General features: G+C 31.3%; 1 protein-coding gene and 1 long non-coding RNA gene across 3 annotated transcripts; both read right to left on the bottom strand.

The window, feature by feature from the left end:
- Positions 1-2,177: 2,177 nt before the first annotated feature.
- LOC130451286 (solute carrier organic anion transporter family member 5A1-like) lies at positions 2,178-77,052 on the bottom strand. The gene is made up of 10 exons (XM_056790218.1): positions 76,801-77,052; positions 19,960-20,396; positions 15,833-16,406; positions 15,021-15,125; positions 14,241-14,492; positions 13,524-13,688; positions 12,394-12,756; positions 9,004-9,223; positions 6,539-6,876; positions 2,178-5,147 (listed from the first exon to the last, which is right to left on the bottom strand). Exons 2-10 carry the CDS (start codon positions 20,362-20,364, stop codon positions 4,921-4,923), a joined length of 2,649 nt encoding a protein of 882 aa, XP_056646196.1. The 5' UTR covers positions 20,365-20,396; positions 76,801-77,052; the 3' UTR covers positions 2,178-4,920.
- Positions 77,053-77,461: 409 nt separating this feature from the next.
- Positions 77,462-81,386, bottom strand: LOC130451287 (uncharacterized). 2 transcript variants are annotated; one of them, XR_008910700.1, is made up of 7 exons: positions 81,138-81,386; positions 80,898-80,981; positions 80,060-80,789; positions 79,708-79,974; positions 79,374-79,625; positions 78,838-79,300; positions 77,686-78,294 (listed from the first exon to the last, which is right to left on the bottom strand). It is a non-coding gene; the product is annotated as an uncharacterized LOC130451287 (long non-coding RNA). The 2 variants fall into 2 exon arrangements; XR_008910699.1 differs by having other exon boundaries at positions 77,462-79,300; positions 81,138-81,380.
- Positions 81,387-114,320: the final 32,934 nt, after the last annotated feature.

The raw sequence follows: 114,320 nt of genomic DNA, 5'->3' as shown, positions 1-114,320 counted from the left end.
AAAATTTCATTATGATAATTTTCTCACTACTCGTTGAATTTGGAAATGGCGAGGCATATTGTCATAGCATAAGCAAAGATTGTAAAATTAATAGCTGACAATTTTTTTACAGACGCAAAAAATGCTTACACATCGTCTATGAATCTGGAGATGGTGAGACTTATTTCAATAGCATAAGCAAATATTGGAATTACTTTTTCAAATTGCAAAATTAATGAGCTGACAAATTTTTTACAGATGTAAAAAATGCTCACATATCGTCTACATTATGTAGGAATGTATGAAATCATTTTTTACATTAATATTATGGAGATTAAGTCTAACGAGCAAATTTGGCATCGTACAAGTTATTACAACTTACAGCTAGAAAAAGAATTATGTTTATATTGTGGATAGTACTGGATGGTATAAATATAACCGTGCATTCTGAAAAACGAATTAAAAGATGGGTAATTCCCACGCAAAACATTGAATTGTTAGTTATCACAACGCTTCATACTCAATAACAGAAATTTCAACACCACAATGTGTTGTTTACTAATGAATTTTGATTAATGATATTCAATATGTGTTAAGATTGACGTCTTAGTTGTTCAATTGTTTAGGGTATTTTTTCCATTTTCTAATAATGTCCATATGTTTTGAAAATAAAATCAACTCCTAACCGTACACGTACCTTAAATATATGTTAGGCGACTAGGCTTCCCTTCGTATCCTTGGTCATATTTAGTAAATTCAGTGCTATGTACCTGTCGATGTTAGTTAGATGTATCTGTTGTTCGCTCATGTCTCCTTTCTCTTGTTGTTTTTGTGTTATTTTGATAGACAAAGTAAAAATATCTCCATTATCGTGATTTCGACGACTCCATTATACTAGTGTGTTGTAAATCTGATTTTTCTTTTGTTGATCAGCATTTCTTTTTGTGAAAACAATGTTACATATAGCTCTCATATAATATCTCTATGTACGTATTTGTCGGTTCGAATAGATGAGTAATTATGGCAATTCTTTCTTTTTTTATTTGTAGTGCCAAGGCGTATCAAGTAATAACATTATTTTACAGTATTTTTTATTTAATGTTTAGCTAATATCACTATCATAAATCATAAAATCATAAATTTTCGGCGAAAAAAGTACAACTTTCGTGCATTCCACTAAGCACTCACTACAATCCGTTCACCATCACGATCTTTCCCGTTCCAAGTGAAATTGCGTACGAGGCATTTTGAGCGTTGAGATAAATATTAACCAATGACAAAACAGAAAAAATAAAGTGAAAGCTTTAAAATGTTTGTTATAATTTGTAAGTCATTGATTTTTTGAGTGGATTGCTCAACTGGTTCACATTAAGTGAAGTAAAATATTTATTCACAAAAATGCGTCAAAATTACTTATAATATCTCATGACACATCAAATAATAAGATAAATTCTCATGGTTGCAAGCTGCGTTGCTTGAATTTTGAGTCTTCCAACGCTCACTTCGACCCACCTCCTGGGTCATCGTAAACGTTAGCCATGACATGAGTGACGTTCTCGCCGCAACCACAACGATCGTAGTGCTATGTGGTACGCCCAAAAGAGTATTTCAGGCGCCGAGAACGCTTAGTAGAATGCACCGCTTCTGAATAGGCGTAAACAAGAGCTCCATAGTTATTATAAACAAATGGCAAAGTTCAAAAAGTGAAGAAAACAAAATGTTCAAATGCTATAACAAATATCTGTTTTGGCTATCTCATTTTGTAGAAAATAATTCATTGCATGAAGTGTAATAGTTTTCCACATTCATTTTAATTTAAAGTCCTGAAAAATGATTTGCCAAAGAATTGCAGTTTTATAGGACTGCTTCAATCATTAAAGTTTTATTGTATTTTCAATTATTGTGATTTTCAACATTTTTATTCATTTCTTTGACTTAATTACTTTTAATTTGCATTTTGAGAAATATATGTGCAGTCATGGTCATCTATTCAAATTCTAAAACCTTACAGCTTTCATAATTTTGTAGACCTGCAGCGTTCCCAGAAGAAGATAAAATTATATCAATCAGTATTTATCAGAAATTTTCACTAGCTACATTAGGATGACTTTTGTAGTAGACAGTAAAACATAAATTTCTTATGTCAATAGTTTTTTGGGAATACAAAGGAACAGAAGTGTATTGAATAAAACACTTGGTAGAGAAAAACCTTTAATGGAAATTAATATAAAACAATAAGATTTTATTCAGTTAGAAACAAAAGAAGAAGCTGAAGTTAATACATTAAGAAACCTTCATTAAACAATATATTTGCAACTAAGTTAATTGCTATACATTTTTACCGTATTCAATATTAATAATCAAATGCAAATTTAACCAAAAAGTTGTGAAATAAATGTATGAAAACACGGGTAGTTAATTTAAATTTATGAAATTAAATAAACTTTGAACATATAAAAATTATAATATGGTCAATGAAATTAGGAAAAATCTGTATTTTCGAATTTTGTTATAATATTTATTTCCAAGCAAATAAACGATTTGATACAAAAAATATTGTTTATCGCAGTGTAGTTTGATAAAATGAAAAAATAATCAGGTGCGATCTGAAAAATATATCTAGTCCCTAGGTTATACAAATATCTAAGTGATAAAAATAACAGTCTTGAAAATAAGAAAAAATCATATAAAAAAAGTAGAAAATTTAACAAAATGAGTATTTTTAAATATCAGAACCTTAAAAGACAGAATCTAGTTCGGCTAACTGTAATTGTAATTCGGCTAAAAGATCTAAGATTAAGTTTTTGATTCCGTTTCACTAAGAGCTAGTGTGGCTTGCTTGATTTCAGACTGAAGGGATCGATAAACACTAAATTTCATTTAAAAAGCATTGAAATTAATAAATAGTGCACATTTTATATTTGTATTGTATAATTAATAAATTGATATGTATGTAACGGTTTACTTTTTATTTAAAAATATAATATTTTATAACATGCATAACTTTTAAGGCATTTATTAATACCGTAGCCTAATAAATTGACATTATGTGATCCCTTCAGCCTCAAAAACAAAAAAATATCGCTCCAGCATAATGATGAACCTAATCTATAAGAAGAAATATTACCACTGTTTAGAAGTAGAACAAATAACTTTATAACTATTACACCTAAAAAATTAGAAAAAAATAAAACATAAAACAATATCTTATTACAAATATCACTTTCAAATTATAATTAAGTCCATTTAAAGTTAAGTTAAAATAACCTAGTTCACTATTTTAAATAAATGAAATACTTGATAGATTAGTCCTTCATACTAGGTGGCACCCTTGTAAACGTTTGCATGGTTCATTTATTACACAATCCCTCATCAAACAAATATCTCTAACTTTTTAAAATTAAAGTAAATGTAGCCAAATTAGACAAATGGAACATACCATTTCAAAAATTAAAATTAAATTTCTATGCTAAAAACAATAAAATGTCAAAAGTAAAAGTATATGCAATACGTTATTTAAAAAGAAATAACCTTTTGTTAGTACAACTAGTAGTTTTTGGAATATCTTGATGTATAAAAAGTGTTGTTTCCACAGAAAAAATAAATATTTATTCTGTATACTGATTAACTAAAACTTGACAATCTCAAAATTGTTCTAACAACAAAGCAACCCCCAAATAATCATCATCATCACGCATCTTACACAAGCCATGACAATCCAAAGCATCCCAACCCGATTTTTTTTTGTTTTTCCACAATTATTGGAATTATTAGTTTTCTTTTCACCTACTGAAAATGATAAATTACACAATTGGCACAACCATCAACAATATGAAGCGCATTCACCTAACTAATTTGAAGGGAAAAATAAACTTTCAAATAGCGGAAGAAATATTAGCAGTGTCAGAACATACTCTTCAGTGCCAGTACACCAACAGTTACTATAATACTGTCTGGTCCTTCGAGGCTTCCATAAATCGTTGGTTCGTATCAGGTTCAAAGGACCCGAAAATGTAAAAAGTAAATGTTGATGTATTGATACAAATATCTCTAACGATTCGAAAAATTCGAATTCAGTTGCCAGTGTCATTTAATGTAGTGCAATGGTGAATAGGCTTTTTGCAGTTAAAATAAAAGAAAAGGAGAAAACTTCAATTTTCTGTGAGTTGTATCTCTGTACAAAAACTGTGTTAATATCAAACTTCATTGATGGTGGATTTTTATCCAGTTAAAAAATATACCATGTGAACACTAAATTCTTAGAATAATAAGAAGGGATGGCATATTTGAGTTTCATATTCCATAGAACCAATTAATTTTCACTTGTAAGAGTTAGTAGATTGCTAAAGAAATCACATTAATGTCGAAATATCATTGATGCCAAAATAAATCAGAATTTTAGTTTGGAACTTTGTAGCACAGTACACAGACTTTTTATTATCAAAAAAGTAGTTGTTCTAGAATTTTACTCCTGTTTATGATAGAGAAAATCATGTGAGTCAAAATTGCAAAATGTTAAAAATATTAGCTGTTAGAAACTGGCAAATATGATTCATCCTGTTTAAAATATAGCACTTAATTTTTTATTAAGCTAAGTGCTTAAGCAAAAAAGTGGTATATATATATATATATATATATATATATATATATATATATATATATATATATATATATATATATATATAATATATATATATTATATTTAAACTCAAAAACTGACTATGTCTCAATGTTTCTCGAGTTTGGGTTCAAGATTTTTTAGTAGCAAAAATATTAATGAATAAACAAAGCAAGAAAATAATTATTTGAGGTATAAAATAAAACATAAAAATGCAGATGCGCCATTTCTTGTTTAAAAGACTAATCCCATTACTTAATTACTATCAGAGTGTCAAAATAAGAAAATACGTTAATATGAAACTTTAAGTGGTGCTGTTAAGTCTACAGGTGGCGCCGTTTCAGACTTCCATTTTCGGCTGTAGAATCTTGTTCCAGTGTGGCATCTTCCTGCTTTTCTGGTAGTGTTTGTTTTGTACAATCATCTGATTCATGTTCTTTATTAGCTTCCTGACGCTCAGGTGTGGGCTTTGGAGATCGGGGAACTTCATAGGCACTAGCAGAACTTGGGTTCCTTGTATGACGTCCGCTTTCATGTTTTTCTTCAAATACTGCAAAAGATTTAGATGCAAATTAAAAAGATAACAACAATTAGGAAAGTCTATTTCAAATTTTCAATCAAAATCAACTCGCTATAGGTATAGGTTTTTACGACAAAGTAAATTTCACAAAAACAGTCCAATTTATTCCTGGATAAGTGAAACCATAATTTAACAAACCATATCTTCAGACATGTTGATCAAAAGCCAGTAAACATTTAATGAATTGTATGCCTAGCATAAAGAGTAGGCTTAAGGAAAATATTCGAAAACAACAGTTGCCATCAAAATTTATATATATTTAATTATTCCCAAGCCCAACACCACAACCACAACTACTGAGTCATTCTTCTCTTTGTAATTGGAAACATTTCATAAAAGATAGCAGAGGAAGATTATGTGAGGATCTAAATCAATATATTCCATCACATCAATTTGGATTGGAAAAAAAACCGTCAAATACATCCCCTCGCCATTTCAATATCTCTAGCGTAGGCTGCAAAATTAGGAGGCTGAAGGAGGATATAAAAAATGACTTTTGACTTTGTTTGGCATCAAGGTTTACTACACAAGTCTCAGGTGCGCAGGTAAAATCAATGAAACATTCTCAATTATTCTTCAGGTAACAGAGAGTTCCACAAGCCTCACAGAAATGAAAATATCAATATATATATGTAAATATATATATATATATATATATATATATATATATATATATATATATATATATATATATATATATATATATATATATATATTGGGCCAATTCATATTGTACTACTTGTAATAATGTACTAGTTACATTTTTGCAAGAGAGAAAACAAAGAAGGTATCTGTGAGGCTTGTGGAACTCTCTATTACCTGAAGAATAATTGAGATTGTTTCATTGATTCTACCTGTGCACCTGAGACTTGTGTAGTAAACCTTCATGCTAAACAAAATCAAAGGTCATTTTTATATCCTCCTTCAGCCTCCTAATTTTGCAGCCTACGCTTGAGATATTGAAATGGCGAGGGGATATTTTCCTTAAGCATACTCTTTAGGCTAGGCATACAATTCATTGAATGTTTACTGCCATTTGGTCAACATGTCTGAAGATATGATTTGTTAAATTATGGTTCCACACTATCAAACCCCCAACATGTCAAGTCCCTGGAGATGGAAATAAGACATTTAAGGAATTCAAACTGCTGCGTGTAATAAGTATAGAATTATTTGCAGACTATCAAATCTTTATAATCGTAGAAAGTCACAACAAATAATATAAAAACAATAAACCTGCAATATAACTATGAATGTGGAAATAAATATTTCTCAAGTCCTTTTGTATTGAAGAAAACAACATATAACTACATCAGCCTCTTATTATGAAAATACTGGAAAAATCTCTGTGTATTACTCACATTTATCTAGACTAATAATAGAACCGACAATTTCGTTAGCGGTGATAGCTTTATCCTCATCTAATTGTTTACGATGTCGAACTAACCACCAATCAACTAGAAATATTCCAAGAGCTAGAGTCTTTATACCAGCACATAATCCTACATATCTATATCGAAATTGCTCTATATCATATAATAAACATCGGCCTCCTTTTTCACCACATGTGCTTTTCCACAATAGACAGGTCGAGTCTATTAAATTTCCAAATAAAATAGGTGCTGGAATATATCCAAATAATCTGAATATCACAAATTGCATTCCTAGAGCGAAAGATCGCTCTTCTTCATTGACTGACCTACAACAAACAGTTTGATATGTTTTATATAGAATTATTTTTAAGAATATATTCAATAATATAAAGTAGACTTCAAAATACACTTCTCTTGTATATGATACCTGCTTAGATATTAAACATGTTTTTATCTAAAACTAATAGTGGCTAAACTAATTGATTATTTATTTAAGAATAACGTAATTGGTAGGTGGCCTCATTGCCTGGGGGGAAAATAAATGTAACTTCATATTTACTGTAATAGAAAAAAATGGTTTGAAAATTTAAATGAATTAAATTGCTTTCCTTTTGTCAGTAGTAGGATGTACTAAAACAGGGGAAAAGGATCAAGTGCGGTTTTTTGAATACCTGCTGTATTAAATGATCATAGTGAAAATTAAATGAACTATCAAAAAGCAAACATGAAAGTTAAGCCTCTAAGAGGAGGAAGATTAAGTAAAAAATTTTCCACAAACGCTCAATTTGTTCAGAGTATTTTTCAAAAGTTTAATATTTTAAATGAGTTAGGTAGTTACTTCCAAATCAAGTCAAATGATATGTTTTTCATTCAGAAAATTTAACTACAATATGTCTCTAAATGGAACAATTGTAAGTTAATATAGAAAAATTACTTGTTGGGTAGAACCCTATGGTTTTCTCCATAATTTTCTAGTTTATGTAACTACTTGAGAGCAAATATCAATAATATAATACAATAATAAAACATGCATGACAAATAGGTCAACAAAGAGAGGATTACATAATTAACACTTCTAGTCAATAAAAAATAAAATATGCTGAGATCTAATTGTAAACATAGGGTATATTACTGAAGTAAAACTTCATATAAAATATTTTCACCTCATTGAATACAGAAAAAAAAAGTTGAGTTCCTGTATATATGCAATTGCAAAACTTACTTTTTTCACAACAACTACATTAGTTTGCATAATCTTGGCACAAACTTCTTGTACAAAACCATTTTCAAAGTACTTAAATGCTTGAAGAGATTTCTAAGTTTTCAGTTGCTGTGCAGTATGAAAACTATGTGTCAACGCTACATAGCCTCTATTAGAGTAACTTTTGGAACCACATTTAAATTGGTCACGAACGAAGCACGACAGTTCGCGAAAATTACGAAGTGGGCGACATCTGTTCATTTTCTTTCAATCTTCAATAGAGGTGAACAACAAAGCCAGAATACGAACTAATTTTGTTGTTTTAAAAACAATAGATAGTGTTATTTGAAAGTTTAGTCCAAATAGTAAAATAAAATACTTGTTTAAAGTGCTTTTCTGAGATAAAAACAACCACACATCTATAAGGTGCACTTCGAAAACAATAAAAACGTGGTATAAGTTGTAGTGATACGAATGAACTAGTTGTTAAAATCCTATTCTAGTGGACAATAAAACTCTTGTGGCCCTTTTTGGTAATTTCGCTTAGATATTGAAGTCTCTTCCTCCCGTACTTACATGAACAAATGAGTTTCCAATATTTAACTACATCATTCAGATGGATTGTTATCTCATGAGTTAAACCTGACATCTATAGACACAAACTTTCAATAGTTTTTGAATTTGCTCCTTCTAGTTCACATAATACTAAATGTCCCGCTTCAAAAACTGCTTCACCTTCTTTCAGTAGTCTGCTTCTGACTCCAATATATTCCATGAAGTTAAAAAGTGTTATTACATATTCGTCATTTTTTAGACCGATTCTTAAACACAATTTTTTGTTCTAACCACACAAACACGTTAAGGAAATAGCGGAAATTAGAAAAATGAAAAAAAATTCAACCAAAATCACTAAACAAATAAAAAACTAAGCGGCATCAACACCCTTACAGATTGTATTGTTATTCACCGCTTTAGAAACTAAACTTAACGCCATCTAATGACATGTGATTTTCGCAAATATGGTTAGATGCTCCCAAGTACTTTAGTTTTTTCATCATACCTCACTTTACCTCACTGATCAATATCGAATCTAATTCGCTATAATGCATATTTCAATATAAATGACAAAAACTAAAATAGAAGCAAAACACTCTACAACTGCTCACGGAACTACACTTTTTCATATGCAAAGTGTGCCTCTCAAAACCAAATGATCACTAACAGATATCACGTGACCTTACATAGTACTAACCTTAAAACTATCATGAGTAGAGGCATTTGTGTGACAGCCACTATAAATGTCATAAAGAATAATAATATCAAAAATGGATATATTGTATGACAAGAGGAATTGCATGGACCTGCAGTTGCAACAGGCACAACGGTAACTTCTGCATATTCACTTTCTAACTGTGAAGTGATACTTATGGACGAAGTTACACCATCTTTAATTGTCATATTTCCATGTATACCTGAAAAAATAACTCAAATTATAACATCTTTGAATGAACCATGAAAATATTACTAAATTTTGGAAGTATGACTAATGATATATATTTTATAAATATAATAAATTTTAAACTAATATTCACACTGTAAACATTCAGTAATCTACAACATTTAACAAAAGATCCAATTCATTACTTATTATATTATTACTTTCCAGTAAATATGCTTACTGAGTAGACGTGTACATGTTCTTTGTATAAAAGTTCCATTTCAGTGTGAAAAAAGTGATAATATATTTTTGTTTCTGCACAATCACGTTGTTGAAGTGTACTTTTAGCAAATACTGTTTACATAATGGTCATATTCAATTAGTTTATGATATAAATTAGTTTTTGACTAAATTGTGTAAAATGTCGATTACAAGAAATAAGGGAAACGATAAATTGGTAAAATGTTGGTAAAAATTTCATATGCTTCACCCCAATATTAACTGAAATTAACAAAAATTAGGTTATTTTTTAACAAATTAATAGATTCTCTATTTCTATCCTTCCGCCACTTAGCATTAATTACTGAAAAAGACTTTTTCAGTGAATGCTGAAGTGGCGGGAATAGAAAGTAGATATGAGGCAATTTTAGTTATGTTTGTAAGTTCTTCTAAAGTATTTACAAATAATGGCTCAACTTTTGGCCAGTATTCATTTGAAAAAAGTCTTATATTCTGATATTTTTTGATAAATTATTTTGAAATTTGTTAATTCTAAATATAAATTATCTATACAAAAATTGAGTCTATACAGCTAATTAAAGAAAGCCAGTTAGTCTAATTGTCATTTGTCTGTATACACATTTAGCCTTATATATAAAAAAGTATGAAGTTATCAATATTTCAATCAAAAACTTCTTAGGAAAACTCTGTAATAGTATTTAATACTTTTTTTGTCTCATGGCCAAAATACTTGCTATGGTTACATTATTTCCTTCTAATTTTTTTATTGTTTTATTGAAAACATTTAATATATGGCTAACATAAAGAAGATATTATTTTCTACATTATTATCAAACATTAAAAAATTTTGTATAACCATTAAACAGTCAACATCCAAACCAACAAAGTAGTTACAAATTGGTGTCCAATTATGTAAAATTGTATCAATTGCTTGTAGAAGAGACAGCCAGCCAGTTCCTATGTGTCGTTTTGTTAGGTTTATAGCTTATTACTTTAATTTTATTAAAGTTGTTAAACAAAAACAAGGTCTATGCGAGAAAAAGTTAAGTTCTGAGAATGCAGACACTTTCATGCCTGTCAATGAGTGACAGTCTTATTTGATTAATATATTCGTTCAGAAGCTCAGTGTGATTTGTTTGTATCTGCGCTGCACTGAGCAATGAGCACCCTCTGACTAAATAAAAAGAAATTTGTGTAAGCCTCTAAGCATAACAAATAATAATGTGTTTGCATTTCGATGCTAAAAACAGTTTTTTGTATACTTTATTCTAGTTCAACAGTAAAATGGATAATTCAGTGAAAATAGTATAACACTGTTTAAAACAGTATAGTTGGCAACTCTAAGTGTAGCATTTGAAGAGTTAAAAACCACTAGTCACAATTTTCTTTAAAAATTACTTTCGAACTCCTTGTATCTATACTTCGTGGTGAAATACTTCCAAAGTACAAGGAGATATCATAGCAAAAAAATATGAATACAAGGGGGTGAGCAATTTATCTGTTGAACTATAATAATTAAGACGTTAAGTTAAGTGTGAAAAGAATTATGACAATTTCGAAGTATAGATTGCACAGCTCGTCAACTACAATTATGTGTTAAGGGAATACATGGAATCAAGATGTCAAAACCATAAAACAAAAGATAACAAAAATGTAGCAAACTCTTTCAATAATTCAAAAAATCACATTCCAAAAATTGAATGTGATTTAATAAGGCCTCAATATACAGTAACATACCAGCCATTTTAGAATAAGAGTGAAGTAGATTTTTTAGGTTTGTTTGAGAAAAGTTCAAGAGATTGGAATACCTCGATTTCTTTTGGAATTCGACTTATCCAAATATTAACAAGAGTTTTATTTATATAAAATGTTACATTTGCTAATAATTTTAATCTAGGATATATTTTATTCAAATAATTTATTAATATTAGCATCAGTATACCCTAATAATAGGGTATTTGCATTGTTTGAGAGAAAATAGTTTTGGATAGTTTATATACAAATTTTATCACTCTTTTTTAATTCTTTGATCAACATTTATAGAGATAAAAATTATTGAAAATTAAAAAATTTTGTAAGTAATTTAAACATTTGAGTAAGGTCGTCATAAGCGTGACAATATAGGTATAAAATAATCACTAAATATATGATATAAAGTAAATATGACAGTTAATCTCTTGGTTATTGGTTAATCTAAAAAATGGTATATGAATACTGTTTTGTGAAAATACCTTGACCAAAATACTTGATAAAGTTTGTTTATGATGCCAAAAAATTCGAATATACTACAACAAAAAAAAATATTTGAAGGTATTGGTCGTTTTGATGATTCCGCAAGATGTTATTATTTTTGTTGCCAGGATCATTTTAATGTAAGTAAAATTCAAATTTAACATATTTTATAGTAATTAAGTTTATTATTCTTCTAATTTTTAACGTGATTATGTAATAATGTAATAACTTAACATATAAAAGGTTTATTTAGTTGATTTTTATATATAGTAACAAATACATAAAAAGTGATTATATATTATTATAACAGCACACACTACCTTGCCAGGAACGATAACCTCGTGATCATCAAGCAGACAACTGCTCAATGTTTTTATTAACCCTACGACATCACAACTGAAAACCAATGGGAATCGTTTTATGTAGTTAAAAATTTGAAATTTTTGCGATTTTCAATTAAATATTTAGATATTATTGTTTCTATTTTAATTAAATGTTCAACTTTCTGAAATTATTTCATATCAAGAACTTACAAAATAAACAAAAAAATAAATACTTTTTAAAAAATGCAACTATCTTATTATCTAAAAAAAATGAACAACATCTGAATCACAAACAATATGAATTTATACAATATTTACTTGTAAAAACCAAGATTTTGGATACTTATTAAAGTGTATGATATTAGTAAGATGTTTCTTGTTATGATGGTAAATTGTAAACTTAACTTACAGGCACAATTGGTATAGTTTGTACTTAATATGGAAGTACAACCAGCATGACACGGGCTAAAATAAGTTAATCCATTATTTCCACATACAGGTTCTACATCATTAATGCTGCATTCACAACCAAAGTTACATGAAGAAGTTAAATTGACTTGAAATGGTTGTGTACTGTTGAAGTATGGTATGGTAGTACCGGCCATTTTTAAATTATCACACCCCAAGAAGAATAACAATCCATAACACAGGAGACAAACTGCATTTGATATTAAAACGAATTGTACAGCCCCCTTGGGTCGGAGTTCCATTTTTTTAAGAATCACTCCACCCATAAATATTCCTATGCAGGCACCGGGAATTGCAATAGATCCTAAAAAATAAGATATTACTGAGTTGGTTTAAAACCAGTATTGTTGCTTTTTACTGAATTTCATTTGTTAACCACAATGGAGAATTTGCAATTTTTTCGAAAAATTATTTGGTAGTCTTGAAATTAGATATTAAGATTTTTTAATCGTGAAAAATGATTTTAACAATAAAAACTATAATGTTGTGAGATCTAAGCACGTAATTTTTTCTTCTGAATATGAACCCTCCTTATATAAATATACTTTTTTAAATTATACATTTTTAAATATTATATTTTGAAGATGCTTACTAGTAAAAACACTCGCTTGACTTTTTCCTAAACTAAATTGGAGAAATCTGATAAGTTGAGAAATGATTTTCCATTGCAGTACAAATTATCTAGATTTGAAATTGATTTATTGATAAAAAAATAACAATTAAAAGTTTCTGTTTCTGTATAAACAGTTTTCATATACTTTTTTGAATTATACATTCTTTCATATTATATTTTCAAAATGCTCACTAGTAAAAACACTCGCTTGACTTTTTCTCAAACTAAATTTGAGGAATCTGTTAAGTTAAGAAATGATTTTCCATTGCAGTACAAATTATCTAGATTTGAAATCGATTTATTGATACAAAAATAACGATATCATTTCTAGATCAGAGTTTTTCCTCAATAGAACTAATTCCTACATATATACAAAAAGTTTGTGTTTCCATATAAACAGTTTTCGTATACTTTTTTGAATTATACATTCTTTAATATTATAATTTCAAAATGCTTACCAGTAAAAACACTAGCTTGACTTTTTCCTAAACTAAATTGAGTTTCTAAATACTTGGGTAAAAAGACAACAAATCCAGAAACAATTACAAGTTCCATACAGGCACCTAAACAAGTTACAATGTAAACTGGATTACTTGCAAGTCGCCACATTGACTTTGGAATATCTACAAAAAAAATATCAGAAATATTGGAATTAATTTTTTTTAACCGTTCATTTTTGTGATTAATTATCAGATTGTAATTGCAGATTTCTTCAAATCAAATATCCAATTCAATTTGGAATATAGCTTAAACAGTAGTCAAAATAACTCCTCTTGTTATGCCCTACATTCAATTTATTGCATCATTAATAAAACTTGTTATCTGCATAAAATATTCAAAGTAATTTTCCAAAACAAATATTATGAATTTTGAACACTCAGCAAGTTACTGAAAACAGGTCGGTGCTGAATCAGCTTAGTTTGTAGCCAGTTTTATGCTTATCATGAAGAACATTTTAGGATCAGTTAAGTTCGCGATTTTTCTGGAATACTAATTTTAATTTTATCAATATGGAAGACAAAAAACAAAAAACTTAATTTATTTTAAAATGGTAAATTTAGTTATTGATCAAAATAATGTTTACAATGAATTAAGTTAATCATGAAATTGAAAGATAGTAAAGTTATCATAGTTGTTTTAATATGAAATATACTATAGAATAGAACAAAGACTACCTTTAACTTTTTTGCCATAACCCGTGTCGTTCTTAGTTGATGCATTATTGTTTTTAGCAGAATTATTTGTGTTGGTAGAACTAGTGCCAGCGTTATTAGCGGCTGCAGCTTTTTCCATAAGCTTTATCTTCTCCTTTTCATGAGTAAGTACTTTAGGAAAGGAGAAAAAAGGAATAGAAACTATAATTAGTAGTAATCCACACAGCAGAAAACCACCCCACCACATTCCAACCCATCTGCTGTCACCAGGATCTGAAAAAATTTATTACTTAATATTTGAAATAACAGATATGATTATGCGCTAGATGTGTTGGCACAAAGTTATGGGAAGCATAGCATAAAGTAAGATTTGTAAAAAGAGTTGGAAGATGGAATACATGATACATATATAATACATCATAAAAACCTAACTAACTATTTGGAATAGATAAAAATCGGGATGTCTCAATGTGAAACTATAGATTCATTGTTATTCCTCTACATATCATTATACATTAGAAAAATTTTATAGAATAACCTGAAGTAATTTTCCTAAGACTGGTTGAACGATGAAAATGTTTATCATTAGGTTTTTTAATCTATTTGTGACCAAACAATTGAAAAGAACATGACTTAAAATAAGGCAGTAGGGAAAGTCAAAAGTGTACACCTAAATATTTATAGAATGGTTAGAAACATGAGCTCAGGAGCATACTAAAAATTATCACTGTTAATGTCAGAAGTCATAATTTTATTATATGGTTTTATGAATCACATCTCTATTACTTAAATTAGTCTCACCTATTGATATAATGTGGGTAAATGAATCCATATGAAATGATAATAAATAGGCACCGAGTAGAAATCCAAGAACTGGACCGAAAGCTGCCATACTATACATACAACCTAAAACATATTTGAATACATTTAGTAAAATACACGAAGATGATTATATTTTGCTCAGGTTGATTATACTTTTAGTTTCTCTGCCATGTTTTTATGTTATCTATCAGATAGATTAGTTTTAATACTGTTTGAAACAAACTATTAAGTTAATTATTTTTTACTTAGAAAAATAATTAGAGAAACCGAGAAAAAGTTCCATAAGCCCACCACATTTTTTTATAGAAGAGTTTTCCCAATTCGTCTGTTATTGTTGCACAAAAATTTGCCGAACTGCGTTACTATTTATTACCTTATCCGCTATATTTACCTGACCTTGTACCCTTCGATTACTTTCTGTTGCTAAACTTGGAAAAACTGTTTGATTCAAAAAGAGATTTTAGACAAATGATGGCAGAGTATTTTGCAGTACTTCCAAAATATTATTTTTTGATTGAACTGAAAATATTGGAGACTGGGTTGACGAAGTGTGTAGAGATTATGTTAAAAATTGAAATAGTTTTTTACATAAAGTAACTTTTGCATTAAAAATTATACGTTGATTTGTTTATCAAAAAGTGACTAAAAAACAGAATTTGGCATTCATAATTAAAAAATAAGACAAATAAAAATGCTTAGTAATATAATTTAATAACAAATGCAGTGATATGATATGTTGTACTGTAATAGTGTTTTTCAATAAAAATAAAACTGAATATAAATATATTTACCTATATAAATTGATGAACTTTCTGGTCTAACGTGGTCATCTATGTAAGTAGTACCGAGGGTGAAAAGTGGGGATCCTCCGCAACCTAATAATAATTGTGCAAGAACAAACAACAATACTGGTCCTGTAGTTGAAGGTGTACCCTGAATACAATTATCACCCCTGATATTATTTGGTGCTAAAGGAGGTGAGGACAGACCCGAAGATAACCTCCCTAAGCCCATATCTTGTTCATGTAGGGAGATGATTCTGCACATATTTTCTTCAGTTGTATTCATAACTGTTATTCCACTGTTTTCCTCAGCTATGAAATGTGGCACCATGAAAATTAAAGATCCTATACCCATAATAACAGCTCCAACACCTATCCATACTGGAATGTGTCTCCGGCTGCCCAAATAACTTACGAATATAACAGTGATTACATTGCCTATCTCGTACGATGATGCCACCAGACCCGATAGACTCGATGGTATCTCAAAACGTTTTTCGATTGTTGTTATCACAGAATTTATATAACCAGAACTTAACGCTTGTTGTAAGGTAACGAGGAATGACAAAAGTAAGACGAAGAACTGAAATAAAAAATATAAATAACAATTCCAATACAAAGAAACTGTAATCAAAATATTTCTGTTTAAAAATAGATGCGCGATAATTTTAGGAATTGTTAATCAATCCGACTGGTTTGACCAAATAACTATGGATTATATTAAAGAAAAAGAATGACACCATATTCGTCTGTTCGTCTCAAAGTGAAATTAATTCTGATATATATTAAGTGTCAAAAGTAAAAGGCTTAATATCAAGTCAAGTATGAGTTTGTGTAAAAAATATTCATTTTCACGTGAAAATTATACTGGCTAAAAAGAGCTTTAAACAAAATAGAATCATAGAAACAAAAAATACATACCTTTATAGTGAATGTTTTGAATTTGAGAAAGATTTGAGGTGTTTAAGAACCTCAAAATCAAAATTGTGTCTTGGGATTACGGATTCTCTCACAACTAAACATCGAAGCAAAGTGAAATGAAGAAAAAAAAAGAGTTATGTTAATTAAATAATTTAAAGTTGTTGCTGATACTTTAGGAATTTAAAAAAAAACACAAGCGAAAAGAAGAAATAAGAGAGAAGTAATCAAGTTTATAGAAACAAATCCACCATTAATTACTTTGAAAGGGTATATTCTTAATTCAAAGATTGTACAGTTACTTTATGATCTAGTTAAACATATGGAGACGGGATTCCCCTTCCACATTCCTACAGTGTATGTAGTGTATAAAGACAATCGACCAATGCCACTTTAATCTGAAAACTGTAATTCAACGAGGCATATACTCAGTAATTTCTTTTCATTAAACGGTTACAGGTTTGTATGAAAAACGGTAATTTTTACACAGGTAGAGGTGAAGTGGAATCCCATCTCTATACATATAAAAAAGTACTATTTTATAATACATAATTAGCAAGTCTATAGCCAAGTAAATGAAAAATATTTACAAAATATAATTCTTCTTTTTGTTTACCTTTTAATGTTTTAATAGCAGTAATATTAATATTCATACAAATATTTGCTGTCGTTAACAGATATTAGGTAAGCTGAATCAGTTTTTTTCTCGCTATAATTATCAGATATGTACGAGGATGGTTCCAGAAGTACCTGGTCTGACCTAGAGGTGGCGGAAGTTGCTTGAAAAATACTACTATATCAGAAAGTATACGCATATGTTTCAAGTTTGTCAAGTACTTGTACTTGTTTGGCAGCCATCAATAGTGAAAGTTTTAAGTGAATTTGCAAACATGCAAAAAATTGGTCATTGTGATGATATACAATAGGCCTTTGCCCAACCAATATAAAAGTTGAACTCTATTCTACTCTCAGTGAGATTCCTCCTTCGTTATCAACAGTAAAATATTGCGTAGCAGAGTTTAAACGAGGCCGTACGACCTGCGAAGACCAGCATCCAAGTAGTCGACCAAATGACCAAAAATGTTAAAAAAAATCCACAAAGCCGTACTGGATTATCGTCGACTAAAAGGGCGAGCTAGCAGACATAGTAGGCATTTCAAAAAGTGTGGTACATCCCATATACACTAAAAATTAGGGCATGAGAAAGCTGTGCGCAAGATGGTTCTCGCGTTTGCTCACAATGGAACAAAAACAACGTCTTGAAGATGTTTTCATCGAGTGTTTGCCAATGTTTCACAGAAAAAGCCGAATTTTTGCGCCGTTTCACAACCATGGATGAAACGTGGGTACATCACTTCACATCCGAAACAAAAGAACAATCAAAACAATGGACTGAAAAGGGAGAATTGGATCCAAAGAAGACAAAGACCGTTCCATCTGCAGGCAAGAACATGGCGTCGGTGTTTTGGAATGCGCGTGGGGTATTTTCATTGATTATTTTGAAAAAGGAAAAACTATCAACGGCGAGTATTATACGAACTCATTGCAACGTTTGAGTGAAGAAATCAAGCAAAATGGTCGTATTTGACTTATAAAAAAGTGTTGTTTTATCAAGACAATGCACCAGCTCACACATCCGTTATTGCAATTGCCAAAATTCATGAATTAAAGTTTGAATTCGCCAGATTTAGCCCTCTCGGATTATTTTCTGTTCCCAGACTTGAAAAAATGGCTCGGTGGTCAAATATTTTCCAACAATGAGAAGGCAGTTAATTGATATTTTGAGGAGTTTGACGATTTTTATTATAAAAAGGGTATCGAAATATTGAACATCACTGGGAAAAGAGTGCTAAAAAGATAAATATATTTTTTTCCAAAATTTTTGTGTTTTCTTTATTGGGCCAGGTACTTGTGGGACCATCCTCGTATGTAAAACTTGATTGTATTCGTAATAGTAATACTTCATAAATCATTGCTATTTAAAAATAAAACAATTTATTTCCTACTTAGCAGTTATTTTGACAAAGATGCATAAAATTTTTGATAACAATGATTGTTTAACAATTAATGATTGAAATAAATGCTTCTCTATTATTTTGAGGTTACATTTTATCTGTAACGTGTTTGTTAACGTGTGTTTTATTGATTTGATAAAAGTTTGTTTGAATATTTGAAACTCTGCGTTAAAGCATTTTCCAAATATTTCTTTATAAACATTATCATAGTTATTAACATAACTTGGATTTTTGTGAAGGTTATTAGATATTATTAATAATTCTATTCATTTAATTAACAAATTGGAGCAAACTAGCACAGTTATATAAATAAAATATTTGATAATGTTGTTTATTAACTTTTCACAAAACATAAATTTTATAGATCGGATTAGGTTTACGAAAAACTATTCAAATACTTGGCAGGTAGTTTTATATCCTGTAAAACAGATGATTGTAGAAAGGAAACAAAATATAAAATTGATTTGATAATCAGGAAAAAAACTAATGTTCGTAATATGTTTTAGAGTGATTCTATCGAGGAGCCGTTAAAGCTATACCATGTGGAGCGGTATTGACTAATTTTCTAAATATTCAGAAGTGGGGCGCCAACTCAAACTAATTCTAATTTTTTTGCATTTAAGACCCATCTGAAGGGATATTTTCAGTGGAAAAACAAATTTACCTTCAATATCAAAAAATATATTCTTTTTTGTGGGTGATGTAGGTTGGTTGGGTTTATATTATTATAATAAATAGAAATTATGATAATATGAATTTAACCTAACATAAATCATGTTACCTAAGCTGCTGCTGTAGAAAAACGATTATATGTAGTTCTATGGAATAATTATTGGAAGTCAATGATAATATCATAATGGGAAATACAAGCATTCCCCCCTTAAAACAACTATCGGAGTAATTATAAAGAACATTTATTGCGCGAAAAAAAATTAGACTGTTTAAGCTGGAGCCCTACGTCTAAAGATTTAATTATATATATTTAGGTGTTACTTTGAGAAAAAGTAGCAACCTAGATTAGATTCAGAGACCTATATTTTGATATTTTTTGTTTCTATTTCTATATGTTCATGTAGTTAAGGAATTTGAGATTGAATAAATTTTATATAATTACGAAAAAATAGATAATGGTCGATTTCCATAAGCGCGGTTACTATTTTTTTTTTGTTATAAAGTATTCTTTCATTATAATATTTTTCTCACCTTAATTCCCGCATATTTTTGTAAAAACGAAGGCCGGCATTGGAAAATGCCGCATTCTTTTGTATTTTTTAATATCACAGGTGTTTCAGTGTAGGTCGCGGTATGTGCAGCTTTATCTCTATCAAAACTAGCTGAAGGATTTCTACTGTGGCATTTGATAACTGTGTCATGACAAAAGTTCGTTGAACATTTTGTTTCAGCGATTTCTGTCGTTTCTGGGATGGTTTCTGAATAGAGACCAGTCATTGTATACATGGACTCTTGTCTACGGTGCCCCTTACAGTGCCCCCCTTGTGCGGAGGAGCTGGACGTCGAGGCTCCATGGCTTGTGTCAGTTCCGGAGGCTGCAGTTGGTGTAGTTCCTCCGTTGCCAGTCATTTTGAGCAGTTGCTCTGGATCTTTCATTTATTTTCTTTCATTGCTATTCTACGTACAATCTGAAACAAAAGAAAATTTAATTGTAGATACATAACACTTCCACAGTTGTTATATTAGGAAAGGACTAATAATACTTTCACTACGAGATGAAATGTGAAATAAATGTATTTAATACTTGGAATGTTTATAAAGTAACGTATAACAAATTATTATATAGCTGAAGTTGTTTCTTCAACATTGTATATATCCACTTCGATAAATAATTTTAGTCATTGAGGAGATATTATTTTTTTTACAGTTTAACGTGAAAAATATTTATTATTATTTAAAAATTAAGCGTTAATCACATTGGATTGAAAAATTATTAACTAAAATGTGATTTGAAATAAATTTGTTTATTGTTCTCTAACATAAAACGTATTTGTTGTTCATAGAAATGGAAAATAATTGTCATTACCTTTATATTACGTCATGGAGTATTACTAGTTATTGTAAAACTCGTACATTATTCAATAAATACTCGAGTACTTGGCACGTTTCACGAAAATACCTTAATCTAACAATAGCCCCCATTATACTAAAATACCAGTCTTTGCTAAAGCGTTTTAATGTACGAGGGTGAATTAAAAATTCATCACACTGTTAGTTTTTCAAGTTTACTAAACTAAGACATTTGTATAACAAATTTTTTTTTCGCTTTGCTCTCCATATTTAGCAATGCACTCGTTCCAGGGATTCATAAGTTTCCATATGGCTTCCTGGTAGAAGGTTTTCAGTTCGGTCGACTTCCTAAAGCTTCCTTGAAGGATCCAAATGAATAAAAGTCTGAGGGAGCGAGATCTGGCATGTAGGAAGGGTGTTGCAGGGTTTCAAAGTCCAACCTGTGGATTATGTTATGGGATGTGTGTGGTTGGGCGTTATAATGCAACAACAAAACCTTTGATGTTAGACCATAGCATTTCATTAGAATCGCTGGCTTTCACTTATTGACCAACAAATCGCACGGTAGACCCTGTCTTTGATGCTATCTGATAGCGGAACTGACATGTTTCTGCCTTTCTAGCTAGACAAAAATTTTGGCAATCGTAATTCTGCATACGTGACCACACATGCACCGATACAACGCATGAGCATCGCATTCTTATTATAAAAGAATTGATGAACGAGTATTTCCATCCGTTTCTCTTTTTTATAACACCTTATTTGTATTATTTGATTTAATCTATGCAATCTATTACATACAGTATAGAAAGAAGTTATAGTACTAATATGGCGATTTTTAAAAGTAATTGCTCCAAGATGGAAATTTGACGAAATTTAATCAATTTGAGGAACTCAATCGAAATTCATCCACTCCTTCGACTGCAGAATATGAAGATTTGAGAACAAGAATATGTTTCAAGTACAGCTGTTGTAATCGTAAACGTCGTTCTACATTATTGATTTCAAGCTAAGTTCAGTTTTGATATATAGGTCAAATTATATAAAGTGTAACTGTAGCAAAAAATATTGTACATTTAAAAAATAGACTAAAGAAATTTTTCGATCCTGAAATTAGCACAACTGTTATGTATACTTAAGTGGAAATTGGGCGTCATCAGTCATTTATTATCAATGGTCAAGCTTGTCTATTATTACATTCAATCAAAGTAGAACGTGGCCTAAGGTCAATAACGGGACAAAGAGAAAATTCGCAAAACATTTCGCTAAAAGGTAGATTCCTTCAAGCGCAGCTTTGACGCCGCCTAAAAGTATTACTAAAAGTTGATTAACCTTTTCCAGAAAGTATTAATTATACCCGCTTTGATTTATTATAAGTTGATTCCGCGCTAATTGTCCAGTTTTTGTAGGTTTAAACAGTATTCATAGATTCAGTATTTCATTAATTAGTTTCAGTGTGTTTTTACATTTTAACAATTAGATTAAGTGGTGGCCGTCTAAAATAATGCAGCTAAACAGAGGAGAAGGAAGAACTTTAGTAGATCTACTCAGAGTGTACTCGGAAATCGGCAATCACAGCTACAACACAACCAGGATCGCTGGACAAAATTGCCGGTTTCAGGAATAGAAGAAGACGCCTTTATGGAATTGTAAAGACTAGTCAGGCAATTAGGAACGTCAAGGTCTCTTCATTACATTACAAAAGCAGTCTGATTAATAAATGTTGATCGAAATAAATCAAGATTCGATTTAAATTAACTTTTACTCAAAAATGCCAGCAAAGAGGTGACTGGTATTGATGGAAGTTAATGGTTGCTGCCGAAGTATTAGGTATTGCATAAAAACAAAGTTTGGGTTCATACCACAAGCTACCACGATTCATCAGAACTATATCGAGATACCGTTGAGAGTTAAATCTTCCTGGAATAACAACAATATCTATTTTTCAATCAAGTCTAATTTTAATTCAAGCTCACACATATCCAAATGATAATTTTACTTATTGTATGGTTACTACAAATTAGTGTTAATGAGGATACATATACATGCACTAGACCACGACGAAATCATGATGTGTCCATAAAAATTTTTGTCTCCACTGTCGAAATTAATAAATGACATGTTGACGAGACAAATTGGAGAAAAATATACGTACTAGTATTCTTGGTATTAGTTGATTCTCTTTCAAGGTATCTGGTCAGAAACTTAAACGCAAATATAGGAATTTTATAATGCTGCACAATTCTTTTCATCGTTCGGTTTCTACATATCGATCCCAAACACTATGACATATGCATTTCATTATTTTCGGTAGAAACGACACGAATGACTCATTGTTCATTTGGATGTTAACCTTAACAATGCTGATGGACTGTCAAAATTGTTCACTATTCCAAAGTACACTACATTTACAAATTAATCTTTCCATTGCTTACCCCATATAATTCTTGTTGTTTTTTGAGTAGGTGATCGTTTAGTTACGAATATTACTAATAAGACTTGAGTATATCAGTATATACTTATTTTGAGTAGTGTATCTTGATTATATCCCGAATCATCATTTTCATAGATGTTTTGATTTTATTAAAGTTTGTCCAGTATGTTATGTAGATGCTATTAATAATTTAATTTCATGTGATTTGAGACTTATTACTGGAAGTAGATAATTCTTACAGGAATGTTACATGAATATTAATAGATTTACTCCAGAAAGTTGAATTATATCAACCAACTATGTACTCCTATATCATTAATACCAGAGTAGGGGAATACCATGATTTCCGACTTTCCTTTCCGGTGGAGCAGCGAAATTGATTTATAAATAATCGGTTCTTTGTAACAATGATTTCAGTCACCAATGATGATTATTTATCATAGAAACTGTATTTTAAATCATTAAATAGTTATTGAATTATATCGTAATTGAATCATACTATAATAATTTTTAATATCATTATTAAGAAGAAAATAAAAACGTTATACATACAATACATTCGATTATTCAAAATATTTAATATGTTCACCAGGAGACCGATAAAACGGGGCGGTAAGGGGAGATCCTGCGAGATTGCGCTTTTTTTAAATCAAACTACAATTTCAATCATCGGGAACGACAGTGATTTTCCGATCACGGTGATCGATATATCACTCTACCATACCGTATTTTATAAATATATTGGGAGTATTGGGAGTTAACGAGGTCAAATATTGACGTTGAGTAGTACTTTATTTTAAGAGATAACTTTTCGAATTTAATATACTTTTACTTAATTTAATGGTAAACTTTATGTTAAAAACTTATATTTAGTACAAAAAAATTATACTACTCCGTAATGAACATGGGATCACGATGCTAAAAAATAACGCGAAAAATAACAATTCTAGTTTATAAGCTAATCAGTGGTTTAAGTCCCATTAGCTACTAACAGTGGCTTAATTATATGCTTGAGATCAGCTGTAAGTAAACACGTTCATCACCAAATGCTTCTTGCAACCGTACAAGAGTCATGGTATCTTGACAAACTCATATTTAGATGACAAATCTTATGTACCACTATTTACTCTGCAATAAATGGGCAAGCCATCAAGTGGAAAACAGAGAGAAAATATCTTGGGCTCACACTAAATAGTAAACTTTTCTGGAAAAAACATGAAAAATAGATAACAACCACTAAGGCCCTGGTAGTGTGCAGAAATTTCGAAGGAAGCAGTTGAAACTCAAAGAAACTACTGTGGATGTACACAGCAATAGTGAGACCAATTATTTCGTAAATGGCAGTGATTTGAGGTAGTAGAACTAGTCAAAATCACGAGGAACGATATCTCGAAGGTACAAAGACTGGCTTTCATATGTTCAAGGAGGGCCATAAAATCTTGCTCAACAGCTGCACTACAACTAATTATAAATCTACCACCTCGCTATAGAACGTGGCAGAAAAACGTCACTCACAAATTTAAAAGAAGGAATCAACAATAAAAAAAGAGTCCTCAAAAAATGGGATATGCCTCGGTACGAAATATCGAAAAAGTTTCAGATGTGTGACAACAAATTTACTTCAAAACTAAGCTGTGGAAGCAAATAGGATCAAGCCGTCATACAGGAAGTGAACAGAAATACCATCAAATATTATACGAATGGCTTCAAAACAACATACATATCCGGAATAGGAGTGTACGGGCTTAGAATCAAACACTCTGGGAGCCTACGCAGCAACATATTTTTCAAGCAGAAATATATCCAATTGAAAAATTGCTCCAATTCAATCTAGAAAGAACTTCTCGCAAACAGGAGATCATCATATTCTCCGATAGCCTAGTCGCTATTAGATCTCTAAGCTCTAATGTCGTAAAATCCAAACTAGTTTGAGAATGGCTAGGGAAGCTAGATTAGATAGGTGAGTAGAATAATAGACGAATAAACCCTTCAAAGGACCTCAACCTTTTGTGGTATCAGCTACAGAGCAATAGGGAAAGCACTGAAAAAAAGGTAGAAAGAGATAAAACCAGTTACTGGGACAATCTACAGGAGCTGAGACAGGCAAATACACTTTTAGAAAGCTATAACTAGAGAATATCAACCCAGGCAAGAGCAACCTACGAATACTGACAGGAGTCTTGTAAGGGCATTGTCGTCTCAATGGACACCTGAAGACACTAGATTTAGCAGAAAATGCAACGAGCAGATCCTATTGCGCTAATGACGAAACCTCTATCCACATTTTCTCGAAATGTGAGACATTCCAGAGAACTACACCTCTAAGCGTATGAAATAGAAGACTAAAATATCTGGCAGCTAGAGCCGTCTCACAATCAAAACTTTTTGAAATGAGTGAGATTAATAGATCAGCTCTAAACACCAAGGATTCCTAGTGTCATAGCAGGGAAAGGGGATACAATAGATCCTTTGGTGTACATGGCACCCTAATACATACAAACTCTGTAATAGCAGCGACTCAACTACACTTAATTTACTACTCAAGGATAAGAGAATTAAAAAATTTATTGTTACCAGTTCTCACTTCCCTAGTTTCCTGGTATCCCAAAATATTCAGTGGCCCTGTAATTCCAGCAAATTTAGATGGAATCCTTTCACCGGTGATTTAGTGCACATTTTTTTGAAATGTTGTCTTTTTCTACTAGATCTGCAGGTGTACAGAACATTTTTTTAGTTTTATAGGGATTTTTTACTTTTATTAATTTTTTATGATAAATCGTTCCAGTCGCACGCAATAAGTGTTTAGAACGTCGGTCTCTGCAAATCGTAAAATTTGAAAGCTTGATATAAATAATTTTGTTCGGAAAATTGTAACAAAAACATTTATTAAAGTAATTACTGAAAACATTCAAACCAACTCTAATTTTCCTTTTCTAATTATGTATGATATATTCTGTAGTTATCTATTTTTGGCTAGAGCAGCTTTATACTATCAGGATTAAACGCAAAAAAAATATTAATTAAAATAAAGCACGGCACCATTAATTTTGAACGATAATTTTCCAAAATAAATTTGGTTCTGTTGCTAAAGCATTCTAAATGATTTATAGATCATTTTTACACCTATTAAATAATTATGTAATACCTATCAATATTCATTTTGAATTATTGTTTGGGTATTAAGCCCGCTTATTTACCTAATCAGTGATAACACCTAATATACATCTACTTTGAATAAAGGAAAACAGTGGTGTAATCGATTACGGAATATTTTGAGAAAAATTAAGAAAAAATATTCATATAATTTATAGAATGTGGGAAAGAAAAAAACTGTTTAGTAATAAAGAAATTCCAGAATGAGACCTTGTATGATGTGATTTGGGAGTCATGTACACTGTGACCCAAAGGATCTATTGTGTCCCCTTTCTGAGCTGCGGCACTAGGGATACTCAGTGTTAACGGCTGAACTAATAATCTCACTCCTTTTAGCAACTTCAGAATGTGGCGTTATGACGATCGTGAATCCTCAAAGTGCATTTACATTAGCGCGCTGTACTACAAACGCTTGAGGAGCGCTGTGTATTTGCTCCTTGTTACATATGTAATTTCAACAAATCTTCCACGTCCCGTAGCAATTCCACAAACATGCATCGATCATTTAAATATTATCATATCTCTGTCTCGTGAGGAGAATTACGCACTGTTAGTAATGAGTAGTGCGGCTCTTTTAATAGCAAACTTAGAGAACTTATTGGTCCTCATATTTCCAAAGAAATAACTTTTTTCTCTTTCTGCAGATATTTCAACCTCTTCTCCTGTTATTCTCCAGACATATGCCTTTATGTTTTGAAATGAAACTTGAAACCTACAATAAAATTTGCTTCGATGGACACCGAAGACCATAATCAAATTTTTTTCTCACCACTCCATTACTATATACGGAAAAAAACAAACCTCTCTGCCGTTTCAATTTGAATTACAAGCATACGAAGCAGAACATTAAAAAGCCGAAAGAAGGTGGTAAGACATGAGCGGATTACAAGTGGACCGTGTTCAACTTGAAAAACCAACCTAGTGCGCCGCTCCTTAATGTTCATAGTTGAGGCAGTGGTCAATCAAGAGCTGTTGCTCAAATAGGTCTTACTTAAAATTACAGCTAATCAGGCACCTTTGCAAACTGTAAGACTTTCCCATATATGTTTGAGCCTCGCACGTAAAAGTGCTAGGCATTTACCTATGACGTGGTCTACTTCAAGCATTATTAGCATTCCGGATGGACTTTGATGCCTATAGCATGGAGATGGTATCTTAGATGACCGTGTCCGGCAGAAATTTAACGCTTTGTCTTCCTACGTACGTGATACAAACTCGTTTATATCGAAATACTTTATTTTCGTTTCTGTCATTTCTGTAGCTTCAATCTAGACCAGTCAGCCACTATGTGTGTGTGTATTTAACGAATTATTAATTAAGTGCCATTTTTGGAACATATACTATATCAACAGACAAGTGGTGGATCAAGAATGGACACAATTAAAACCAGTAGATCTTTAAGTAATCTGAACGGGAATTGGGCACTGAAAATTTATTTGTGCATATTGCATTTCTCTAACAATATAGTCAAATACTATAACCGCGAAATAAGTCTGGATCTTTTGCACAAGAGCTCAGTTTCTTTAAAAAAAAGGAGATTTCCCGAATTTCAAAATATAGTACAGATCTTGTGCCTTGTATTAAATAATATTCTCTGCACCATTTTATAAATATCTCGTAGGAAATAATCTCAGTTGGAATAATTTTACATCTTGTGATTTGTGAACGGCCCGAGGTACTTGGTTGTGACGTTGCGAATATATAAATAAAATTATGTAACCCGTTAACACTGATTTTATATCTAAAAATGTTCATCGAAATATTTTCCGTGGTACGTTAAAAAGTAATTGCATGAAGTAACAGAAATTATTAATATAATGCGAATTGTTTCTATTCAGTATTTTTTACCCGACTGCCAGGAAGGGTTATGTTTTTAAAGCGTATCTTGTATGTATGTATGTATGTATGTGCTAAACGGATTTTCACTTTTGAGTTATCGTTAGATTCGTTTCATTAGCCCAAGTGTTTTTAGATAGGAGACATTAAAAAAAACCAAAATGGCAGATTTTGGACCCCATGTTGTGCGGTAAAAAAATTTTTTTTATTACCAAGCATATCGAGTTGGGTATCAAAATGAAGGATTTCAAACACTGATTGTAAATATGTATATAACTTGCAGTTTTAATATTAAATGGAACGATAAAAAATAGCTAATTAAAATAATTCAGACCTGTGCGGATAGATGGCACCACTAGGTTTTTAAAACGTGGTATCGTTATGTTTTCTTAATATTACTTATTATGGAGTATCGGTCAGCGCGCAACAAACAATTCGGATAGATTGCGCCACTAGGTTTTTAAAACGCGGTATAGTTGTGACTTCTTGTTATCAAGACTGATATATTTACTACGAGGACGGACATAGGCTGTTACTATAATTATAATTGTCTTGTGCGATTTAAAATGTCTTCATTATTTGGTAGTAAGTTATAATATCATAATAAATTATTATAGATTCACTAAGACCTTGTACTTAGTTTTGTATTTTATTCGCATTCGTTTCGTTTGATTGAATTAGTTTAAGTTGTAAAATGTAAACACTTATCGAGTTAGGTTAGGTTTAGTTTTGAATTTTACTTCCCTAGGGAGCGTTATTCAAATTCTAGTTAGGTACTGGTACTGAATAGGGCCATTTGACGATGGAGAAGCTGTCAGAATTTTCCCAACAATTAGATTGGTTGATACATATAACGCGAATATGACAGGAAAGTTAGAAAAGCTCACACAAGTATACACCGTTAGTGCTGTAGACATCTAATTGGATCCTAAAATATATGGTCAAAAACCACGAGAGGAATACTTACCTAAAGATCCCAATAAAACAGGTGGTATACCAAACCAACTCAAATTAGGTGTAGGCTCTCGAGCCGTGCTAAGACGGAACATCAATGTTAACCATGGGCTATGGGTGTTATCCGACGTATAGATAGGCCAGCACTACGCAGAGAGCAGTTGGAGCCGGGAGAACTGCCACAAGCAGTATTTGTGGAGTTCGATGACCCAAATATAACAGGGAACCGACCTGGTATTGGAGTCCGGATAGAGCCTTGTGCTACAGAATTTGATGCTTTACGTGGTAAAGTCAAGATCGAGCGACGAATGCTTCCCTTAATTTTATGCTGGGCAGTGACGGTGCATAAATTACAGGGCACAACTTTAGACCCAGCAGTTGTAGATTTAAGTAGAAACTTATTTGCAAAAGGTCAAGCTTAAGGAAGAGGCATGAAATTGAATGCTATGATAAATTATTATCTCTTTGTGCATGCCTCCGAATGTAATTCTGTTTATAATGTTGCAAAAAAGTGAAAAAACTACCGTGCTGATATTTCTAAGTGTACAATATGCAGGTACATTGGTTTGGTACTGTTTCAATTTATGTTTCTGGTTTTAAGTACCTAATCATTATTTTTTTAAAATACCTTATCATTGAATTTTCATCTTGTTTCAGTCTTTTCAGTTGATTTTTAATTGTAGTTATCCATGCAGGCAGGTTTTTTGTTTTTTTTTTAATTAATATTTTATTAATATGAATTGATTACCCTATTGAATTGAGTGAATCGGGTTTGCCAAAATCAAAAAAAGCTCTTGACATAGTTCAACACAAAGCGAATACAATAATGTCAAAGTTAGAAATTCTTCTTTTCAATTTTAAGTCTTGGAAACAATCACCACAATTAAATTATAAAAGCTGCAATGCGAAACATCTGTAATAGAGCAATTTATGTAATACGCTGAAATATTTAACAAATAAATTTTGGAAAATTTACATAAAGAGATATTTCAAGTAATATATTGAGGGCATAAAGTATAATTTAACTGGAGTTTCTTTATTTCAATACAATAGTTATTTATTAGTCCCATAGAAAACAATAGGGAATATCATAACTACGATTTGAAAATTGAAAAACACAAAAATAAAAATTATGAATAAGAGAAAATTGACTTAAATCTGTTTACATATATTACGTATTATAGAGTCAATCAGAAAGTACGAAACTTTTCCTTCTGTGGCCTGCATGAAAAGCATATCTGTATGCATCCAGCTATTTCGACAGAAACATTTCCTCGATGTCTGTAATAAGGTTTTTGTTGGCAAAAAGTCTAAAAATCATGGAAATTTATCGGCAAGTCAGTAAAGTGTACCGAAACAAAATAATAAATGAAAGTTCCGCCTGGAAATTGTACAATAAATTCAAATATGGCCGAAATAGCGTTCACGTGGGCGTCCAAGCGTGACGAAAGTTGATGAAGAGATTCGTGAAAACGGAACGGAACTTTTCCTTCGATTTTTACAAGTTTCACGTTGTTGTTTGAAATTATTAAGAGAATACCAAGCTACCACAAATTATGTGCAAGATGAGTGTGAAAATTTATTAGAAACTACCGTAAAGGCGGCTTGGATATTCATGGACACCTACAACACAAATGGTGATTCATTAATGCACTGCATCGTAACTAGTGATGAGAAGCACCAATTACAGTCTAAGTTGAGGCACACAAATTGTCTCAAAAAACTAAAAAAATGTTTGCAAACTTTGTCAACAAGGAAGATTTATTTGGGACACACAATGAGTATTTCTCAATTATTTTCTGGAGCATGATATCATAATAAATTCTTAACTTAGGACAGCAGCTCAAAACAAATTAAGTTGGCGTCCAAACTTGAAGACCTCCTCTTCCGCTCTATAGTCCCAATCTTGTACGTAGTGATTTCCACATGATAATCATGCAGGAAATAATATTGAAGATAATATTCTTTCTGAAATAGTGAAAGATGATGCAACAACATACCATTTTATGGTATTCCCACCGTCCAGAAGAGCCGTGTATAGGTTCATGAACACCAACAAAGGGCGAAAAAGCATAGATATATCAAGAAAGTTTTGTACGCAGTTTTCTTTTGTAGTACATGATTAGTGAAAGTAATTAAGATTAAGTTTTAAAATCAACTTACCGTTAGAGAAAACTGTTATACCACAAGATTACCTACAGTTTTTCAGTAAGTCAATATTTGTGGGTTTATATTGCATCACGATAATGCATCCTCACACACTGCACAGCAGATCCTTGAATTTTTACGTGGGAATAATGTCATTGAGGAACTATCCTATTAGACTGATTCGATCAAGTGTGAGAGCATCCAAAAAAGTTAGTGACTTCAACCTTTTAAGTTGTGGAAGCTTAGTTACAAAAGTGCATTGATGAAGATAGTGATTCCTTCCAACATAAAAGGAATAATTTTCCTAAGAAGATTAGTAGTTCCCTTGTATCCTAAATATATAGCGTCACCCACATGTTAACATAGTTTAGAGGCATTGTAGTGTTCCTGTATTGTTCCTGTCCTTGTTGAATTAAAAAAAAAAGAAATCTGGTAAATATTCTTGGTTTCCCACTTTTTGGTTAGGTTCAAACATGATATTCCTTCTTCACATTCGATTATAGCATGGTAAACGCATGAAAATTTTGGTACTATCCATAAAAATTATAAATGCTTTTTCTTATTTCTTATCAACTATAAAAATTGCTATACCTATGCAATAATTCTTTAAGTACTTGGCATTGACATTTCAAATCAATGAGTTAACGAGACATAGAAGGCGTTGTCGGAAATAAATACAATTTTTTACTTATTCCTACCATAGGATGTGACAAAAATGTGTCATTAAAAGATATAGAAAGAAAATTCATAAACTACAGCTTTCGAATTTTGTTTTATATTTAGGTCAATTTTATAAAAATACATGAGCTATTAGAGAAGTTATTTGCATGGAAATGATAAAAAATTACGCTTATATATTAGACTTTATTTATTATAAATTGCAGCGTAATTAAAATTTACCTAAGTATAAATGAGTGAAAGCGAACCATGTTAAAATTTATTAACATCAAAATAATGTAAAAGAGAAGAAAATTATAATTTCGTATTACATCACATTTTACTAATAATTAACATGCGAATAGCACTTATCAGGTGAGCCAAGTAAAATTTTCACTTTCAAATATTCCGAGTTTTGTTCAAATTCTGAAGAAATACAAACATTTTACTTTTAACTTACAGGGCATAGACTTCTTATCATAGTTCCAATTTGTTAATAATACGCTACATGTGATCAATTAGAGATAGATCGGCAAATATCGGTTGCATTAATTTTTTTCTCATCCGTCCAGAGCCACCACTTGAAGAAGCTCATATGGTAAGTAACAGATAATTTGAAGCTATTTTCTGTAAATTCTGTTATTTATTTTTTTATTTTGAATAAATTTCTTTTTGAAAATACGAAATTCTGTAACGATAATGAGCATCCTAATGTCAATTCTATATTCTTTGACCAAAAACAAGTGGAACAGCAAGTAAATCAGTATATTAAACGTTTGATCATTCCAAGTAACTGGCTCTGCATCTATTAAAAAGGTGATCGCGAGCGTGTTATCAGGTATGAACGCTATTGAAATCACTTCGAAGAAATCGCTTTGTATCGTATGTATCAAATAGCGAATTGTCAGGAAACACGGTAATATTTCAAGATTTGAGCAAAGATGATTTGACGTAAGGACGTTTACGTTAAATAGTGAGGTCACAGGTATAATTGTCTTCATTGACGTCATACATAAACGACCTAATTGATAATTCATTAACTCAAACACCAGAAGATTTAGCTAGCTGTACCATTGCACACGTAAGTTGGAGTTAGGCTCTTTGTACAGTACATTAGTTAAAATTAAATTTTCACAACCACTGTTGTTTCCTTTTACAATAATCTAGAAGTAGCTTCAAAATACCATTCAAGGATTTTCAAGGGTTATTGCTCTAGGGGAAACTGCTATAAAAATTGAGACTATTTTGAAATTTTTTGCATGGGAAACCCTGTGTATGTAAGGGTGAAACTATATTATAGATTCCAAGCGAAATTGTAACAATTACCAGGCCCATAATACAGAGTGGATCTCATAAGTAATTAATTAAGTTAGAATTTTTGGAACCGTTGGTGATATCAGTTTACCTTTAGTCTCTGAAAGACGATAACTTGATTATCGAAACGCGCATCAGACATTGTAATTGTGAGTGTTGGTGTAGTGGTAGTGTAAACATTGTGTTCAGTAATGTCGTTTTTCATATGTGAGAATTCCTATGCCTAAATTTAAATGTGACCTAACTCGTTGAGACTAATCTCTTCTATGAAGAGTAGAACTGCTTTAAATTCTTTTAATTATTCTCCTTCTGTTTATTGACGATTTTAATAAATAGTGTGAAATGCGATAAATGTGAAATTCGTGTATTTTAAAGACATTATTGGTAACAAAAAATTAAATAAAGTGAACATTACTGACATAATTTAAGAGGCACCCTCTATAGATAGCACATTTTTGAAATAAAACCTTAAAAGTTTTAATATAAGTTCCCCTAAATGATTTCTTAACACATCTACGGAAAAAAGAATATAAGAATGTTTCAAATTTATAATTGTCAAGAGACTTCCAATATTTTGAGATAAATTTAACTTGACGGTCGTAATGGAGAAGTGGAAAATTACGAAGAAGAATGATGCATTAAAGAGAGACTAAAGTTCAAGCACTTTCTTTGTATTGTAAAGCTACGTCAAATTCGAGACCCATAATAAAGAACTCGAGAGAAGCTTTTATCGACGAATTCACAAGCTAAGAATATTTTCTCCGAAAAAACGTGGAATTCAACATATATTTTGGTATTTGTTCACGATTCAACGTTACTACTGCTCCATGAAACTTAATCCAGCATATATAGCATATTTCTTGGCAGGATTTTTATTGTTTACTTTAATTTTGATCATCTGTAGTAAGTAATTAACAAATTGACTTGGTGGGGTTCTAGGTTGATCAAAGCAACTTATTTGAGTAAATTTATTTCATATTACATTATTTGTTGAACATATTCTATATATATTACGTTATCATTAATCTCCTCTGGCTTCGAGTTTACAGAGTAGATCAGGAATTAGTACCTGTAGTGGTTTCTCTTATTTCTATTCATACAGTGAGAGAAATGATTTATTGTCAAAAAATTGTTACAATTTATAGACAAAAGCTTGTAAAAACTAAAAACAAACATAAAAATAAGTAAATAAAGACACAAATCAAATAAAATTTCAATATACAGAAGAAAATCACAATGAGTAAAAAAATTATAGATAATAGTGTAATAATTATTATATTATTCATATATAAGTCCATACCAAAAATTAAACCAGTATACAACACGCCCGGAATTAAATATTATTATTAGTTTCCAGAGTAGAAGGCACTTTCCAGTAAATATGCCCGCAAATTATTGCGGAACCCGGGAAAAGATGATTCCATTTCATTTCAATTGGCAAATGATTGTGCATTTTTTGCATTGTAAAATATTGAGCACTTAACTAATTCTGAAGGTGGAGTAGGTAGTTTAAGGTCGTGCTCGGCGTTCCTAAGCGGATAGCCATGCAACGATCTTTCGGAAATTGGAGAAACGTACTTACGAATTAGACAAACGGATTCAAAGATAAATAAGGAAGGAAGAGTCAGAATTTTCAATCTTCTAAAGAAGTCCCGGCATTGAGCCCTGCTGTTTAGTCCGAGTAAATATCTAACAGCTCATTTTTGTAGTTTGAAGATTCGCACCACACGTACCCCACGCGTATCGGAGATGGGACTCAATAAGGGCACAATAAACTGTTGAGGCGGTGGATAAGTTCAGTTCTTTAGAAATTGATCTCAGCGCCAAACAGGAGGAATTTAATTTTTCAGATAAGGCGACAATATGTAACTCCCATTTCTAGGAATCGTCCACAACAAGCCCTAAGAATTTTACAGATTCAAAAACGTCAATGGTGGTGTTGCAGTAACGTATTGTTATTGGTTTTGGTGATTAGGTCACTAGATATGGTCATATGAAGTGCTGTAAGATTAGGGCTGCTCCAAGAGGCCATCTACATTCTATTGGCTTACAAAAAGACATCATTGTATCAACCCTTACAAGCTGACTTCTGTTGATAAGGTATAACTTGAACGAGAGGTGCTTCCCTGAAACCGTAGTACTGCAATTCGTTAATTAAAATATTATGATTAACACAACCGAAAGCCTTAGAAAAATCACAAAAAGTTGTTGCAGGGGAGTGATAGCTATTTAGTCTAGAGTACACATTATTAAGGAGGGAGAATATAGCATCATTTGTGTATTTGTTACTTAAAAACCCAAAGTGATGTGTAGTAATTATTTTATATTTAAACAAAAATGATAAAAGCCTCTTTCTGACCAAGGTATAACTATAGCCGTCTTAAGGCAATTGGGAAAAGTGCTATTTTGAAATGAAGCGTTAATTAAAGTGGTAAGGTGATTAAATGTGCAATCGGGCAGACTCGAAAACATTTTTAATGTAAGTCCATCAGTTCCAGATGAATATTTATTTTTGATGTCATTGTACTGCGAAGCTCTGCTCTGCATAAAGAAGAAACTGTGTAAGTTTAGGGAGATATGAAAGCTGATCATGAGCAGGAGTTATAGAATTTGATATATTTTAGGCTACATTCACAAAGTAATTATTGAGGTTATCAGGTGAAATAGAGATTATGCTCGATGAAAAAGCCTTATTCTTAGATCATTCACAACGGACCATGTTTCTTTAGAAACATTACGAGAATTGGCGAGTCTCCTATTATAATAAATATCTTTGGCAGCTTTTATTGTCTTCTGATAAATTTTTCTGTATAGTTTCACGTAATTTTTGAAGAAGACACTATCCGAGAATTTCCTTAAGTGAGATATAGACCGTATGTTCTTTGCAGATATACGTAAACCGGTAGTGAACCAGAGTTCATTTTGCCTATTTTTAATACGCCTTAGGGAAAAAAAATTGGATACCAGTCTAGTTAGTGTTTTTATGAATTTAAAAAATTCGAAGTCCACACCACCAGAGAGCATGTTCCAGTCAGTTGTTTGACAGCGGTACTTAAAGTTTTGAGAACTTTTTTCCGAAAAGATACGGCATAATTTGCGAGAAGCATTATTAGTAATGGATTTTACCGAACATTCTGTTAACATTGCTTCATGATCGGAGAGACCTGAATTAAAAACAGTACAGTCGGTGAACTCTGGATCATAAAATGACACGACATATTCTATAGTACCAGAGCTGGTCTTAGTTATTCTGGTTGGTGCCACTATTTGCATGGCCATACTTAAAGAATAGAAAATTGACTGAAGACATTCTTGACCAGCACAAACACTGAAATAATAAATATTGAGATCGCCGCATAGACGATAGAAAATTCGAATACTTTTTCAGATATTATATCATTGAACCGTGTTATTTCGGAAAAGTCGTTGTTTGTGGACATGATCATAGTACCTCCATACAAACTTGACTCATTATTTATTTATTTAGTAATACCAGTTAACAGCCGAAGGGTCTATTGGGTGGGAAAAGCATACATAAAACTAAACAATGAAACTAAGTCGACTATTATTTTGATAATTAGTGTACATAAGGATACGACAAAGTAAACTTAAAGTTGTACATAATTTCATGATAACGATACAAACTTCCTTCATATGTTAGAAATAGTGATGCAAAACTCCCTTATATATATATATATATATATATATATATATATATATATATATATATATATATATATAAAGGTGAAAAATTGAATAGAATAGTTCTAGCAATTTGAAAATTGAATAGAGAATGGGACTGGGTGGCAATTTCAGGATCATATATTTTTGGCAGACAAGCAGACAATTCATATACTGAATATATTCAACATAATTTTATATAAACATTATTTATTCTGCTAATATATGAGTTTGATAACTACGGTCTCATACTCTAATTTTTGAAGACCAAATAAATTAGAAAATATCCTGAAAATATAGGATATTATTAATATACTCAACAAACTTTAATTTATTTTCAAATCTAGCACCAAGATCTTTGGATGTTGCTGAATTTTTAAGCACTTTATCATATTATATTGAATTGGATGGGGTTAAGTTTCATAGCTAAAGATGAGTAATTACATTTTGATTTTTATGCACCAATTTTCCAGAGTGTTCTGAGTCTCATGGAATGATGAGACCTCATACTCGAACTCCATCTATTGTGTACTTTACTTTTTTGTGGCACTTTGGTATACTTTCTGAATCCAAATAATGTGATATTCAGTGACTCTGAAGAATGAAAACCTGAAACTATTTGAACAAAGTGTCTGATATTTTACGAGGTGTGATAAAAATTTTTATAGCAGTAATTATTAACGCGACACCTATTTCTAATAATATGATTCGGAGTCTCATAATGTCCCCCTACTTTTATAGGGCCTTAGTGAGATCGTATTTGCATTATATGTAGAAAATGAATCTTGTACAATGCATTTAGTTTTGTTTCAAGTTGAAACAAACAGTTAAGTAGGAACGGTCAGATTTCAAAACAAAAAATTTACTAACAGAGGACAAACTTATTTGTACAAACATGCCAGTGAAAGTTTAGTGAATTTTAACATATTATTTGAAAATGAGACTAAAAGGTCCAAATATGTATCTAGATATTTGACTTATGAACAGAAAGTAAATCATGTGTCAATTTTCAAGAAATGGGAATAATATCTTTCTGCAGATCCGTAATCATTGCCAAAATTATTATTCCCGCCAATCAAATTCAAAAATCAACGTAAGAAGCATTGTTTCCTCAATAATTCTAAAGAGTACAATATTTAACTCCGAATTTTACATTGGGGAACGTTGGCTAAATGATGTGCGAAGGAAGACATCCGACAAACGGACTTATTCATCGTGACAACGCACCGTGCATCAAGCCGCTTTAGCCGCTAAAACTCTTATTGCCCGTTCACATCCACCTTACTCACCAGATTTAGCACTCCTCGAAAACAAATGTGTTAAAATGAAGACGCTTCAATATTGAAAATATCACGACAGAAATAAGTTTTCCAGAAATGCTTCCTGTCATGGATTCAACGTTGGAGGAGAATAGTTATATTTTTTCCTTTATTATGGGAAATCAGTGCGAGAGACAGTTTTAAAAATGTTTGAACATTTTTCTGAATTATCTAATCAATGCCATAAAGAAAATTTGTCTAGAGATGTTACAGGGAAATAGTTTGTGGGTGATTGGCTCCGAAACTTTGCGAGACTACTCGGAAGAACGATCTTACTTCACAAAAGATGGAATGTTTTTATAAAAACCGAATAGTTTATATGTTTTGTTACCGAATGTTACAATACCAACAAAATCAATTATCATTAGTTGAGAATCATGAATTACTGGCGATGCTCATTTTTGTGAAATTGGAAATTGTTATACGTAATCCTTATTAGTTCGAAATTGTGATACCATAAAAATGAAAAGTGATTGCATCTTAGAAAATGTGCTAGTAAGAGTGACTGAAACTAGCCTAATTATATTACGCTTAGAGAAACATTATAACCGCCTTTAATTCCTATTATTCTCTAATATTTATTGAACATTTTTTGGCTTTATTGAAACATCCCTAAATCGATTTCGGAAAAGTATTTACCTTGTACAATGTTCATCATATTAAAAAAATTCTGTTGTTCATGGTGCTTGTTCTGTTCCAATTTCACCCTCATTCATCATATTCCTATTTTTAGAAATCTTTTGTTGGTAACCGTCACGTTCAATATTTCACGGAAAATAGGAGTATTTGATAAACACTGATTTTCTCAACAATAGTGTTCACGTAAAATTAAATTCATTGTTTATTGTAAAACGTAGAAAAATATTTCTTCTTGGACCTGTACTTCTGTTAAACATTTTTAAAATCCGAAAAAACTACCATCCGGGTTATATGCCGTAATAAATATTCAAGTCGATTTGTATAAGTCACTTTAGGTCATTTTACACTCTATAAATGTAACAGATATGGCTTTTTAGATATACTATATCGGTAACTGAAAAAAAACTATACCACACGCCACTGATGAGGCCTAAAAATATCAAAACTGTTCTCTGGTTTCTCATTAATTCCAAATGCGAATTGATTAAGAAAAAATGACTCGTGTAAGAAAAATTATTTACCTCTACCTGGCAGAGAGGCGAGTAGATATTCTCATCTCTTTACTTCCAAGATACCTTTCATTTCAATGTTTTATATTATTCTTTGAATATCTTTTTAATAATATATTGACAACTTATTATAAAGTTATTAGTTATGCCATGTTCTGTCTGTTGAATTTGCACAGAAATTTTAGAAAACTCTGAATAATTTCATAATTGGATTGGTAATAGTAAATTGGTTGGTATAATGTGAGTCATTGATCAATTTGATTAGATTTTTTTGATAAAATACCTATAGTAGAAACAAAGGAAAACACGCATTAATAAATGGACTTATTTGAACAAATTTATTTGTTGGAAATATTAAGTAATCTTTCGACATTCTTTGACCTGATCTCATAAAACATTATCATAGATATTTAGTATTATTTATCGCTGAATATTTTTTATGTTATGCATGAGATAATTGGTACAATTTATTGAAAATCCATTGAAATGATTTCATTTTCTAGCATAAATAGCGTGTTGTAGTCTCATTCTGTTTTTAATATGACCATTTTAATGCCCTGAATTCCCAAATAATCGTTTCTTAGAAATATAATTAATAATTCGAATCACATAATTTGTTGCATATTTCAGGAGTTGAAAACAGGTGCCTAGAGTACGATGTTGGCAAGCAATTATATTTTTTGTATACATGTATTGAACCTTGATTTTGAAATATGCTGTTGGAATAAAAATTCCGTGTTTTTTATATAACATATTTCTAATATTCATTGAATTCCAAGAATAGGTGAACACACATATTTGGTCATCCAATTTAATTATATTTTTATAAACAAGTTGAATTCGCAATTCTCACCGGTGCGAAGCTACCTCAAATTGCTGATAATACGCTAGACAAACTTGTGATTAATTGGAGACAGATCGGGCAATATTGGTTGCCAGTTTAAAAGGGTGATGTAGTGTTGATCCATAGCTCTCCAATTAACGTCATGTTATCTCTATTAAAACCTAATGGTGTACACAATGCCTGCCAAGTCGCTGTCTTACCCATTTCCGATCAACATTCCTAAACAAGAGACGGATTCCGTTGCTGGAATCATTGAATTCTCTCTCTATACAAGAGTAGACAGCTATGAAGATGTTCAATCCTAAAAGGTGACACCTAGTATGGATGCAAACCATGTGTGTGGTCTTTCTACAATGTCCACATCTCTGGCTCTCGACCTTTTAAAACCCAAGCTCTGTAGTATAGTGCGTGTTGAGCCTAATGGGAATTTTTCTAATCGATAGATAAACTTTACGTAACCCAATAATTCCATCACTTAAGAAGTCATTTAGCTAAGACTGATTTCCACTTTCTAAATCTATGCAACCATAAGAAAAGTTTTGATATGCCTGAAAATCTAATTACTTTCTATTCGTAGTAAGTAAGTGCAAAGTATTTTCTATAAAAAATGTGGCGGTAACAAATCTTACACCAAACCCAATAAAACGATAAGCAAATAAAAGGAGACAATTGAGAAAAAATGGGATGTTTTGTCAATTATCAAAGACAAAAAAACTTTTAAGAAATTTCACAATATACGAGGACCGTTTCTTTTTTCAACTTCCGATCACTCCTTGCAGACGCTACGTGGGCAGAAAAAAGCGGGCATGCGCTGTAGGCGACTGCAAAGCTCTCGCACTACACAATCCGCCTTTGTTGACAATCAGGCGTCAGTCGGCGTTGTGCTACAGCCATGTAAACATGTCCGCCGTTATTGATGCTCCCGCCAAATGTGAATTACGAAGTGTGACGCATTTTCTACAAGCTGAAGACCACAGTGCTGCAGAAATCCATCGGAGCATGAATCGTGTGTATGGGGAAAACTTCATGAGTAATGGAGTTGTGCGTGTATGGTGTCGAAAGTTTAAAGATGGTCGTAATGATGAAGGGGGCCAGGAAATGAGTCAGTTAAGGATAAGGAATCCTAGAGTTAAAAAAAAGCAAAATATCCAAAAAGTGGACAAATATTCAACCATAGAAACCGTATTTTTTGATCACACCATGTACAATTGGTTGTTAAGAGAAATGTACGTTTGGCTTTCTTCTATTTTACAAAACTTAACGCTGAAATATATTGATTTATAAAATACGCTACTACATTTTTGCACTGCATGTACGGACTAAATTTTTATAAGATTTTTGCTTTTCAAGTTTTGTTTTATTGATAGTTTAAATATGGGGGAAGAAATGTTAACGAATTACTCAAAATAAACATTAAATGTGTAAATAATAAGGTTGAAGTTTGGAGGTAAGTTTAAAGTGAAGTTTGTTGAACTCAATTTCAATCAAGTATTCCGGTCTGTAAAATTGGCTCAGAAAATATTACAGCCCCGTATTGTTATAGAAAGGCAGGTAGTTCATTTTCAATTTTAATTTAGTCATAACATGTTTAACAACCTAAACTAAAAGTTACGCATAAATGATTTGTACCTGTACAAGTACAATCATGTTTGCATGTGCTTTTTATCGACTTTTTAGTTATATTCTTTATACATACAGAAATATAATATGGTGTAGTAGAAACTGGGTTAGTATTCGAAAACTAATTATGTGCAAACAGAAAGGAGTGCGAATAGCTATATATTGCACTTTATAAGTGATATAAATGCATCCACATGAGTCATTTAATTAATTTATTTATTAGTGGCAAAGAAACAAAAACTATCAGAAAATTATTGCTTTTAGGTCCTGCATGATACATGCCTTTATTATATTCAGTAGACATGCCAATAATTATTGAAAACATTGCTAGATTTATTGGACCTTTCTGATACCCGATTCAAGCCCTCGCGAGGCGCCTTCTAGAGGCTCTTGACACGATCCATGTCGAGTGGAAACGGGGTGATCCATACTTTAGTTATTCACTTTATTTTCATCCTCACGTCCTTTGATTCGCGCAATTCCAAAAACCGACACAACTCGAAGCGACAGGAAGGCAACAGCGGGGAATGTCGAAAGGACACGAACGCACTGTCCACACTCTCTTGGGGTTAAGAGCCAGCAACCTGTCGTGGAAGCAATGAATTTCTTATTTATCAATTAAGATTTATTTTTTAGTATATTATTTTGCGGATTATTTCAGGTGTATATGATAGTTGACAGAAAAAAATGGCGGTTTTAGATACCTGGCAGAACGACTTAAATATGTCGTATGCTCGCCTTCAAATTAGTGTCGATACGATTGATAGCGCAGTGGACATGGCATTGCCAGGCGTCCGGATAAAGCCGGACATACTTAGGCTTTTTGATTGCGTGCCCGTCTTGTCCGGCTTTTGTCGCTCACGTAGGCCCAAGTACAGTACCGCCCATCGTCCGTTTTCATTTCAAGAAGCAGTTAGCATATAAAAAATGGGTAGCTTATTTTAAATCAATGATAAGTCAAGATAACTTTTCAGAATTTTTAACTATTTGTCAGTATTATTTTGATATCCCAGTATATAAGGCAAACGTTGTAAGAGATTTCTTCTTGATAGGTCAGCAATGGACGAAAGAACGCAACAGATTACATGTTGACACTGTTGCCAAAATGTTGGTTGTAGAATTTAATTTATAACATTTGAAATTTGTAAAGAAACTGAGGTCTTAAAGCAGTTTTCGGTAAACCAAAAAAATGAATAATTATTTTTAATGTATAACTCAAAGAAAAGAAGTTTTTTTTTGTTCTATACTTAACGAGAAGTTTTGGATTATTTTTGTTTTCAATTAGAACAAATTTTTTTTGTACTACATATTAACACTGAGACCAGTCCTGAATAATGTAGGGTGTCACGCGTTTCTACCCAAATGTCCGGCCAAACTAGCTGGCCTTCCGGGTATCAGATTTGGGGACTTGGCAACCCTAGGTGGATAGAATGATTCTTAATTTCGTTGCCTGTATCTTACCAACATGCTGTTTGAACTGCACCAATAATTACTAAGGAGCTTATACATCGATATGTTTGACTTAATGCAAGGTAAGCAGGCAATTGAATTATTACCAATGGCTGGTGAATTAATGACAAATAATACTAGTTCCTCTTGTTCCAAGGAGCTCAATTCATCGGTAATATACTCCGGATACTTTAGGTACAACCAGCAGGTACAATTTTTTTTGGGCAACTGCATTTTTAATTAACCATGACAATGCTACTATGATAATATATATATATATATATATATATATATATATATATATATATATATATATATATATATATATATATATATATAGTTCAAAAGATTTATTTCACTGTATTGTAGAAACTAGAGAGATAAGAAAAAATGCTAACAAACCTTTTTCTTAGAGAAATTAATTTTATATAAAATATCTGTATATCATATCTGTGGTTACTAAAAACATTCTAAATAAATGAATGAAATTATTATTCATATTTATTCATAATGTAAATTATTGTGTTATAATGGGATAATGGCCATGAAATAAAGGCGCGCATATTAGATTTTCAAGTCGTTCTGACAGGTAGTTAGAACCGCCATTTTGTCCTGCCAATTGTCATACACCTACATATGTAATAATATACTAAAAAATGAAGCTTGAGTAAATAATAAAAAGTTCATTGCTTTGGCAACATGTTGGGGGTATTCTGCCACCTTCTAGGACAGTTCAATCGAACTGCGAATGTTTTATCGATGATGGTTAACTGAAAAAAAATGTTAGTCTTGAAAAAATAATAAGATGTGCTTTTTTTTACAGATCCAAGGCGTTCTGCTACCTCTATGAAACCGCAATTAGGGCTACCCTTTATGATGCTTAGTTAGGTTTTCCATAAGTCTTTAAAAATAGGCTTAATCAAATTATTACTGAAAAATGTCACTATTAGACAAAGTTTGTTTTTTGTTGACTTTCTACACTGTATACAAGTGGGTATATGTAGGTGAAAGTATATACTCGGAGATTTAGAAATTTGTATTTTTTATGATAATAGGTATTTCTAGGCATGAATTACTTTATCAATGTAATAATGGGTAGTTATTAAGCATTTAAATAACCTAGCGCTAGGCCGACTGAACATATCAGAAATTTTATTCTAAATGGATTGTTTAAGCTTCTTTTCTTGCTTAGGTTTACGAAACAATTATGAAAAGTTTTAAAATTAATATCCATATTCAATTTTTTCACATTCAATTTTGTCTTTATATCCTCCACAAAATAGCACATTCACAAGTTTGTCATTAGAAAAAATGTGTTCTATAAAAGCACTTCTTATATGCACGATTATTCTGATATAAAAAGTGAGAGGACTTTGAAACCTCAAAGAACTGGTCCACTTAAATATAAGTGTAATGTGGTTTAACATATTTTTGAATTTTCTATAAGGTGACACGTTTTTACATTTACACCTTGTATATAGATGTTCTCTATTATGGTTTTTTTAGGAGAATCTATAGAAGACTTATTTATATTAATTCTGAAAGTAGTAATAATGTAAACTGAAAAAATAAAACGGAATGAGTCCCAAATCACGCACAGAAGGTTGTAAAAGTGTTAATAGCTATTTAAGTGTCTACTGCTCCCGCTTTGGTTTATTCGATCCTTTATGCTTTTGAAAATACGCGGATTGAAAGCTTCAATTGTGGAATAAGCAAAGGTCGTGCCAAAGACAACAAAGTAATATTTACTGTAAAAGCAAACTGACGTGTGTTTAGTCTGAAAAATGTAACATCAGGTCTGGGGTTTAAGGTCAACGATCCAATACACCTTTTTATTATTTCGTATATAAAAATTTCATAGCTGTGTTAAAATGAGAGCTTACTGAAAAGGAATTTAAAAATTCACTACAACGAATTTAAGTTTGTGAAACTTTAAATGTAATAAAATTTTACGTTTCTTACAAATGAATGCGTTCAACCAAAACTTGAACAAAAACTTGTATATTGATCATTACAATAACTATCTTAGATTTTTGTATTACAAAAATTATATATTTTAAATTATAATAAATCAAATACCTAGCATAATAGGAAATACTCCCATCAAATTAATTGTTAATATCGAAATTCTTTTATTCGCATAGTGTATGAACACAAATTCGGTTAAGTGCTACTACATAAGTTTGTCCAGCTGAAAATATCCGATATTTTACAACCGATAATTTTTTCTATTAATTTAACGCCATCTTACATCGTTGAATATTAATCAAGTTTCGTGATTTTTTTATTAACTCCGGAGGGATAGTGATTTCTGATCGTTTGAAATGCGTCAAAAATTCAGCACAAAGATTCCGTGTACGTATTTATGAAATTATTGTAGTGTCATTGGTTCTTCACAATTGTGCCAAATTCTAAATTCACCTGAATGATTAATATAATATTAATAAGAAATAGAGTTTAAAAATTTAGTTAAAATTAACCTCCTCAAGGATGATGATACGAATTAATGAAATTATTCCTATGCCATCGGTCCTCAATCGGACGCAATGGTTCTGTTTCATACTATTCTTGTGAACCTGGGAACGATAATGGTACGAATTTATGAAATTGTTATCCGTCCTAAATAAGTGTGCAAAATTTCACTCGAATCAATCCGACGTTTTGAAGTGAGGGAAAATCGAGTTTCCGTTACATAGATAGATACATACACACAGGCGAAGCTAATATGAAGCGTGAAAAACGGTATATTGAATTATTTGTGCAATCGAATTATTGTTTGTATATCCGAAAGGTGACCTAGTTTTTTTCAAAGTGTGTTTTTAATATTACGAGGATGTATTGATATCTAGTTAGCCTAGACCAGTTCCATGTATAAACAAAATATTGCATTACCATAGCAACGAACAATAACTTATTAGAAGTGTGAGTGTAAAGTTTGACGTCAAAAAAGTAAACCAGAGTTACGCAATAAATTAGAATGAAAAAGATGTCCACCGAAATTGTAAAAATCGAAAAATTGCAGTATCGAGCCATCATCAAGTACTGTATTTAAAAGGGTTAAGAGGTAAACAGATTTACGAAGATATGCTTAATACCCTTGGTGTTCAATGTCCTTCGTATGCGACCGTGAAAAATTGGACTGCAAGCTTCAAAAGAGGTAAATTTTCCATTGAAGATGATTACCGATCGGGAAAGCCAGTTTCTGTGTCAGTCCTCGAAAATATCGATGCAATTCATCAGACCGTCGAATTGGGCTAAAACGGATATCTGAAGCACTGAATATTTCATACGAACGCGTTCATCATATAGATCACGTCAATTTGTAGACTTCTTAAACCGAATTGTTACTATGGATGAGACTTGGGTACATTTAAATAGATCCAGAAACAAAGCAACAATCGATGGAATGGCGACAGTCTGGTTCTCCAAGACCTAAGAAGTTTCGTGTCCAAAAATCTGCTGGATAAGTTCTTGCTTCAGTTTTTTGGAATTGCGTAATCATGAACAATACCTGGAGATTACTATTCGACATTACTGGCCACTCTACGGGAAAAAATTAAAAAGAAAAGACGCGGAAAGCTCTCCAAAGGTGTTTTGTTTTTGCAGGACAATGCCCCTGCACACAAATCTCATGTTGCCATGTAAAAAATTCATGATTTAGGGTTTGATTTACTAGAACACCCCTCTTATTCACCAGATTTGGCTCCTTTCCTCAAATGAAAAAAAGTTTAAGAGGTCGTAAATTTTCTTCCAACGAGGAGGTAATGAAAGCTGTGGAGGTCTGGTTTGCAAGAAGAAACATTTTTTTCGAAAGGTCTAGAGACGTTCCAGGTTCGCTGTAATAAATGTATCCAATTAAGAGGAGAATATGTTGAGTAATAAAATATTTTGATATTGAAATTTTGTTAGATTTTATATTAGGCTAAGAATTGAAAAGTATGGAGTATATACAGTGTACATAATCTAATATTAGGAACGACAAAAAATTTTTTCATTCACTATGAAGTACAGTTATTATTTTCAGCTAGTTGATCAAATCTAACTCAATTTTATATTTTATAGCCACTTAGTACAAAATTACTATTATTCCACTTCTCAATTTCTCATTTCAATTTTCTATAATGAAACCTCCACATCACCTGTTGTTTAAGAGATGCCGTTTTCAGATATATTTATACAACAACGCGTCTATTTTCAATTATCTACCCCAAATAAACCAGCACGAAAATTAATTTATTTTTTCCCAAAAAAAAAAATTCAGTTTTAATCCCGGAATTTCTGTCGGATGTGTGCAAGCCACGATTAATTTGATGAGGGTTGGATATGAATACCCCGGATTTTGTTGAAGCGTAACACCCCTTTCATTCTGGGAAGGAAATAATTTTTGGTAAGTGTTATTTACTCATGTAAATGAAATACAATATATGTATTGTCTCTAAGGTACTCACAAGTTATAAATATTTGTTTAGATCTAACATATTTCTACATAGTATTTTCGAACTGGAAATCTATCTTCTGTACTTATGATCTCTTAAGAAAAAATGTTCCCCTTGGTAAAAACTTTTTTGTTGAAAATAATTTGAAATTGACTGAAAATTGAATGAAATTTACTCAATAGTAAACTGAAATGTAGTAATCAAGTCCAAATATAGAATTAAATCTCTTCACATTAAAAATAACATTATTTATTAGATTCATTCATTATTAGCAACTTACTGGGCTTTGAATTTTATAACATGGAAAACATTCATCATTTTTTTCTAGAACTAATAATAATTGTATATTGAACATGAAGATTGCATTGAGGGATATTATTGATCTGCAAGTAACTAAACTCATCAATAGAACAAAGTTTCTCTTGAATTATGTTATTATGTAAGATATCTTCAATCCATAAATGTCCGGTAAATACTGGCTATTATTTTATAAAAAAAATCGTTACGAAGAAAACAATGCGTTGGTGGATCAGAAATTTTTTGACAATATTTGACGCTCAACTGGAAACAGAAAGCAATCAGCCAATCATATTACACCCCAGCTGTCAACGGTGCGCGTTGTTTTGCGATGTTGCTGTTAAGCGTCAATTGTTACCTATTAGATACAAGGCATGAATTAATTTTCTGACGCAATGCGAGGTAATCAACAGCACCCTCGTACGACTGCTGCATAGTTTCTATCATAGTAGAGTGGAGTAACGAGTCACTTTTATGGAGTTATAGTTAATGGAAATAATCACCTGGAATCCATAATGTCCAAATACAAAGATAAAAATAAAGTGGATGAAGCTTGGGATAGGCTAAGTGAAGAATAACATATAGGTAGGTACACCGTCCAGTTGTGGTGCATTGACGTCATCCAACACCTTCGCCGTTTTGACTTTCTTTTTTTAGTTAGATGATATAAAAGCAAGACATAATATTGATAGGCAAATAAATTAGCCAACACAGTCACATGGATCACGTTCATTTTGTAGTAGATGTAAAGAACAACTGAGTCTCTATGAGGCACCTAGCGAGAATCTGCAGCAGGCACAAAACAGTGCTGTACCATATGAGTACGTTCTCAATTATAAATTTTGTTTGAAAAATAAATGTTATTTTATCTGTGTAAACTTCATACTGTTGTGTCCAAAATAAAAATATTTGTGTCAATTATTTATAGTTTCAATTATAAACAGTTACATTTAATTGATACATGTATTTAAGAGTGTATCGAAACATGAGCGCAAAGATTGTTTTATCAAAAGAGTATTCTTCCCCTTTTCCAATGAATATTAATCAAGGCAAAAACAGAGTTGACAATTACGTATATGATATTACTATTTCGGATATAAACAAGTGATGACAAATCGCAGTAGAGATAATTAATTTATTTAATAAGAAGTCTACTTATAACCTCTGATCTTTGATGAGACTCATCTTAACAACGGTTTATATACTTTAATGCTACATTTGTTAAATATTATACTGTAATTCTCCTAATTAGGTAGAGTTTACAACGTTCAGAATAATTATGTCGAATCCGACTTCAACAATAACAAACAATTTCAACGATCTCTCTAAATTCAAATTAGAACTAAAACAAAAAGCATTAGGTAATATGATATAAGGTAATATAAGTTATTAATGATTGCCAGCCATATTTTTACTTCGTTTATTTGATATGCTCCGTAAAAATAATACAATTTTCATTGGTGTACTCTAATCTTCATTATAAATCTGCTGTTGTACTTTGTCATTAATTGTCATTAAAGTTAAGGCCGCCATTATACAGCTAGGCGTCCGGTGAGAGGTGGCAACGTCACCTGCATTAATTTTAGATGTAGTTTTATTTGACTAGGTGGCAGGCAACGAGACGGTGCACATACGTAGATTTCTAGGAATTAGGCGGCCATAAGTCGAAATTCCAATAATCGACTAATGACAAACAATTTTTTTCCTGGAATAGTAGACTACCTGACGAACAATAGCCAACCCCACCCACATCCCTAGACTGCGCGAGCGCGCTGCATTACTAGTCGAAACTTGATTGTCGCACTTACTGCACGTGAAAGTTCTTGACGCCCTTTTCGTATATCATTTTCTTCGGTGAATATTTTATGTGTCGTGTCATATTTGCTTGTTTAAGTGGTGGATACCAATAATACAGGTAAGCCTTTATTAAATTAATATGAAATTGTGTTAAATATATTGTCAATAAATGACCGTCAATAATACCCTTTTTTAGAAGTGTTTTTTCTTTATTTTTCAATTTCAATCGAAAAAAAAAACTTTACTTCCGCACCTTTCCGAGTTACATTTTTGATTTCATTATATAGAATAAAGTCTTATAAAGAAAACTGCTTAAAACCAGCTGCTAGTTTTTGCTAGTTTTAAAAATAAACGAGTTTGAAATTTTTTTGACAAAAATAGGAAAAAATCGGATTTTATGTTTTTGTGTTAATATTATTTTTTTATTGTTATAGGTTCACCTGGCTGCTCAGGGGTGAAAGTGTCTCGAAAAAAATCTAGAAAAGCAGAATAAACTTGATATTCATCAAAGATTTAGAGAGGAGACAGGTCTCTTAGTCGGTATGCCAAAAAGTAACTTCGGAAACACAAACGATGGAAATACCAGCAGAAGATTCTTCGAGAACCCTGAATTGGCTGCAGAAATCACTGGGATAAGTTATGACTTGATTATTAGATTAAAAGTGATATTAGAAGCCATATCAAGCGGCCATAAGATTGACGTAGCAAAATATGATAAATACGCCATGGAAACTGCGAAACTATATGTTGAGTTATATGGCTGGCATCCTATGACTCCAAGGATGCATAAGGTCTTAATTCATGGAGCTTCAATAATAGAAAATTCGTTGTTGCCGATAGGGCAACTTTCGGAAGAAGCTGCTGAGGCCCACAATAAACATTTTAGGTCTTATCGCCTAAACTTTGCTCGCAAGTTTTCGAGGGAAGAATGCAACTTAGATATTTATCATAGGTTACTATTAACATCCGACCCATTTATTAGTTCCATGAAAAAGACCAAAAAAACCGCTTCAAAATTATTTTTGCCTGAGGCAATGCAGCTATTAAGTCCTGCTGTGCCAAACCAACCAATGGAAATTGATGAAAGCGGCGAAAATTTAAATGTAGATGAATAAGTCTCCAATGTATGATTGATTATTTTTAGTGATTATCTATTTAGCTTATGTAACTTTAATATTGTATAACGAATGTAAAGATCCTTTTAATAATATAATATATTCACTTACTTTATACTAAATAAAACAAAATAAACTTTGTTTTATTTAATAATACATACCTGAAAGTATTACTAAAACGTAGACAGCTGTCCCTCCTCAGGGAAAGCCGTGAGTATGTCATATGTATTTTCAATATAATATTAAAAAACACTTTGAAATCAACTACGATCTCGAATAAAATATTTTTTGATAAAAAATCAGAAGTAGGTGCTCCTAACCACCGTGCACCAACAAATAATTTCGATAAGTTATTCCAAACACAGAATACTTTTTATATAACTATTTTGTACTATAAATATCACATAAAATAATTTTGGCCGCCTAAATCCTGAAAAACGATCTATGTGTGGTGGTGCCGCTTGGCTGACACACACGTGTCAGAAAGCATTGCCCGCGGTACCCATAACAAGACCCGTTATTTGGAAAGATGCTGATTCAAACTGAGAGGGCCTTTCTGTCAACCTACGATAGGCTATAAATAAAAGACAAGTTCATATAAAATAATAATTTTATTACCAAAAGATTGGTACACTTACGGTTACTTTTCGACATAATCACCGAAGCGATTGAGACATTTGTCATATCTGTGGACAAGCTTTTCAATACCCTCTTTAAAGAAAATTGGCGCCAATGTAGCCCAACCGTTCAGTAACAATAGAGTACAAAGAAGACCTTGAAACTTCTGGAAATTCCGTAGACAAAGCAGTAATGGTGAATCTACGGTTTTCTTTAACCATTCTGTCAACTCGTTGAACTATACACCATTCTCCGCTGGACTTCTGCAGCACAGTGGCCTTCAGCCTGTAGAGAACGAATGTTTCGCGGGAACATCAATAATGGCAGACATGTTTATGTGGCTGTAGCACAACGCCGACTGATACCGGAATGTCAACAATGGCGGAGTGCATAATGCGAGAGTTCGCAGTCGCCTGCAGCGCATTCCAGCTTTCTTCAGCTCGCTTAGCGTCTGCACGGAGCGATCGGAGGTTGAAAAAGAAACTGCCATCGTACAAGAACATGAAATTCGCCATATTCATAACGTACTTGTTTCTCTCGTTGTTCGACGCGTTCTAAACGATACACATTACTCCTAACTGGAAAATATTTCATCCATAAGTGGTGGTTACCGTCTTCAAGTATAATCACATTAACGACTGGAAGGCGCTCGACGGTACCACAGTCGATAGCATTAGCAGCCATTTGAGCGTTTAGCGAACAGTACACGAACAAAAAATCAAAAGCATATACGATCAAACAAATAGATCAAATGAATTTGTTCAACTTGCCCATATTTCGGTTCTCTACTTGCCTCAAAGTAAACGTTCGCGTGTTCATCTTCTATCGTTACGTATGAGTATTGATACAGATAAGGCTTTTTGACACTAACACTATATTTGACGGAAAAGAAAGAAGGTTATCAGTAATCTAGAGAGTGGTTGAAATAACGAGATAAATATACGGTCGAATATTTGATACGGGAAATAGTGAGGACAGTACCAAATAACCACGAACTGGCTGCGCATGGACCTTAAACATTTGAAGACTTATCAAAATTCTGGAGTTTATCCGTGTAATCCTTTGATTTAATTCCTGATAGCATCAGCTGTCATATTCTTTTCCAAAAACTTTGCCGCTTTTTATTTGTCATTCCTCGCAAGTGTATTCTTTATGGTTTCAAGGCGATAACTGAGATCTTATTTGACAAACATCGACAATCAAAATTTCCACCAAACAAATCAAATGTTTGCGTGTTTTCAAAGCAGTTGACAAACATGTTTAAGAGAAAATTGACAAACAGTGTAGTGGGCCCTTTAGTGTGACGTCTCAAAATACATTTATCGTGGTTTGTTTGAAAACAAACATTTAATTTCAATGTAACGCCAACAAAGACAAAAAAACGCAGTTAAATAGTCGACGAATTATATAAATAACATATTTGGACCTTCCAATCCGAATTCAAAGCGAAGTTTTTACAACAATCATATTCTGCAAAAAATAGAACACAAGGAAGAGGCCGCCGCGTCGGCACAAAGTGAGTTTTTACTTTACACTTTTTCTATCACGAGACAGTCTCCACTTATTTTTACTATTTAATAATATATTGTTGAATGTACATAACGTGAGAACTGCATGTAGTTTGCAGATTTTGATTTTGGATGTTGCCAAGCGGTATATTGGTCCATATATTTTTTATGTCCCACCCCCTTAACTACTACCTGAATAGATAGCACAAATACCGTAGTACTATTTTAATTATATTTTTGTTGATGATCCTTCATTCTTCGTTACAATAAAGATACTCATGACTAACAAGATGCCATATTTGAGAACAAAATACAAATTATGGTTAAAAATACTACTTCCAATAATTGTGGTATCAAAAAGACTTTTTGTAAACTATGATCGAGTTAATGAGGTCATAGTCATATGTTGTGATCCTTTCTAGCCTGGTAGACCGGTGGGTAATGTGATCAGCTAACGAGTTTTCAATTGTTAATGATTTTTTAAACTTTGAAAATTATTTATTCCCCTTAAATTTCTTATGAGCATTGACAGATTTCAACATAAAAACAGCTTATTAGTGCAACTCTAGTGCCAAATCCGTGTAAGGTGGTATATCGTTGACAACTGTCCAATAACAATTATTAAAAATCTAGAATCTATTATACAATTAAATAAATATAATGGAAGAATCAACGTATAAAACAGTAATAGAAGTTCTTATAGAACATGTTTTAAATTTGAAATTTCGTCCGAAAATTGAAAGGAAATTGTGATCTAAATCTTGGTCTGGGCGATACTTCGCAATCGGCTGATGGGTGATCTACCTATTTAGTCTCACTGGCTAACTAACTCTTACACCGACGATAGATGCCAATACATTGTTAACAATAGCCTGAGATTTTGTATAAGCATATTTAATTTTTTGTTCAAAACATACTTGGATGTACAGTCATTTGAGCGAAAGCTGTGATTTTCCTGCATAGTGTGATACAGTCACGCCCCTTCCACGAATAGTTTTTTTGACAAACGTGAACATTAATGAGCTTGAAGTAGCAGCTTGATTAGAAAACCTCTGTTGCAAAGATTTTTATGTCAAATCCATATTCATTAGCCAACACACATGTTTGCTACGACGCAACGAGGTGCACATTGGGGAAAAAGGAAAGAAATCAGCACAGCTGCTATAAAACTGAATTTTTCTCTCGTTAGGTGTCTAAGATGAAAGAATTTGAGTATATTTGCCCACTCTAACATTTTTAATACCCAACTCCTATTGGGGCCTACACTATCTTATTTGTTTCATTGCTTTAAAATTTTCAAGCACCATTTTCTTATTTTCTGATCTTATGGTTGTTAAAAGAGGTGGATAGGAGACTTTTACGTGTCAAGTTTTAGACAAATTCACGATCTTCTCGAGTGCTTTGTGCCATTCAAATACTTGCGTTCGCGATGAAGTATATTTTCAATACATTTATAACAAATCGATAGTCATAATTCTATTCGACCCAAAAAACTTGAAGAATCTCATTTCTCAACTTTTTCTCAAATAGTTGATATCGTTAAACTTTTTGCATCTTAAACAAACAGCCTAATTGAGATTTGGCGGTCAAACTTCACAAGAACATCAAAAATTAACAAACTGACTGAGTTTAGAAACTCGACTATTAAAAAAAATTGTAGACATCAGTTTTACTTTTTTGTTTGTAAATTTCAATTGATTTGTGTAATGATGTTCTCTTTCAAAGCCTGAATGTGTTTTCTTTGATTACACGTTTTTTACCGATTTTACCAAGAACACGTGAAATACTAGAATTCACTTTTTTTGGTCCTTCTTTGAAATTGCTCCAGTGTATCAGTTTTGTCGTCGGAATTCTTTGATAGATACTTTTTACAGTCTTTCAAGTAAAAATACAATGAAAAAGTATAATCTTGAATAGGCTTTTTCAATAAATTTTAAAATATGTGTCGTTCGCCTGAAGGTTCCAATTCCATTTTTGATATTCACAATTTATTTCATAAAATCTAAGTTTTATTTTAAGTTTTTATTTCAATAAAGTATATTCAAATTGTAGTTCTTCCAATATTAATCGCAGATTATAAAAACTTGGAAACCCTTGCAGAAAATTTTATAAATTTATTATTTTTATAACTTTTAAAAATATTTATCTTATGCGAGAAAGTGTTTGTTAAAGCGCAATCGAATCATTATAAATTGGACGCCATTATTTAGACAGATGCACTTAATTGGAGTCCTACTTGGAACTTATATATTATATCTCGTTAACTTGCTACAACTGAATATTACGTAAATAGACAAGTAAAATGTATCTGTCTGTAAATGAAAGGTTTAAACAGGCGTCAACTGAGCCTTTTTTTACCTCATTCGTTTTTTTTCTGGAAAACAAAATTTCAAAGCAAAACCCATAAAGGAAAATAAAATCTTTACAAATAAACCAAAAAAAAACATTTTAATTCCAAAGTATCATTATGAATAATAATGGTAATCAGAATCGTCTGAACTAGAGTCATCATTTGATTGAATTATAAAGGGTTGTAAAGAGGGCGATACCACATACTCATCTTTTTCTTTGAAAACATGTTCAACTCAGTTTTTCCAAAGCTCTTGGCGGTCTGCTGCTACGAGTTCTACAACCTCTTTACTCGTATGACTCGGTTCTTTACACAGCTTGTCAATATAATAAATTTTCTCTAACTTTAGACCTTTAATAACATTAAGTAATTCTTTGTTTATTAGGTCTTCTGATCGCCGACAGGAATAGGAATATTTTTTTCAGACAAATACTAAAATTTGAGCTTTATTTTTACTATTATTTGGTATCTTAAGGGGTTGCCGTGAGTGGTAGGATGCGTTGTCCATAACGATTACTGACTGTGGTGGAATGTTAGGCACGAAACCGTCTTTGCTTCCAGCGTTTACTATTATAATGTGTTTAGAACATGGCCCATTCAAACAGCAACTTTTACTATTGTCAACCCAACCAAAATTTACTGCATCGTGACTGTCAAATCATGTTTCATCTAGATAAATTATGTGTCTATTAGAACTTCGAGTCTTTTATCTGACGCAAATAATCTTGTAGCCATTCAACTATCCTTGACGATTCTGTTATTGCTATCCGTTTATTTAGTTTTCTGTGTTTAAAACCACATGCTGACAAAACGTGACGTAATGTTTCTTAACTGGTATAATTGTATTCTGGATAATCTGCTACCTTTTGTTGTATTACTTCTAATGTCGCAACCCTTTTCTCCTTATATAAACTAAAAATTGTTTTTCGATTCTGTGAATGATCCACAGCAACCCCTATTGTGACTACTCGATAAATGGAAAATTTATTTACTCTAGTTAATTCAGCAATACTTATTATGATTGCATTATCATATTGCTTGAATATTATCCTTTTTTAAACATTCGAGTATATTTAAAATAACTTGCTGTCTTTATTCTCACTACACTGTGCAATTTCATTGTCTTCATTCGCCCATGGTCTAAGGAACGCCATATTTCTATTTAGTTAGAGAAATTTATGAATTAATAAGTCCCACCAAACGAAGCTACTGGTCGCAAACTGTCTCTGGCAGGAATATTTTGAAGAAATGGTATACATACAGCTTCTGCCAATAGAAACGCATTTATGTTTATGTAAGTCGACGTGAACTGACGGTTTGTTAAATGCTTACCGAATTTTATACGCGGAGTAAACATTATTTTTCATATTTAATTTGGTGTAAGTGCCGTGCGTATTTATGAAATATTGCTTGATCCTGGCATAACTGTCTTTTGCAATTGATATTGGAAAAACTATACAGCTTAATGTCTTATTTTGATGAAAAGAAAATGCAAATCGATCAAGCGCCTGTTGGATATACAAATGCGTGTTGCAGTAAGGTAGGTCTCTTTCTAAACATTTCTAATTTCTAAACGTTATATAAATATTAGTAAAAGATACGGAAACTTGAAATTACGCTTCTACTGCATGATATTGTAAAAAATCTTTTGTTGAATTATCAATACTATTAATCAGACTACTAAGAAACTACCTACTCGTGAAACGTGCCGAGAAAGATAAGAACATAATGACCATTATACCAGCCAATCAACAAATAAATGTACGGTATTCAGTAGGATGAGCACCCAATTTTATTCTTGTTATAGATTATATAAAAAGATTTATTTTTCATGTGTATCGATGTATGCCTTGTAATTATCGTATTTCATATGTGCAAAATAAATAAATTTGTATAGCTTATGTATGTTCTATTGAGAATAAATATAAGGGCGGAGTGAATTTAGAACACGAAGAAATGCGTAACAGTGACACAACATAATATATAGAAACTGAGTACTAAGTAAATTGTGGTACAATTTTTAATTAATGGTCCAATAAACAGATTTATTTGGAAATAAATTTCTAACGCAAACACTGTGAAATCAATTAGTAATCATGTGAATGAACGAAAGTGTCATTACGTGATAGATTTAGCAAAACACTGATTTTTTAGTTCACCGCTTGCAATTGACACTCGACTAAACACGTGGATAAACAAAATAAACTTTCAGCTTCAATAATTGTACTCCATATTTCCGGTCCTTCAATTTATTGATATTGAGACATCTATTTTTACACATAAAATCAATAATAAGGCAATTTCGCTAACTATCTGCTTTTTTCTTACTAAAGAACTTTTAAACTTGAAACTAGATTAAAAATGGAAAAATATACATATGCTTGATGTGCCTTACAAATCTTGGAACACCGAAAATAAAAATAACATTTCACATTCAGCTTCTTACAATTAGAGCATTGCAATTTTATTCTACAATTTTTTGCTGAATCATCGAATCAGAAAAGTATTATACCACTACTTTATGGAAAAATGATCTAAATGTATAATATATATTCAATGTAAAAATAGTGTAAAAATATGCCTACTATTGTTCCTAAAAATAGCTTCAACTGCTATATAACACATAGAAGGCTGTTAGATCTGTAAGGAAAAGTGATGAATCAAGCAGAAACACAACAAATTAATAATAGCCCGGTAGCCTCAAAAGAAACATCACTACGACATCTAAAGAGGTAATGAGCTATCCCGATGCAATCTCCTAGATGATAGGACACTATACAGGATGACAGGACACTATAAAGTGGGAGAAAACTGCCAAGCAGATAGGTTTAAAAAAAGTGAGGCGAGGAAGGAGGATGTCGTAGAGATAATGAAAGTGCTACTACCGAAAAAAGATGTCATTGACACAAGAATCATCAACAGAAGGGAAACATCAGAATATACGGCCAAAAAAAGTGATTACACGATATCCACAAAGATTTAGGCAAGGATTAATGAGAGAAAACTAAAAAGAACGAAACACTCAAGCCAGAAGTCCATGGAGTGATCATTGGACGTTGTACTGTGGGCACAAGATTCCAGAAATGCAAATAACTATTTCATTGTAACGAAGACGAAGAAAAAATGGAGCGTCTGCTCTGCGGGTTCCCTGCTCTGACGGAAAATTGATGTCAAAGGCTGGGAGACGACACAGTAGCTTTTCACGAAGAAATAGCAGAATTACAAGAAGTAAAAAAACGACAAATGAGTTGAGAATTCTTAAAAAAAGCTATTAAATTGAAAAAGGTGGAATGGTGGTTCAGTTTCTACTCCTCGATTAATCTAGGTCGAGGTTTTCAGTATTAACCTAACCAAAATTACGTACCTGGGCTTGTCAGAAGTGCCGCCCTCGAGATACACACGACATTCTTTCCGTATGAAATACTAGATTCAAAAAGTAATCCATTAAGATGGTTTTGAAGTGAAAAATACGAAAATAATTTATGCGATCGAACACACAAATGCTCACTAATATATTCGAGTATTTGGAGAGAGAAAAACATTTACGGTGACTTAACAATTCCAATTGATAAGTTGTATGGATGAAGTATTCGAAGAGTTGCCACTTCATCTCCAGATCCACAACAAAAAATAGTAAAAAGCTTAAAATGATATATTTCGTAGAATTATAGCAAATATGTTTACTATCGACAGCGTCCAATGACAAACATTTTAATAAAATTGAGAGAAATAGGAAGCACGGAGGAACATAATTATTATCTCGGAAAAAGGCTTTCGTTGCAGCTGTGTTTCTTCGGCAAACGGTTAAACAATTAAAAAAAATTTATAAATTAAGATTCTAAATATGATTATTTTATTGTCGATGACTTGTAAGTACATCCCGAGATATCAAAATACTAATCACGTTGAAAAACAATAAACTCATTTATTACTATTTTTATTGGAAATTTTCGTTTAATGAAGGCTTAAACGTCTTTTTTTCTGTTAGCTGTTTTCTAGAGAATTCAATTCGCCATTTTAAAACCAATAAAAACAGCCCATAATAAGTTTCAATACTTTAAGTTTGTTTAACATATAAATTATTATTGACAAGTCGTTAATCTTCAAACTAGTATGGAGATAATGAGTTAATGAAAATTAAATTATTAATTTGTAATCAATGGATCACCCTTTACTTGGAAAATCATAAGTACTAATTCGAGTCAAAATCCATATAGAAAAGAAATTGACAATAATGAGATTTATAGAGTATGGATTTTACCACATTATTTTCTTGCAAATCCAAATGAAATTTTTTTTGCAATGTTTGTATATTTGAAAGTTGTCTTTAAATATGTTTTTCAGTGATTTCTCCAACCGTCTCTTAGCCGTGCATGTATCTGACAGATATTTTTATTCAGTTTCCATATAAACAGGCAAAGATGAAATTACCAAATGCACAGTATTCTCGGTCCAAATGATAAACTCAAGTTTTTGTTCTGTTGCTGCTATTGTCGTAAAACTGTCGTAAAAGCGACGTCAACGATACAGCGTAGCAATTTTTGTTATACTTCCGTCTCACTAATTTTTTAAAAACCTTCATACTTTTAAATTAAAAAATACGTCGTGTTTGAAATTTACTACGAGACAGTTTATCGATTTTTTAACATTTAGTTGAAGATGTTGAACAAGATCGATTGATCAAGACACCGGTCATGAAATGAGGGTTACTGCCATCAACTTTGGTGACGCCAAAGAATCCCTCCAATTTCAGATAAATGTAAAATAAAAATCCCGTTGTTTTGCTATCAAGCATGTATGTTTAAGAAAAAAAATTTTTATGGACCACAAAACGAAATTGTTGAAAATTTCTTCAAAACCTTAGATGGCCTGAAGTAGCAAAGAAAAACAGTATATATAAACCGTAACAAAAAGTTTTAACACTAGGCAGGAGATTCGAAAGATCTTCAGATACTCACGGAGCGGTTAATTGGAATTGAAGTACAGGAGCACAAGAAATGCCAATACCGTGAGCACAAAACTAAGATAAATGTATGATGGAAGCAAGCAAACAGAGGAAGTTTGCACTCAGAGTGCACTCGGGTTCACAAATGATAACCAATGACAACCTTTCAGTACCTCGTTCTGCCACAGATGGATATACAAAAGAAATGTCAAGCAGAAAGGCAAATATATTAGGAAAAATAACTGGCTGGGCATAGGCTACAGTCGCTTTTGACCGATAGAGATTCAGCTGTTTTTTGTATATGAAAACTGTACAGAATTCCAATACTATAAAAAAGGTGGCCGAGAAAATTCCGCAAATTCGGGGGATAACGTAAGAAAATAAACTAGAGCCCCAACAGTGGCAAATATTATAAACAAGAACAAAGTGCTTTTCGAGGAAGCAGAAGGAACTGAAGCTAAAAGGTAAATATTGCTAGTTGGACTTGACGAATCTTTTACATTGATCATTGATATTTACAACGGAGTCTGTAAACTGAAGGATATGGTCTCAAACAAGGGCAAGACCAAGCAGGAGAATGCCCAAGGATGGATTTACTGCTTACAATTGGGGCTAAGGGAGGGGATGCTTCCAAAGTAGCCAATGCGCTAATAAATATCAATGGAGAAATATACAGCAATACCCTGTCAGAAAACAGGGAGAGTACAGTTTTCCATTAAAGATTTATATGCACTAACAACAAAATAAGAAAGGGAGAATGCTATAAAAGATTTCATGGCCAGATTAAACAAGCCAGAATGAGATTGATGCGGCTAGAATACTGACAGATGCAAGCGGCTATACCGCACGTTACGAAGAATGTTGCAAGCAGACTAATTCAAACAGGTAAAATTAGTTTGGCCATACATTAAGGATGAGTGTAAACATTTGTTATGGATGTTGGGGAATAAATCATTTAGTAAACAACTGTATCGCACCAGACAGAGCAATGTCATGTAGAAATGGTAGTAGTGTCTGCCATCAGAAAAACGGCCCTCCCAAAATATCGTAGAGAGCTACTCCTTTACAATAGCTAAGATACTACAAGTGAACTTAGATAGAAGATATGCAGCATATGACCTACTAATGCTAGTTATTGCGGAAAATAAGACCCTTCAGTCTTATGTGAGCCCAATAGGAATATAATCAAAAAACATGGTTCGTAGAAGAAGATATGGATGATGACATAGGGGAGATAAATAAACGATGCTGCAAAACAGTAGTAGCGGAAGAGATTTTATATGGATTGAATACCTGGGCTTCATCATTTACCGTTTAAAATCCAGTATACGGACGAAAACCGCGGCCTGCGGCTCGTACGGCAAACTTTATCTACGTGTGTTATGACCTAGATTATCGTTCGTTATATACTGTCAATTGGCGTACACCGTATGTTGACATCTTTCATCAAACACAAGGTGACTCACATGTAGCATTGAGTGACCCAGTATTACAATTTATCATAAATTATCTCATTAATTAATTGTTAATTTTAGTTCGTAGTATTGAAAACACAAGTTATTAAATAAACGTACGGGTTGGAACCTTATAATACTCTTCAAATTTCAGATTAAGCAGTTTTATTTACATATTTCGATGATACCGGTAGCTTATTACCAATAAACCAGATAACAAATTACTGAAATCTACCGTAATCTATGTATTTTTGAACTGATTCAAAATGTTCCGTTAAGACAACATTGTGAAATAATTTGTTTACCAGTCAAAATAATTATTCCTAAAAAAGTCTACAACCGTAATTCGTCATTGCAATTTAATAATTTTGGTATCTAAATCAAAACAACGGAAGTAAAACGCTCGTATGTTGGCCTCGTTAGAAGTGTACATTATTATCCTTGAGTACCGACCGTATCAAAATTAAAAAATTTTTATAAATAATCACGTGGTATTAACCTATCTCTTAGGCGTATTTCCATTAGGGCAGTTCGTACTACCTACACATCGTTTACTATTTCTATTTGTTTCTAAACATTTGAATATTGTCTATGGCTTTCCAAATAGCCCCAGCCGGTATGTTATTTGATGCCACTCTAATTGTTTCTTAGATCTTCAGTGTTAGCCGGCATATTTTGATAAACCTTATCGTTCAGATATCGCCAAAGAAAATAATTTAATCGGATTACATTTGAGGATATTGGCCATTCAGTTATACCTCTTCTTTTAATTCAGTTTTCATCGTGATTTTCTCTAATAATAATACTAAAATATGGAGAGCGCCATCCTATTGAAACTATGGTGTTTACTGGAGATACTTGGAACTACTTCGTTGAGAAACTCAAGTCCAAGTAGTATGGGTGATATGCCATTGATGATACCTTCCACAACAATAACTTTCAGAAGATGTTGCGAATGAGATTCAAATATCCAGTATAGGTTTTCCTGACTCTAAAAACGATAATTGTGCATATTAATTACCCCATTCAAATTAAAAAAAGCTTATCCAAAGATAGTATATTTAGTAGAAACTTCTCGTCCCATCTCATAATTTCCTCACAAAAATTGCATACGCCTGTTATATTGATTTTCTGGAGCTCTGGGAAATATATATCTTATACGGATGGTACTTTTCTATTTTCAGAAACCTACCAATGGTTTTTCTTGGAGCAGTGTGATTTTGAGGGTCTGAAACCGTTGAAAAATGTGGATCTTCTTACAGAAATAAGAAACTTCCCAATAATTTATAGTCGTTTGAAAAATTTACTTGGCAAGACCTTCAGTGTACCATGTCCTTCAAATTTGTATGGTTTTAGAGACTATAAATACTGAACCTGGTTTGGAAAAGATTATGTAATTCAGGTATTTTTGGCCAAGGTTGCTGGCAATCGATACAATTTCTCAATTGTTTTGCTTAAATCTTTTCTACAACGAAGAAAGTTAAAACTAAAATTATATAAAATAATAATTTCTTCAATTATTTACTTCTTACACCTTTTTATATAGTTTTCTTTATAAATTAACTTGATTTTAGATAAAATCTTGATGTTTCTATTGCGATTTTTATTAAAACGTACAATTTGACATTCTTTTCTATCAAATAGTATTATTGACATCCATTCATAGTAAAATTAGAGAATCTATTCGTTATCTGTTTTCGCCTAAAGTACTACTCATAACCCCTACGCTCCAATAAATAGGCTGCAGCCTATTTCGTCACTCTGTTTCGCAAAGATATTTCGTATAATCTATGTTAAATTATATTTTGATAAAGAACGCAATAGGTCGAAACGTCAAAATTTTATTTGCTTCTAAACGAAATTTTAATTGAAGAAGACCTAAAATCAAGATAATTTATCAATCACGTTTTGTTATGATTACTTGAAACTGCTTACTGTTATTTCAATAACGATCTATTGAGAAATAATTTTTCAAATTAATTTATGTTTATAGGCGGTTATCCATGGCCATGACTTATTTATTACACACCACACCAAATAGTAGATTAAGTTGTGTAAAAACTGCGGTAAGAATTTAACAATAAACTTTTTGCAGTTCAAATTTCGTCATATTTTTCAATAGTTTTATTACCACTGGTTGTCGCCATATAGTCAGAACATATTTCAAGACTGAATGTTTGGAAACTAACCTGGATCACGTTCATTGTTGTTTAGAAACTGATAAAGTTAATCACCAATCAACCAATCAGTTGATGAGTTGTATCGTTTGTCTATGGTTTTTTTGAACTTATTTATTTATTTATTTATTGTCATTGATAGGTTACTGAGGTTTGCGGTTTTTATACTTTCGGCACTTCAGCATAAAAATAGCTAATCAGTTTTAAACTTTAATGCGAAATCTCTGAGAGGGGGCGAATCTTTAATAATAGCTCAATAACAATTATTGAACATCTAGAATCTATTATAAAACTGAATAAATATGGAAAAATTAGCGCACAAAAAGTAATAGAAGTTCTTGTAGATCATGTTTCAAATTTGAAATTTCTACCGAAAATTGAACGTGACGTTCCGAAACTGTGACCTAAATCTCGTTCTGAGTTGATAGTTATAGTTTCCGAAAACCTCTTTCTTTTTAATTATCAATCAGTATTGATAACTTCAATATCCCTTACCTATATGATGTGGAAAAATGAGTATAGTAATAATTATATAGGTATTGAATTTTTTGCAAGATTCTAAAACAAACCTATCACTTAAGTAGAAAATTCTTCAGACAATCAAAACCAACTATTAAAAACGGAAACGCAATAACCGTTTGTAGTACTCAACACTTTCAAGAGACCTCTGAACTATTTGATATTAGATATTACCGTTTACAAGCGTTTGCGTTTGCGAAGTCAGTTTATTACATTCGAATTTTTGTTTTTTCCATTTAGTATTTAACTAATTTAAAATGACTTTATTTTTATGAATTGTTGCCATATTTATATTTAATCACTTCGCTCATAATCAATTTCAAAACAATTGCTTATTGTACTATTACATAACGTATCATGTAAATAAAAAGTGGATAATAATTTTTGATAGTAATTAGCCAGTTTAATATAACCGTTGATCTATATCTTTGTTACTATACATTTCCAACTAAAAGTTTCACTATTGTTAACTCATAGCAATTTGTTCTTGAAGAATTTTTCAATAGACAAAATTCTTATCACATAAGTCCATTCTAACATTTCAATTACATAGGGCATTGTTCGAACAATTGTTAACAATATATCGTTTCACCATAAATGTCTATTTACCATATAATACTATAAAAATCATTCAATGGAATCAAAACAAATAAGCAAATATTTATTTTATGTATCTATGACGAGATAATGTTTAGGTATTTCAATGAAAAATTAGTTTTGTGATCAAAACTGTGAAATTGTGGTTCCTCCCTGTATTATTTTAGCTTGCCAGAATAGAATCGCGGCTGTATAAGTGAATAGTTCGAAATTCAAAGCGATTGAATTGAATGTGTTAGGAAACACATAAAATCTATTTTTTGTATTTAAAATATTTAAAAACTCATTTCAACTATTGAAAATAAATTCTTTAATGATTCTAGAGAATAGAAATGAGAAGAAATTAACTGTACTCAAAGCAAAAAGTACTTATCAATTTTAACATTGTTCACTGCACAATCTTTTATAATGTGCTTTTTGCAGAATGAGATAATATCGAAGAATCTTTCAATATATTAGCGAGTTCTATATAAGCTGGTACAGATAAATATTTATCACTCAGCGCTCATCAAACTATCAATAAGCAACACCTTTAAATTTTGAAGAAACAAAGTTTGTATGAGATTGTATCGAAATTTTTATTATTTATGACATCATCTCAATGTAAATTGACAATACCCTTAAATCGCTTGTGCAGAATAATCAATATGGATGAGCTATATGGCTGTTAAGCCGCCCTGTTGAAACCATATGTCGTTTGTGTGCGTATCAATTTGGACCGAAAGAAGTTTATAGTCATCGACCTCTAGATCCGGCCAACGACGTCCCAGCTCCCAATCCACACCAAACACTAAACAGTGGTATTTTTCCAAATGCATTGGACCACAAATCGATAGTTTAGTTTAGTAGATTCACTCATTCTTACAGAATTGCAGCTCATCGCTGAAAATGAGAGACAGATTTCAACTGCTATAGAGCCAATTCCGCGTATACACGTCCGTCCTGTCTTCAACTTCTAGGTCACGAGGCCAAAGTCCAAACGGAAAATTCACAAACATGTGCGAGAACGACTGAACTCTTGTGAGCGACAGGAAATCGGATTCTCCGGCACACTCTATCACTCTTGAACGTAATAACCGTCAATGGAAATTTGGTAAAACAGTCATAAATGACAATTTTACAGATGCAGTCAAAGATTGGAAGTCCCTTTATATATCATAAAATCAAAAAATAACGGCGATTCAATAACATTCCGCTCAGATTTGTCTTAGGGTAAAATTATTTATAAAAATGTAAGAAGCTTGGGAAGGGTTTTCTCTATCAATGTTTTTTGTCAATCATTTCAGTTTAATTCCAAGGTCGTATAAACATACTGGACTGTTTAGAATATGTAGGCAGAAAATTTTTCATTAACATCTTTGTGTAATTGCTATATTTGACCTACTGGGTTTTATACAGTAAAAATATATTGTTGTTTTTTCAAACATGCATCAGACAAAATAATTCCTATTATTTTATGTAAATTTCTAATTAAATCCATCTAATCTAAGTCTAAGTGTTAAGCTGTTAGAAGATTAAGGAATCTGAAAACTCTATTTGTGCTGATGGAAATATAATTGATTCCTGTATACTTATGTATATAGTAATAAGTAAAAACAGTTCCTAGTATTAATGTAGACAGTGGGTAGATATGATAGTAGAAAAAGTATAATACCACTACCGATACGTTTCCTTTTAATACAGATGTGAATTTAATACGCAAAGTTCAACGTTTTCTCTTTTTTCTGATATGTAGTACGGCGTCTTTTTTTACAGATGAGTTCAAGTCAGAACTGGGATCAGGAGCAGCTTTATGTAGCGACGGCTCAAGAAAGAAGGGACTCAAAGGCTCGGCGTTCTAAGCATAATCTTCCAAGCAGCAATATAAATTTTGACCTGTGCCGGAGGTATACGAGGATATATTGAAAAATTCTTAGCCTACTATAGAACCAAACAAAATTTCAATGTCAAAATATTTTATTACTCAACATATTTTCCTCTTAATTCAAAAAAAATGTTGCTTGCTCTGCAAACCAAACTTCGACAGCTTTTATTACCTCCTCGTTGGAAGAAAATTTACGACCTTTTAAACTTTTTTCAGTTGAGGAAAGAGATGATAGTCGGACCAAGCCAAATCTGGTGAATAAGGGAGGTGTTTTAGTAATTCAAACCCTAAATCATGAATTTTTTGCATGACAACATGAGATTTGTGTACAGGGGCGTTGTCCTGCAAAAACAAAACACCTTTTGATAGCTTTCCGCGTCTTTTCTCTTTAATTTTTTCCCGTAGAGTGGTCAGTAATGTCGAATAGTAATCTCCAGTTATTGTTCTACCCTTATCCAAAAAATCAATCATGATTACTCCATGGCAATCCCAAAAAACCGAAGCAAGAACTTTTCCAGCAGATTTTTTTTGGACACGAAACTTCTTAGGTCTTGGAGAACCAGAGTGTCACCATTCCGCGATGCTTATACCCTTTCACGCTTTTGGTCAACATTCAAACATTTGCAGCAATTTTTTTCATGCCCAAATTGACGTGAACTATATAATGAACGCGTTCGTATCAGCTTCAGATATCCGTTTTAGCCCAATTCGACGGTCTGATAAAATCATGTCATGAACTTCATCGATATTTTCGGGGACTGACACAGAAACTGGCCTTCCCCATCGATCATCATCTTCAATGGAAAATTTACCTCTTTTGAAGCTTGCAGTCCAATTTTTCACGGTCTCATACGAAGGACATTGATCACCAAGGGTATTAAGCATATCTTCGTAAATCTGCTTACCTCTTAACCCTTTTAAATACAGGTATTTGATGATGGCTCGATACTCCAATTTTTCGATTTTCACAATTTCGGTGGACATCTTTTTTCTTTTAACTCATTGCTTAAATCTGGTTTACTTTTTTGACGTGAAACTTTACACTGACACTTCTGATAAGTTATTGTTCGTTGCTATGGTAACGTAATATTTTGTTTATGCATGAAACTGGTCTAGGCTAACTAGATATCAATACATCCTCGTAAATAATCAAAAAATGCACAGCAACAGATACATCTATATCTGCTGCGATAGCTAACAAGCTCTCGGGGTGGTGGTCCCTACTTTTAGGGTGGTATAGGATTGTACTGAGTGGGTTGAGAAGCTGTTAGCTAATGACATCTCCAGTTTGTCTGAGCAGATGTTTTAGCGAAAAGTGCTGACACGAGTACGTTAACGGTCCCCTTAATTACCATATCCAATGGTTTCATCAAAAATCTAATGGACAGAGGAGTTGAAGACAGCATATGATATGTATCACACAAGATGCTTGATGCAAAAGTACACTCCTCTACAGAGTATTTGACAAAGGATCCTGGGAATGAATGCTGGTGAACACATCGAAATCAAGGAGATAGATATATGTATACTTCTTTGCTTCACAGAAGAAAGAGGTCTTTTGTACGCCAAAGGGAACAGACACAATAGCTGAAGTGCTAAGCGCCCGGTCAATTCCTATGGTGTTTTTCCATTTTTTACAATAAAATCTCATTTCACACTCGCGTATTCGATTTTTCTAGAAATGTTATGCTTGTTGGCAACAAGCTAATAAATTTAGGGTTTTTCTATAGATTCTCGTTACTCATTATTGTGTAAAAAATACTTCAAATATAAATATTTTACTTTGAATAGATTTTCTCCATATATTTGCTGTAATGAGATACAAATAATGTTTTACTAATTCGGAAAGGGAAGTAGTATCTGGTTTAAAGTAGAAATATGATATTTTTCTAAAACATTCAGACAAATGTTTGTTTTATTTCTATGGATATGGATAATTGGTGATAACTTATACATACATTTAGTTTCAACTTCCATAATTTTCTTTTTTTTTCTCCATTTCACTTATTGTTAGTCCCCTAAGTTTGCGAATTAAAATACACAAATTGTATTAAAACTTATATTTTCAGATTCCTAAAGACTTGTTCGTAATAAAAATTAGTTGACAGAACAGAAATCAAATTGATTACGTTTAATAATCATTTAAATAATGGCTTCATTGTTTCTTCATAGTACTGCTTAAGCGAAAAATGAGTGTCTGCCTTCAGGGATTGGTAGTTCCGAAACAGAGTAAGCTGTCGCCATGGAATAAAAATTCAGGCGAAACCGGATTTAAAACGACTACTAATCGCAGAGGTCAACCTCGCTATTTAGTATTCTTGACGGTGCAGTAACACCTTTTTTTAAAAAAAAGGTTATACGCTACAAGCAATGCCTCTATTTTCTCGAAAGTAATTGCAAACTAATCACTCTGTATATTACGTGGGCGTTTTTACAAAATTTGAATGTCACTTGGGGATTGTTACAAGTGAAGGACGGACCTACTTTTTCGTTAGCCAAATTTCACATTCACTTTCAACATTTTATTGTTCAGACTAGTATTACCTGCGTCGTTGGTCTTTCATTTCAATAACAAAACAATGGATGTTACTAAGAGATGTTTAGTTGAGGTAAATGTTAATTTTTTAACATGAATATAGAGCATTTACAAAGGAATTATCTATTTCTTTTAATACAATCCGCTATAATTTTACGTAATATAAAATAAGGCTCAAGTATACATGAATAGATTTTTAAATGTTTCGTAAAATAATCGATAAAAGCAATAATTCATATTTAAGTAAATGGGCAAACTAAACTATTCAATTCAATCATAACTCTTTTCTTTGATTCTTCGTATCTTTCCGAGAGTCATATTGACGTTTTTTGACAAATTCTTCTATTCTTCATCCTTCTTGCTACTTCGTGCTACTTTTATCTTCATATTTTTGCTTATAACAATCTTTTATTATGCTTTGTGCAACACAATCTAACTATCTTATGCTTACTTATTTTCGTTGTTATCGATTGTAGTTCTGGCGAGTATCTAATTTCCTCCTTCGTTTCGGCACCGTATGCCAATGTAGAATTTATTTCCTTTGATGATACGAGGTTGGTCCCAGAAGTACCTGGTCTGACGTAGAGATGGCGGTAGTTGCTTTAAAAATATCACTGTATTAGAAAGTACACAATCTATACAGCATATGTTTCAAATTTGAAGACGCCACGATGTTTAGTATTTGTTTGGCAGCCATCAATAGTGAATTTGTAAACATGGAAATAATTGGTTATCGTTATGTGCTACAATACTTTTATTTGAAAGGCATTAGCCCAACCTGGGTGAGACTACTCTTTCGTTATCAACAGTAAAATATTGGGTAGCAGAGTTTAAACGAGATGGTACGACCTGCGAGGACCAGCACTAAATGAGGTGAAAACTCCAGAGAAGTTGAAAAAAAATCACAAAGCGGTACTGGATAATCGTTGACAATGTTTCACAGAAATCAAACCGAATTTTTGTGCCATTTCATAACCATGGATTAAAATGTGGGTCCATGACTTCACACCCGAAACAAAATAATAATCAAAACAATGGACTGAAAAGGGAGAACCGGTTCAAAAAAAGGCAAAGACTGTTTCCTCTGCAAGCAAGGTCATGGGGTCAGTTGTTTGGGATGCTTGAAAAAGGAAAACTATCAACGGCTAGTATTATGCGAAATTATTGCAAAGTTTGAGCGGAGAAATAAAGCAAAACGGCCTCATTTGGCTAAGAAGAAAGTGTTTCATCAAGACATTGCAACTTATTCGCAAGAGCAAACATTCTTTATACGCCAATAATCATAAATGAAGAAATATTGTTCAGTAGTGACAAATAAAATGAAACCAAGAACTAACGGTGAAGAAAATTAATATGTCTACTATTAGATTCTTGTTCACTTCTAGTACTATTGATATATAAATCGGTGAAATAATACAGTTACGACCAAGAAAATGCTCTTCAGGAATCAGTTTCAGATTTATTTAATCACCATTTTGATAAAAATTATAATGTTCCAGGTCCAATGACTATAATTGAAACTTTATTCATACATAAGTATTCATCCATATATTTTCTTAATTGAACTTCTAATGTGAAAACAGTTCTGTGTATCCCTAAAATATTTCAACCAATGTGACAAACCCAAATTACTTTTGAAATAATCAACCACGTGGTGAGATCATTTACATTCAAATTATATAGTAAAAGATCGTGCATTGTATACATACATTTCACATACATACGGTTATTAGCAATTTGTATAATGCTAGGTATATATTGATTCCCAATATAACTGAAAACATGTAAATTCTCCCTATTCCTACCTTCAATTTAACCTTGATTGATTATTTACGTGAAATAAATCGATTTACACGTGTTTTTAGTTTCTACTTTTATATTCAAAGGAAAATTATTTCAGTTTTAAATCTTAGAAAATAGGATATCTGTTTTCTGGATAATGTCAAATGTAATAACCTGAAGGAAAATATAAATGTTTTAAAACTTGTTATATTGCGTTAACCATTTTGTTTTTGGAAGACACAACAGAAATCGAATATTTAAGACCTAATGATAAAAAATTACTACAAACAAGGGACGGCTAGCATATAATATGAGCTAAAATAAAAGATAATAATATAATTTAAATAATTATATTATTATCTTTATTTATACTAATACAATATTAGTTATTTGAAAGAAAATATTGTGGGTCAATTAAATTTTGGTTGTTAGATAAATGTGTGCAAGAATAGGTGTATATTGTCAAAAATTATTAATTGTATCAATATTTGGTTTTTGTACATATGGTGAAAGCGATACCTAAGTAAACTCAAACAGTGTAGCAAAGACCTCGGTACAATTGTAAAATAGTTCTTAGTGATCAATAATTTTCTTGTGTAGGAACCGTTCCAATAATATATCAATGGAAATTTCACAAAGACACGATATACCTTCTACTAGTTTTTTGGAAAACAGTTTCAAGTAAAAAAAATACCTGCCAAATAAATTATACACTCCAGAATGAGGAGTGTACTGAAGTAATCTATATATTTCAACTAATATGCCTCATACCTTCATCTGTTGAAACACGGTGACAAGTTAAACTCTTTCCTGTTTGTCAGTCTGCTATTATTGCCGCTATAGTGAGATCTTGGGTGAGTTCAAAAAAGGGCCAAAAAAGTTATTTTAAAATATGTCCATGAAGGTAATTTAGTAACTTGAAAGACTGTTTACATGTGGTATAAGGGTTTTATTAATGAGACCATTAAAGCCAAGGAACAGCAGAAACTGTGTAAATGAGAAAATGGGTCACCCTTCATCATGACACTTTAATCACTAGATTTATCATCAAGCTACTCCGGCCTCTTCCCGAATATAAGAAGTGTACTAAAAGAGAATTATACTGATCTAATAATGAGGAAATCAATAAAAAAATCATTTTAAAAAATTTATTCAAAGCGACACTCACGAGTTCTATACTTCAGACCTTAGTCTACATATAAATCTGTGGAATGAAAGACTTATCCATAGGACATTATCTTTTCTTGAAGCCAATTAAGTTTGGAGGTTGTTAAGAATAAGAATATGGTAGTTTTGCTTACAATAACTTATTGAATTCATTTTTAGGAAGAGACAGTAAATGGGTTATTAAAACGATATTTTTGTACTAGAACTACTTCGAGCAAACTGAACAACGAAAATATTATTGACACACCCCTCGACTATTTCTTTGACCTTGACTATATAAACCTAGTACATTAGTGGTGCATGCGAAATGATAATTTTTCAACTTTCAACATCTTAACGAGACTGTTATTTCTACCAGCTATATTAAGTTTATTGTATTCAAAATTAACGGGAAATAGTTGACACGAAGACAGATTTTTGCGTAAGTACAGTTTTGTACATATGTACAGTTGATGATTTACTAATTTTTATTCCAATTATATGGGGTAACGGTTTAAACAATTTATAATGTGCCAGATTTAGAATATTCACGTGATGTTATGTTACAAATGTTTCAAGAATTTTTTTTCGATTCAAATTAAAATGTGTTATTAACAAATCGTGTTACATGATTTGAAAAAAATATTTTTAGTAATCCAAAAACACTTCGGAATATTTTAGACCCATACTATATCTGCGAGAAACACGACTACCGAAATCAACATTTTTTTTATTCATGACAATTCTATCATAACTTTAAAAAGTATGAAACTAAAAGAAGGAAGAATTAAATTGATTTTATTTAGACCAAATAAGTTTTGCGAACAAACGATTTTTCACTTTATTATATATATTAACGCTGTTTTTGAAATTTTCTCACACAATTTCTTGCAATTCAAATGCCTTTTTGTTCAAATTCTATTCTGGGAAGGATTGACTAGAGATTTGCTATATACCTGTTTAATATTTTCTTTTTTTAATGTCAATGGCTAGTATCAAAAGAAATCGGATCGGGGATCACGGTTGAGCATGTACTTTTACTGCATTATGTTGGACATACAAGGGTTAAGAGAAAAATACAAATGTGATTTTTGATTGCCTCTATCCGTCCGGATTTTTGGTCGATGGTGGGTATACTGTACTTAAATTAATTGTACCGCCTAGTGCAACATCGGCTTAATCTCAAACGAAAATTTTCGAATTGGTAGCATTGATTTGTTCATTTAACCACCATCGAGCGTTAGCAAGACTTAGCGGTTAATCTTTTATATCGATGGCATTTACTTTTGGATATGATTGGGATGAGGACCTACTCCTGGATAATATTGAGGATAATTAACAAAATAAATTGATATGGGAGTATACGTATGTTAGTTTCAGGAACAGCACTTCAAAGATTATAAAACGATAGAGCTAAGAGAAAGAATAACTCTTGTGAATAATAATGTTACATTTTTCACTTTATTTATTATTTTCATAGCCTTTGTTACATAGGTTTTAACGTTTAATGTTTTATTGTTTGTTTGTTTATAGTCTGACACAATTTTTTGCCATTTTGTTCAAGTTCTATTGACTAGAGATTTGGTGTCCGCTTGTTTATATAATAGACTAGGTAGTTTCACGTTTTCCGTCGTTTGTTTAAATCCTTCTGTTTGATCTGTCTTACATTCTAAAGTCTATTTATCGAAGAAAAATATTCCGCAGTAGATTAATTTAATTAAATCATTAATAATTATGCACAATTATTACTACAAAATTAAGGATTACATTAATTTCAAAATCAGATATTGATAATATTCGAATCTTCACTTTTTTCAATGATTATATATAGCATCTTATTGCTAAAACCAAGAATGCTTGCCTTGTGAAAGTCCACCCAAACTTGATACTCACTGCATTTACCCATGTTTCGGCCGGGTAGTAAAGTTTCCATTTTCTTTACAAAATTTCTCATTTTTTTTAAGGTATTCTCGCCTTCACACAATTATATCTGCTTTTTTCATCATGCGTATCTTGACTTGACTTGATAGACGTGATAGGTTATACCAAAGATTCAGATTTAAAAAAAACATGAAACCTTCTTATTGTGCCGTTGTATATATACTTTTTATATATTAATTAAAATAGCTACATAATGTCTAGCAAAAACAATGTACTTAGTATTAAGACGACTGCGCATAATCTTTCAAATGTCTAATTTTTCTGTACTATATTCAAATTGTTTGAAATCAATTATATTTTGTTTGTTATGCTTCAACGCCCATTTCCTTTTTTTATGATGCTTTAACATGAGAGCTAATTTATGAAAAAAATCCAATTTAATTTAACGTTAATTAGAGGTCGAGGTATGAACTTTATTGTTTAACCAAGGTAAACAATCGCTGGTACAAAAAATTTTTAATCTGTGTGCCTTGCTAATGAATTTCAGTAAAATATATTTGCTTTATACGAAAAGTAATTACAAATTTTCGTGATAGAACATTTGTAATGAAACTTCATCAAGCAACGCCTTGCTCTCATTATCAATGAAACATTTCTTTAAATGTACTGTAGTTTCGATTAATAAATGTCACTGGACATTCGGATAATCGAATGAATGATAAAAAGCGGTTATATACTGCTAGATTATCAAAAACAAAACACTTTTGGTACTATTATAATACGTACCAACCTAGTGCGCCAATACCTCTATTTTGTTCTTATTTTTTACTTTATTTATAAAGTGTGGTTTCTAAAAAAAATCTATAATATATTATTAGCATCCTTTTCCTTCTTATTAATTGGAGAAGATGAAGCCTGCAATGGATTTGAGGTAGACGTAGTACTAATTTACTAGTTAATCAGTGTATTTCATACTGAATACACTGTTTACACCACCACTCACAATTACACTGTCTGACGCGTGTTTCGATAACTAAGTTATCGTCTTCAGAGACTGAAAGTAAACAGTTTACCTTACACGCGTCAAACAGTATAATCGTGAGTATTGGTGTAGTGGTGTTGTAAACAGTGTGTTCAGTATGAATATCATCAAAGGTTCCAGAAATTCAAACTTAGTAAGTGTATTTTATAATTGATTTCACTTAGTAAGTAAATAAGTAAACTTAGGTAAGTTAGCTCCATATCACGAAATTTGTATCATATAAGCTGAATAAAATTGGGTTATAATATTTCTCCCTAATTTGTTTGTTTATTATGAATTATATAAAATTTGGTTCATTTAACAACCATAATTACACAATAATACTTGAAAATCTTTATATAAAGTATACGAAAATGACTTGAAACAGTCATACATCTTCCTGGATCCGCCACTGAGTGATTTGGTTGACGTGCATTCCGAGAGTGGTTGTTTCTTTCTTGTTGTCGCAAGTTAGTTAGGTATGACCTGTCATTGTCTACATTCTAAAAGAATGTTCAAATAAAAATGTACTTTTTCATTCACACCACTTAAGAACGTAATCCATATTTCTTTCGGTATGTTTACAAGAAACTAATACCCCTCATCCTTCATATGTGATTGTCTGGTTGAGGTCAAAACTGGAAGACTTGGATCGTATATCTTTTTTTGCGGTCTTTTAAATTGTATTATTTCCAAGACAAGAAAAGGATCTCAATTTTTTGGCACATTGCCAAAAATACATTAAATTTGCATTAAAGTAAATAATTATGCTCTAAATATATTGTTCAAATTTTCAACAAAAAAATGGTAGGGGTTTAAGATATGATTCTATAAAGGAGTCTTGAATACAAATAATACTCTGATTAGCATTATATTCAGTTGGCACAGTTCTTAGAAATACTGTTGCAATTTATCTTATCAAAAATAAAAATGTTTCAATTCCTTCATTTAAAATTTGGTGAATTAAATTTTGTAATTTTTGTTTTTTGAGTTTGTTTTTGTTTTTATTCTAAATCAACCAAAAATTCTTTAATATAAATGAATGTTTCATATTCGAGCAATGAATAATATGTTGATAGACATTTCATATGGGTATATTAATTTTCAATAATTTTGCAAACGATCACCAAAAACAGTGAACAAGTTACAGTGAGAATGCTAGAGGTTTATTGTATAATATAGTCATAGAACTCATTAATTCAATTTTTCATCTAACGGAGAAGTGTGGTCAATTGTAAAAGTAGATCCGTTAAAAAAAAGGAACGTTTTTGCTATCATGTCAACAAAAGTTATCGTAATATCTTGTGATGTAGTAACTTCAACAATTGTTGAGCATAAACCTAACAGTATGTGAATAATATACTGAAATGTCACCAAATATCGAAGACTTACAAATGAACAATAAAGAAACAGTATACTTACTTATGGGAGGTCAATCACCATGGGCCTTAGAAAACTCACTTATTTTATAAAAGCTGTTTCTAATTTATCACAACCCGGGAAAGATCACAGAAAAAAGTTTAGTCATTTTTTGAATTATCTAAAAAGTTGTATCGTTCATTAATAAATGTTAAACCTTCCAAATAAACAGAGGGCACATGCACTTAATTCACAGCTGTCTACTGTCAGTGCGATTTCACTCCTAGCGATAAATTTACTGAAGTGAAAAGACTGTCCGTAATATTCTTTATGTGAGAGAACAAAAACCAACAACTTCTAACACCACCTTATTACAGGAATCAGCAAGTTAAATATTCAGAGTAGATTTCTTCATAACTGCCTAATGCGACATCTATAGAAGAAGAGTCTAAGTGATCGTTCACATATTATGCTAGCAACTAGCAATGCATTAATGAATAATGTGTATTATATACGGTTACAACTATGGAGTGTAGAGGAGGAACGTCTCTGGGTTAAAAAATGTGAGCTGACTTTTGATGGGTAAATAGGTGGCGCTGATTATAGAGGTTATTCGCTTGAATTTTACGCGCTGATTTGAAAATAACTGTATAGTAATGCTTTAAATAATGCACCGTGGTAATGAAATTAGTATTAAAATAATGAAACGATTAACAAAACAGAATCTCGTTAAATTAACTTTATTATTTAGCTATTTATTTGGTTAAGATAATACATATATTCTAATATGAAAAAAAGTAGTATCATGTAACAATAATGAAATAGTATAAAAAAAAACATTTTGGTTGATTAAAATAAAATATTGAATTTTATCCGTAACTAATATAATAATTATAGCGATATAATTAGATCAATAAAAATAATAGAATAATAAAAAAAATATTTCGGTTCATAAAAATAAAATATTGAACTTTATTAGCAACTAATATAATAGTTAGTCATATAAAAATATCAATAAGAATAATAAAATAATTGAAAATAAAACACTTTGGTTCATAGAAATAAAATATTGAACTCTATACGCAACAAATATAATAATTATAGTTTTGTTAAAATATCATTGGTAATTCGCTTATGCAAGCAGGTACAGAAATATATCAAGTTCTTAAAAAAAAAATAAAAATCTAATAAGATATTAAGGATTGCACAGCTTTTCACATGAATATAATCAAACGTCAGTTACAACTTTGATAATTTCTTATACAGTAAGTGTTTAACTTCAGATCTCAATCCCATAGAACAATCAGCGCCACGTATTATCCCTACAGAATTCAGACCATATTTTAAACGTACCGTCCATAATAGATGTTCCTCCTTCTCTACACTCCATAGTTACGATTGCTTGTGTAAAGTTACGAATACGAGACTGATTGAATTTACCAGTTAAAACATATCTATTTTTTTCTATACTCCATTACTCCGGGGGTTTCAAAGATTATAATTTTTTTTATTTATAGTGGTGGATGAGGAAAACGTTTGTCAGATGGCGGTACAATACTAAAAAATAATTTTTTGTTGAAATGCATAATTAAACAAAATTATTGAGTATTTCTATATTTTCTTGTTGAAGAATTTGTATATCACATATTTTTTTATGCACAAGGACTTATTACTATTTAAGTGGGTTGTTAAGTTTTGAGGTGTGATGTGAATATGTCAAATTTGACATTGCCATCATAAAGTTTGACGATTTTAATGCTAAATGTACTCAGAACGTGTTGTCATACGAGAGCTATTCGAGTTGTAATTTTGTGCGCGCCTATACCAATTTACACAATAATTGTATTTAACAAACTTTCCAAGCACTGCAAAGATATCTTTGAAGTAGATTTTAAAAAATGACCACCTAACTGAAAAATATCAATTTCATTAGAACCAAAAACCTACAAAAATATGTACTTAAATGTCTCCGTATTTCTCACACAAAATTAACGCAAAGTACGATATAAAATACAACATAAGCGTGACATAACACCACAACAGACATTATTTAGCTTTAGCACCATTCAATTAATTTTCATATTTTTGACATGATGATACCTTTTTCAATATATCATCTGCGCCCACATCCCCACTTTTCAGAAATAGCAAAAATTCTTTGCAGTTCATTTTAAAATTAGTTTTAACTATAAGCTCCGCCTCCAAAGTCTTAATATCTAATTTATTTCTTTCCTTTCTCCAAGCGGCATTCATTAGACTAAGCATTCTTTCAGGAAAGGCATTTGAATGTGGAATTGATAAAAATGTATTACATATTTTTTAAAAATTTGCCGGGAAATTGTTTTTAAAAAATGCCATCCATCTTTGACTTATATCTTCCTCTTCATTTAAATTATTTTCAATAAAATATTTCAGTCTGATAAATTCTTCAAAGAGCATGTCTTCATCTATGTCTATTTTAAAATCTGAAGATATTTTAATAGATTTTTCTACAGACAAGATTTGTGATTTCTTTAAAATCATGCAAGATAGATTTTCAAATCTATTGTTGTTGTATTGGTACCTAAAATTAAGAAAACAAAACGTCATAGTAGTAGATAGGTAATCCACATATGCACCATAAATGTAAATATTACCATTTTTCCAAATAAGATATTGTCCTTTCCAAGAAAACATTTGCCTGTCTCTTGAACTGTACAATTGTATCACTATTCTCAGATTTTAGTATTAATTTCTTGCTATGGCTCCATAAAATTCTTGATAGAGTTTAGTTTGTAGACTTTTTCTTAAAAAGATCATTGTTTCATGAAGTTCTAGTATTGTAGCTTTATCTGATTGTAATTTTTGAATGGTGATTTGCAATGTGGGACCAACATTTACTAAGAATCCTAAAAAATAAACAATAACTTATAAATTAATTCAGCCAAAATGCTATGATTTTTTTTTGTTAATTAAAGTAGCACTGTTTACCCAAATATGCCTCAGCAAATTCATCTGGAAAAAAATTTTGTAAAATGGCTGGTGGGGACTCCATTGACAAAAATGATATTTTACTGGTTGAAACTTCTTTAGAAGCCTTTCTGCTGCTGGTATAAGACTAAGCCATTTGGTTGGCACAGAAACAATTCACTCCACTCAAAAACGCAAAATTCAAAAAAATCTTTGAGTTCCTCAGTTTTTTTCGTGCTGCTTGAAAATCCATTGTAGCATTTAATCACAATCAGTTCAATATCGTATCTAAAATGAATTTTAATTAGACTATAGATTTTCTTTTAATTTAAAAAATGCAAAATTTGATATAAATTAACGAATGTTACCATACCTTAAGGCTTTGTGGCCGTTTTTACGAGAATTGTGGACTATATGGCATACACAACCAATTGGTATTATGCTGTCATTCAATTTCTTAATTTCTGTAAAAACCCTTTGGTTTTTCAAAATTCACTGACGCATTATTAGCCCAATAGGCAGTTACATCTGCAATTGTTAATCCAGCTTTCTCTAAATTTGTAACTATGCCAAAAGAAATATCCTTAGATTTTCCTGATGGGGACGAGTAGAAATTTAAAAGCATTGTTTTAATTCTCTCCTCTTTTTTAAAGTACCTTAGTACCAGAGGAAATGTTTTTATGTTCCCATGATCGGATGCATCACTTGACATTGAGAATGGGCGATGACCTTGCAAATCTTCTAATATTTTCCTCTGTGTATAGGGAGCCAATACATTAGTGACAATTTTTGTCCCTTTCGTTCTACTGAGTGTGATTCCTTGAGCCGTCTGTGAATTAGGAAGAAGTTTTGAGAGTATTTTTACCAAGCAGTCTACTGACAAATAACTGTGTGATTGTTGCACTGAATGATAAATCAATCTGCATTCAGCAATTTGTAATTTACTTTGAACTTTCTACTTGCTGGAAAAAATAGTTTTGATTGTTTGTGCATTTGCGGTTTTTTTAATATTTCTGACACTCGCACAATATGCATTTTGCCATGTGTTTTGAATTTCCTTTTATGACAGAGTACTTGGTTTCCCAAAACTTGTTGTACGAAACCTAAAAGTAAAAATAAAATGTAAAACAAAATATATGGGTATCTACCCAATTAAAAAAATATTCACAGAAAACAGTTTTGTTCTACTTATATGCATTTTAATAATATACCTCTCTTTTTCCTTTTTTTTGTGCCACTGTCTTTTCATCTTCAGCAGACCGTTTATTTTTTGGAGGGGATTCTGCTTCATTTGTCTAAAAAAATACCATATGATATAAAGCACAATAATTATATTGTAGAATTCGTAGACCTCCACTGCTACAAGATAGACAGGACAGAAGCCTTATTAGTTATTACATTACTATTTGCAGTTTTAAATTTAGTTACGTTTAAAATAATTAGAACCTTACCAAATAATTCTCAGCAATGTGATTATTATTGTCATTGTCCGTGTCAACACACACCACGGGTGATTGCGGCTTTTCATCTGTAGTTTCAATTAAACAATCCACTATATCTTCATAAACTCCACAATTTTCCCCTAACCAGTCTATTTCGTCAGAGGAAACGGAAGAATCCGATTCTGTGGCCATTTTATTATTATTTATATAGCTGAACGCCAAAATCAACACAGACCACTTGACAATGTATAATAAAATAAATAACCTTGCGCTTTTACGACGGAAACAGAGAGCCAGGCTAGCCGATTAACCCGATTAATCAGCTATTGCCTTTTATCTCTTTTTATTAACGTGGAATAAAAAGAGATAAAACACAACCAGACATCTTGTCTGTTTGTCTGAAAGGTGACAAAGTACTCGATCCGAACAAACAACGATCATTCGTTTAACCTACGATGCTTAAAAATTGGACGGAATACTAAAGAGCGTTACCAATAATGCTAAACAAAAAAGCTTTATGCGAGTACGTGTAAAAGCGGGAAAAGCGGGACAATTTACGTAAAAAGCGGGACTTGAATTAATTTATAAAGAGCGGGACCAATCAACAAAAAGCGGGACGTCTGGCAACCCTGGTCCTACAGCATCGATATATCCCCCTTCTCTTTGAAAACATTCAATTGTTCTTTTGTGAAACTCTTGTATTAATTATAATAATCCTCTCAAAATGGTCTACATCATCAAATAGTCCTCGCTGATAAACCTGCTATTTTAAGTAACCCCATAAAAAGTCAAGGGGAGTCAAATCAGCAGACCTAGGAGGCCAAAAATATCTAAATACCTGTGAATCACCTTCCCATCAAACATATTTTCAAGGAGTACTCTAACGTTTAATTTACTATGGATGGAAGCACCGTTTTGTTGGAACCAAACTGTCATACATTCTTGTGCAAAAAATCACTTACTTGATTTTCTATTAATTGTAAGTATTGTGCGGCATTTAAGAAATGTCGAAAAAAAAGGTAAAACTAATTTATTTTTGTACACACCACACCATAAGTTCGTTTTAAAAGAATATTGGTTCCGAGTTTTTATAACAAAGTTTGGATTACTGTTAGACCACCAACGACAATTTTGTGATGAGACGATTCCGTTTGAAGAATATGTTGCCTCATTCGAAAATATTATAGTTCTTGTAAAAAACGGGTCTTTATCCAACGTTGGATCTTTACTTACTGAAGTAGATTGGATTGCTGAGGCCATTTTTCTTAATGACATTTTTGGGTCTTCTACGACAGACAACATCACTTTAAATTCAGTGTCTTCATTCGCAACCCGTTCTCGGCGATTACTCCTAAATTTATTTTCTATACGAGGATGTACTAATATCTAATTAACCTAGATCGGTTCCATGCATAAACAAAATATTGCGTTACCATAGCAACGAACAATAACTTATTAGAAATGTCAGGGTAAAGTTTGACGTCAAAAAAGTAAACCAGAGTTACGCAATAAATTAAAAGAAATAAGTTGTCCACCGAAATTGTGAAAATCGAAAAATTGGAGTATCGAGCCATCATCAATAGTCTATGATCCCACCGCTTGATCTTGCAGGTTTCTGTTTTTTTGATGAAAGCAATCTTGAGGATGTATGGAATGGATTAAGGATATGTTGCCTGGTAAAAATCAGCCGCAGTTACCTGTGATTAATTTTAATGTTATTAATATACTAATATGACTTCAGTCCATATTATAGCATTTGAAAGAAAATGATATATTTGTTAACAGCACGTAACAATGCGTGCATCTTCTTTGTTGCGCTTCCACTTACTTGAGCGAGAGTCGTTCACAAAAATCATGGCAACCTCCGTTTGCGGTCATTGTGCAGCTGGCAACCATGGATTTTCATGTTCAATGTATATAAAACTTTAATTTTGCATAAAATTAAAAAAACCGGCGAATGCAGTTAATTAACAATAATATACCTGTTTACACCTGGCAACCCTAATGATGTGGTCGACTGAGAGCTGGCAACCATTTTTATTTTGATTTGTGACATCATTTTCTTTCAAATGCTGTAAGATTGACTGAAAAAAATATAGCTGCAATTCATATTAGTATATTAATGATATTAAAATTAATTACAGGTAATTGAGGATAATTTTTACAAGGCAACCTATCCTTAATCCATTCCATACATCCTTAAGATTCCTTTAAAATTAATTTCATCATAAAAACAGATACCTGCAAGATCAAGCGGTGGAATCTTAAACTACAAGAACGAAGATATGCTTAATACCCTTGGTGAGCAATGTCCTTCGTATGCTACCGTGAAAAATTGGACTGCCATCTTCAAAAGAGGTAAATTTTCCATTGAAGATGATGACCGATCGGGAAGGCCAGTTTCTGTTTCAGTCTCCGAAAATATCGATGCAGATCAGACCTTCGAATTGGGCTAAAACGGATATCTGAGCACTGAATATTTCATACGAACGCGTTCATCATATAGTTCACGTCAATTTGGACATGAGAAAAATTGCTGCAAAATGGATCCCTAAATGTTTGAATGTTGACCAAAAGCGTGCAAGGGTAGAAGTAGACTCCTTAAACCGAATTGTTACTATGGATGAGACTTGGGTACATTCCCACGATCCAGAAACAAAGCAACAATCGATGGAATGGCGACATTTTGGTTCTCCAAGACCTAAGAAGTTTCGTGTTCAAAAATCTGCTGGAAAAGTTCTTGTTTCAGTTTTTTGGGATTGCCATGGAGTACAATTGATTAATTTTTTGGATAAGGCTAGAACAATAACTGGAGATTACTATTCGACATTACTTACCACTCTACGGGAAAAAATGAAAGAGAAAAGTCGCTAAAGCTATCCAAAGATGTTTTGTTATTTTCTTCCAACGAAGAAGTAATAAAAGCTGTGGAGGTCTGGTTTGTAAGGCAAGAAGAAACATTTTTTTAAAGGTCTAGAGACGTTGAAGGTTCGCTGTAATAAATGTATCCAATTAAGAGGAGAATATGTTGAGTAATAAAATATTTTGACATTGAAATTTTGTTTGGTTCTATAGTATCTAGGCTAAGAATTTTTCAGTATATCCTCGTACTTCCACTAGCCTAAAATTTATTTAAAATTTTTGTAGCTGTTGAATGCCTAATGATTCTATGCTGATGTCTATTATTAAAAATATTTGCAGTCTCTCTATGTGTTTTGTAATTTTCTCTAACAATTAACACAAGTTCTATTTTTTCTTCACGATTTAGTAAATTTGCCATTTTTATTGTAATGTTATAAACAACAACTCACTCTGACATTCCCTGTTACATACTTCATGTAAGGGCATCCTAGTTGGCGTTAAATTTTATCCCGCCAGAATAATTAATACGGAATGATTAGTAAATAATCAAAAAATATAAATTTTCATAATAAATGGCTGTAATTGCATTTTTGAATATAACTTTCATTTCAAAACAACTTTATAACATTTTTCTGATTTGTAAAAAATAAAGATACTTTACTCTTGCAGAAAATTCAAATTTTTTGACACACCTCATATAATGTCTTAAAAAATTGATATTTGATGGTTGCATTTTAACTTTTGGACCATGCAGAACTTTTTATCAAGAATAACTTTTTTTTCTCGTAAAACCACTAATCAAAAAGAGTTGGAAAAGTAGTTAGATAATTACTTCTGACAATCCATAGGTCAATGGCTATGGTCCATAAAAAAGCGACAGTCTTCAAAGTAGAACAATTTTTAATAGGTATGACCAAGAAATGCACGTCAAAATTGGAGCAAAGTGAACTCGATGTTAATTTTTTTCTTTTATTGTGAAGGTGTTGGGCATCACAATAATGCTCCAAGAAGCCACATGAGGGAACCGGCAACGCCTTTGATTAAGTGGTGATTGACTGCTTCACCACGACAGAGACAATCGATCCTTGTGTAGCAAGCAATATTTAACAAAGCAATCGTCAGAATCCTTACAGTGATTTCTGTGACTTTTGGCTCTGTCTCTGATTAAAAATTGAAGGACAACAGTTCAATTATAAATCGATGGTTGAAAATAATGCGATAAATGCACTGGCAATTTCGAAAACTAACTTCCAGGGCGGTTTCAGAAAGTGGAAATACCGCTGTGTGTCTGTTTTCTGTCAAATATAGATAGTTATGGAGGATATTATTTGTCATATGGTGAAGAATAACACTAATATGGAGGAAGATAGGATTAATATTTTTGGGCCAAAATTCATACATTTTACCCCGTCCAACATTTGACAGAAATTAATTTACAAATAGGAAATTTTTAAGTGCTTGCTTATGGAAATGAGAGAAGTTTTCAGATAATATTATTCAAAATAATGTCCTTCTCTCTAAATTTTTTGGAAAAGAATATTTTTAAAAAAATATTTCAATCCAACAACTTGTTTTTTATTATTAAATACAGGAAAAAAGTACAACATATGCTCCATTATTCTTGCAATTCCTCGATCTACTGTCGTAATAATTAAATAATAACTTTCCTAGCAGACAAATATCATAAAAAAATGTAGGAAAGAGAGATTAAAATGAAAATTATTACGAAATTGGTTTTGTGAATGTAACTTTATGTAATTGTCATGACTACCGAAAGATTAAAATTGAACCTATATAATAAATTATACTCTGTAAAACATTTCTTATATATTAACTATAGAAACAGGTTTTTCGTACTCTTTATCACTGGGTCACCTAGTAACCTTTCTTACAAGAACCATCATAACTGTATCTACTGAAATAGTAGTTCCTCAATTTGTCATTTTATTGAATGTTCGATTAGAAAAAAAATGAAACACGTTGTCAAAAATTCAACCTCAAAGTAGGTATTCTAGATCAGGGATCTCCAAACTACGGCTCGCGGGCTAGATCCAGCCCGCCAGTTCCATCAATCCGGCCCCGCGACAGCTTAAGACTAATGTGTTACTATGTATGTAATGTGATAAGTTAAATGGAATAGAATGAAAACACAGCGACAGTGTTTTGATATAAAGAAATCTTTACGAAAGCGGATCATAAAGTGTATTGAAGTAAATGGTGTGCATTTTGAGCATTTTCTTTGAAGTTTTTTTATTTTTGTTTACAAATTTGTTATTCTTATATATTTAAGGAATAATAAAATTTTTTTATGAAAAAAATAAAATTTATTGAACTTTTTAGAAGCAAATAACTCGATAACCGATTGAGTTACACGAATCAAAGAAGAGTAACTTTTTTTGTAGAATTTTACGCTTTTTAATATTTTTTTATTATTTTAGTTGTAAGTTTAGCCGAAAAAAAAGTTTACTTTCATTTACTTAACACAGACAAGTGTAACTAGCGCACTTGTAAAAATTGTAGAACACAGAAAATTGATACCATGAAAACGGAAAATGGAGAAATCTAAGCATACATCAAGGATACAGTGAATAAAATTAAGTAACTATCGGTATATAAATATGGGTCCTAAATTAACACAAATAGCAAGTAAAAACATAAACTTCGCTCCTCATAAATACAGCTTCCTAACTATACAGTTAACACATATAGACAGTAGTGAGATTGTAGACATTATTAAACAACTGAAAAATTGAAAATCGATCTAAATCTTATTAAATTCATTGCTGAAAGCATTTATCATCCCTTAAAATATGTTATAAATTTTAGTATAGACACTGGCAACTGGCGAACGTAATTTAAGGAAGCAGTAGTTTGTCCAATATATAAAAAAGGGGATAAAGCAATAGCAACAAATTATGGACCCATATCTTTGATAATTCACTTAACAAAGATATTAGGAGAAAAAATTGAATAAATTCCATAATATCTTATAACAATATAGAAACAATATGGAGAAAAGGCAACTACTGTGAACGCGACTTTAAAATTAACTAAGAAAATACATAATTCATTGGTAACAAGAAACTCTTGCCTTTGCGTTTTTATAGATTCTAGTAGAGCTTTTGACACAATAGATTATTTTCTCTTTCATAAAACCTTGGAATTAAATAGGATTAGAAGAAATTGTTCACAACTTTACTACAGAAAACGAATATAGTAAGATAAAAATCATAAAATGTTGAGTTCCGCAAGGTACCATACTAACCAATATTATTTAATGTAGATTAAAATGAATTATTTAGTCTATATACGGAGGTTAAAATTATAGGACATGCAGACGACATCCTCATCTTCCATGAGGCGGAAACCTGCTAACAAACAAACAAACGAAGTTGAAGCTTACGTAACTGTTATAAAATACTGGTTTGATCATATGCTCTTATCAATATTTTTTGAAAAAATGAAAGTCTTAGTTTTCAGCTCTACGGCTTCTGTTAGTGCTCCATGTCAATAAATAAATTTTTTAAATGATGAAATTAAAATTGAAGGTAACAACAACAAATAATAAATACTAGGGATCATACTTACACTAATTTCAAATGGGATTGTCATATAAAATTGGTTATAAAATAACTACAATTCGTATTATAAAAATTCAAAGTTTTGAAAAAATACTACCTCTACCACAAAAAAAGTTATATTATGCACAAAAGTCATATCAGGTAAGCTATTACATTTCCTTAACACGTTTAGCCCCAACCCAATTTGGAAACGTTTTTTTTTGTGTTTTTACACCTCATATGAGTTGTAGTTTTAAAGAAAATTTTTTTAGTTTTTTCGTGTGAGGTCTATAGGCCAACTCTGGGACCGGGGGAAAGTTTACCGCTAAAACTTTTCCCAGAGCCCAGGGCGATCTTTTGGACTGTAAACAAAAAACATTGTATTTTGCAGTTTTTATTGGAAATAAATATTTCTATTATATTTCTTGGAAGATAGACCCCCTACTTACAGTATGGAAGAACAACATTTTGTTTGCTTTTTTATCCTTTGAACGATGATTTATTCTTTTATGTAAAGTGTACAAAAATGTGCGATGTGTTTTAAAAAATTTTATATAGGATGAAGGTAACGTGTAGATAGCACAAATAAAAATTTTTCGGCAAATATTATTTCAATTATGTTGAAGAAAACAACAAAAATATGAAAAGCAAGGTTTTTGTTTGACAATGGATTTGAAGATCATGCAAATAAATCAAATGGACCAAATGTAGGGTAATGTTTCAATTACCCAGGACGGTTCAACCAAACTCTAAAACACATTTAAATACGGACCATGGGCCGTGGAGAAAATTTCCAGGTCCACTCCGAGCTGTGGGGAAAGTTCAGTTGCGGGCCTATGGACCGTACCGAGGCTCAATGTGTTAATCTTCGTACTAATTTAAACATCTGGTAATGCTGTTCAAACATATACATATTATTATAACCTATTATAGAATAATCAACATTGTTATGAATGTTCAAATATTCTAATACTCCTTATGTTGGGTAAACGTCCTCATTGAAATCATCTTATTTTTTTGTCAAATTATACTTTTTCCTCCCTTCTTATTTAATTCTTCCTCTGCAATGTAGTTTTGTGAATTAATCTTGTTATTCCGCCTTTCTTAATTTGAGAAGTGGGGCAATAACTGAAAAATGCTTGTCCAGTTCGCATTTATTTTTATTTTAATCATTATCATTTGAGTTATCACACACTCACTAATGGACATTGGTCTCCCGAAGAGATCTGTCTAGTGCCACTCTTTCTATATTAAGCTTATTTAGTTACAAATAAGCATAAGTGGACACGTAAGGCAAATATTTTAATTCTGAAATAAAATGTTGTTGTTAATAAAAATCTATTATGTTCTTGTATTGCACATTGAAATTACAATATTACCCTTTCATTATTTTATTCTGGGAACAAATCGATGTCATAATTAATATCAATTTTAGTTTTATAGCTAAGTTTATAAGACCTGTATGAAACGTTACTGGCTCATAGAGGATATCTTAAATTAATGATAGTTTACTGAAACTTCACTTTCAGTTCATGAATGTGATGGGTAGATTCGTAGAGCAATACAAATATTGAAAAAAGCATCCTGCAAAAAATACGCATAGATCTATGGTAAAAATCAGATGCTCCATCCATGCTTTTGCAGTTCTTCTATTGATATATTCAAGATTTCAGAACCATTAAAAATGCAATGCAACATTCAAACTGATAAGCATATGATTTGATTAAATACCATAATTATGTCTATGGAAAACAGATGAAACTTATGACTTGTAATTAATGTCCAACCATATTCTTTTTTGTTGATAATACTATGGCCTCTTTATTCTATTATTCTTTTATTTTAGGGGGTTAAATTATTATACCCACGTCTTAATTTTAGATGTGATCCTGGTTTTGCTCTATTTTAGAATTCTCTATTGCTATTGCTACCCTAATGCTTCCTTCTCCTCGATTTATTTGTTAGTTGTTAGAAGTTTTTCTGCTACCTATTCATTATTTTGTCAGAATATGATATATGTTTTTGATTTCTTTTTGTACAGTAGTCGATGTTTTACTTTTACTAAAATAATTTGGTTTACATTTTTCAGGGTTACTGGATTAATGGAGAGTTTTAAAAATCAAAAGGTATTGAAGATATCTACAATGAAATCGACTCTTGCAATTTGAGTACTAATTAAATAAATATGACAAATATTTGTCAACATTATTTATGTTATAATTTGATTCAAGTAAATGTGTGTATAAATTCAAAGAGTTTTGTGTGTGGCTTTTTATTGCAATTTAGTTTATAAACTAATAGTCCTCGAGATAGTTCCTGTATATTAATTCTCCACCATCTCATGTTCCATCATTAGTTTCCTATAAGATAATTCTCAACTATATTTTGTGAAACTGGTCAGCCAACTACAAAGTCTTGTAATACTCTCTGCGTCGGAACATAAAAGAGTTGTAGTTATACTTGAATCACAACAAATTCATTGAAAATTAAATATGGTCAATAAATTTTTTTGAAAATTTTATGTACACCTCGTATTTTGCAACACTGCAGTACATCAGTATTTCTGGTTTTCGATAGAAACATTTTTTTCGTTAGACTGATAATTATTATTAGAAAAAAACTTTTAATTTCTATTTGAAGGAAAGAAAATTGAGTTCTCAATATAACTTCCTCCTTGGTACAAATAACTATTATATAGAGATATTCATTTCGTTTTTACTTTCCCCTCTATAACCATTATCATTTTTGTACCTATGTCACCGAAATTATAGCCAAAATCATAAACAATAATTTGTCTTTGATATGTTGAAATTGGACAACCTAAATTAACATTTACTTGTCTACCATTTTGTGTCCCTTAAAATATTAGCAACTTAGAATAGGTCTAACAAAAGCTTCGATATCATTAAGTTTTGGGTTGAAACGATTCGAAGTCTTACGAATGATGTAAAATATGAAGAGATTTGAACCTCAAATTTAGTTTTTCGGTGGAATTGTAACTTAATTTTATTTTCGAATATTACTGAATTTCAGCGCCATCTAATGAAATATGTAATTTATATGCTAAAACGTATTTAGCATTTTGTAGAATACATCGAATAAAACAGACACCTTATTTGAAACGCAAGATATATTTCAATAACTGTTTGTTAGATGGCAGTAGGAGTTTTATTAATATTTCCACTCGAGATTTTTTTTAGAATAATTGAACTTACAATTTATAAAAAATTATAGTCAATATAATGACGGGGCCGCTTAAGAAATTCGGAAACCCGGAAAAATTCACAAAATAATATCAATACGTTAGATTTGTGGTATCAACACATCAAAAAATACAGAATGATTTCCAAAAGATGAAATTATTTTATTGAATAATTTAAACATCACACTAGGCTATAGGAAATAAAATATTAATTTATAATAATTCTCAGAGATGAAGAATACTAAAACAGAATCTGTCCCGAAGATATCTGGAATATCAGGTATCGTTAATTAGCTGTTCATTACCAAACAATTGATAATATTACTTAATTATTGAAGTATATTGAAGTATAAATTGGCATATGAAGCGAATGAATTCACCCACTTCAAATGTAATAGCAGGATACTTCCTTTAAGAACGTTAGAATATTTCTTATCATGTCTTATGATTATTTGCAACAGAATTTATATCTCGTATAAATGAAAACTCACCCTTTTCGTGCTGTTTATCTGTAAGTAAGAAAATTCGTCTAGTCCTAAAGACTATGTGAAATGCAAACGTCTTTCACTTTATGTATTTCGGTATATAGTTGCAGACGCTTGCAACAGACCGAGTTACTCTGCCGTAGGGCAGATAGGAGTCCCAAGGGAATAGTAAAATGCCCTTCGGTTCAAGTAACAGTTCCAAGATGGTCATCTATATATGCCCGGCTCGAGACGTTCGCTTCGGCATGTATATAAATTACTCAAATTTATGATCGTAGACCGCACCACAACCACATTTTAGTATTGACTAACTCTTACTAATTCAAACCCATCAGGGAAAATTGACCACATTTCGTCAAGGAAGAGCCATGAGGTAGATAGTTTAGGACTGTTTTAAAATGAATATATATATATATATATATATATATATATATATATATATATATATATATATATTCTAGGCAGATTGAGACCACGGAATCAGATCACTTCTTACTAATGAACAAATAACCACCCTGTTCCCACCCATTTCTTCAATTTGTTATTTCTTAGACCTTTTGATAGATTAATGCATCTAAATGTTCTTGATTTTAGGTCACTTCTGTTTCAAAATTAGTTGTTTTTAATAGAGGTCATCAATACGATGAAAAAAATAGTACTGCATAAACGAACCATGAAATATCAAAAAAACATAAATTCAATTATAAAGATTCAAAAATTCTTGAAATGGAATCTAATACATGAAAAATAGAATTTTTAGAAATTGTTTACATTCATAAGAACGAAAAAGCTATAAATGATAAATAATTTAAGTAAAATTTATAGCTCTATTTTGTAAATTCTAATAAATTTAATATATTTCAGAAAACCAAGGAAAAATTAATTTTTCTTATTGGAACAAAGTTCTAAGTTGATTTTATCCTTATTTTGATATTCACGATGACGAATAAATAAGCAAAATGTCAGTGTCAATATCATATTTTGATAAAGTAAGTGAAGTAATTATGATATTTTGAAAAGAGACCTAAAATCAAGAACATTTAGTTTAGATGCCTAATATATGTCTTTATCAAAATATGATTTGACATTGACAATTTGCGTATTTATATTAATTAATAGATCACCCACATCATGAATATCAAAATAAAAATAAAATCAAAATAGGAATCTGTTTTAACCAGAACAATTAATTTTTCCTTAGTTTTTCAACTCAAAAATATGTAGCAGCCATCTATCAAATTATTTGTAGTTGTCTTAAAATTTACAAAGTAGAGATAAATTTTGAATTACATACCTCCATAGTGTTGATCAATTTGTTAGTAAAATAACATTTTGCATTAATGTAGTTTTTAAGAAATTGGCTACATCAACGATATTAATTTTTGAAAACAAATTTTCAGTAAATTCTCCAGCAAAAATATATTATCGTCTACAATATCCTGATCTCAGTTATAAATATTTTCTAATTACTGTGTTGAATAAGTATAGTTTTTTTCTTAGAGTTTGAATTATTTTGGAATTGATGTTATGAACAATCACTATCTAATTCATGTTTTTGTAATAAGAACATAGGTTAACGCATAGGGTTTTTACTGTTTTCAGTGGAATTTTGAATATTACATTCTTCTTATCTGGCCCTTATTCTGTCTGTCTTCGTATGTCTTATCGCTTCAAGAGTTTTGCGTTCTCACCAATTGCAAGGTTGCGCCTCCAAAATTTATATGTATTTTGGGTCTACTTTTACAATATGATGTTTGTCGACACATAGCTTACTTCTACAGGGTGTCAATTTGAATCCACCTATAAATAAGTGACGTGACTCTTCATATTTCTACCCTTATATGTATTCGAAATATAGAGTACGATTTCAAGTTGACAGATACCCGTACAGTGTGCTACGCACTGATGTATTTCGTGTATCGGGCGTTAACTTGATATGTGTATCCCAAAATACTTTCTGTTCAGTTAATGAACATAAATATGAACTATAATTTCATACAAAAATTTTAAGATGAAGGTAACTGTTTTGTTTTTGTTGTAGAAACTGTTAGAAACTCTGTTAGAACATGGTTCAAATCGTGCCTCTCTTAACGCTTTGGTTCATCGGTACTCTCTAGATGATCAAGATTCCGAAGAATTTAGTGGGACTACTTTGAAAGTAAAAGTTTCAGAATTGTACGAAATGTACGTACCTGGTAAGTAATGTTCTTGAGTTTAGCCTAAAAAGAGACCTAACATTTTTAGGTCTCTTCTGTTAAAAAATTAGTTTTTTAAATAATTTTTAAAAGATAGATAAATATTGACGTTTCAACTTTTCTTTAAATCTTCATCATAATATGATATTGACACTGACACTTTGCGTATTTATATCACCTTTATCTTAATCTGACGAATGTGAACCATTTCTAAAAAGTCCCCTTTTCGTGAATTAGATTCCGTTTCAAGAATCTTTATAATTGAATCTATGTTTTTTTGATATTTCATGGTTCGTTAATGCAGTTCTAGTTTTTTTTATATAGACAGCGTCACAATTAGTACAAGGCACTTGATATATAATATTACTTTTTTTGTTTTTGGGTGTTTTATATTTTAATTTAGTGAAATATTGATTATTGGAGTATTAAGATGATAGGGTCTTCAAGTTAAATTTAATACTCTTCATCCGTATATGTATGATGTAGTCCTCAATCACATCAGAAACATTTTTCTCATTAATTTTATCTAGAGTGGTTGTTTTTCATCATATCATTTTTCCAGTTCTATGGCAAGATCACACCTTGATATCCACATCCATGCATACTTATATTTTTTTAAGAATTATTTAAATAGAATAATTTAAAAGAATTTTTCAAAAATGTTGGTGTTGACAGTAAGAAACAGTAATATCAGATGAGCTCTGTGTGTCGATGGGCGGAGTTTGTTACAGGGCATCCGAAAATTGTCATGAGCAAATATCAGGATGGTCGAGTTATTGATTAATTGTAAATAAGTTGCTGTGTTTTAATATTGCTTGTTATTATTTAATAATTGACAAAATACCAATTCTAGACTTCCATCCGTAATTGAACATCTAGTAAGTTTTTATTGATAATGGATAAAAGATTATAATTATTATTACAAAAATTATTCAAATCGAATGAACATACCAAAATTATCTAAATCTAAATTGATATATAGAATAATTGGAATAAGATATGTAGATACCTGAATTCTGTGTAGGATATTTGATACCTACTTTATAATACGTTAATTATCTGTTTTTGACAATTATTGCTCAATGTAAGTTTCTATTCTCCCTGTAAGAAAAAAGAAAAAATAATCGATACATCGATAAATATGCCATATTCAATTTTTCCGAAGTCTAACAATATATATTTTATGTATTAAATATCTATAATGCTACAGAGTTCTGAAGTAGTTAAAAATTTTTATAAAAATTTCTTGATTCATGTCATGTCATGTCATGTCAAACGACAAGTATAAAAATGTAAATACAGAGAAGGTGTTCTATAGTCTATTTCAGAAAGGTATAGAGTAATAAAATGGGGAATTCCGTCCATTTCAGCTTAATTTCGGTGCATAGGTGTAGATTTTGAAATATTGTGTAGAGATTATTTAGGTAGTAGATTATACAGTTTCGTTTTGCGTTTAACAGGTACCGTTCACATAATGCCTAATTTTCATTTTGTTAAAATAAAATTCTTCCTTTTAACGAGTATCCTACCGGTTCGCTTTTGGCACACTATTTTCACTGTTTGTGGAATGGACAACAATAGGCTAAACCCATATATTGACCCCAACCCGGTGGTACTACATGCACTTGATAAAAAGAAAGAATTTTACAATGAAATCAATGCCAAACTATGAAAGTGGCTTGAATATTCGTTGGGTCACTCTGTGGTCCCTTTGTACACCTAATGAGATTTTATTACTCCATATTTTTCTGAAATAAACTATAGTTGGGAATTAGGTTGTCGGAGTCGACATTAGTGAGTATATATATTTTTCAATAATTTGAAAATATGTTTCTGAGTGTTTTAATTTTTGAACAATTAAGTACTTGTAGTGATACCATCAAAAATCGATGCTTTATGATAGCGAATTCAAAATTTGTAGGAAAGAAATAAATGGAATATTTTTAAAAGAATGAAGGGGGTGAAAAATAGACTGGATTATTTGAGAAAGTTAGTTATGATATTCTATTTATTATTTCACCTCATACTTTTCAAGAACAGTTGATGTGTGATTGTGAGAACAATAACAAAAAAGCTTAAAATGAAAAACAACTTAGTTTTCATATTATTTTGAATTATTTTGTTCTAATCTGGAAAAACAAATAGGTACCTTGTGTAATGATTGTTTCTGCTACTTGTTTATATTATCTTCTATAATTGTTTTTATTACCATAGTAGAGCTGTATCACTTAAACTGGATGCTATTCAAATAATTATTACTTTTTTTCTCAAAAAATCGACATTAAAGCGCCCCACACACATCAATATATCTTTTTACAGTCTTACTGATGAATTATGCCAGCTGAAAAGCCTGTTGCCGGTGTGGAGAACACTCGAATGGAGGTTAGAACAACTCGATCTAAAAAAGGACGAGAAAACGATTCAGGTCCTTAACTCCTGTTTGACAAATGGAAATTTTAACGTTAAGACCGCTTCCACAGTTCGAGAGGTTGCGAAATTATTGTCAGAATCTACTACATTAGTAAGTATTATGATATTTATTACAAGTTTGTTAATTCCATTCAACTTCATGTTATGTTGGTAGTTTGAAAACGTATAAACGTATAAAAAAATAATTTAAGGTGTTGATAATTAATTACAGGGACTGAAATTAGAATTCAAAATATAATGTAAGAATATAAATGGTTAAAATAAAAGTCTAATTAAGTGAACCGTTTAATTGAAAACTTCGAGGTATTTCCTTGACTCCGTATACACACAAATTTTTCCTTTCATTTTTGAGTATTATTCCCGAAATTTTCTGGTAATCTATAATATTAGATTAGATAAACTGTGATTTATTATTATTTTAATTTTAAAATGATCTTCATAGTTTATGTTGATCTTCCTGTATGCAATATAACAATGATGGTTGGGAGTTATGTACGATGCGAGTGTGCGACGACGCGCGAATGGGTTCTGACCAACGTAATGCTGCCGTTTCCGGATCGTTAATAGTCTTCCTTTCGATTTCTGGTCACGTATCCAGAATGTTCTACGGAATCAGCGTAAAAATACAAATTTAATATCGGATCGTAGAAGCTCACTTAGGCCCCGAGGTCAAGCAATGCCTAGAGCCTACACGGGATATACCCAGATTATTACTGACGATTTTCACTAGGACCTTCCGAACACAAATATTTATATACGACCTTAAACCATAAGGGTATAAAGACAACTTTACTGGCTCAAGTTTCGCGAAAATAAACCATGAAAATTAAATTTTTTGGATTCTATATATGTGAAGACTCTAATAAAACTACTTTTAGTACTAATTCGTAGAATAATTAAAAATACTCACATGTACTAATATGTACATTTTGTTTCCTCTTTAGTTATTAGTTAATGTTTGATTATGGAGGATATACGACTGTTTGACTAGCGATACTAAAAACTAAACATAAATATTATGGCAATACTTTACATTTTCGATTTATATATTTATTGTCGTAGAAAGCGTTTAAAAATTATGTTTGGGGCTGCATTTCTTTCCTGCGACAGTTTTTCACAAGACCGAATTCAATAATAAATTTTATCTAGAAGTCATCTTGATAGAGTATTCAGACATAATTATCATCAATAAGTTTTCATCGATATTTACACCGTCTTTATAAAAATTCTCAATCAATTTAATTTTCAAAATATTGCCAAAAAATTGTAATTAGATACTACAGTTGATTTAACATTGTTATTAACTGATAAATTTGAGTATTTTGGGAATACATACCTGTAATGGTGTATTTTATTAGTTCACGAGTCGAGATTAATTCTACAGCAACTTCACTAGTCACCCATACTGAAGCTTGTGAGACAATTTATGGTCAGTACCTAATTGAAAAAAGAATTATGAAAATAGTGTTATGACTTGAAAGAAGCCTTAGTCAATGGATTTGATGGAGAGTCTAAATTGAAGGATCTGTGAGATGTCTTGATTTATCGCACCTGGAGTTTTTTTATGGATTATTTAAAGAACAATATTTATAAAACCGAACCCACCTTGTTAGATGAGCTACGGCGACAATTAGTGTATACATGAATAACGTCAAATATTCCCCAAAAATTGCTTCGGAAACGTTCGACGTACTATTAAACAGCCACTCTAGAACTATATAGAAGTCGATGGTTATGGATGTATCATAACTTGTAATGTTGTTAATTTTCATTGCACTACTATTAATTTTCATTTATTTGAGCTTTGTGATATGGCAACACTGATGTGAATATGTCAAATCTGACATTGCCATCATAAAGTTTGTTATTTTTAATGGTGAACGTACTCAGAACCTGTACTCATACGGTTACTATTTGAGTTGTTTACAGATACATGAAATAGGATGAATTTCGTGAAGGTCGTCCTAAATCGGCTGTTGTGCCATATGTGCCATATCGTGAGATTGATGCATACTTGAGCATTAATTCCACTTGCATACATTCAATATAGCATGAACATTTGGTTGTTGGATACCGCAAAAAGCCCGTGTAGATTGGAGCAAAGAAATTTTGAAAAAATTCAATAGACGTCTATAAGATCATGACAGTCGCCGACATATATCTACGCTTGTGACCCACAACTAACCTACAATCGACGGTATGGCTATATAAGTCGAATCAAATCCAACAAAAGTCGTTCGCGGACGAACCACTTCGAAGCAAATGGTCGTCTGATTTTTCTGGACATGTCACCGTTCCATTAGAGCAACGTGGAACGGTCAATACTGAATGGTACACCAGCATTTGTTTGCCGGAAGTGTTCGATACAATCATGGAAACCAATGGCGGAAGACAAATCATTCTCCACCACGACAATGCGAGCTTTCACACATCAGTTCAAACAAAAACGTTTTTGAACAGTCCAAATTTCGAATTGATGGCCCATCCCCCTTACAGTACTTGTTTGGCACCCAAAGATTTCTTCTTAATTTCGCAGATCAAAAATAAATTGAGAGGTCAACGTTTTTCTACACATGAAGAAGCGGTTGATGCCTTCAAATCACATGTTTTGGAGGTACCTCAATCGGAATGGAAAAAATACTTCCTTCGACAATTGGTTCAAATACATGCAAAAGTATATTGATCTCAATGGAGATTAATTTTAAAAACAATAAATCCACATTCAATTATAAATATTTGTTTTTATTTGTCTATCTGAAAACTTAAAGAGCAACCCTCGTAATTTACATTTTATGTGACATATTTTTTTGCAGATAAGTATTTATTCAAGTATTTTTTTCAATTACCACTTTAAAAATTTAGATTGATTCCGATAGTAATATTTTTCAAAGTAACAATCCGATGTTCGGAGGTTTAGTCGCAGTCTCTTAAGGATTCAACCTTAACAAGTGGGCGCTTCGCTACGATCTTTGTTGTCCTTCGAATTCCCAAGTTTATAAAGGACCTACCGGCCAATATTTTTCAATCAATTGGACCGGATTCTGCAAAGTAAAAAAAATTCCCTAGAAAGTTGTAAACAATCTAGATCTAGAGACGCTATATCGGGCCATTTGCGCGTTTTTTTCTGTGTTAAAAGAAGTTGTGAAGTGAAGTATTTAATTTTTACAAAAGTGATTATAAAAAAATTTCTTTAAATAATAATTCTAAATTAATTTAATGAATAAAAATGTACAAATCACCATCGTGGTTTCTAACTGATCATTTTCCAAAAAAAAAACTCTTAAATATTATTTAACTTTGAAACTAGACGAGATTTAAAGAGGTTTGCCATTAATGAAAATCAATGAATATGCTATTTTTGAAATTTTCGGGTATGCTTAAAAAAGTCAAATCTTCAGTTTATTCATAATATATCCCTCAAGATGACTAACCCATCCTGTATTTCTGTATCAATTCACGTTTAATTTTGCTCACCTTTACTAAAATCTATAAAAATATGTGAGTAAGTAAAAAATGAGAGACTTTTTCTTTCTAATTTCAAACTGTTTTTATTTTTCAAGGAAAAGAAATACGAGAATAACAACCATAATCACTATAATGTCACTATTTAATTATATATATATATATATATATATATATATATATATATATATATATATATATATATATATATATATATATATATATATATATATATATATATATATATGAAATGGAAAAGTTTATAAATTGTTGTGTAAAACTCTATATAGTAATAGGCTATCTTAGATTTCAGTTTAAAAAGTTCCGTACATAGGCGGCGTTATGAAAAGATATTTCTCAGCAATTTTCCAAAATTACAGAAATCATTTTATGAAAAAAATATAACTACAATTGAATGATAATATTCAGTTTCAACTAAATCAATGTTGAAAAAAGTATACAACCAGTTGCAAATTACAAACCTCATTTTGATCACAAACTTATAAAAATATTTGAGCAGAAATGAGAGAATGATATAGTTAATAGCAATTTTTCATCAATAATATGCTCATAGTTTAATTTGTATTTGCTCGGTCTATCTCTTTGATTTTTTGCTGACTCTAATAATTTTCCTTCAAAATATCTACTTATTACTACTGTTTCCAAAATATATAAAATTGTTCAACTTTACGAACAATTTAGTTCAATTAATTATTATTGGAAGCATTTAGAAGTGTGTTTGCCTGATATAGTGCTTCAGTCATATTTTTATGCAGTGGGGTAGATATACGTACTGGCGCCATTGCAACAAATTGTATAGTATCCATAATAATTGCTTTAGTACCACCCCCACCTTTTTTTGTTTTTTAATCTTCCGCTTTTCTTCTACTAGGTTTGTTAAACATTTTAATTGAACAATTTAATCGTCTATTTTGAAGAAAATCATACGATGTAGTATTTACATTTTTATTTAAATAATTATACTATCACCACCTGCATAAATTTCTCCATGGTCAATGATTACTCCAATTAATCAATGATTAATGAAAACGTAACATAACGACATGACAAGAGTTAAGGGAGGTGAAAACAGGTAGACATAATCAAACACGCGTATGTAACTAACAATATCTGTATCTTCAAATAGAGAATCCCAATACTGCTCCGCAAACTTTCAGTAAACAATTACGAGTTAGACTTTTGTATGAGTTATTTCTAATGTAAGGAAGAAGGTTAGGGCTTCGGACTATTAATTATTTGGCTGATAAATTATTTGAAAAAATTAAACACTGCTTAATTTTATTCAATAATTCCTCTTGAAAATCATTTGCTTGGAGTTATAATACCATTGAGTTTTGTTTGATTATAACTAAATTTGTAGTTTTGCTAGCGATATTTCATTCACTTAGCATTAAGTAGTGTAACTTCTTCATAGTTGTAACCCTTCGGGGATTTATTTCACTACGCGCCTGATTGAAAGTTTCTGCCGTAGTAGCGCTTGAAGCTTCACATAGAAAGAAATTTCGCTGGCATCATGGCGGTAGCGGGATGAAGTGGCCGACGCTCTGCTACGGTAATGAAAAGTGCCGCGTCGCATACTAAACAGTTTCAGATGATGCTGCTCTCGCCGGCATAGCTGTTCTACAGCTTCTCGTATGAACTTAACCCATCGATGTCGGATCGAAACAAAATATTAGAAACGGAAAAACTGCTTTTCGACAGCAGTTTCTAGGAAGAATAGAATATTACTTGTCGAGTATATTGTAAAATAATAATAAATACTAAATACTGAACTAAATATTTTAAAACCAGTTTCTCCGATAGTAGTATATCCGACGAAGGATCTGAACAAGAGATCGGTGAGAGACAACGAAGGTTGGCCGCTATTCGGCGATTAGTTCGACAATTAGAGATCGGTTTACCATCGGATTCTAAAGCTCGATTGATGATGAGAGAAAAATTGTCAGCAGCTGAAGAAGATTTAAAATCGTTACAGCTTCACTGCAGATCTCTTATTGCACCTACCTACCTCTGCATGTTCAGGAAGCTTTGTTGATAAATTGAGGTAAGAAGGCAAAGCAAGTTTAGGCAAGGATTCTTTTGAGATCTACTCTATGATAAACATTTTCTCAAAAAAAATTTTTTGTTACTATGGGTCCAAATATTGTTTGGAATATAAAATATATAAACTCTGTAATATTTGTGAGTAAGAATGTATGTGTGCTTGTGGAAAGAAAGAGAGAGAAAAGAAAGGAGGGAGGTGGGAGAGAGAGGTGAGAAAAAAGATAGAGGATAAAGAGACGAGAGAGAGAAGAGAATAGAGAGGGCGGGATAGAAGTGAGTATGTTAGGTCTTGATTAGAAAAATATAATAGGAATTTCTATTAATGTGACTTAATTTGTTGTAGATCTGCTACGTGTATTTAAAACGGCACTCGGAGATCCATATAGCGATCCCAAAAGGAATCCCAACGGAAAATCATGGTTTAAAGGTTTCTTCAAAGTATCTTTCACAATTCAGCTGATTCTATATACTTTCTTTTGTTTGAGTTGTTTATTTGAACCAAGTTGCTGCGACTACATGAATAACTATTCTTGGTCGCTAAGTCCTAAACTACATTACGGTGTTCATCCGCCAATATGAACGGTACTTATAGGGTAATATTTAATTACGAAATTTTGAATTGATATCATAAAACCAGTGCAAATTTATTTATTTCTAAGTGACAAAGCTTTCAAAAAATTTAATATAAAAATCATATATGGAACATTTTTACATCTCAAATCTTTAATCACTATAAACCTTATTGCAGATTGCATCGAAGTAGAAGTATAATGATGAGAAAATATTCAAGTAACCAATTTGAATAATATCTCTATTTGAAATTCATTTGTGGCAACACAATACTGCACAAAACATGTACCACTTGAAAAATATTCATATCATATTATGTATTGTTTTGGATACTACTAATTATTTTTATATAATTTTTTATTTTATTATGACAACAAATATATATATATATATATATATATATATATATATATATATATATATATATATATATATATATATATATATATATATATACTACAACTGCAATGTATTAAGTATATTCTGTTAATTTAGTCATTGTTAGACTGTTTGTTATAGTTCCTAGCACATAATATGAGGAATATGGGTGCAGCATTGGTGAGATTAAATAAATTTTTTTGAAAAACTCAATTTATCTCCTAATGTATTATATAATGCGGATGTTTCCTGTTTGCAGCAATATTTTCACGGCGTGAAGTTACCAATAACATTTATTTCAAGTAACTATGATTATTGAAAATATTTGCGTAACATGCCAAAAAGTACCTAGTAATGCTCTGTATGTAGAAATACCTAAGTCATATCAATTTATACGGTCTCTCGAATGTATGACTAAATATTTTCGTAAATACGAAATGCTTCTCTGTATATTAGTCATTATGGTTGTTGTTAAATTCAATATAATTATATGTAGCCCCTTCCTTCAAAGGAGGAAATGGTACAGAAATGTTAGTACAATTGTATTGATTTCATTCACTGTGAGTAATTATTTGGATTAATATATGATATATTTTTCAATTATATTTCGTTTTTTTTACTCATCCAAATATCCCACAATTCAAAGTTAGACTATGTATTTATACAACAATTATAACAAAATATTGACATTTTAGTTTTTCATTTTGGGAACACGTAACCGAGTATCAAGAAATTTATCAAAGAATTATCAGTTGAATTAGAATGAATAGGCTGGTTATCAACAAAATTGTTTTTTAAATCATAAATCAATTTAAGGGCAAAGATAATTCGCTAAAATATATGCTTCACTGCTTTGAAGTTGCCATTTAAGCCCATACTTGTCTCAAAATCTGTTCTTCTCTATTTTCTATTAATCACTACAGATGAATAAATCCTCAATAAGTCTTATTGAATATTATATCTTCTTATTCCTATGTTTTTGTCAGGTGCTGAAATTTCTATGATACAATTCCAATTAATTCATGTTTATACTGATTCATTACAAAATAATATGATTGTTCAATGGGTAAATGTGAAATCAATTTACAATATGAAATTTGGCTGATATTCTTTATATGAAGATGGATTTTTACGACTTATCCATTTTCTCACACTTCATTTTGAAGATTCTATATTAGCTCCTTTTCGATATAAACTCTTTATTCATGTCTTTATTGATTACAATTACATTCAAGGTCTATAAAATGGTTACTCTACAATAGATTAGTGAGTAATTTGGGTATGGAAAAAACTAAAACAATTTATTTGGTTCATGTTCTGATTCGTTAGCCGAGGAATTTTGGAGAAATGTTTTAGGATAAAATCCCAAAAACACACTTCTTATCAAAATTAATGCAATTTATTTTTATAGATAGAAAATAGAGCATAGAGCGTTGCAAGGAATGTCTTCTATCAATTACCGGTATGAAAACATTGTCCAAATAATGCCTTCGAAACATCATTGAAAACTTCGAAATATTTTTCATAAATATTTCTAACTAATTATTATGATTTGATAATTTATGAAACAAAAATGAAAAATTATATATATAAGCACTACACAAACTAACTTTAAAAAACACAAATCACTAAACATACATTCTATGCTTTTTTTGTTATTGAATTACTCACCTTATTTAAGGTACTTCTGAACTGATTATTTTACTACAATATTCGGTTATAATACTTGCAACAAAAGGTAACCATGACTACAGATAATTTCAGCAGATGGATAGGCAATGTATAATCTGGGTTAGGTTTGGGTTTGTCTAATATATTTGATTAAATTCCTTTTTTAAATTGTGATAAGAAGTACATTGGTCAATCTATGAGGTCACTGATCAATCGGATAACCTCTCACAAAAGTGACAGCAAATTATATCTACATAGCTTAACCTCTCATTTATATGAATGTCATAGAATGACCATCATATAAATCTGCCAAAGTTGTGACAACTGAGAGCAACTACAAATAACGACTGTTTTTAGAAACAACATTCATTGCTCAAAATTATTAAAGTTTTAATCAAGAAAACTGATTCAAATAACCTTAGTGTAATGCGTATCTTTTCGATTTTGAAAAACAAATTTTTAAAAAAATTCAATGTGATCAGTCACCAAATGAATTTAACTTCATAAATAACCTAATTGTATCATAAATATTATAAACAATCAATAAACTTTATATTTATTGATTATAAGTATATTGATTTCTGAATCTTATGAATCTAATAAATTAATAAAAAACAAAAATTATGACGCCGCCTCAATTAATTAATGTAAGTAATATTCAATATTGTTGTACTTTTATACATATTTTTAGATTGTACTTTGACCATAATATCAGTTCTTTATAATGAATACTTAAGTATTGAAATACATGTATAATACAAGAATACATGTATTTGGTGTTTTATTTTACCACATGAACACTACTAAAACGTTAATAAATTAGTTGGCAAATACTTTGTTCCAACTTATATATCAATTGGAACAAAGTACAAGAACAGTTTATATAGCTATCAGTTTATCAAGCTATTAAAAGTAATGTTTCAATATTTTTCAGCAATATACTTTTTCATAGACAACAACCGTACTATGAATGAAACAGTCCTGGTAGTTTTTCTTATAATAAACATTCAAGTATTCTTTTTGTCTTAAAAGTTTTTACCATTTATAATTTTTTTCATAAACTCATATTTTGATCGGTATAATTCAACAGCATGTTCTTAAATAATAATATACCGTAGGCTTCACCCCAACGCCTGACGTCCTAAAAACTTTATAAATTTTAGATTTTAATAAACCACTTTCAACATCTTGCTTCTCTAAAGTCGAAATATATATATATATATATATATATATATATATATATATATATATATATATATATATATATATATATCAAAATACTTACATACAAAACGTATTGTGAAAAATGTATGCACACAGAATAGTCGGGGCGCTTACGTCCTTTTTTGTCCATTTTTGATGTTTCAATTTTTTTTATCAATATTTATCGACCACAAAGATCTAAGCGAAATTTAAACGATGCTTTAAAAATTATTGTTGACCTTTGCTTATCAATAGTTTGACATTTCGTTGTAACAGAAATTGTGAAATTTAATTTCACATTTAAAAAAATCCGTATATAGGGTAAAATAGGCTTATTGTGTAAAACTTCCTTCCATGTATTTGACGTGCTAGTCCTGAGAATATTTATGTATAAGGCTATTGTTTCAGCATTTGAAATTCTGTGGTTCTTTGGAAATAATAGGAATTACATACGATAAAACGTACTTTGATGAAGTTATTAGTGGTCTTCCTACAATGTTCTCATTATTTTTTTATGAAACTTAATTTTTTGTTTGACTACAGTGATATTCGTTTCTTAGTAGAAGTTTTGAAGTGTTACGCTGTTGTGTATGAAATTTTGGTGTACGTAGTGGTAAATTATAATTAATTATTGAAACGCAAGCCTTTGTCAACGCCGAGTACGGCCCTGAAACTTAAAAAATGTGTAGGAGGGACAGCTTCGATTTTATTTGGATATATTAACTATTCAGTGCAAAAATACCTACCGCAAAAATACCTACCGTATTCATATTCCAGCAAACTACAATTGAAATTAGTCAGCTTCATTATCGGTCTATAAAAACATCCAGTGGTGGAGAAAACTGATTTATTTATAATATCCTAATATAATTATAATTCAAATAAATAGTTTTGTTTTATACATTACTTATATGTCTTCTATTTGACGCATACGAAATTTTCATGGTGAAATATTGATTCAAAGTACCTCATCAAACCGATTGTCTGCTTGAAACAGTCTCAATTGTTGGTACTATTATCGGTCCCAACATGAATAACGACTGATTAAATAAGCAGATCCAATTCTCACCATGCAGTTTTTTTCTTTACGAATCTGATTCATAGCGTTGTTCCATGCCACAAAGCGAAGCGATCTGCATTTATGTTCTTGTGATAATCGCGACTTTTTTAGTTACAAATATAATTCCTAGAAACACAAAGTAACTTCCTATATGAGTTACTTTAGATCGCTGCTCTTTGTCCATTGACTGTCAATAAACCCAAGAATAGCTTACAGTCTGCTCGTGATGGTTTTATCATCTCATACTTTTAAAATCGTATACCATTTTCCAATTTCTTCTCTAAATAGTAAATGTTTGGATTCTGCAAAATTTTACCCTTTGTTAAGTTTGCAAATGCTTACCCAAGGTATCGTAACTCATTATGAAAATTAAGTCGTTGTCATTGATCGCAGCGAATATCATGACAACAGTCGGAGTTTCTATATTATTAATAAATATCATTTTTTGTTCGTTTCATAGCCCTCTTTTGGTACCCGATTCTTGTCCTGTTTGGAATGAAGTATTAATAGTTTCTGAACATATTATATCTGTTTCACGCTATTGATATTTTTGTAACAGTGATCTATATAAAAATATAAGTTAGTATAGTATACTATCCGCTATTAGAAGTGTATCGTCAACATAAATTATATTGCTAATAACTTCATTATAAGTCGTGGTTCTAGACCTTTTTTCTTATATAGCTTATAAACGGAGAAAAAAAAGTAATTGTAATTTCTCTGCTTAATTCATTTTATGATTGACCTTCTACGTACTTATATGAAACAGAGCTTATACTATAACTAACTATAAACCCAGTAGATGTTGTTTCTTAAAAAAGTTAATAATTATCGGGAACACCATTAAAATGTGGGAACATTATCAAAGTGTGATTATAAAATGCTATATAAAATGTACAGACCGTTGTTCTCTTTGCAAATATCACAATAGAATTTTGGAATGACTTCTGTTTTGTTGATTGTTTGAAAATAGATTCGCGGCTTGTGTCAATTTGAGAAGGGAACCAGTATAAGACTGAAACATACAACTCGGCGATTCATCGCACGTTAAGCGATTCCTTCATAAAAATAATCTTAAAAATCAAAACCTGGATAACTAAGGTATGTTTCGGCGTTAGTAAACCAAATTTCAACAGCCAAAAACAATTATTTCCGTACTTTTAGAAGAATTTCATTAAAATTACTATAGATTCAACTATCCAGTGATTTTAACCAAACTATAAAGAGGTTTGTGGTTTGTTGTTGAAACTTTGGAAGTACGTTATCTTTCCTTTTGGCGTTCTTTGTTGAAAATAGTCACCATTATATAAATCGTATATTATACCCCTATTCTTGATATTGCATATTTCAACTCAAATTTAAAAATGTATGGTCTTATTTTCTCTATCACTGCTGTGGTCTTTGAACTTTTTATATTATGTATCCAATCATATCATCCATAAAGCCCAATTTATATATCTTGATACTATCAAATTTACTTTCATAGTTTTTAATGATTCGCAGATTCTTATAATCTTTCTTCGGCATCCTCTAATAACCTGTCTAATTCTTTTTATATCTCCACACATCTTTAGCTTGTCAGCTACACATTCTTCTACTCACGCTGAGGATTCTCTTGGCTACTCATGGTTTTTTTTCAAGCGTTTTCAGATATAATGCATTTCTTTCTATGTTTCTTCATTTGAAATGGATATTATATTATACAAAAACATTGAAAAGTAATTCATAAATTATATTAAATAATGAAAAATGATATTAAAAAAAAATAATCAAAAACTTATGGCAGGTAAATATTTCCAATCAACTCATTTTTGCTAATTTAAACGTGATAGTTTTCTTGTTTGTACATGTGGATTAACCTATTATAGTGGTATGTGTTGAATAGAACTCAGAACATCATACTTTCATATACCAGAGCATAGCCTTAACGATTTTAACTATTCTAACTGATTACTATCAACATTTTAAATCGGCGAATATATTTCTTAAGCAGTAAATATAATTGGATTTTGGTCTTAACTAATATTATACTTGTTTGTTATTTTTAAAATTTAATCCAATAAAATGAGCGAATGAATAATTTTTTAGTCTTAAGACCTTGCACTAAAAAGATTGAGAAGACGAGACAGAGACGAAATAAAAATAAAAAAGAAAATAATCATAAGAACCTATCTAGAAATTTGAGCATGCTGAGTAAGTACAGGAAATACGCTACTAAAATTTGTAAGTACGAAGGATGAATGTATTATTTAGTACCTTGATATTACGATGTTACGACGACCGTGTTGTGGGTCGGTAAAGGGTCTGTTAGGACCGGTGGGAGATGGTATTGGGCCTGGGAACAGTATACGTGGGCTACCTACATATTACTATAACGATCGTTAATCAAACAGAACGAATAAAAAAATATTGCTTCACGTATTCCATTCATGTATTTTGTAATAATATAATTAATGAAAAATTGGAGATACATAAATTTTATTTAAACGAAAGACAAATAATACATAAAAAGCCACTAGCTGGCGAATGCAAATCCCCCGAAGCTCGGAAACAAAAAAACGTCAAGAATTAATTCTAAATAAGAATACATATTCTACATATTAGAAGAACTAATGGCCACATAATTATAGAGTGGAAATAGTTATGTCTTTTTCTCCATCGATGTGTACTATACTTATAGATATTATTTTATTTATTTCTACAGCCTGGTCCCCATTTTAACCTTGAAAAGGTATTCACTACTTTTCTCTATTGGAAGTGAATCAATAGCTACTATTTGATTCGCTAATAGTATATTTTTATTCCTCTTTCTACAGTTTCTGTTTCATTGGGTCGACTTTCATGATTCATATATGCTTTTCACACCACTGATGTTTATCAAATTACTCTGTAGTTGTGACATTTCTTTCAAGTTGTTTTTACGACGGAATAATTACATTCATCTTCTATTTATTCAATAAATTTGTATTTTTCATAATCTTTCAGCAGTTAGTATAAAGACAGAGTAAAACGTACAAATGAAGAAAGCCTTTCGATGCAACAAGAAATTCGTGAAGTACATTTTACTGTTCCAGATGTACTTGGGTAGCATATACTGTGAAAAATATCAATTCGAGATCTCCAACTTAATCAGGACTCTTTTATGAACTGTCGAGGGTTGAAAATTACTAAAGAGTTATGTTGACATTGCTTCGAATATTGGGTGCTTCCACAGAAGATGTGTTTGTCATTGTAGACACGTTATGCATCGATGCAGTTGACGAATTGGGAAACGATTTATTATTGTACGGGTGTTTACAATTATATAATACTTGAAGAAGGCAGCTAAATTCCTATCAGCCGTATTCATTCAAGATGTCTTCTTCCTGAAAAATAGATGCAGACATTGATTTTGATATTGTTTTATTACATGTGCTCATTGATCTGACCCCAAAAATAGAGATTCATGAATTGTCGGATGAGATTAGATACATTTTAAAGCAGACGTATAAAAGTTATTAGTCTATATGAACTGATATTCATGAGATTTTTAAGTATGCCCTAGACATACGATAGATACATCCTTCGTTGACAATTCTCTTTGCCACATGATAATTTTTTAGCCGCTATTGTAATACTAAATTTTTTATTTTTGATCCCGCGTACTGGTAGTTCATGATTTTATAATAACATTTCGATAGTTACATCAAGTAAAATCCAGAAGACTACTATTTTAATGAATTTTGTTAATTCATTCATCGAATGAGTTTTATTAATTCAATGGTTTAAACTTAATGTAATTCATTCAACATTTGTGGAATTGCTAAGTATTTTTTGTTAATAAAATTTTTAAAAATAAAGTTTCGAAAGTGAAATCTATAATTCACTTGCTTATCAATTTTCTGACGACACAGATGACTGAAATTATATAAGTTATAATATAAATAACCCAACAACACGACTGAAATATTTCTTTTGTGACAATATAACTCTTTATTTAAATATTGAAGAATGTATTGCAGTTATTTCATGATGATATAACGGAAATATACCCAGAAGGAATGATTTATCTACTTTGATTTTTTAATAATGTGATACCTCGTCGTATATCAAGAACTAAATAAATATTTGCAAAAACATTTGCAATAGTCTATTAAGATATACTCATAATGTGTTTAATGATACCATAGCTTAGTATATTCCTGTACAAGTCAAGGCTTTTGTTGTCGCATCTCGTTCCAAGCAACATTGTGGATTAACCGCGTCAGTCTGTGGAGGTTTTTCCCCATTATATCTCACACTTTTTTCTTAGGTATTAAATCCGGTAACCGATGTGACCACTGCGAAATATTAATAATAGTTTCTTGCAGAAACTTGATTCGAGAGCAATATGTGGACGTGCGTTCTCTAGCTGGAAAATGACTAGTGAACGTTCGCTTAGATAAAGCCGTGAAGTGAAGAATGAAATCATCAAAATAGTTGTTAAACTGCCTCAAATAGATTCAAGTGGTAAGCGGTTATAATAAACAATATCCTCTCAAACCATTACTCCAACAGTTCTGTGCACATGCCTTTCAAGAGTGTCACAAGACTGTCATTTGCATCTTGACACCTACCAAAATCTCTAATAAGGGCATAATTTTGATATCTCAGGGCTTGAGTGGCTAACAATATTTGTACTACTACAGATGTCCCAAAAAAAATTGAAAAACAAATTTGTTTTGGGTAAACAACGTCAAAGATAAAATGTCAAATTGATATCGTAGCTTGCTCTAGTCTAGTCAAGAAATTATTACTCCTGGGTGTAATATTTCTAGTGTTTCTGATTATATATTCCATCATGATGATTTGGAATACGTTTAAATGCGCAATAACTAGCTAATTTGTAGATTATCGAGTAGGATCCGTTGAAGTGTGAAATATAAAATAGTAAATATTTCCAATTTACCCAGTTATTCTGCATATTAACGGAAACTACACCGTTAAATCGATAAAGAAGAGAATAAATAACGTTTTCCTACCCGATTACACGTAAAAATGCAAGCAAATATTGAGATAATGTCTAAAATCAAAGAGAAATTTCATGAGCTGCTTTCAAGAAAAAATCTAAAGTATAGCAGTGCTTTGTCAACAAAAGATAATTAACATTGCGCCGTTAATATATAAAGCGGTTGAACGTGAACAAAAAGGAGGATTCTTCAAAATCTAATGGCTACGAAGGAAGAGATAGAATGCTTACATTCAACTCAATATATCTTTAAAAACATAATCCAATAGGTAACAAACATTTTTTTAATATAATTGAATATTGTCATACAAATCAACAAAGTTAGAAAAAATGTATAATTACAAAGCCTATCATACCATTACATTTCAATAGCAGGTGCCAAGCTCTTATAATTTATCAGCCACAACAAATTGAAAAGCTGAAGTTTTTCCTTGTTAGTATTGCAGCCATTTACTTCAAAATGAACAGACGCAGTAGCTTATCAGTTATTATATAATTTTATATAACATGCAACCACTTGTATGGTTGAACAGCAAATACTTCACTCACTACATAAAGAATATGATCTTGAAATTAGTCGACGTGGAATCGAATATGTATAAGAATACACAAGAATAATTTTTGTCTCCTTAATGCAAAAACTCTTATACAGTGTCGGTTAAGATTCACAACATATAAGCTGCAAGGGTCCTTACGAACACAGTATCAGCCTCAAATTATGGATTCGAAGTAATCTAAGATATTTGACAAATGGTCGATAAATCTACAGAAAATTTGCTATTTGCTGTGAAGAGACATAAATACCTTAAACCTGTAACGAATATAATTTATTCGCTCATTCTATTTGTGGTAAAACGGAACCGGATGAATAAGTTTAGGATGAAAAGATATACAAAATATACATATACAAAACATATATATATATATATATATATATATATATATATATATATATATAAAATTTGCCTGATACTAATCATCTAATAACTGAGGAAGGAGACACAAAAGAAATAAAAGTATCTGAAGTCCATAGATAAAAAACTGATGACCTTTCAATTTTGATGGTAGTTATTGAAAAATGTCATGATAACTTTTACAAATCAGGCATCAAAAGAAGAATTTTGAGACAATTATATGTGAGATATCAACTTAGCAATTTTCAAGATGTTCCTTATGATATCCAAATTTCTTTACGCCTAACTGTAACAAAGCAATAATTAGGTACCTAATAACCAAGGCTTCAAGACATGTGACTGCAAATCTAAATGTCTAACTAATAGGTGAGTTGATCGAAAAAATAAATTTTAGTGTGATTCAAAGTATCACAAATCTTCAGATTGTACTTTTTTCTTGGAATGGAATACGTGTTAGAGTTGTGAGAATGATTGTTTGAACTTTACCCAGCTATAATTTGTTACCATCACACCGATTTCAGTTATTTTTTTTTGTTTTATTTTCAAATAATGTTACTTCAGTTCAGAATGCTCAGACTGTTTTTTGTTACTTTTGTTTATTTTATTACAATAAAGTTCATTTAGTTTATTGCCTAAATAAATGTATTAATTGAATGAATTTTTAAACAAAGATCCTTTTCCGTTAACTCAATCTTGTGTTTGGTTTTCGCTAATTTGGTTAATGTAAGAAATCAATCAATTTTTTTCACTTTAACGGAGTCGAGTTATTCTGTAGTCTAACTGATATATATGTTACTGCGAATGTCCGAAATGCAGTGTATGTTAAGATACTCTGGTGCCTGTATATGACTAATGAAGTCACAAATTGTTACAATAAATAGAATCATAAATAGATGCAAAATGTTTATTAATCGAAACCATTGAGACAACCTACCTATACTAGGTATAGGTAGGTAAGTTAGGTTAGGTTAGTTTAGGTTAAACAAACATAACCTCTTGTTACATGGTTAAAACAAAATAGCGCAGCGACGCATTCTCGACTGTGGTCAGTGAAGCAGCGGTATATTAAAAAGAGAACATTCACACAAATTGTAAATCGCCGAATCTAAGGTTCACAGTATCTCCTCCGTGTATGTATACATTCACCGGTGTATGTTCGATTCAAGTATAAATTAAGAACAGTTTTCGAGTTACACCATCGAAATTGGTAATTGTCGATATACACTGGTGCATTTTCACACTCACTAATATTGGACATTCACACTAACATATACAAAAATTAACAAAAACAATTTTTTCAGTACTCTCATATTATAGCGAGGTGTCGAAAACAGTTTTCTTAGTGTTTATAGAGATCCTAAATCTATTTTACCTACATGTCTTTTCACCACCTTGTGTACTGGCTACACAGTTTTGAGGTAAAAAAATAACAAGCCCATTCTGTGTACGTGATGATTGTGTTCAACGGGTTGTTATCACGTGAGGCGCATCCTTCAACAGCTTTTCATTCATGTTGCTGATCTGCTATACCAGGAGAATACAAAATATGATGGGTAGTAACGATTTTCCCAGAATAAATACATCGTGTCAACATAAATAATTCGCAGTATGATTCTTGCGTGAATAAAAATTTGATTATATTATCATATTTAAAAAGACACGCCCAAAAAAAGTTTAGTAGGGAGGTATACAGCGAGGTTTTACATAATCACGCTAGACGAATTATTTTACATAACAGCTAACAATAGTTACCTACTTGATATTTCCACTTATTATAATAAGGATAATGCAAAAATGGGATGAGTTAAGTAAATATATTCACGTAGGTTATTATTGTCTGTGCATCACAATTATTCTTGAAGTGTTATTGTTAGTATATTGTATGAAAAAAATACAAGATGGCCGCAGTCATAGTGAAACTATGTACAAGACTAGCCGTTAGAAGAATGATATATTCAATGAAAGACTTGGAGCCAGACCTGCAACAAATAGAGATGATCGTTCGAACAGAAAAAGATGAATGCAAGGATTATTTTACTATTAAATATTAGTTTTTCTTATAGGCTCTAATATAGTGTAGGGAGCAACAAGAAGAGGGGTAATTTCAAGTAACTACTTTAATTTGGTGAAAGACATAAATGATTATGTT

Source organism: Diorhabda sublineata, chromosome X (genome assembly GCF_026230105.1).
Source record: "Diorhabda sublineata isolate icDioSubl1.1 chromosome X, icDioSubl1.1, whole genome shotgun sequence".
NCBI classification, from domain to species: domain Eukaryota; kingdom Metazoa; phylum Arthropoda; class Insecta; order Coleoptera; family Chrysomelidae; genus Diorhabda; species Diorhabda sublineata.
This window is presented reverse-complemented; position numbering and strand designations above follow the sequence as displayed.

Bases quoted from the DNA above. Each gene is read 5' to 3' on its own strand.
- LOC130451286 (XM_056790218.1), bottom strand. From the start codon at position 20,364: ATGAAAGATCCAGAGCAACTGCTCAAAATGACTGGCAACGGAGGAACT. The intron at 15,126-15,832 runs GTAAATATATTT...AATATGTTTTAG, and splicing joins AAGTTCATCAATTTATATAG to GTTGTATGTATAGTATGGCA. The intron at 5,148-6,538 runs GTGAGTAATACA...AATCTTTTGCAG, and splicing joins TATTATTAGTCTAGATAAAT to TATTTGAAGAAAAACATGAA.